This window comes from Amblyomma maculatum, chromosome 7, assembly GCF_055883805.1.
Source record: "Amblyomma maculatum isolate TAMU_Amacu chromosome 7, ASM5588380v1, whole genome shotgun sequence".
In the NCBI taxonomy this organism is placed as follows: domain Eukaryota; kingdom Metazoa; phylum Arthropoda; class Arachnida; order Ixodida; family Ixodidae; genus Amblyomma; species Amblyomma maculatum.
The window spans coordinates 8,809,329-8,953,507 of record NC_139350.1 but is presented as its reverse complement, the minus strand read 5'-3'; the positions used below and the strand labels follow the sequence as shown (position 1 = coordinate 8,953,507).

Here is a 144,179-nt window from a genome sequence, read left to right as displayed (position 1 = left end):
GCCTGGTGAGCTTGGGGTGCGGTGCTGGCAGTCTGCACCTTTCCTCTCGGTACATACTTGTAATTTCCCGAAAGCTGGTAACCGGATGCGGTAGCTCTTCCGGCTCGTTCTCGCCCCGGATTGACATTTCTCGGGCATGGTAGTCTGCGATGATGTTGCCTGCTACCTGCGAGTGAGCCGGGACCCACACGAGCTCTATAGCTCTTCCCGGAGGCTTGCACTTGGATAGAATGGCTCGGGCCGCGGAGGATATTACCCCTCTGCGGAAGCTTCTGTAGGCTGTCTTTGAGTCAGTGACCACGGTGTCCACGCTCGGCTGTGCGAGTGCGAGGGCCATGGCCGCTTCTTCTGCAACTGCGGCGTCTGTTGTCTTTATGGACGCGCTGACGATCAGCCTGTCTTTTGACGTAACCACCCCTGCTGCACGGTCACTGTGTTTTCGGAGCGAGGCGTCCGCGTAGAGGACCCTGGGGTTCTCTTCCAGCTTCCGGGCTATGGCTTTGGCCCGCGCGGTGCGCCTCTCGTCGTCCGTGCCCGGCGTCATGTTCCGGGGAAGGGGTTTGGTCTGAATGGCCGTCTTCCAGTCTTCCGGAAGGGCTTCCTTGAGGGGTACTGGCTCAATCTGCCATCCTATCTTGCCTAAGACGGCTCGTCCGTGTTTCGTATGACTGAGCCGGATTCTCTGATTAGAGAGGTGGGCTTCAATGAGCTCCTCCACCGTGTTGTGGGCGCCCATGTCCAGCAGTCTTTGTGTGGACGAGTATATGGGAATGCCCAGTGCTTGCTTCGTTGCCTTACGAAGCATCGTGTTTAGGGTGTCCCTATTCGCCTTCGTCAGCTGGAGATAGGGGGCGGAGTAGGTAACCCGTGACACGACGAATGCGCGTATCAGGCGCATGACATCGTCCTCTTTGAGGCCTCGGTTTCTATTAGATACCCTTCTGATCATACTGAGTATCTGGTCGGTTGTAGTTTTGATCTTTGTGACGGCGGCGTGTGCCTTCCCGTCGGCCTGAAGTAGTAGGCCGAGGATCCTAATCTGATGTGTTGGCTTGATAGCCGTTCCGTCGATGGTGACGATCACGTTCGGCGGCAGCTCTTTCTTGGATTTTCCCGGTTGGATAATAAGCAACTCTGATTTCTGGGGAGCGCAGCTCAGTCCGCATGACTTTGCGTACTCGTGCACGGTTGTTGCCGCCTTCTGCAAGGCTTCCTCCATCCAGGCATCAGAACCGGCTCGAGCTGTCCACACCGTAATATCGTCGGCGTAGAACGCATGTGGAGAGGAACATCACCTATAACAGAAACATACGTACATAACTAAATATATAGAAGTGACTCATTGCAAAATGGAAAGCTTAAACCATGGTCAGACTCATGATGTATCATAGCATCATACTACACATAAATATAATAACTGAAAGTATAAAAGTTGCTCGTTCAAAACTGGAAAGCCTGGAAGGCATATTTCAGAGCACTCGTCGCAGTTTCAAAAACTTCATTCGCTCCCGCGTTTCGTCCCGTTTTGCGTTCTGAGATTTCACGTAGATTTAAATGAAACCTTGTGAGCTTGCAGAACTTTATGATTCTGTTTTTGAGTGCTGTTGTGTGTTCTGGGCAGCCTACAAGTTTCAACTTTGGTATCTTTTCCCCAGCTTACAAATCCATATGGCTGTCGCTTCTTACTTCCTTCACACTGAAGCAGTGGGTGAATGTATTTTCTAGTGACATCACTAGAGCATTCAGCTGCTCAGATATATATAACAGTTCTGATCTGTAAACAGCTGCGGTCAGGGCTACCTCAGCTGGGGGACTACGATGCTTCTTTTCGAAGCTCCTGGCAGCACTGAGCTCACTTTGCGGTCGCAATGCTTTTCCGCGCGACATAACCGGCCACATAAAAATCAGCCTGGAATCACCTGCTTGAACACACATTTCAGGATGATCAAGGTCCCAAACACAGATGACTTTATATTCTTCTTTATTGTTGCCTATATCCAAAAACTCATCAATTCTCATCTGAGAACTCGTTTCGTTTACGCTAGAAGCATCAGGATGGCTCTTTCTAAGTCCCGAAGAGACATTGCATTTTGTTGATGATCTTGCCAAGTTTTGAAATCTTAGCATGCTCACTGATATCAACTATTGGCTGGCGGTGGGGTGATCGTTGCAACCAGACATTTTTTGAACGATGCCAAAATGTCTTTCGATGGGTCGTGGTAAGAATGTATATTCGTGAGAGAACGGAACCCCACCAGGGCTGCCAAGTACTTGAGAAGACGTAGTGTGCTTGTAAGAGTCTCGCGAAGACCTTCAGCTGTGCTATTGCTGAGGCAGCCTTTCGATCCTGCAGTATCTTCCCAGGAGTTCATATAGCACAAGAAACTTTGAATGACTTCTTCCTGGTGCCGTCAAGGTCTCAGGGCATCTGAGATGCACCACGATGCCATTGCTTTAATCAAACATCTCATCGTTTCTACAAACCTAACTGTCGCCGCGGCACACCCCAGCTGTGTCTCGATTTTACTTAATCGAGGAAAAGACCTCTGAACATCTCGTCACTAAGACGCCAAAATGCATAGTTCACTCTTCCTTTTCCAAAGCCAGAAGGACAAACAACTGACATGCTTATGTGGCGCGTTGCCTTTAGAGTGGCATCAGGCATTTCATCACACGTTCAAGCAATATTGATGTGATCGACAGTACCATGTCCTTTTGAGACTTTCATTCCTGTCTGAACAAACGTGTTCCTCACATATTTATCAAATGGGGAAAATCTGATATAAAGTAGAAGAAACGACCGGGTTCAGTAAGGACCTCTGTCCTGCAAGCAACCGTTTCTAACCTTCCATATATGCCAAATAAGCCCCACATCTTCCTATTCTATGTAGCTCCATCGCGCGTTAAGAAGTCAACATTCAGACCGGCATTTTCAAACATTATCATGGCTTCAGCGACTATTTTGGCTAGGATATCCACCTTTACATTGCTGTGGGAGGCAAATTAACCAATGATCTGCTGCCACTTCCTTTTGAATGATCGGAACAAGAGAACGAGGCCATGATCACCGCTTAGCGAGCGTTGGCCATTCTGGAGTGAATTTTCTCACATCAACAAACGCCTCAATTTTTCCGCTCGACGAAAACTGACGGTTCTCGGCAAGTTTCATCTCATCAATAAGGAGTCCTCCATGGCACTGGAAGTGATCCATGAATTTCGAATTCCAAGCCACAGCAGCAAAATCTTTTCACTCAGGCCGAACCCACTCTTTTAGTTCTGCACATATCGACGCAGTGAAGTACGTAATGGCAATATTATGATTTTCTTTTCTGACGTAGTGATAACGCTGAGGACTTTTCATGCACGTAATCAATCATTTCTGATTTCATTCGCATATGTACTTTATTTCATGTGTGCTCTTATGTGTTTAAGCAGCGAAATATACTCTCACTTGCTGTTGCTGATTCACCGGTAGGACCTTGATTACACTTTCATGCACTGACACTTTAATTTTAGAATTTTTTTTTCTCCAAACTTTAAAACAGACTTCGCCTGAAGCATGACCAGCCTGCTTCGCTTCAGTTGTTCTGTCCGGTGCTTGAGCTTGAATGAAAGTGACCAAGGCCGGGTGTTTGCTGCCCTTCTTTTGTATGATGCCTGATTGATTAGAAGTTTCCTTAGATACATACACTGATGGCACGCTGTTCCAGGCGCCTGAGCTCTTCAGGGACAGGACGCACTGAAACTTTTCATGCCCCAGGTCGTCTCTCAGCGTTTAAATTTGGCTGCGAACTTTCCCTTTTTATCAAAGCCTTTGCATCGAATAAGAGAGACTGCCTCTAGAAGAAGACCTTCAATCATTCTACCTTCGGTAACCTCGACGCTTCCAACTTGGATTGCTTGCACAAACCGCATCGCTAGAATTGCGCTGCTCCTCGACATCACGAGGACTACCTTTTTAGAGATTCTGGTCTTCTAACGCACAAACAGTGATAGCTGTGACAATTTGAGAGCTCTTTTCAATTGGCTGCGCACATGCATTGTGTTGTGAATTAGTACCACAGCTTTCCCCATTCAGTTAGGGCCATCTCCTGATTGCTGCAACAGTGAGCGTTGCTTGTGCAGCTGTGTACGCCATGCCTTCTATGTGACACTCGGCCCACCGCTTCTTCTCTGCAGTTCTTCGGGGTGCTTCAGACTCAGCTGGTTGACAATAAACTTCAATGCTTCATCACTGATAGAACCTGGCTGGTGCGTCAGGCAGGTGGTGTATATAAGCAACCGTCCAAAAGGCTCTTTTGAGTGCTCCTCCATGACATGCACATGAAAAGCCAGTAATCACAATTTCGAAAGTGGCAATGAAAACACTGTAAAGTGTGTATTCTGTGGCTTAATCGATAGTGGTGAAGCAGCAGAATAAAGAGCCTGTGGACGCAAAACAGACACCTATAGGCACTGCCATCCTAATGAATCAACAAGTGCCTACGAACAATGTCATGATCCAGACAGCTGTACTATGGTGGTTTGAGGAGGTTAGGTGACGCGACAGGGAGGCGAGAGCCACGCCTACATTTCGTGCCTTGCGTATGTGGCGCTGCGCTCCGTAGTGGGATGCGTCGAGCGCGCTGGGAAGGCTGGCTGCGCCGGCGCCGCCTATCTTGCATAAAGCTGGATTTTTGCATTCACGCTTGGTGCATCTCCACAGGTTAGTTTGAAACCGACGTGATGACATGTGTGCCTACATTGACTATCAGTCTGCGTGTGCTTTTAGCTCGCGAAAGCGCTCGCTAGAGGGTAATCTTACGAGTTTCACACAACTTCGCGACGCTCAACACAACAGAAGGAGCGCCACAGAAATAAGCAGTCATGAACCTCAGCAAGCAAACCAGCATGTGAATATGACCTTTATTGAACACTACGTTCAGGAACTGAATATGACCTTTACTGAACACTACGTTCAGGGACTTTATACTGCACATAAATGAATCTATAAAAATGACATTGAAAAATGGAAATCTTGGAGAATGGTCAAGAATATCATATATCACCGAGATATACTGCACATAACTAAACATATTACAGTGACTCATTGCAAAATGGAAAGCTTAGACCATGTTCAGGAACGTCATGTATCCCAGATACATACTGCTCATAAGTAGATATATAAAAGTGACTCTGGGAAAATGGAAAGCTCAGACTGTGGAGAGGAACATCACGTACAACAGAAACATACGTACATAAATAAATATATAGAAGTGACTCATTGAATAATGGAAAGCTTAAACCATGGTCAGACTCATGATGTATCATAGTATCATACTACACATAAATATAATAACTGAAAGTATAAAAGTTGCTCATTCAAAACTGGAAAGTCTGGAAGGCATATTTCAGAGCATCATTCGCTCCTACGTTTCGTCCCGTTTTGCGTTCTGAGATTTCACGTTGAAATGAAACTTTGTGAGCGCTCAAAAATTTATGATTCTGTTTTTGAGTGCTATTGTGTGTTCTGGGCAGCCTACAAATTTCAACTTTGGTATCGTTTCCCCAGCTTACAAATCCATAAGGCTGTCGCTTCTTACTTGCTTCACACTGAAGCAGTGGGTGAATGTATTTTCTAGTGACATCACTAGTGCATTCAGCTGCTCAGATGGATATAAAAGTTCTCATCTGTAAACAGCTGCGGTCAGGGGTGCCCCAGCTGGGGGACTACGATGCTTGTTTTCGACAAGCTCCTGGCAGCACTCAGCTCACTTTGCGGTCGCAATGCTTTTCCGCGCGACATAACCGGCCACGTAAAAAACAGCCTGCAATCACCTGCTTGAACACATATCGCAGGATGATCAAGGTCACAAACACAGAGGACTTCATATTCTTCTGTAAAGTTCCCAACATCCAAAAACTCATCAATTCTCATCTGAGAACTCGTTTCGTTCACACTAGAATCATCAGGATGGCTCCTTCTAAGTCCCGAAGAGACATTGAATTTTGTTGATGATCTTGCCATGTTTTGAAAGCTTAGCGTGCTCACAGATATCAAATATTGGCTGGCAGTGGGGTCATCGTTGCAACCAGACATTTTTTGAACGATGCCAAAATGTTTTTCGATGGGTCGTGGTAAGCCAAAATGTCTTTCGATGGGTCGTGGTAAGAATGTCTTGTCGTGAGAGAACGGAACCCCACCACGGCTGCCAAGTACTTGAGAAGACGTAGTGTGCTTGTAAGAGTCACGCGTCACGCGAAGAGCTTCAGCTGTGCCATTGCTGAGGAAGCCTTTCGATCCAGCAGTATCTTCCCAGGATTTCATATAGTACAAGAAACTTTGAATGACTTCTTCCTGGTGCCGTCAAGGTCTCAGGGCACCTGAGATGCACCACGGTGTCATTGCTTTAATCAAACATCTCATCGTTTCTACAAATCTAACTGTCGCCGCGGCACACCCCAGCTGTGTCTCGATTTGACTTGGTAGGGGAAAAGACCTCTAAACATCTCGTCACTAAGACGCCAAAATGCATAGTTCACTCTTCCTTTTCCAAAGCCAGATGGACAAACAACTGACATGCTTATGTGGCGCGTTGCCTTTAGAGTGGCATCAGGCATTTCATCACACGTTCAAGCAATATTGATGTGATCGACAGTACCATGTCCTTTTGAGACTTTCATTCCTGTCTGAACAAACGTGTTCCTCACATATTTATCAAATGGGGATAATCTGATATATAGTTTGCCATGAACACTCTCAGCAAGAATTCTGCGATAAGGACCTGGTGGATGAAGTCACCGTCGACTTTTTTCCGCCAACCAAACTCTTCCAGGAAAAGTTTCAGGATGAGGTCCACCTGGCTATCGGAAAACCGGTGTATGTGCACCTTGTGGGTCAACGCCCTTTTTGCTGGTCCGCCTCTGTAGAAATCTTCATACCTCTTGCAATCCACCTCATTTTTGGTGATCTTATCTAAGAGGGGCAAGTTCTTTTCAAACAAGTAACGGATGTGCTTTGCCTCCAGGTCTTTCACAGACCTGGCATTCCGAATCTCCTGCTCCATAGCGGCCGAAGTGGTGCCAGAAAAAGAGCCTTCAGCACTGCTATCGTCCGGCTGCTGTGTGGAGTATGTCGTCGTGGACACGTCCGCGTTAATTTCCTTCTTTGGCGTCGGGATGTACGTTGGGACGTAGTCCAGAGTTGACTGCTGATGCCGTGCCGTCCGGCTGACAGCCTCGGGGACGTACTCCTCGTAGCGACCGCGTGAAGGCCGCGCCGCACTTGATGGCCCGATGCTCGACGGAACGTAGATGTGGCCTCCGTCCCTTTTCTTGCGCTTGTCCTCCTGCCTCTTTGGAGATGCTGGGTTGTACGAGAACGCTTCGGGCCTCGTAGGCGTTTGCCGGCTGGAAGGAACATATGAATCTCTATGTGCTGGCATGCTCATGAACTTGGAAACTTCTTCGTCCAAACCAGCACTCAATGCTGCTGGCTTTGAAGACTAGTCTTCTTCAGCATCATCTTCCGAAACCAGTTTCGCCACTGGGGTCGGCTCGTACACGTCAGTGTCGGGTAACCTTGGAGGTGCTTTTTTCAACGCACTGGCAGCTGGCATGTCTTCTTCGGTTGTAGGCGACTTTGAGCCTTCTTTCCTGCCTCCGCCATCACCCCCATCACTCTCCTCGTCATCAAGAAACAAGCTCTTGCACAACACATTGTCAGTCTCTTTTTGGCGTTTTGGGGCCATCGATGAGGCTCTTGGCATCTCCTTCTTGCTCTGAAAATCATCCAAGCTTTCCCTCTTTGCAGCTCCATCACTCTTCGAAGTGTGCGGCATGGGCCTAACGTCTACCAACTGTGTGGAGTCTGGAGACCGCCGGGAAGTTTCGTCTCGCTGATTCTTTTCCAAAGTGCCGTTGTCAGAGTCGTCCGAGTCGCTGATTCCACAGTTTTTCAATAGCTTCTTTATATTTGCCGTTTTCGGCTTGCCAGCTTTTGGCTTCTCCTCTCTGTCCCTGCTGTCATGAGTCCTCTTCGACGAGGACGACTTTTCTTCCTTGTGCAACTTCTTAGGGGGAGAGTGCCGCTTGTCCCGGTGCCTGCTTTTCTCTTGTGTGGATTCCTTTTCCTTCCCACTGCTACGGCTGGACTTTGACGATGACTCCTTGTCCGTCTCCGCCTTGTGACTGTGAGATGTTGCGTCCCGCTCACGTGACTCTTTGTGCTCTGAGCGGTTTTTATGTTCTTTGTGACGGGATGAGCTGCTACTGCTACCGCGAGATGAAGACCCTACGTCATGGCTCTTTGCTTTCTCTTTGTCTCGATGTGACGACGTTTTGGACTTGCTGTTCTCCTTCAGCAGATCAGGCCTGTCTTGGCGACTCCAACCAGACTGAAGTGACGGACTGCTTCCCCGAGAAGACCCCGCAGCTTTGCAAGCCTGAGTGGCCGAGATTCTGGCTTCCTGGTGAGCTGCGGCTTGTGAACTGTGCTTCTCTAGTATGGGCTGAGAAAGCGAAGCAAATTTTTTCATGTTTTCTTCTGCTTTGGAGTCTTTCGCCTTCTCGCCGCCATGGGCAGCTGCCACAATTCTTCTGTCGTGCTTCGGAGGCTTGTAAGCTTCACTAAGATTTTCACTTGCACTGTTACTTTCCGAGTCAGAGCTGCTCAAATGTCGTTTTTTCGTCTCCCTGCGATCCAACAGTCGCTTCAGCGCAGCCTTTTCTTTGGGCGTCTTCGGCCTTGGCACAACTGGCCTGAAGTAACCGCTGATTCCTCGCTGGCTGTTGCTTTCAGATGTCTGGGTGTTCTGAACCTTTCTCTGCTGAGCCAGTTCGCTCGCTGTCAGACGCCGCATGCTTACAGTGAGCTCTGACTTAAGCACAGTTTTCCTCTGGAACATCCCACCGTAGTCCCTAAACTTGCTGGTTGACTCCTCATGTTTTGACCTCTTGGCATCCCACTTGTGGTTGTCTGCACGTGGCCGCAACACGAACGAGCAAATGTTGGGTCACACGAACGAGCAAATGTTGGGTCACTTCTTCATGTTGTACGTGACCTTGACGTCACCACATGTGAGGTCACCATTTACGCTTTCCAGACTTCCGGGCTTCAGTGACAGAATGTCCAGCAGCCGCTTTTCAATCACGCTCGACAACTCTGCTTCCACAGCCTTGAAGCGTTCTGCTGACATCCAATCTGCATTTGGCTGTATAAAACGAATCTGCGTGAACACGGCGTTTGATGGTCCCACCTGCATGAATTTTGATAAATGCTCCATGGTGGTGAGAACCACAACAGACGGTCGTAGGGCTCGTTACTTCGATCAAATTATCGCCAAGGGACACACCATACTGCCACAAGTTGCTACGGGCGCCGACCGGGTTCAGCAAGGAGCTGTGTCCTGCAAGCAACCGTTTCTAATCTTCCATTAATGCTAAATAAGCCCCACATGCTCCTATTCTATGTAGCTCCTTCGCGCGTTAAGAAGTCAGCATGCAGACCGGCATTCTCAAACATTATCATGGCTTGAGCGACTATTTTGGCTAGGATATTCAGCTTTACATTGCTGTGGGAGGCAAATAAACCAATGATCTGCTGCCACTTCCTTTTGAATGATCGGAACAAGAGAATGAGGCCATGATCACCGGTTAGGCGCTGACCATTCTGGAGTGAATTTTCTCACATCAACAAACGCTTCAATTTTTCCGCTCGACGAAAAGTGAAGGTTCTCGGCATGTTTCATCTCATCAATGAGGAGTCCTCCATGGCACTGGAAGTGATCCAAATACTTAGAATTCCGAGCCACAGCAGCAACACTTTTCACTCAGGCAGAACCCACTCTTTTAGTTCTGCTTGATTAGAAGTTTCCTTAGATACATACACTGATGGCACACTGTACCGGGTGCCTGAGCTCTTCAGGGACAGGACGCACTGAAACTTTTCATGCCCCAGGTCGTTTCTCGGCGTTTAAATTTGGCTGTGAACTTTCCCTATTTTTCAGAAGCCTTTGCATAGAATCAGAGAGACTACCTCTAGAAGAAGACCTTCAATCATTCTACCATCGGTAACCTCGACGCTTCCAACTTAGGTTGCTTGCACAAACAGCGTCGCTAGAATTGCGCTGCTCCTCGACATCACGAGGACTACCTTTTAAAGTAGAGATTCTAGTCTTCTAACGCCCAAACAGTGATAGCTGTCACAATTTGAGAGCTCTTTTCAATTGGTTGCGCACTTGCATTGTGTTGCGAATTAGTACCACAGCTTTCCCCATTAACTTAGGGCCATCTCCTGATGGCTGCAACAGTGAGCTTTGCTTGTGCAGCTGTGTACGCCATGCCTTGTATGTGACACTCAGCCTACCGCTTCTTTTCTGCAGTTCATCGGGGTGATTCAGACTCAGCTGGTTGACAATAAACTTCAATGCTTCATCACTGATAGAACCTGGCTGGTGCGTCAGGCAGGTGGTGTATATAAGCAACCGTCCAAAAGGCTCTTTTGAGTGCTCCTCCATGACATGCACATGAAAAGCCAGTAATCACAATTTCGAAAGTGGCAATGAAAACACTGTAAAGTGTGTATTCCATGGCTTAATCGATAGTGGTGAAGCAGCAGAATAAAGAGCCTGTGGACGCAAAACAGACACCTATAGGCACTGCCATCCTAATGAATCAACAAGTGCCTACGAACAATGTCATGATCCAAACAGCTGTACTATGGTGGTTTGAGGAGTTTAGGTGACGCGACAGGGAGGCGAGAGCCACGCCTACATTTCGTGCCTTGCGTATGTGGCGCTGCTCTCCGTAGTGGGATGCGTCGAGCGCGCTGGGAAGGCTGGCTGCGCCAGAGCCGCCTATCTTGCATAAAGCTGGATTTTTGAATTCACGCTTGGTGCATCTCCACAGGTTAGTTTGAAACCGACGTGATGACATGTGTGCCTACATTGACTATCAGTCTGCGTGCGCTTTTAGCTCGCGAAAGCGCTCGCTAGAGGGTAATCTTACGAGTTTCACACGACTTCGCGACGCTCAACGCAACGAAGGAGCGCCACAGAAATAAGCAGTCATGAACCTCAGCAAGCAAACCAGCATGTCAATATGACCTTTATTGAACACTAAGTTCAGGAACTGAATATGACCTTTACTGAACACTACGTTCAGGGACTTTATACTGCAGATAAATGAATCTATAAAAATGACATTGAAAAATGATAATCTCGGACAACGGTCAAGAATATCATATATCACCGAGACATACTGCACATAAATAAATATATTACAAGGACTCATTGCAAAATGGAAAGCTTAGATCATGTTCAGGAACATCATGTATTCCAGATACATAGTGCACATAAGTAGATATATAAAAGTGACTCTGGGAAAATGGAAAGCTTAGACTGTGGGGAGGAACATCATGTATAACAGAAACATACATACATAACCAAAAATATAAAAGTGACTAATTGAAAAATGGAACGCTTAAACCATGGTCAGACTCATGATGTATCATAGCATCATATATAATAACTGAAACTATAAACGTTGCTCATTCAAAACTGGAAAGCCTGGAAGGCATATTTCAGAGCACTCGTCGCAGTTTCAAAAACTTCATTCGCTCCCGCGTTTCGTCCCGTTCTGCGTTCTGAGATTTCACGTAGAAATGAAACCTTGTGAGCGCGCAGAACTTTATGATTCTGTTTTGAGTGCTGTTATGTGTTCTGGGCAGCCTACAAGTTTCAACTTTGGTATCTTTTCTCCAGCTTACAAATCCATATGGCTGTCGCTTCTTACTTGCTTCACACTGAAGCAGTGGGTGAATGTATTTTCTAGTGACATCACTAGTGCATTCAGCTGCTCAGATATATATAAAAGCTCTCCTCTGTAAACAGCTGCGGTCAGGGCTACCTCAGCTGGGGGACTACGATGCTTCTTTTCGAAGCTCCTGGCAGCACTCTGCTCACTTTGCGGTCGCAATGCTTTTGCGCGCAACATAACCGGCCACGTAAAAATCAGCCTGGAATCACCTGCTTGAACACACATCTCAGGATGATCAAGGTCCCAAACACAGAGGACTTCATATTCTTCTGTAAAGCTCCCAACATCCAAAAACTCATCAATTCCCATCTGAGAACTCGTTTCGTTTATGCTAGAAGCATCAGGATGGCTCTTTCGAAGTCCCGAAGAGACATTGCATTTTGTTGATGATCTTGCCAAGTTTTGAAATCTTAGCGTGCTCACTGATATCAAATATTGGCTGGCGGTGGGGTGATCGTTGCAACCAGACATTTTTTGAACGATGCCAAAATGTCTTTCGATGGGTCGTGGTAAGAATGTCTTGTCGTGAGAGAACGGAACCCCACCAGGGCTGCCAAGTACTTGAGAAGACGTAGTGTGCTTGTAACAGTCACGCGAAGATCTTCAGCTGTGCTATTGCTGAGGCAGCCTTTCGATCCAGCAGTATCTTCCCAGGAGTTCATATAGCACAAGAAACTTTGAATGACTTCTTCCTGGAGCCGTCAAGGACTCAGGGCATCTGAGATGCACCACGATGTCATTGCTTTAATCAAACATCTCATCGTTTCTACAAATCTAACTGTCGCTGCGGCACACCCCAGCTGTGTCTTGATTTTACTTAATAGAGGAAAAGACCTCTAAGCATCTCGTCATTAAGAAGCCAAAATGCATACTTCACTCTTTGTTTTGGAAAGCCAGAAGGACAAACAACTGAATTTTTTATGTGCGGCGTTGCCTTAGGAGTGGCATCATGCATTTCATCACACGTTCAAGCAATATTGATGTGATCGACAGTACCATGTCCTTTTGAGACTCATTCCTGTCTGAACAAACGTTTTCCTCACATATTTATCAAATGGGGAAAATCTGATATAAAGTAGAAGAAACGACTGGGTTGAGTAAGGACCTGTGTCCTGCAAGCAATCGTTTCTAACCTTCCATATATGCCAAATAAGCCCCACATGCTCCTATTCTATGTAGCTCCATCGCGCGTTAAGAAGTCAACATGCAGACCGGAATTTTCAAACATTATCATGGCTTCAGCGACTATTTTGGCTAGGATATCCTCCTTTACATTGCTGTGGGAGGCAAATAAACCAATGATCTGCTACCACTTCCTTTTGAATAATCGGAACAAGTGAACGAGGCCATGATCACCGCTAAGCGAGCGTTGGCCATTCTGGAGTGAATTTTCTCACATCAAGAAACGCTTCAATTTTTCCGCTCGACGAAAACTGACGGTTCTCGGCAAGTTTCATCTCACCATTAAGGAGTCCTCCATGGCACTGGAAGTGATCCATGAATTTAGAATTCCGAGCCACAGCAGCAAAACCTTTTCACTCAGGCCGAACCCACTCTTTTAGTTCTGCACATATCGACGCAGTGAAGTACGTAATGGCAATATTATGATTTTCTTTTCTGACGTAGTGATAACGCTGAAAACCTTTCATGCACGTAATCAATCATTTCTGAACTCATTCGCTTTTGCACTTTATTTCATGTGTGCTCTTATGTGTTTAAGCAGCGAAATATACTCTCACTTGCTGTTGCTGATTCACCGGTAGGACCTTGATTACAGTTTCATGCACTGACACTTTAATTTTAGAATTTTTTTTTCTCCAAACTTTAAAACAGACTTCGCCTCAAGCATGACCAGCCTGCTTCGCTTCAGTTGTTCTGTCCGGTCCTTGAGCTTGAATGAAAGTCATCAAGGCCGGGTGTTTGCTGCCCTTCTTTTGTATGATGCCTGATTGATTAGAAGTTTCCTTAGATACATACACTGATGGCACGCTGTTCCGGGCGCCTGAGCTCTTCAGAGACAGGACGCACTGAAACTTTTCATGCCCCAGGTCGTCTCTCGGCGTTTAAATTTGGCTGTGAACTTTCCCTTTTTATCAAAGCCTTTGCATCGAATAAGAGATGCTGCCTCTAGAAGACCTTCAATCATTCTACCATCGGTAACCTCGACGCTTCCAGCTTGGATTGCTTGCACAAACCGCGTCGCTAGAATTGCGCTGCTCCTCAACATAACGAGGACTACCTTTTTAGAGATTCTGGTCTTCTAACGCACAAACAGTGATAACTGTGACAATTTGAGAGCTCTTTTCAATTGGCTGCGCACTTGCATTGTGTTGCGAGTTAGTACCACAGCTTTCCCCCATTAACTTAGGGCCATCTCCTGATGGCTGCAACAGTGAGCATTGCTTGTGCAGCTGAGTACGCCATGCCTTCTATGTGACACTCGGCCCACCGCTTCTTCTCTGCAGTTCTTCGGGGTGCTTCAGACTCAGCTGGTTGACAATAAACGTCATTGCTTCATTACAGATAGAACCAGGTTGGTGCGTCAGGCAGGTGGTGTATATAAGCAACCATCCAAAAGGCTCTTTTGAGTGCTCCTCCATGACATGCACATGAAAAGCCAGTAATCACAATTTCGAAAGTGGCAATGAAAACACTGTAAAGTGTGTATTCCGTGGCTTATTCGATAGTGGTGAAGCAGCAGAATACACCAGCCTGTGGACTCAAAGCAGACACCTATAGCCACTGCCATCCTAATGAATCAACAAGTGTCTACGAACAATGCCATGATCCAAACAGCTGTACTATGGTGGTTTGAGGAGTTTAGGTGACGCGACCGGGAGGCGAGCGCCACGCCTACATTTCATGCCTTGCGTATGTGGCGCTGCTCTCCGTAGTGGGATGCGTCGAGCGCGCTGGGAAGGCTGGCTGCGCCGGCGCCGCCTATCTTGCAGAAAGCTGGATTTTTGCATTCACGCTTGGTGCATCTCCACAGGTTAGTTTGAAACCGACGTGATGACATGTGTGCCTACATTGACCATCAGTCTGCCTTCGCTTTTAGCTCGCGAAAGCGCTCGCTAGAGGGTAATCTTACGAGTTTCACACGACTTCGCGACGCTCAACACAACAGAAGGAGCGCCACAGAAATAAGCAGTCATGAACCTCAGCAAGCAAACCATTATGTGAATATGACCTTTATTGAACTCTACGTTCAGGAACTGAATATGACCTTTACTGAACACTACGTGCAGTGACTTTATACTGCACATAAATGAATCTATAAAAATGACATTGAAAAATGGAAATCTTGGAGACTGGTCAAGAATATCATATATCACCGAGACATACTGCACATAACTAAACATATTACAGTGACTCATTGCAAAATGGAAGGCTTAGACCATGTTCAGGAACATCATGTATCCCAGATACATACTGCACATAAGTAGATATATAAAAGTGACTCTGGGAAAATGGAAAGCTTAGACTGTAGAGAGGAACATCACGTATAACAGAAACATACGTACATAAATAAATATATAGAAGTGACTCATTGAAAAATGAAAAGCTTAAACCATGGTCAGACTCATGATGTATCATAGCATCATACTACACATAAATATAATAAGTGAAAGTATAAAAGTTGCTCATTCAAAACTGGAAAGCCTGGAAGGCATATTTCAGAGCATCATTCGCTCCTACGTTTCGTCCCGTTTTGCGTTCTGAGATTTCACGTTGAAATGAAACCTTGTGAGCGCGCAAAACTTTATGATTCTGTTTTTGAGTGCTATTGTGTGTTCTGGGCAGCCTACAAATTTCAACTTTGGTATCGTTTCCCCAGCTTACAAATCCATAAGGCTGTCGCTTCTTACTTGCTTCACACTGAAGCAGTGGGTGAATGTATTTTCTAGTGACATCACTAGTGCATTCAGCTGCTCAGATGGATATAAAAGTTCTCATCTGTAAACAGCTGCGGTCAGGGGTGCCTCAGCTGGGGGACTACGATGCTTGTTTTCGACAAGCTCCTGGCAGCACTCAGCTCACTTTGCTGTCGCATTGCTTTTCTGCGCGACATAACCGCCCACGTAAAAAACAGCCTGCAATCACCTGCTTGAACACACATTGCAGGATGATCATGGTCACAAACACAGAGGACTTCATATTCTTCTGTAAAGTTCCCAACATCCAAAAACTCATCAATTCTCATCTGAGAACTCGTTTCGTTCACACTAGAATCATCAGGATGGCTCCTTCTATGTCCCGAAGAGACATTGAATTTTGTTGATGATCTTGCCATGTTTTGAAAGCCTAGCGTGCTCACAGATATCAAATATTGGCTGGCAGTGGGGTCATCGTTGCAACCAGACTTTTTTTGAACGATGCCAAAATGTCTTTCGATGGGTCGTGGTAAGAATGTCTTGTCGTGAGAGAACGGAACCCCACCACGGCTGCCAAGTACTGGAGAAGACGTAGTGTGCTTGTAATAGTCACGCGTCACGCGAAGACCTTCAGCTGTGCTATAGCACAAGAAACTTTGAATGACTTCTTCCTGGTGCCGTCAAGGTCTCAGGGCATCTGAGATGCACCACGATGTCATTGCTTTAATCAAACATCTCATCGTTTCTACAAATCTAACTGTCGCCGCGGCACACCCCAGCTGTGTCTCGATTTGACTTGGTAGGGGAAAAGACCTCTAAACATCTCGTCACTAAGACGCCAAAATGCATAGTTCACTCTTCCTTTTCCAAAGCCAGAAGGACAAACAACTGACATGCTTATGTGGCGCGTTGCCTTTAGAGTGGCATCAGGCATTTCATCACACGTTCAAGCAATATTGATGTGATCGACAGTACCATGTCCTTTTGAGGCTTTCATTCCTGTCTGAACAAACGTGTTCCTCACGTATTTATCAAATGGGGAAAATCTGATATAAAGTAGAAGAAACGACCGGGTTCAGTAAGGACCTGTGTCCTGCAAGCAACCCTTTCTAACCTTCCATATATGCCAAATAAGCCCCACATGCTCCTATTCTATGTAGCTCCATCGCGCGTTAAGAAGTCAACATGCAGACCGGCATTTTCAAACATTATCATGGCTTCAGCGACTATTTTGGCTAGGTATCCACCTTTACATTGCTGTGGGAGGCAAATAAACCAATGATCTGCTGCCACTTCCTTTTGAATGATCGGAACAAGAGAACGAGGCCATGATCACCGCTTAGCGAGCGTTGACCATTCTGGAGTGAATTTTCTTACATCAACAAACGCTTCAATTTTTCCGCTCGACGAAAACTGACGGTTCTCGGCAAGTTTCATCTCACCAATAAGGAGTCCTCCATGGCACTGGAAGTGATCCATGAATTTAGAATTCCGAGCCACAGCAGCAAAACCTTTTCACTCAGGCCGTACCCACTGTTTTAGTTCTGCACATATCGACGCAGTGAAGTACGTAAGGCAATATTATAATTTTCTTTTCTGACGTACTGATAACGCTGAAAACCTTTCATGCACGTAATCAATCATTTCTGAACTCATTCGCTTTTGTACTTTATTTCATGTGTGCTCTTATGTGTTTAAGCAACGAAATATGCTCTCACTTGCTGTTGCTGATTCACCGGTAGGACCTTGATTACACATTCATGCACTCACACTTCTACCGGAAAGGCTGAATGACCTGAAGAAAGCAAAACTTTATGGCGGCTGATAGGCGCGGTGTACTGGTTCGTTGGATGTATGTACCTGGAAGTTCTGGCAGATGTATACTGATACTGGGAAACGGCACCGCCAAAAGTGCATCACATACCCAGGCAATCCGCAAGTGTAAAAGAGCATTATCGGTCTTCGTGCATCATAGATTGCTTTTTCCGTTAGCTGGGTAATGATTTACTATGGAGCTCACTAGCTCAGATTTCCGTTCTTCGGCCCATATCACACTCGGCTCCTACACCTCCCCAATCATCCATTTATTCAACCGAGGCACACTGCATGGTTCAGTCCTCTCATCCATCCTCTTAAACATTGCCCTAACTTCCTTAGCCCGGATACTCGAAACTATACCCGATCTTCAGCACGCAATATATCACACTATGGACTACTAAGGGTTGCCCTGGCCAAGTTGAACATACTTTACAACTCACTACGAATGCCATCCACACATATACACAGGGTCTTGCGTGTGCACCGCAGAAACATGAGCTTCTAGTCAAGCCTTCCCCACGTGCCCCAACCATCGCCATACTCTTGACAACGCTCTGATTCTCAAAGTACCACAACTCCGACTGCTGGGTCTCCACATTCAACAGGACACTAGAGCCACCCACACCATACACCTCCTGCAGCGCCAAATCAACCAGATCACTCATCTCATTCATCGCAAGGACACTTTAAGACTTGTAGACGCCCTCATCGTTGATCGTCTAGCCTACCAGCTCGACTAACAATAACGTTGAGCTATACTGTCTTTGCAACACCTATTTTTATTGCCATTAGGTTTCGTGCATCTGTGGTTTGTTTCTTTAGCCCGCCCTGTTTTTCAGTTTCTTAGGCATATGATCTCTTTTGTCAGTGTCCTTTTACTTGCCTTTTCGGTTTTGTCTGATAAGATTTCAGTGTTTTCATTCAGCGTCTTTTAATTGTTGTTCATGTTTTGCATACTTTGTCCTATTTTAGCACTTTTTCCTTCGCTGACTTTTACAGCCTTGCCTTTTAGACTTGAGCTTATGCCCGCACTAATTTGTTGTTTTTGTTATTGCTTTTGTGCATTCATTTTCACTTTTAGCCATGTTATTTGTTGGGGCTCTCCTCAATATTGTTTTATCTGGGCTTCATGTGTGCCCCAGTTCTGTTTCTTTGCATCTGCCCCGCCCCAAACATTCCGTGACACAGCGTTAATTGTGTCACATGCCATTCCTTGAATTCTTGCTGCGGTTCGAGCTCTGATAACCGGGGTCATGCGCACTTTTAGTCTTTGTATATAAGGCGCAGATCGGCTGTCTTCCAAAATAAAGTTGTTAGCAAGCGAATGTGTGTGTCTTCGTCTTTCTTGTCCGTCGTCTGCTAGCGTTCTTTCTCTGACAGTGAATAACCGACTCACCCAGCAACATACCTTGTTGAAAAGTGGAGGATAGTTTCATTATGCGATTGGGTTGATTACGCGACAAATATATGGTAGAATTTTTTATTATTGCAAAGTTTTTGTATATCGAATTATAGATATATTGAACTATTTCGTGATCTGCTTCGAGCTCAATATATCTGGGTTCGACTGTATGTGTGGCTCTGCAGCTTCAACTAGTTGTTTGCAATAAGTAATTCTTACAGAAATGATAGGTTTAAAAGGCCGCCCATCATTGTGACGTGCTTCAGGTGATACATACAGTGCTGTGTTTACAAGCTGCCATAGTAATTTGGATATTGTAAAACTCGGACATAGTAAAGTGAAACTCAAGTCCTAGTCCATCTTCCATAGACGACTCTACATTTTTCCCCCTGTATTATAAAAACATTTTTGGCAAAAAACGGTTATAGTAAAGTGCATCTGGCCGTGGCGACGATTTCCTGTGAAATGACATTGCCACACATGCGCTAAATAGGATCGCGAGAGAAATGTTTTTTTTTTTTTTTTTCCGGAAAAAAGAAGCGCCGAATGTTTTTGCAAATGGCTTTACCACTAGGCTTTGCAGAAAGAGAAGCCAACTTCGCGTAGTCCTTGGAGTTGCGAGAGAAAGCATGCAGTGCGTAGGGAAAAAAGTAAGCCATCTACAAACATGGAAAGAAGGCAGCGCGGACCATTCAGAAAGTAAAAATGAGTAAGGGTGCAGTGAAAAAGAGGGAAGGGAAGAAACGCCTAAACATTTGCAGTGCAGTACAGCACGAGACAATGGTGGCAAGAACTGGAGTTGCACCATATGCATCTTCAGTAGTGCAGCGCTTGACTGCCGTGTGCATTTCTCATCTACTGCCTTTTGAAAAAGCAGAAGATGATGCCGAATTCACGCAAGTCTTTATTTATCGCATGAAATCAAACTCTGTTGTATTCGTTGCCCTCATGCGTAAGAGGTACTTCCACGAGATGTAAACAAAATTATATAACTGAAAAAGTGTCACGAACAGACGATAAGAGATGGAAGGTATTTTAGAATGTTTTTTTTTCATAATGTGATAAGCTGTGCTCTGTAATTAAGCATTTAATTATGAGACAGCAACTTCGGGACCACGTCATCACCAACAACTGATATAGTAAAGACCCTGATATAGTAAAGCTTTTTTCTGGTCCCAGTGACTTTACTATAAAAGGGTTCTAATTTTGCCGAATGTTTATCTCATTCAAAAGCAGTGTAAACTGTTGGGGGGAGTGGAAAATTGGGAAAACAAAATATATGAAAATTTGTACAGATGCTGAAAAAATATCAATTTTTGTTTGTTACTCTTTTAATAGTGCATACTGAGCTTTTTCTTTAAAACACAAAGCAGTCGCTTCCTTCTCACTAGCAACATTTCTTGGGAGCTTGATTTCTATTTTTATCTTTGCATCCTGCTCTTGACTGTCTTGAATGTGTCTAGTAGGGCAGCCATCTGTCTCTTATCTTACTCCATCTGCAGCACAGCTGTATGACCCATTCTACAAACAGGCATTCCTTTGGATGTGGGCGGTGCATATTACACCAGTATGTGTCCATCTCTGTGCCGCAATAACGCATGGTGCAACACTGTTCCAGTGGAATTTAAAATGTTGAACTGGATTTTTGGGCCTCAAGCAAAGGAGTGGATGCTCTTTTTATTTACGTGTTCTGTAGCATGTGGAAGGCAGTGTGCTGCATGTGTTGCACAAGCAGTGCTGATGTCTGACCATGTCAGGCCTCCACCAGCAGAGGGGTGTGATGGAGCCCCGCAAGACTGCTTTCCCGCAGTGCTCTACAGCAGTGCATAACAGCCATTTTTCGAGGGTGCGCTTTCTCACGCATAAGCATGTTACATATTTTTCTTCTTTCCTCGATAGTGCTGTGTGTATGCCATTGTGAGTGCTGTTGTGTGGCGTAACTATGGCCGCTTCTCATAATTCTTCTACAGTGGCTTTGCTTGTGAGGCTACAGAAGTTATTTTAATTCAAAGACTTTAAGATCTACTGAGCTCCTTGAGCTGCAAGCATTTCCAGTGAACCTTGAAATTTTTTGCTCTGGTTAATGATGTTTACACAAGTCTGTTGATCCATCGAGGCGTTTGGATCAGGATGCAAATGAACATAAAAATTAATTTCGAACATTATTTTTATGCACAGGAGGTTCTCCATGTTTTAGTTTTTCAAACAGCAGGATTTAATGTCACCTGTTCACTGTGGTCACTAGCAGAAACCCTGGCAGTCCTGAAAGGCCACACCAGACTGGTTAAAGCCGTGTCCTGGGATCTGGTGGGGAAGTGCGTTGCATCCCAGGTGAGGCTGTGAATGGTATTTTGTCTCTTCTTTCCAGCTGCATGCACCTTGAAATGCTGAGTTTCACGTTCATGAGTTTTCCTGCAGTTACAGAGGGCATTGCGTTTGTGAAAATCTGAGATGAAGCTGCTTCGTGAGACTAAAGAGCATCGTGACATCAAAATTGGTGTTTGTCTTTTAAGCAAAATAGAATCTGATTGGTGGAAATGTTTGACACATAATGTTTATACTGGCTGCACGGTTTCTACTGCACACCTGAGTTTTATAGGCGCTCAGCAAAGTTAAGGATGAATGCTTTGCAAAATGTTTCATTGAACTTTCGAAGGGCCCTAAAAATATGTTTGTGGGCATAGTCTAAAGCAACATATATGCAAACATGGTTTTTATGAGTATTTGATTCAAGTTGGAAAGCTGTGCAGGCACGGTGAATTCAGAAATAGTTTTCAAAATTTGCTCCTTGCATTTGCTCTCAATAGACGAGGGTGGCACCTCACTGCACTTTCCAACCTGTCCCTGCCCACAGTAAAGCCTCTCAATAAACTAAATGTAGCGCCAACGTTTGAAGATTGCCACCCTCCTCTTCTCCTGCGCTTTCCTTCGGCGTTCGACCCTCCCATTGGTTGAGCGCTGTCACGCGTTTCCGCACGCTTCTTTTTTGCTTGTTGCGTTCGCTGCCTCCTTTCTCGCGGTGTAAAACAACGCGTGCGACGTATATCATGAAGTCTGGCTAGGGCTCACGCCTCTTTAGGTGTTTTTTTTTTTTAAGTTGCTTCGTTCGAAATGACTTATTGCAGTACTTTTGGGTGCAGGACACGTGGGCATGATGGCAAGCGGTTGTTGATAACACCGTCCACGAACCGAGATATGGCGCAGAGGAAGGTTTTGCGGCACCAAATCGTCTGGGCGGACTTGAACTCATCACCATGGTTCCGGCTCTGTTCTAACCTAGTATGCTGCCATACACTCTGTATGAATTCATTCATTTTTTTCGCTTTGCCACATCCCTGTGAGTCAAATGTTTTTACACTTTTTGCATTGGAGTTCGATTAAGTACTATGGAATAAAGTCCTTGGCATTTAGCTACTCAGCCATGCTTTCTGAGGCATTGTCTTCGTTCTGAATATAAGCTAACTGCATGTTTTGAGAGTGTCGCTGCATTTAACAAAACAATGATGGTTTTTAAGCAACCAGATAAAGCCACAAATTTCGTGCTTTGCTTTTGATTTGTCTCGATTTCGCACACCATGCATGCAAGCGCTGATAGATCTGCAGCTTAAGTTGAAAACACAATGAAGGCAACAGCTGCCATGCTTCTCAAGTTTATCGTCAGCTCGCAAGCTAGTGAAAGCTGCAAAGAAACCATAAGCAGACTTTTGCTAAATTGTTCTCTTCAGCCACCTAGTTGCAATTTTTTTTAAAGCATGCTGCTCAGTTTGGCCAGTGAATGATGGACGATGAATGCACAGAGGTGAAGGTGAGTTGCGCCGATGCCAAAATTGCGTATGTGTGGTGTAAGACACTGACAGCCGAAGTTATTTTAGTGGAAAGCCCCTGTGGACATTTTGTATTGATGTTTTAGCAGCGAGCAATATTTTAATGTGAGCACATTGTGACAAAATTCAAGCTGAAATGCTCTGGTGAGACCCGGCACCTGCTCCAGAGAGCATGCGCTAGCCGTGCACCGCTTAGGTGGAGCCGCGATCGAAACGCGAGAGGAGGAGCAACGGCGTAGGAGGAGGAGAGAGATGGCACTACATTTAGTTACTGACCTCAGCTTGGCTTCCTGCCTGCATCTCATAATTAGGTGCCCCCAAGTGACTCTTGCTGTTTGAGGGCGTCGTTTGTCACGACCTGCTTTCTCTGTTTTTCTTCTGCATCAACATGTGGGGAGTTGAGGTGGGAGTGGAGGAGCATTATTTTTTATGCGCGTTCCAAGTTATTTTCTCATTCTGATGACAACAGATGGGATGCCAGTTGTTTGAGCACATTTTCTAGTTTTAGTCATTGCCTTTTCATGGTCTCTTAGAGGAGGCCTGCATGTGAGCATGGAGGATTTGAAACATCATTTGTTTTTTAAAAAAAGTGGTTCAAATCCTGAGTGGATCACAATGCCCTTGTTTTAATGTCTTTTATAACTGTATGGAAATTGCTATGAATGAGATTTTTTTTTTGTTATATTTGTATCTTCCACATGTACAGTTTTTGCCATTTTCATTTGTGTGAAATTGGCATCTGTAGAGTTTGGTTGTTTTTGGTGACATCAACAGTGTATCGAATGGTTGCACTAATGAGTTGTGCTCTTCTTAACTGCATTCCTGAATCAGTGCCTCTTCTCTGCCGCAGTGTGGAGGCAGCACACACATTTTTCGACTCAGCTATTCTCCCGACACTCAGTATCTCGTCTGTGCACATTAGCAATCATGAACATCCTAGAACAGATCTTGAAAGTACGAAATCTTATTACCGAGGTGAGGTATCTTTAAAACACCGCGAAACGTATGAGTAAGCAAGTTGGGAGGGCGACACATGAAAACACACGTAAATACAACTTACCGCGACATTTTCCTCGGTTCAGCAACGTTGAGCCCTTCACATATTTTGTGGATGCCTGATACCGCGCCCCGACATCATGTTGTATGACACTAAATTCCCTTGCAATTACTGCAAGTCTGACGACTTAAGGGACCATTCACAGTATGATAAACTGACCGTGCACAGTTGCAGACGACTGTGCACCACCGGCGCTGTCGCTAGCAGACGCTCCGGAGCTGGAGGCGGCCGCGGTGGGTATCGCCAACTGCGCTGTCATATGCTGCAATGCGCGAATCTCGCTCGGTCCGTATTGTCATATGGCGTTTGACAACTGCTTTGTAAATGTTATTCTGTCAAGGATTTATCACTTCAGCGACAGTATTATCAAGCTTATTTACCCCATGCGGCAGCATATCAGACTGTAAACAAAACTAATGAGCATTTTGAGGGTGTCCGGATTCATAACATAGATTATTCCGGGAGTTTTAAAAGTAGACCGCCTCAGCAATGACGCAGCATACTTCTTCAAAGCACTGGCCAATGTTTAACGACTGGCCACCATAATTCTCGTGCCCTGCGAAACGAGAAAAATTATACGGTAAGTTGTGTTTACTTGTGTTTTTATGGGTCGCCCTCCCAACTCACATCCCCGTACATTTCGCGACATTTTAAAAATACTTCGCCTCCGTAATGAAATTTCAAACTTTCACAATCTGTGCTAGGATGTTCACGGTTACTCTGCACCGAATAAGGGCATCATAGGTTTTCCGTGAAATCGAAAAACTGCTTAGAAATCTTTCGGTTCCATGTATTCCTATGGGCGCTAATCCTATTTTTCACCCCAGTCTGCTGCGGCGCCGCGAGCGCCCCCTTTGTTTGTAAACACGTTTGTCTATAACGCGGCCCTGCATATAACCCGCACCCCTAACTTTGAATCCCCCCCCCCCCCAAAAAAAAAAAGTCGTCGCATGTAATCTGCACATTTATCTAAAAAAAGAACACTAGAAAGACACAACTGCATGCTCGGTGATCATTTCATTGTCAGAACATTTATTCAAACAACCGCCACGTCACTGGTTATCCGGTTCTCAATCTTTGCTGCTCTCACTGCTACCATTCGAGGCTTCATCGCCACTCTCAAAGATGTAGTCATCCTCGGAACGATCAAGCTTTTACTCATAGCACATTTTTTGAAGCTGTTACGCACTCGTACGCAAGTTGAAGGGAAAGCTTCAGGAACTTAATAACGAGTCCACTGTTCGAGAATGGGCCTTTTTGTGTGTGTGTGCAATATGTCTGAGAAAAGAAGCTAGTTAAATGTTGTTGTGCTATTGTGTTTCATTGCTGTAAAGCATGTTGTGGTCTTTTTTTATGATCTCAGAAAGTATTCATTCAAGTCCATGAAAATTTTTTGTTAGGGCCTTGAAAGTCCTTACAGAATTTAAATTTTTTCTTTCATGGTGGCTATGAACTCTACTTTGTACTTCGTGCGTTCTGTTTCCCTTTTGCCACTTTTGCAACCGTCATATTTACGATCTCTCGACGTGCCCTCTGGAAGGTTGCGTGCAACGTGGTAAATGTTGCATGGTCGCTCGCGATGCCTCGAGATGCGACACGCGTTCAGTGCACGGAAGCAAAGGTCGTCCTCGTGGTGAGACGCGCCGCTGCATCGACACCTGCAGTACCCATTCTAGCCACCGTACCTGCAGCGTCCTAGCATTTGTTACAGTGGAACTTAGAAAAAAAGGAAATTAAAAAAAGCCCCTTGTCTTGCCCCGCAATACCTATCCAAAAATTGCCACAGTGAATTTCACAATGCCAACATATTCCGCGAATTCTACGGACCTGGACCCATATGGTATACTCCTGTAACTTAAGAACCAGCGTGCACAGCTTTATGAAACTTGTTAGTTATTCAAATGTTAATGTTATGCGCCTGCCCTAAAACTTTCATTGCGATACTTGACAAACAAGAAAATTAGCCCTTTCTCAACCTTCTTGGGCCGTTTTCTCAGAATCACTTTTCTGCCTAGTGTGGCTGCATAGGACAGCCGTATCTTGGGAACCGCTCATCAGATTTTTATGAGGTTTATTTTATTCCATACCTCAATGAATTTCTGAGGGCAAGCAAATTTCATTTTTTCAAGACATTGTGCCTGGAATTAATGACAAGCAATTAAAATTTGGTAATGCAGGTTTGATTAATAACACTGATTTTGGGGCTGTGCTACAATTTTGCAGCACAGGAATTTGGAAAAAGAGAATTGTGTTACCCTGGGGTAACTATCCAGGAATGACCATAATGAATTACACAGTGCCAGCACGTTTTGCAAATTCTCCAGGCCTGCCCTAAGGGACCTATGCAAACTATCTTGATGTACTCCCCTAACTTGAAAACCAATGAGCCCAGCTCAGCTCCATGAAACTGGGTATTTCTTCAAATGTTTGTACTATGAGTCTACCCTGAAAATTTCATTCAAGTATTTTAAGAAATAAAAAAGTTGGTGTTCAAGGGTGTCAATCGCGGCAATCGACTGTAGTGCCACGAAACTTCAAAAAGCCCATTCCTAAAATGATGTCATGCGTAGAGTGGGGTAAGATGACGAATTTGGCGCTGAATAATTGCACCACCCACAGACACTTGCGCACTGCACACACCCACAGGCCGCAACGCCTCTCCAGTTCAGTCAGGCCGGTCGTGTCCAATTCTTCGTGATGCTATGGACCATATAACACCCCACTTTCCGGTCTCTATACCTTCCTAACATCACATAACTTCATCTGCAGCACCTCGAGGATGCCATCTAACCATCGCGTTCGCTGCCTACCCCTTCTCCGGTGACCCTCAACCTTTCCCAACATCAAATCTTTCTCCAGCGACTCCTCTCTTCTCATCAGATGACTGAAGTAGCTGAGCTTTAACTTTAGAATTTGACCTTCCAATGAGCAATCAGGGTTTATGGTCGACAATATTGACTGATTTGATCTTCTGGCAGTCCAAGGAACTCTCAAGAGTCTCCGCCAGCACCACAATTCAAACGCGTCAATTCTTTGGCGGTCAGCCTTCTTCACAGTCCAACTCTCGCATCCATACATCACAACTGGAAAGACCATAGCACGAGTTATACGGATTTTGGATGGCAGTGTAATGTCTCTGCTCTTTACTAAGCGGTCAAGGCTAACCATGGCTCTCTTTCCCAGAAGCAGGCGTCTCCTAATTTCATGGCTGCAGTCTCCCTCTGGGGTAACCTTGGAGCCCAAAATGAGAAAATCTGTCACAGCTTCCACTTCTTGTCCCTTGATGCTCCAGGACTTGATAGAGCAAGACGCCATGATCTTTGTCTTTTTAATGTTCAGTTTAAGCCCAAACTTCTCACTCTCTTCTTGTACGCGCATTAGAAGTCTCTTGAGTTCCACTTCACTTTCTGCCGTTAAAGTGGTATCATCCACATATCTAAGGTTGTTAATACGTTTTCCAGCAATCTTCACTTCAGATAGACTCGTCCAGACCGGCCTTCCTCATGATGCACTAAGCATCATGGATCACTGCCTTGTCGTGGCGGAGGGGCTTGCGAAACTCGATGAAGTCGTGAGCTCTGCTGTGTAGGGCCACCCAAGATAGACAGGTCACGGCAGAGAGTTCTGACAAAATGTGATTCACTGGAGAAGGTATTGGCAACCCACTCCAGTATTTCCTGCCAAGAAAACCCTATGGCCAGTAGATTTCAGTAAAAATGGGCGAAGGCTTTTAGATAGCCTGATGTTCAGATACAAAGTGAAGGATCAAGTATTCGATTTGCTGCTAGTCTGTTCCAAATTGTTGCTCAAGTTACCTGTGTTATTTTAAACATCTGTACATGTTTGGCTGTTTGTCTTTTCAGAGGTGCATGCTTAGTCAGCAGAGCATTACCGTATATGCTCGCATAATAGGCGCACTTTTTTTTTCAGAAAATTCGGCTTAAAGTTAGGGGTGCGCCTGTTACGCGGGGTAAAATTTCCGCACATTTTTCGACTCGCATTCTCGTGCTTTAAATTTAACATATATAAAGAACATGGCTACTCTCACATAAATGCCGATAAACCTGGCATAAAAATGAAAAAGAAAGCTACTTACATTTCAATGAATAGACGAGAGACGTCGAGTGCACACACACGAAAAATTTGTTTTCATACATGCACTGATGCTCTACTCATACAGATTCGGATTCCGATCCTTTGTCCGAGTTCCACAGCATCTCATCTTCGCTCGCATCTAGTGCGTTGGAGATCCCTGTCTTCTTAAAGCTTTTTCTGATGACATCATCAGAGATCTCTCTCCAGGCTTCCACTATCCAATCGCACAATATTTCCACAGGCGGCCTCTTAATTTTGCCACCTGGAGTTAGCTGACGCTGCCCTCCAGCCATCCAGTTAGTGTACAGCCTTCGAACATTGTCCTTAAAAGGCTTATTTAAGGACACGTTCAAAGGCTGCAGTACAGATGTGAGGCCTCCAGGAATCACGACAATATCCGTGCGCAGCTCTTTCAGCTTCGCTTTAACACTTTCCATGAGGTGTCCGCGAAAACTGTCCAGAACAAGCATGGCCGGATACAACAGGCCACCTGGCCGCCGGCCCCAGACTGTCTTTATCCAGTCCAGCATCAAATTTTCATTCATCCAGCCTTTCTCCTGGACCCTAATGTGTATATCTCGACGGAGAGTTCCCTTAGGAAGCGTCTTCCTTTTAAAAATGACGTATGGCGGTAGTTTGTGCCCATCTGCTGTCACCGCTAGCATAACAGTACATCTTTCCTTCTCCGCGCCAGATGTTCTAATGAGCACACTTCGTGCACCTTTGTCCTCCACTGTGGTGTTTCTTGGCATGTCAAAACAAAGGGGCGTCTGATCTGTATTCCCAATCTGCGACAAAATAAAGTTTTTTTGCTGTCGAAGCCGGATCACAAAACGGTGAAAATCCACCACCTTGTCCTCGTATGCCGAAGGCAAACGCTGGCACAACGTTGTCCGCCTCCTCAGGGTTAGCCCATGGCATCGCATGAAGCGCGTTGTCCACCCAGAACTTGCGTTAAAGTCTTTAGCTTCGATGCCCTGCACTCGGGCAATTCTACGTGCCTCCGTCTGCACTATTTCGAGGGACACTGCACAACAGTCTTGTCGGAGGCGTCGTATGTGCTGAACCAATTCCTCCTCCACTTGTGGATACTTTCCGGACTTCGCACCGCGGAAGGCCTGTTGTGACTTGGTGGCTTGAAGTTTTTCCTGCTGACTTCTCCAGTAGCGAACGCTGGTTTCTCCGACACTGAAATGTCTGCTTGCAGCACGGTTTCCGTGTTCCACTGCGTACTGCGCAGCTTTCAGTTTGAATCCAGCTGTGTAGCTCCCATACTTACCCATTGTAGCACACACGACAAACCTAACCGCACGCTGCTTGCAAAATGGCGAAACGAGGCCCCTTAGAAGAATGGATAGATGGTAATTGATCTACCCTTTGTGTCAGATGGCAGCTTGCGCCGCCTAGCACCTTGCCTAAAATGCGCATCGATGGCGATGACACTGCCGCTTGTGTCATGTCGCCCCTGACCAACGTCACTCGTAGCATTGCCATGGCATTGCGTCCGATTTTCCCAGAGAAAAACAAATGGACAAGACACTTCTCCTCCTCCTCCTCTCCTGGAATTCATTTCCCCGAGTCTCCCAGCTTTCAGAGCTCCCACAGAGAAGGTAGCGTAAAGCATACATTCTCCGTGCGGCAGTTAGGGGGGTATCGCTAGTTGACGGAATAACTCTTTTCAGCCGTTGATTTTTTTTTTTGACGGTCCGCGTGTTTTTGTACTTGGCCGTCACAACCGATACTGTCGTGCATGGAGCAAGCAAAAAACTTTGTTTCCTTCCTCCAAGCTGTCGTACTTTACCGTCATCGTCATGAGTGTTCCTTGCCTAAACTTCGGGCTCATTCACAGTAGGTTTCATATGCGGCATCGCGCGTTGTGGAATTTAAGTGCGTTTTTTTTTTGTTTTGTTTTTTTTTCACGTTAGTTTGAGGCAGGCGCGTCGGCTTTCAATTGTGTAAATACGGCATTGATCTCAGTGCCAAGTTCGAGGTGCACCTATTATGCACGGAAATAAAAAAAATTGATATTTCGCACCCAAACTGGGGTGTGTCTATTATGCGAGTGCGCCTATTATGCGAGTAAATACGGTAATTGTTGAATATGTAAAGATCCAAAAGTATGCTTTTTTGCATGTCCTAGTTTTAAAACTTACTGTATGGTTATTTGCATAACATCATTGTATACTGTTGCTTATTATATTTTTATATTGTTGTTTTTAACACCTATGCCGTTTTCCTAAATTTCCTAAATTGCACATGTACCTTGTTCTTTTTTATTTTGCTTTGTTTTTCAGATTTGTACGCTTTTGTTAACCTTCTGTTTTATATATATATCCTGTATGCGCCCCTCCCCTCTGTAACGTACAACTGTACCCTGAGGGTATTATAAATAAAAAAATAAAAAAGAAAAATGCAATTACTTCAGGTGTTTGAACTTATAAACATGCTTGAAAACTCATTTGATTTCTTCAAAGCTGCTCAAGCCTGCTTTCACCCCACGATTAGCGCACGTTAAAGAACAGGTGGTCAAAATTTCCGGGGTCTACCATGGTGGCATCCCTTATAGCTTGAGTCACTGGGACATTAAACCCTATAGAACCAAAAGTAGGGAGAGAGTAGGGAAAACTGGTTCCACATGGAGGTGAGTATATATATAGCGATGTTCAGACAAGAACCGAATCAAGGTTGCATGACAACCATCTTTTGTTTTCAACAAAATTTTTATGTTGCGGCAGATATGTCAGCTCAAAAGAAGGCACCTTAGATTTCTAAGATATGGCTTTCTTTTCTCAAAAAAAGAAGGGGGGGGTTTGTCACAAGAAGTTCAAAATGTTTTTGCCATTTCGGGAAGCACTAAAATTTTGTGCACATCAGTATTTACTCATTAATCTGTGCAAAGTGCATCGTGCCAGCTTGTAAGGCTGAAAACTGGTGTTTCTGCAGCTCGTAGCACCTAGAACAAAGTTCGCAATTCTTTCTTTAAAGATCAGGAACAAAAAAAAATTTCATAACATTTGTAAGAGTACAAGTTGTATAGAAAAATGTGCGGCAAAAATTTGGGTAGTAGGGCTTGACACCTGCATCTTTACAAAATGGTAAAAAGAAGCTTTCCACCTACATTGATGTGCAATTGTTTCTGCCTCATAAAAACTGATTGATTTCTTTGTTTAGACTCATTTGCCCATCACGTTTAAAAATTTCACTGAAAACAAAATATAGTCGATCACTGTTCTTATCTGAACTCACCCTAATGACATGCCGAAGTGGTGGTAGCCTTGGCTGTAAATTGGTGTGGATGCGTTGTGAATGACTGGCTTGCTTTGTGTGTCGTCATTTATTTTTTGTTGCTGTGCAGCTGCGGATTATGCATTTCTGGCTTTTGCATGATGGGAAATAAAGGCCTCAGATTAAACGGGGTTGAGCGCAAGATATTTGAATGCAATTTTCAGGGTAGGCTCATAGCACAAACATTTGAATAACTACCAAGTTTTTTGGAGCTGTGCTCACTGGTTCTCAGGTTTGAGGAGTATATCAATATGGCTTATGTAAGTGCTGTAGGACAGGCCTGAAGAATTTGCGAAATTTGCAAAATGTGCTGGCATTGTGGAATTCAATGTGTCCATTTCTGGATAATTAGTATTTATTTATTTATGGCGCTGGAGTTTGCCACACAGCATAAAAGGTGGTGGTAGAGTCACAGAAATGTGTGGATTGCAGCCATGTGCAAGAAGTCACATAAACTGCGTGCATAAATGTTGTTTGTTACCCATAAGTGGAAATGAGAGTCAGTCGGTGAAAGTCCAGCTTTTTGTAAAATGGTCTTGCGTATATGCGAAGTTCCTGGGCATGTCCATATTAGATGCCGCACAGTGGTGTCGCAAGCGGGTTCTTCGCAGTGTGGCCATTTGTCGGGAACTGGAATAGTAGGACTTTGCCACAGGTGTCAAACGGCGGGTGTAAGGGCCACTCCGACTCTCAGCCGTCTCAGAGATACCTCCTCCACCCTTGTTAGATTGGGGGAAAAGGGGTACGTACACGGGGGAATTAGAGCACGTGTACGCTGCCTGAGAGACGCTGATGCTGTCAAATGGGTCAGAAGTGGATCCGGTGGCAAGGAATCATGAGAAGGTTGTCACATCTGCTGCATGAGGAAGCACGTCTGCTGCTATGGTATTCAAATTTGTGTTGTCTTGAACCCAGTGAATGATTATAGTCACTGGGTAGTGGTGACAACCAGCATGTATAGTCTGTGCGACCCTATGGATAATTAGTACCTCAGGGCAAGACAAAGCCCATTTTTCTAATTTCCTTGCTTAAAAATTTTAGCACTGTCCCAAATTTTGTGTCATTGATTAGGTCTGCATGAACCAAATTTTAATTGTCTATTGTTGATTCCAGACACAGTTCCTGAGAAAATGGGATTGTAAATTTATTTAGGTATGGAATAGAAGAAACGTCATGAAAATCTGATAAGTGGCTCCTGAGATGCAGCTGGACTAAGCAGCTCACTAGGTGCAAAAATATAAATATAAGAACGGTTGCAATACTCTGTAATGCAAAATTTGAGCACAAGTTTTGCGATATACTGAGGCACAGTATTTGAGAGATGCTTGTGTGTATGTGCACTTACAAAGCACTCTGTTTTTCTTCTGAGCCTAAGAGAATTTCTCAGAAGAGAAAGAAAATGATAGCCACGATCTTCGGTCTTTCCTCTTCAGAGAAATTCTTTTTGGCTCATGACTGTTCGGTTCCACCGGGAATGGCACCAACGGCAACGCGCCTCGACAGCTGAATGGTGCATAAAAGCTGCACTATAGAACTGATTTTGAAAAAACAGCTCTAGAAGGTTGAGAGCTTTTTTTTGTTTTGTTTTGCCAGATATCTTTATGGTATTTTCAGTGTATAGCGCTGCCATTTCTTTAACTAGCAAGTTTTATAGAGCTGTGTAGAATGGGTCTCAATTTGCAGGAAGACATGTCAAAATGGGTCTCATGCAGATTTCTCCCCAGAAAAATTTTAAGAGGTTGACAATTGACGGAATGAGGAGGGTGGCAGTATGAACTGAATGGCAACACAGTGGGTGACTTGAGGAAAATAAAATGACGGCGCAGATGGCTGTGTAGCTCTTTTTTTTTAATACAGCGAAATCTTGGTAATTTGGCCCTCAAGAAAAATGTTTGAATTATCTGAAAGCCTGAATTATCGAATTAAAACTGTCAAAAATCATTTGTATCACAGTAATTTTACAATGAACACCTGCAATATGTCTGTGCATACATTTGAGATGAAAGTTATGCGACAACAATTGTCTGTGGATTTACTTTGTTTTGTGCACATTTTTAGGAATGTTGAAAAATTTCTTCATAATCGCAAGTACCACCGTGGCCCTTTTTGCAGTGCGATGCCATAGCAATGGTGCCTCGTTACAGATGCCCATTTGCGGTGTGGAGATGCTTCACTTCATAGACAGTGAGCGGTCAAACATCCTCAAACACAATGGTTAAGCATATTCGACGAGCGGTGGATGCATGTGGACGCAAAAGAGAAAATATGAATAGATGTTAGAACAGCGTGATGCCGTCCCGAGTGACGAGCACTGTAGCATCTGAAACATTACTGTTACAGAAAGTTGTCCCCAAGTAGCGCAAACTTGAGACCAGAGAGGTGGGTGATGGTGGGCGGGTAATTGAAAATGTGGGTGCCTGAGAGGTGGGCGGCAAAGCCAGTGCTGTCGACCATGGGAAGAACCCTGGTCACATGCGTCCTTTATCCCGGACCGGGAGAATTTGCAAAATGTTTCGGCGTTGTAAAACTCATTATGATAAATCATGGATAATTGCCACGGGGCAAGACAAGGCACTTTTTCTAAATTTCCTTTGCTTTCTAAGTGTCGGTGCAGTCATTGGTGGTGCGCTTGGTCATGCGGACGGCCTTCATAGAACACTTGCATGTACCAAACGTGTGTTGCACCTTGAGACATTATGACTGACCACGCACTGATAGACATATTTCATGAAACTAAACCGGGAATTTGGTGTGAGATCATAAAGATGGCAGATAGGATAGATATGAAAAACAGAGTAGGGTGCGGCGGGAGAAAGGGAAGTATGAAATGAGGCACAAATAAAAGAGCCAAAAAAGCAGATGATGGGGGCAGGTGGTACAGGCTACCACATTAGCGCGCGGAGCAGCCAATAGCACTCGCTCAATCCCCCGCATTCTCAAGAGCACATCCAATTGCGGCCTTGAATTTGAGAGCGGGAAATTTGAAAGCCACTGCCAGACTCCCACTTAGAAGCAAGCCTTACTTCGACTGCTCCGCCATTGCCGCCGTTGGTGGTGGCAGTGCTTGGTTGAGCGAGATAGGACTGGCAGGCACACCAAGTTAGGACATTTTCGGCTCTTGTTCATGTCTCTGAGGATGCCGTGGCTTATTAGTTTCCAGTATTTCTACAGCAAATTAGGCTTTCATAATAACAGAAAGGGTATTTATAATCCATACTACTTGCATATATACTTTTCCAGAAATAAGTTTTTTAGCGATTATTTTGTTCTCAAAGATTGTGTTCCCGCTTAAAGACCAGAAAAGATGAACTTGCCGATGTGTGGTTATAGTCTTCATTGAGAACCGAAAAACAAACCCCTCTTAAAGTAAGACAGTCTAATTTCTGCATTAACAATAAACTAATCTGAGTTAGCCTAGCTAACATATCAGCGGCTTGCAAGTAACCGAAATGGGTTATGCTCTCATCGATAGTATAGGTTTTTCCTCACAGAACTTTTGCCCATATGTAAGAAGGTAACTGGTACATCAAACTTCCTTCATGCCAGTTTCATGCCAGTCTGCAGTCGAAGCGCTGTTATTTGGTACTAAAGGAAGTCAATGATAAATGCACAAGACATATTCTACATTACCAGCCGGAAATGTCTGCTCCACAGTCACCCAATTTATTGCTTAACTTGGTCCTTCTACGAGTACTTAATTGGGAAGTAATTAGAGCAGGACCGGGATAACAAACTATTTTTGATTTCAGCAACCTATAAGAATGAAATTACAGGAAAAGTGTATGGCAAGTGGAGAGCACTGATGTTTTCAAGAAATTAAACCAGCAGAAAAAAAAATTGGAGTACATCTTATAAGAATGAAATTACAGGAAAAGTGTATGGCAAGTGGAGAGCACTGATGTTTTCAAGAAATTAAACCAGCAGAAAAAAAAATTGGAGTACATCTGATCTGCTTCAGAAACACATTTACCAATGCAACCTATACCGATAGTGACAGCGAACACTAAAGGAATACACCAAAGGAAATTAATCCGAACGATTTTGCTTTGCAGCCAGAAATTATTTATTCAAAACATTTTAGTCAGTCCAGTGCAGGAGTGGATTTATGGACACTCTGGGAGACTGTGCTTTGGCACAGGGGAGCAATATTTTGCTGCAACGTGGGGGATAGAGCGTTGCACGTATTTCTGCACTTTTCCTTATGACCTCACAAATTTCCATAGAAAGCTGTGCATGCTACAGCTGTCCTCCACTGTGCCCTGAAGGACAAAAAAAAGTGCTGGTGCAAAGAATCAAGATCTCCATGGGGAAATGTTTGTACCGTCGCCCACAGACTTGACACTAATGATGGAAAGCATGGCTTGGACTGCCACCAGCGCCACAAAGTGACTGTCATCGGGTGCAAGGTAATGCTCTCGGTACGTTTACGGTGGCTGACGATAGCTGATGTGCAGCTTGCTTTCACCACGTTTTTTACAGTGCACGATTGCTGCGTAGACAGCATGTTCGTTACATAGGCGTGTCTCCGCATTTTGCTCGTGGATGCGGCCTCACTCACCAGGGCAACACTTTGCAGCTTTCTTAGCGTGGCAACCTGAAATTGAGTGCTAAGCTTCCATAGCTTGTGAGTTCTGTCTGAAAGCTGTGGATCTAAAACAAGTAAATATTATAACCATTGTCATGCACTGACAAGTGTATTCCACAGAAAGTCACACATATTGAGTCATAATCAATGAAGGCAAGAAAACAAGCAGCTGGGCACAAGGGAGCTTGACCTACAAGTAAGGTTTGACAACAAACAATACAGTAGCATGAAATTATGTCCCAAACAGCAACACGTTGGTTGCCTGGGCCTGTAAGGCCACATATGCGAACAAAACACAGAGAAAAACCTACGTGATGGCAAGCGTGCACCGTTGAGAAACAAAGTGAGCTGCGCACCATCAGCCACGGTAAACATACCCAAAGCATTATCTCGCATCCGATGTCTATCACTTCGTGGGTGGCAGTCCAAGCCACGCTTTCTGTCATTCGTGCCTGTGGGCGGCTGAATAGCATGACAATTGTAGTTTCGGTTTCAGTGTTCATTTTTTTACAGCAGGCAGTGACATTGAAGAAATAATTATTTGTAGCAGAGTGGTTTGAAATGTCGACAAAAATGGTATTCAGCTGTCAGTAGGACACACTGCGAATTCAGAAACATTTGCGTGATTCTGCTGCTTTTACTACATATCCATGCCAACAACAGTCCTGGCTTTGCGAGCTCTGACTTCAGCTGAGATGAAGAATTAGTCTGATATTAACCTGTTTCAACTAGTGGTCCAAGGAAAGCATACTTTCTATTTCTGCTTGCGCTTGAGCCATGGTCACTCTGCATTCCCACTGCTTTATTTTCATTTACAAAGGCCTCAGCAGCCTGTGCTAGGGTTTCAGCAACAAGGAAATTTCCCGCACTCGATGTTCCTCCTCGAGAACATCACCAAGTGAAGCTCATTTAACGACATTGAGTGCCAACCCGGCGAAATAATAAATCGGAAGATTTTTTAAGGGCCCCGTGTGTGCAGAAAAGCTGGCATTGTTGTCAGTTGTAACGCAAAAGTCCACAATGAATGAAAGAAAAAGAGGTGAAAAACATCATCTGTGTGTGTGAAATGCTATTGCATAATTAACAGTGGTGTACCCTCGGCATTGCATCGAACAGAAAAGAAAGTCCATTATAAATTATTTAGCATTCATAGAAAAATAACATGCGGTGATAGTATTGTTTTATGCACCATTACAGAGAAAAAAAACACATACCGAAAAATTACTCAATTTTTTTATTTGTGCCTCGGGAACAAAGGTCAGTGCAGAAGTTGTAGATAGTCTTGAAAAAGAGGCTGACGTAATTATGTCAAAGTACTGTTTGCGTAAAGTGCTTTTTTTTAATGTCTACTCGTGATAAAAAAAAAGCTAGCTACCATGAGGATAGGAGGACCGTTCCGCTGTAACAGCAACCATCCAATTTGTCTACTGTGTATCAAAATGTCACCAAATAATGTTAATGCAAGCAAACCTGGTGGGTGGTGCTTTTAGAGGATGGCAGTGACTTCACTGATCAAGGCTTCACACAGACACAGCTGGCATTTTGGGCAAGTGGCACTATAACAGTATAATACTTGTGCGCATCCGTCGCTAGCCGGAGACAGAAGTGGTCGGTTCCGATCATGGTGCGGTAGGATCGAGAGGACAGAGATGCCAGGGGTGAAAGAGCTGCTGGGTGGCACAGTGTTCCGTTTGTGGCAGCGCATAGCAGGGAGCAAATTATTAGGATTCTGATCAACTTGATTACTTCCGCTGAGTAACTGCAGATGGTGAAATCACATCACCTAAAGGAGAAAGCAAAAAGTTGACATTTTCAGAAAGAACTTGGTGAATACTTTGTTCACTGCAGAGGATTAGTACTGTGAATAGTGTCGCCACTCATAGTTACGTTTTTCTGTCATGTATGCAATCTAATTTTAGTATTCTGTAATGGTAAAGGAGAAAGAATGCTGACGAAATATTTGGGTTCGGATTGTGTTTTATTACCTAAATATTCTGGTCTTTCATGCCTTATACTGTGGCGGATCCCGTTATTTTGGACACAAAGGGATTGAAAGTGTTGAAAAGATGAATTAACTCATGTTAACGTCCTCTCCCACTGATCTCTGATTAGCCCTGTCCTGCGACAGTTATGGCCACCACAGATTTTGTCATAGCTTTCTGCCACCCTTTTATCTCCATAGCTGACCTGATGAGGAGCAGTCACTGCTCTGTTCATTAAGTATTGAGCCAACCATCATTTTGTTTGAAAAGGCTGAGCCTTCATTTTATGGGTGGCAATTTTCAATGTCGGGTACAAAACTTCCAAGACTGAAGCTTTCTTCTCTAAATGTCTAGTTGCCAATTGGAGAGATGCATCATCCATCACTACATAGTGTGGCAGATGATCTCATCTGATTGAGTTGCGGCCTAGAGAGCTCTAGCTGAAGAAATCAAAAACTTTCAACCAAGTGTCCAATGATATGTAGATTCTGTTTCCATCATACTGAGCTGTCTTGTGAATCACCTCTGCTTTCTCTTTTGCAGCCAGGGGCATGCAGGGAAAGGAGGAAACACAGGAGAGTGCACCCAAACACAAGCGTGCTTCTTGTCTGGATACACCCAAGTCTAACAGTGCGCAGGTTGGCAAGCCAGGACGGAGGTGACTGCTTTCATGTCTATCACCAATCTGTGCAGCCAATTTGATGGTCACATAAAGTTTCTGGTCAAAGCTTGAGTTCCTATTCTCGCCCAGGTGTGTGAAAGGCCGATGTTTTACACTTTTGTTCTCACCCAGGTGTGTAAAGGACTGGGGTTTTACACTTGCTCTCACCCGGGTGTGTGAAGGGCTGATGTTCTGATGTTTTACATTGTTAAAGATGTTTCATCCAAGACTGTCGGTGATATTTAAAAATAAGATTTGTGAGTTTGGAAGACCGCATTGTCTGCCATAGCATTGTCAGCGGTCATGCGTGCATCCAAATACAGTCCGTAGGTGTTAACTAGCAGGGTGGTTAGCTAATATTGCATAGTTAACTGTTCAACTACGACTGTTATGTGCATTGTTTATGGACAGGTTTGTAGCCCATATCAGTTTTTAGGTTTTCAAATGCACCATTCTCGTCGCTGCTGCAACACTGGGAATTTTGAGACGACACTCGGGGGCAAGGGCCACCGAGCAGCCACAGACAGTGCTGGCCACGCCTATGAATGTGTGTCACACATTGACGCACCTGTAACATGCTACAACAGAACTCAGGATAGGCACACTGGAATAACAGCACTGAGGAAGAAGACAGGAACGGCGTACTGCTGTGTGAAGCGTGCTTGTAGACTTAGCTGCCGCTGTCTGCAGCTACTCGGTTTCGCTTTCACCCGAGTGCGGCCCCAGAATTCCTAGCCCTGCAGTGTGACAACAGGGGCATGGAAAATGATGTTGATATTGCAGCCTTCGAGCCTGTCATAAGTAAAGAAAGAGCCTAATAGTAATAGGTTAAAAGGTTAACTAAAACAAAAGTTAAGCAACATGTTAGTGAGCATGTCTTAGCTGTATTTAATGCACATGACTGCTGACAATGCTATGCTGAAAGTGGCACTCGTGTTGACTGCCCTGTTATCTTTGTGGCAGATGGCAACGAATTTATTTTTTAAACTCAAGCATTTAACATGAGCACAAGGGCCGCCGATGTCCAACGGAATCTTCTGGCAGCCCATACAAGGACACATTATCATCAGTCTTTGTAATAATCTTTGCAGCTAGAAAAACTTGGTAGCATTGTGAACGAGAGGAGCCTTTTGGAGACTCGTTTTGATTTCATAAGAGTTTCTCTTGAAGCTGATGGTAGCCTCTAAACCCGACAACCTATATGCAGACTTTACCAATGGTGACCGTGATGTGTGTAGTGGCAGCAGTCGCCTGACTTTTAAGCTAGTGCACAAAGACAGCCAGTTAGGGTACGCATGCAGTGAAAACTTTCATGGTTTCTGAGAGGAAACTGCCTCGTTAGCAAGGTACGGCCGCAAGGTTCTAAGCAAGTTCAATCCTGCCGTTACGTAACAGTGTTGTCAATGCTTGCATATGCCACGTGTGTAGCAAACAGCCTCTTGCAGTTCACCCCTATTTTCACGCCTGAGTGGTTTCATTCGGCGCAGCAACGTGTTTTTGTATGCTGAAAGACTGGCTCGTTTTCACAAATGTGTATGAATTATCGCTTAGGGCCTAAAAATACATCTGAGTATATGAATCAAACATGCTCTGCGTATGCATTTTCTACAAAACATCAAACAACCCTGAAGGTATCTCTCACCGAATTCGCACGTGGGTTTGCTGCATGTGAAAGCGTTGTGCGGAATCGCACTGCGGCGTCACCGACTGCAGCGAACATTTTCCGTGCAGTCGCAGCATGTGAAACAGGCCTAGGATATGACGGCTGCGGACGTTAAGAAGCAGCAGTTTTTGTTTTTGCAGGAGTCATTTATCCTTGCATGCATGAATCAACGAAAGCACGCAGTCAGCTGCAATCATGACATCGGCTTTTAGCATTTTTTGCTTTAGGCAGCATTTGCAGTATCACGCTTTCCGATGATTTTGTGACAGTGGACAACGCCCGCCCCAAGCGCGGCGAGATAAATCGAACCAGGCTTGTGCAATCAAGCCATCACGGGCACTCTGCCAAGTTTGCTCCCCGCCACCGCAAGAGCTATCAAAACATAAACACGCCATGACATCGCTGCGCAGCATCTTGGCATGCTGCCAAGAAATGAGCTGTGGATGAGACGACCTGGAATGGCGCGCGCCATCGACATGCAAGCGAAAACGCTCGTGATTTCTGCAGCAGCAACACACAAGCTTTGTTTTGAGCTGCCACAGTTCCTCGAGCGGCGAGAGGGACGCAGTTCCAACAAATTGGAAGATTTTCTCTCTGTCGCTGCCGCTCGTCACTGAGATCGCTCAATCTCTTGCATGTGAGTGAGCTGGCCTTAACGCTTTTTTTTTCTTCAAAATTCTCAGATGCAAAAGTGTAGGGTGGGTTCATTATGCGAGTGGGTTGATTACGCGACAAATACGGTATTTTTCGTTTCGTAAGTGCCGTCACAAGCCGATTTTTGTATATCGAATTATCAATATATCGAACTACTTCGCCCTTCGAGTTCGATATGTCCGGGTTCGACTGTACTTCGTTAAAGTATTTCTCGTCAGGTGTCCGACTGAAATATTGTCTAAATTTCAAAGTGCTTTGTTGTTGATTTGATCTGGTCCTGCCGCTGAGTGGGTTTTCAGGTTGCTTAGAACAGCCCTACCTCAGCTTCTGTGAAGGGCTCATCAAGCTCTGTTTTTGCTTCCGTAGTTTTCCTCTACTTCGTCTTTTGAGTGCTGACTGGTGTATATATGTCTCTGCCAGTTTATTGCACAGCTCTTTGTGCCTTTGAAAATATGCCTGGTTTTAGCGTGTGCTGCAGAATGTTCCATGTTTTTGCTACCGCCAAGCTGCCATTCAGTTTGTCGCATGCTGTTAACCAATTTTCTTCCTCTAAGTCTCCGGCGTATCTTTTGATCTCTATGCACAATTTCCTTATTCTGCCCGTTAGCTTACTGTTTCTCTGCCGTTTTTCTCATTTCCTCCAGTTTCTTTTTTCTGAGTAGCATGAGGAGGTAGGAGTCTACAATACGAGGTTCTTTTTTGTCTTGCACTTCCACTGTTGTGACTTCTATATACTTGCTTAACTTTTCCATCAAGGCCTCAATACAGCTGATGCTTTCTGTGCTTTCGTATTGCCTGAGTGTTCTGAACTGGTCCCATTCTGTTATTTCTGGGTTTTTTATCTTCCATAGCCTGCAATGTCTACCCAGCACTAAGCTGATTATGTAGTGGTCGCTTCCTAGGTTTTCCCAGTGTTAGTCAACCTGGTTCTGCCTGTGTTCTTAGCGACTGTCAGGTCCGGAGAGGTGTCTAAGCCCCCTGGATGTCCACCCTTGGTGAAAGAATCCAGGTCGTTATGAAGGGTAAATGCTTGGCTTTGAAGGGCGTTCTATAGTTTTTCCCTTCGGTTTTAGAATCTGGATAGCCCTATTCCTCATGTCTTGGCGTTCAAGTCTCCCACTATTACTAATGGGTCCTCATCTGCGATCTTGTTAGCTTATTGAAAAGGGGCCCAAAGTCTCCATTGTCCTGAGGCAGACTGTATATGTTGAGTACAAAGAGGCTTTTTATATCTCTTCTGCCTGTAACGACCTCCGTGAGTCCTTGTTATTCGATCCCCGTCTCCTGTATGATCGCAGCTAATGACAGTTACTGGTCTAGCTCCCTCCTTTCCGTTGTAATTTTTGTACCCCGTGAGTTTGGCCTTAGTAGTAGCCACTTCCTGCAGGGCTATTGCTATTGGTTCTTCATCCTGCAATTTTATTAAGTGTTGCAGTAGTGCTCTTTTCCTGTTCAGGCTTCTGCAGTTCCAGTGCCACAGCACGTTATCTGGCTTTTTTTCTGGATTTGATTGCTTTATCCCTGGCATGATTTTAACTCCTGTTTCCCTCTTGACCCGGGACCTTCCTGGTCACCAGGTTCTACAGTGTGTCCATTTCATTACTTAATGCCTCCAGCCTGGTGCAGACTGCATGCATTTGTTCTTATATTTTTGATCACATGTTTCGTCGCTGTTTCCATGCGCTGACATTTTCCTTCGAGAGTGTTCACCTTAGTCATTACTGGATTTGTGTCGCTGCCCTTTCTCTTTTGCAGGGGTGGTCTGGCTGGCATGGCTGCCGCCTCTGCCGCTGCACCCTCGGTGTCTTGTTTATTGGCAGCTGTGAGGTTTTTAGCTATTGCCTTACTTGCGGAAGCACTCCGAGAGGCCTGTAGGTTTGACACGCTTGTAGGTTCTCAACTTCTTTAGTGAGGGTTATGACTAGGTTTCTAAGTGATTCATAGTCTTTCTCTAGCTGTATGGCTCTGAATTTCAGGTGGGTTTAATTTGCCTTGAAGCTCACCCTTTTGGCTTCTCCCTGGCTCTGGTTCCCCCATGGGTTGCTGGGCTCCCTGGATCTGGTCCCCCTTCTTTGCACTACAGGCGGGACTCTGCGGCGAATTATTTCTGAATTATTTCTGAAAGAGTGCAGCATATACGGCAGGTGGTAGCTTGCCCATTGCTGCCAAGTGACAGACATTGATAAGATATGCTTAATGCTGCAATTTTAGCCAAAATAGCCGTTCAAGCTGTTAAGCTATTTGAAAAATAATCTTTGGAGCACAGAAGGAAGTGAACAGCTGGTGGCACTGCTTGAGCCTCTGAGTGAGGCCCAAAGCCTGACTGGGCCCTCGTTATATTACACTACTAATTAAGCCCAGCTCACAAAGCTCAGAGTGAAGCCCAGACAGGGCCTGTTCTTGCAGTACTGCATGTGGTAAATTGCTCACAGTAAGCAAATATACTCTTGCTAGAGAAATGAACTGGCCAAAAAAGCTCAAATCTGTCTAATATGTTCGCAATCTTTTTATTTTTATTTTTAAAGTTCAAAAAGTGATATTGAGGGGTTACTTCGGTTAACTTTTTGGAGTGACCTTGCAGAGGTAACAAAGGAACTTGGAAGTTCAGAGCTAACAGTTGAGAAGGTTGCATACACATGTAATAAACTACTTTGCATTTCCTCAAGATGTTTAATCAGTCATACTTTATTACGCACTATGCTTAAATATTAAAGCATCCTTGCAACCAGTGAATAACATTTTCAAATGAACACAATTGCATGGGTTGAATTCATGGTCGAACTTATTGCCTTTCATTAGAACGAAAAGCAAAACAGCTGCATACGTTCTGGAGCAACTTGGGCTGTGGGCGACGCCATAGTGAAGGGCTCCCAATCATTTTGACCACCTTTAACTTCATAATGTTGTGACACAGCATAGTACATGGGTGCCATGCTTTCTGCATCAAAATCCAAATGCGGCTACTGCGGCCATGATCAAATCATGGTACCCTGGCTCAGTAGTTGAGTGCCTTAACCACCGAGCCACTGTGGCAGGGTAAAAGTAAATATAGATCAGTAAACCTTTACTTTCTTTTCTGCGGTGCACACCATACCTATATTTCATCTGTGTCTCAGCTGTAACACCCTTAGTGTAATTCACATGGCAAACTGAGTCAAAAGCCGGGCACCAGAATTCTATGTATGGGCTCAAACCTGGACCAGGCTTTTGAGCATCCAGAGCCCATGCTATACTCTAAGCACTGCTGCCACCTGACCATGTGATCTTGCAGCTTTGGTGCAAAGCTTGAAATCTTGCTGTGCACACCTAACACATTTTCTATGATGACTGTGTCAAGGGAAAGAGGTGGTGCTTTCTGAGAGCCCCCTTCAGGCCCCGATAAAAAGAACATTTTCTTATAATGCTTCCCATGTTAAGCTGCTTTCCTGGTAAGCAAGTATGTGAAGCTCTCATTGTTACATTTATATATTTATGAGTAGCAGTACCCTGCCCTCCTCCATTTTTTATTTGTGCCACCCGGCTGAGGATATTCTTGAGGGGGAGAGAGTAGGTTTATCTGAATGGCACCTGATACAATTAGGATAGTTTTCAAAAATGCTTGGCTTTTTTTTTTGCTATTTTGCTATGCCCAGTCTATTCCGTTGCCCTTGGTATCTGTAACAGCACCTTTTGCATGGCACTGCAGGCCACAAAGCTTGACAGCAGTAGCCAATAAATCAAGCAGGTTTCTCTGGGACATTTGCTAGGCTCAGACTTTCGTATCATGCTTACTGCATGCAGGTTATGTGCATGCTTTGTTAGAAGGCCCTATGCCACAGGGTGTGCGGTTGAGCAGTACAGTTGCAAAAATGTTTAGTTGCCAAAGCTTCTCATGGGTGCAGGTCGAGACCCACACTTCATACATTTTGAACTTTGGGGTGTTTGTGCCCTACGAGAAAAAGTCGAAGGAGCGTGACTTCTAGGTGCTTTCAAAATGATTGTGTGAGCTTTGAAATTCCACTTTCTTTTCTTGGCAAAGGTGGGACGTTTTGGTAACCAAGAAAAAAGCAATAAAATATAAGGCAAATTCAAGTTAAGTGCAAAAGCAGTACGGGGTAAATTGAAAAGATGTGAGGTGTGCCTGAGGCCTTTGTCTTGAACCTCTGAGGATGCCTCTGAGAGGTGGTAGTTGGAAGGTGACATGAATGGGCTGTGACGCTGCGACCAGATGTCATGGTTGAATCGGCAGGTGCTGTCAACTTGAGCTTCACCACTGAGATGGAAGGGTGAGATGAGAATCCAGCCGTCCAGAGAGGTCAATTTACAGCACGCAGATCGGCAGCATGGCAAGCAATGAGAATCAGCTTAGAGAACCATGAAGAAGCGAGAAGCTACACTCCCATCCCTTCCAACTCCCTAATTATTCAAATAGGAGCCGAGAGCCATCCCTTCGATCAAATGAAGGCTTCGTTCATTGATTCAGTTTTCTTATTCTGTGGAAAAGCTCTCCAACTGCCTTGAAAGTGCATCCGGTAATGTGAAAGGCGTCCAAGTTAGCAATGATATATATGGCTTGAGATTCACAAGTAATTGAGAGCATTGGCTGCTATCTTGGCAAAAACACAATGTTCACTGATGTTCTTCCATTCACCAAGTAGTTTTGAAAATATATACTTTCCTGAGATTTGTTCGGCCTCAATTACCATTAACTAGCTTCCTCCATGCATACATATGACAAGCACACTACCTTTGTGTGATCACTGTGGTAACATAAATTTTAGAACAGAAGTGCCTCTAAGGTTATAAATTGCTTACGTGCTCACTAAACACATTTCTAGGTCCCAGTCAAACTTGTGGAACTAGTTGGCTTTCCTGCCTCTAAACAGACTAAAATGAAAAACATTTAATTCCACTTGCGGGAAAATTGTTCATTGGTTGTGGTGTTGCGAGGGGGTTGTCATTGGTTAAACAGTTAGTTTTGGTGGGAACTGCTTGAGATTAGGATGCGGGAATGAGAAAGCGGGGCTTTTGCTGGAAGGCAGCCGTGTGGGCCAGTCATGCGTGACTGGTGGTGGCCCGGGGCCGCAGGTAGGAGACAACGTGTATGAAGTAAAGAGGAGTTGTGGCGGTGGCCGGTATTAGGCTCGGCGTCGTGTAATCTGAACGTAATGAAAAGTGTGTTAGTTCTGCTTATTTTATTTTGAGGTAATAAATGTTTATTCAGCATTTGAAAAGTATCAGACGGTGGTCACTCATTTGATGGACGATGTGCGCTCAACTCTGCAGCCGTCAGTCACAAAATAAGTCCCCCAGGGTCCGGCACGAGGCCCTCCCCTCGCACCCATTACCATCAACCGAGAGGGAAGCCCTTCCGCAGACTTAACAACTGCCTAACTATAGAACAGTAATGGCTGCTTGGATAGAAACTGGCAACCAAGGCCTCAATATAACAGAGGGACTAATGAAGTTTCCCTGGACTGGCTAGTACTGTTCAATCACAAAGGAGATGCAGCTCAAATAAAACTGCACCAAACTTGTGAAGCCAAACTGCCAGATAACTGCCTATCATTTAAAAGATTATAACACCAAATCTGGACGCAAGATATCAACAGAAAATTCCTTCTATTACCTTTTTCTGCATGATGTTGCAACCTGAGCTTTTCAAGGGCTCCTAAAAAGATTTATGTCTGCCTACAGTTCAATATTTCTTTTACGCAGAAACCAACAATCACTATTTAAGAACTCGATCATAACCATAACTTTGCTAGTGGAGAGACATAAGAATATGAGAACTCATCATGAAGGACCAGTTCAAACACACCACACTATGTTAAAACTTCCCATCTCACAAGACACTATCCACACTGCACATTTCAACCAAGCTCAACTATCAATTACCTAATCACCACACATCAATTCACAGGAAGCAAATGACATCATGACAGCAAACCATGCATAGCATTGGCAGTGCAGGCCAAAACAGCGCTTGATAAACGAATAATAGTATCGTACACCTTCTTGCAGTGCTCCTGGTCTTCCAGCATGGCGATGTAGGTTCAAGCAAAATCGGCGATCAACTAGGCATTCATATTTTACGGGGCAGCAAGCCGATGAACACAAAGAACAGTGAGAGATGATATGCAATGACTGTGAGATGATTTTTAATGAATCGCGGCGGGCCTAGTGCGAGCACTCCTGCCTACGCTATTGCCCGCTTCTTCCTCGTCCGTAGCATTACCCTGGGCCACCGAGGCGATCGTCCCGATCGTGGACGATGAAGTTTGTTGATGAGATCTATGGCACGACGATAGGCATGACTACATGGTTGAAGATATAAAAGGAAAAAGACAATGGCTTGCCACCACGATGATTCTCGGATGAAGTCTGGCCTAGGATGCTTTCGGACGACAGGTCACCAAGATCCGATGACTGAGGCGCAGGTATGAACCGCATGGCATGGGCTGGGGGGATCTGTTCTTGTGTCGCGGTGTCTTGGGTCGGTGGGGCCTTTGGTTGGCACATCGGGTAAGTGAGGCCACATGGTTGTTCAGTTTTCTCGTGTATTGTGGTTGTGGGTGGCCTCCATCTCAGGTCAGTCTCTCCTTCGTCGTGTCTCGTGGTTGAGGTGGGGGACAGGAAGGTGGAATGGAGAGGTCGTGTCAGACCCGGCAGGCAGGGGACCAGTCATGCAGTACCTCCTAGACCTGCCGACAGCGCAAGACGCAGGGCGCCGAAGCTCCAGGCCAGGATGGGGAGTGATGATGTATCCCGCACCTTCCCCAAAGTGTTATGGGGCAGCAAGCCAATGAACACAAAAGACAGAGAACAGAAAGATGATGTCCGATGACAGTGAGATGATTTTTAATGAATCACGGCGGGCCTAGCGCGACCACTCCAGCCCACACTACTGCTCGCTTCTTCCTCGTCCATAACAACATATCTATCATTTAGTATGATCCAATTGCCAGTAAATGCACACTCACTAATTACAGGTGTGATGTAGTCAGTCAGTCACACTAGCTGTACGCTCTTTGCCGTATGTCACTGCATCATGGTGGCGTCAAGTTTAGCAATGAAGCTCTGGCAACAAATTAAGAAATAAAAGACAATCTACAACAGAAACAACTTAAAGACATTTCATTTTAGTTACAGCTCTGCTCCTAGCAAGACGATGCCATTCAAGACTGACACGTTTACCAGCATCTGTGCACTCGGAGCATCTTTTAACTGCGCGAAACGACTGTTCGCGTTCACAACACCACTTTGGGGCGAACTTCTGAACAAATCAGCTGATCGCTGCTAAGCACTTCGGGACAAGTCGAGCAATGGCTCTGTAAAGCGCGGAACCCCGTTTCCACTGCCGGTTCTTGAACGTGGTAAAGATCGATGTCAAGAGCAAAAAGGGCACTTACTGCGGCCTGTTGCACACACCGGGCGAAATAGATAGGTGCACATTTTTGAGAAGAAACAGCAGGCATTGAAGCTTGTAGTCCTCCCGAGGGGTGCCATCCTTTCCGAGCCTGGACGAGAAAATGGGACGCACATTTGACACTCAAACACCAGGACGACACTTAAGACGCGGTTAGTTATATAACGTAAATGCTTTTACCTTTTAGTCTCCAGCAAAAGAACACAACTTAAGCCAGGGGAAAAGAACTTACACGACTCGCGTCTATGGGCAGACTGAACTCGTGAAACGCGGTGCTCACCCCAACACCAGACAGTTTGTCTGCACAGTCTTTGGCCAGAAGTACTTATCGAAGAGTTGCGATATCCTTTCTGTTGACATCAAAGACCGCGCAGCAAGTGCTCGCGGGGAGCGGCTAAAGCTGTCAGATGAGATACTCGCACTTAGTGTCATTCGCGTCGTGTCACACGGTAAGCTTTTAATGACACTCGCTGCGATGGGCCTTGCTCGCTGCTGAACGCACTTGGCACGAAGTTTCGGGCTTTCGGCCCATATTTCAAGCTTTCAAGCATGTCAGCAGTTCATAATTGTTGTCTTCAAGTTGATAAGCTGTCGAACAACGAGCTATTCACTTGAAAATAAGTGACAGCAAGTCACTTTTTCAACTCTTGTAGAAGCAAAACAACATCAGTATGAGAGGAAAACTAATTTGCGTCAAAAACAAGAACATCATTGAATAATTTCGAATAGAGCCTAATCACCCGTTTCAGCAGGAAAGTGTGTAGTCTCCACAGCACGGCTCCACAGCAAGGCCAATCTCTTTCTCTATGGCAAGACATCAACATATTTTTTTATACATATTCTGAAAATTATAATGGTTTGAAATGTTTATCTTATTTTCCTACGAGTATTTTCAATAAGCACCCACCAGATTTAGGTTTTCTCCAACTAAAAACTATGCGCACACTTCAACACATACTCTTGCTCTCAATTTTTGTGATAGGGTTCTCCCGCAACGAGAGAATCACCATATCTGGTGCCTGCATGAACAACCGAATTATTTCGAGCCTAATAAATGTTTATTCCTCCTCCTCCCCAGGCAGCATCAATAAGTTGGAGTTATTCGTAACTCTGTGCCTAGAAACGCGGCATAACGCGGCAGACAACACGGCAACAGCTTGCTCAAGCGTCGAATGGAGGCACACGCCAAGTTACGGTTTGTCCCATGCTGTCACCGGCGTCAAAAAAAGAGTGCTAAAATTTGTTTTTCTCGTAAATAATAAGCAATAAGATCGTTGACCCATACGAAATCGATATAGTAGATATACCAGCAAATTTCTGCTTACAACTTGATAGCCGCGTTGCCGGTGCAACGCGGTTCAACCGTGGTCCCGCGCGGGCTCGCATGCAGACATAAGAAAAACAAACAAGTGTGGGGGTGTCGCAGTTATAAGCACGACCTCCGGCAAAGCTTTGCTGCGATGTTTCAGTTGACGTGTTAGCTTGTATGTTTGAATGGGAGGTGCCTACAAACAAACACATATCCAAACAGAGCCCTTACCACAAGATATGGCCAACACAATACAAAAAGCGAATGTGTCTGGTGCCGAGATACTACTACACTATACCACATAACATGGGGATGTAGGGCAAGCCCCAACCTTCTAGCCGACTCGAGCACACATCAGCAGCTCATGCTGGTGCAGCGGGTCAGAGCCGCTACAGAGGACAACGGACAGAGGACTGCCCGCTCTGCAAGTGCTCTGTACCACCGTTATGGTGGTTACGGTGGCTACCACCGTGGTACGAAGTGGTACTAAGACCGTAGCCGAGTGGCGTTTCACCTGTGTGAAATCTGCTCGTTGTCATAGCTTTTAAACCGTTAGTTTTGTTGCGGCGGTGTTAATTAATGCTATTAGTACGCATGAGTTATTTTGTGTTGTGAATTGTGCGGTAAAGACGAAATGTTGCACGCGCGCAGTGAGAAAAACAAGTCAATTGCTGCGTTCCTGTCATGCAAGATACTACATATTTTGGCGACGAAGATGTCAGCTTAAACCAGGACCTCAGCGTGGACTGCTGACCGTCCATCATGAGCTTTTCGGGTCTTCAATCGCCTCCGCCCTTTCGTGGTAGTAATGGGAGCTGGCGTTCCACAACTACATGCTGGCGTCTGGTGCCTCCACTAGATACCTCCTCGTTTCTGCTAACCGGAGAGGGCTATCCTGCCAGCGAATATTCTACACACTGTCGCCGTCGTCCCCTTCAGCGCCTACCGCTGCTGCCTCACAGTCCGGTGATGATGCTATCTTTATACTGCCGACGCACTAAAAATCTTCCGTAAATGTGATCGCCGCACGCCATCGTTTTCACCGCCGAGTACAAACTGCCAGAGAGATAGCATATGAGTACATCGCTGCCCTTCGCAGCCTTGTCGGTGACTGAGATTTTGGGAGCTTCGCGGACTACATCATCATTAGTCCCTATTTTAGTGAACACCATCTCCTTCTTGACTCCGTCGCGCGCCCTGGCCTTTGCTAGACAGTGCCAGCAAGCTTCCGGTGAAGCAAAGGAGCTGTCAGAAGAGGTCGCTCTAGTACAGCACGTGGGATGCGAGTGCACATCAGAACGGGTCCCTCAGGTCCCTTGCATCAAATGCAGTTGCCACGTATGTAAATCTTCATCTGCGCTTCCAGAGCGTTCGTGCTGTCGCTGCGGTTCTCCTGCCCACTTGGCGAACGACTCCACATGGCAAGCTCGTTAACGAAAGTGTCGTCGGTGCGGTAAAGTGGGCCATTTGGAATCTATCTGCAAGTCGTCTGATCGTTCCAGTGAAGTGCAGAAAGTCGAAAATGATTCCTCCAGCAGTGCTGCTATTGTACAGGTCTGCAGGTACTGTTCCTCTGCAACCTGTTGCTTTGCCAGACAAGCTTTGGGATAGGCCTGCTATTGACATCGTGGGGCGTGTCGACTAAGCTCCTAGTAACTGTCGCTTTGCAATAACACTCATTGACTATTACAGTAAATGGCCGGAGGCTTCTTTCACAACTGCCACAGTTCAAGAATTGCTTCTAGGTACATTTGTTCACAAGGGCTACCCTGAAGAGATAGTGTCGGATCACGAACCACAATTCTCATCCTCGGGGGTATACGTAACTGCTACACCTCAATTCATGACCCTTAAGCCAATGGACTTGTAGGACAGTTTAATAAGGTTTTCAGGGCATATGTTCAGATGGCTCTTTGCGAGTGACATGACCTACGTACAGCTATTATAACTCTGTGTCTACCACTGTGCGCCACATGCCATGACAAGAATTGCACCAGCCATCCTAGTTCATGGCCAGATGCCTCGTATAAGACTTAACATTGTCTGCCTGCCCGGATCAGTGCTTCTCGACTGATCGTACAAGAGCGCTGAAGCTCTAATGCCAGTGGCTAGAGCAGAAGCAAGCCAAATATAAGCTTTATGCAGACCAGTGGAGTGGAACCAAGCACTGTGACTTTCAGATTGGCGACTATGTGTGAGTTCGCAAGCCGATTGTGCGAGGCAAGCTGGCTGCTCTGTTTCAGAGCCTCGAAGAGTTGTTGAGCGAATTGGACCAGTCTCACACCTGCTGGATGACGGGCGAGTGTGGCACTCGTCCAAATTATGAGCTGTTAGAAAAGCAGTTGTTCAGCGCCAACCTCCACCCTCGGCTCCGATGGTTCTCCCCGCTAACATTTTGTTGCCCACTGACTGCACCAGAGTGTCGACTAGTCCATGTACCAGAAACGCAGACCAGAGTCCAACCTCGCATAACCCCAAGAACGCTGATGTTAGCCCAGGAACTTCCTCATTCCTGGCTTTGCCCGACACAGAACCGACAGACCCCCCCCCAACCCAAGTGTGCCTCAACAGCAGCAACTACTACTACTCTTCCTTCTCCTCGCAGAAGTAAATGTGAAAAGAAGCTTCCCGCAAGGTTTAAGAGACTGATGTATTAGAGGATATTTAACCATTTGCCAGCAAGCTTTTTTTTTTTTTTTTAAGTGCGGTGGAAATGTGATAAAGACGAAGTGTTGTTGCACATGTGCACGCATGAAAATGAGGAAGTGAAATACAGAACGGCTGGAGAGTAGTCAATTGCTGCGTTGCTGTCCTGTCTACGCTACAAGTTGCCTTATGTTTCTTTGGTTCGAACCCGGGTGCTCCAGAACAGTAGTTGGTTATGTAAAGTATTTCTCAATTCAGGTATAGGCATTTGGTAGGAATTAGCCAGTCTTTTGCATATATATTACATAGCCCTTCTGGCCTTTTCGTCGCGCGCAAGAGTCTGACTTTAGTGACGTGAACATTTCTGAGCGGTTCAGTTTAAAGGGATGTTCCTTACTTTTGCTCACCTTCAAATAGTGTGTTGTGTGGTGGCTGCATGGTGACTAGAACAGTGAATTACGTTGACCAATAATTTTCATCATGTCGCAGTCACGATTTTGTACGAGCAGACAGATATAGCTAAAGATGTTTGCACGGGGCAAATGACATCTATGTTCTCGTTTACCACTTACTTAACCGGTTAGCTTACGGCATTGTCGAGAGCAAGCCTTTGGCGTAGATCGCTTTCTTCGCCATTCTCCTGTCAGAACAAGTACACAGCTAATGTAAGCCAGACCACTCGGCTGCTACACACAAGCGACCCTTATAGGCAGGCACTGCATTGTGCATCCAAGGTGGTGAGGGAACCATATCTGGTAGACTCTACCAGTAGGCCTGTTCCTTGGCTGGAGTTGCAGAGGTGCTCCATTCAGCGCACCTACTGGAGGAATAGTAGAGTCTCCCCATTCTGGGCTGGAGCTGACCAGCGACGCCATTTATTAGGACGACTTTCCACCAACATGGTTATCTGCTTTTACTTAGGTTTCCATAAAACAAATAATTAAATAGTGCTCCTTTGTTAAGTCATGACACTGATCAGCTCCCTTTTTAACAGTGATCGGACGTTACAAGAGCCTAAATGGAGAATGTTGCATACACATGCAGTTAAATTACTTAGCATTTACTAAGCATGTTTATTCAGTCATATTTTTTGACCTACTATGTCTGAATATTAAAACATCCTCGCAGCCAGTGGAATTACATTTTTTAATCAATAGCTTCATGGGTTGAATTCATGATCGAACCGGACGAAAAGCACAACAGCTGTATACATTCCAGACCAACTTGGGCTATGAGCGACACTGGCGGGAGGGCTCTGGATCATTTCGATCCATTTAACAGGTACTGACTGTGCATAGTACACGGGTGCTATGCTTTCTGCATCAATCCAAACATGGCTGCTACGGCCATGATCAAACCGCGGTACCCTGGTTCAGTGGTTGAGCATCTTAACCACCGAGCCACTGTGGCGGGGTAAAAGTAAAAAAATAGGTATATAAACCTTGACTTTTTTTCTCGGCACACACCATAGTTTATTTCATCCATGTCTCTGCTGTAATACCCTAAGTGTACTTCACTTGACAATAATAGATCAAAAGCCAAAACATTGGTGTTTGGTGCATGATAGCCACAGTTGCTTATGCGCCATAAAACCCCATATAAATAGACACTGAAATTCTGCGTATGGAGCCGCAACTTTAAACCCAAGCTCTAAGGCCATCTTAGCCCATGCAGTGCTCAGGGCACTGCTGCCACCCAGTCAAGTGATCTTGCAACTTTGGTGACAGGTTGCAAAGATGCGCACTGCTAATGCACTGTATGCAATGACTATGGCAAAGGAAGGCGAGAGACGGTGGCAGGCGGCCACCATCTACAAAGCTATCCGATAGCCCCTTTCGGGCCCCGACAGAAAGAACACTTTCATATAATGCCTCCTTCCTGGTAAGCATGTGAAGCTCTCATTGTTACAATTGTTTTTTTTTTTTAATTATGTTTATGAAGAGCAGTACTCTCCCCCATTTTTTCTTTGTGCCACCCCACCAAGGAGTACCATAATAGCATCCCTGATTCTCTGCAAGAGCAGAGAGTAGAGTTGCCTGGCACTTCCTATGATTTTGTTACTCTTCAAAAATGCTTGCTTTTGTCGCAATGCCCAGTCTACTTACTCCCTTGGCTTTAGTATCTGTGACAGCACCTTTTGCATGACATTGTGGCCCATAAGGCTTGATAGCAGTGAGATTAGAATCGCCTTCTAGGACTCTTGGGTCACAGGCTAGACATGCTACCCTAGGTCACACAAGTACATTCATACGGCTTGGTTAAAGTTTGGCTTTATATCTATGTCACTCCAGGAAGCTTGAGCAGCACACATTACGGCCCACCTCACAGCATGCCTCTGGCAGGTGGCATGGCTGGCCACTTTTCGGCTGTTTCTGTGACATCATCTGTCTTAAAATTACCTGCCTTTGTGTTTGCTTGCATTAAATGTGTGTGTGCCGTTAGCAGTGACATATGTTCTCATGTGTCGTTTAACCATGTAAACTGTCCTGATCTTCCATCTGCCTCAAGATAGCAGGCCTGGTCCTTTGTGGCAGTTGTCAAATGCTGAGAAACTTGCGCTAAGCGATGCAAGGAACAGCAGGCAAGAAGATACAAAGCCATGTACATACACCATATATCACGTATATCAAAATAAACTACGCCAAACTAGTGTTCTTGCTTGATTTATTAAATTTGCCACATTAAGCCTTTTTTTTTCAGGTGTATATAACAGCAAAAGAGCGGCATCTCTTTGTTAAAGTACAGATCTAAGTATGACCATTTTTGCATTAATTATACTTACATTGAATACTTGGGCTCGCAAAAAGACTGAGGTAGACCCTAAGTTCCACGCTATGGCGACCCCTTTTGTGATGGGTAAACCAAGGCGCCCTTGGGTTGTGTTATGTCAGTGCACGTTATAAAACCCAGAAGGTTGAAATTTCTGGACCATTCTACTATGGCGTCTCTCATAGCCTGAATTGCTTTGAGATGCTAAACCCATTAACTAAAGAAGTAAACCCCAAGTGATCTTTCTTTACCCACACAGGAGTAGCACATTATACGGCTGAAAAGAAAGTTAACTGAATCACGGAAATGTGAGCGCATACAGCTGTAGGTATAATAATCTACTGGTAGTAAATTTACTGCCAGCTGGTTCTTAAAAGGACATGCATGTGTGCGCATACTGCTACGACAGGAAGCACACTTCTAAGCAGTAATAATTTTTTTTTTAGTGCCTAAAGGTTTGAATAAACATGTGGATGTCTTTTGAGTGTCCTGCGTAGGCTGACGAGCGTGCATACTACGAACATAGCATGGAAAAGTGCCCCAGTGTCTTTAACAATGGGCATTGTTTTAGGTCCCTTAGCCTGCACTAGGCAACAGAGACTCGCAACGACCTTTTTATTTACGCATTTTAAAAACATTGGACCTTTAGACAAACTTTAAGTTCACCTTGAATGTTACCCTTCAGCATTTTTCAGGCTGTGAACTCTATAAGCACATTTATCGGACTATGCATTTCATCATTTCATTTTATACCATTACTCCACAATGCACCTTAGAACACACTTAATGGCCGCATTTTATCTCCCCCTTCATTTCTTTTAATGTCCTCAGGATTCGTTTTCCATCTTTACCTCCCGAATTCCCCTTCCTACACAGAGTAGCATGTCAGCGAAATTTAAACGCCGGATAAAATCTCTGTTCTTCATTAAAGGGTCTCGCTCTCTCTGTGCATGTCTTTTGACCTTGTGGCCAACAGGCACCACCACAACACTTTGAACTTGTCAGCATGAAGGAATTTTTCAAGCTCACAAGACTTTTAGAATAAAAACAACCAAAGTAATATATATGTCTGTGTGCATTCTTGCGACAAGGTACCAGGCACATGGACTCTTGCGAAATTGCTGTACCTACTGTCCAGTAACCAAACATTTAAACACCCAGTACAGCAATCCTGTTTTAATCTGTATTTTTTCATTATTTCGAAATAGCACAAGTGCACTGGTCCACAGTTAGTGTAAGAATGCCCTTCCCGGTTGAATTGAGGCCTTTTGTAGTTACAGAGTCAGCACCTGCGACTCAAGTCCCAACATCAACTAGTTGATGCCATGACACCTAAGCCGAGGCGGGGCTCATTTCTAGAAGAGTCAGTATTTCGTCCACATGGGCATGCCTGCTACGAGCAGTGATGAATATGTTTTGAAAATGCCCAAATATTGCAGACAAGAAAAGGATACTCTGCAAAGTCTGCATTAACCGTGCCCATGACATGGACGAGCAGGGTCCGTGCTTCTAGTGAAAATAGCAAAGGACAATTAAGCTCTGCTCAGTGACTACTTTTATTTCTTGAAGTACTGGGGAAGGTGGAGAGGTTCTGGGTGAAAACAGAACATATATGAGGCAACACAAGCAGCTGCTTTTAAACTGATGAAGAAAGTATACTTAAGTTCTTTTGGACAGCAATAGAAAATGAACTGACCGTTTCTGTTCAGAATTTGTGGTAGTAGCACAGCACAAAAGGGTAAACAAGGGTCAATATATTTCTAGCGTCATCCTGACATTTCAACAACTCATTTGGCATCCTGGACAGTATGACGAAATATTTACAGCTATATGAGAAAAGTTAACCTTTGTTTATATTTTACGAATTAACAGTTAACTAAAATGTAAGCATGTACAACAAGGCAGAACATGAAGTCCCGGCGGCCCATGACATGAACTAAAATACAGTGATGGTCATCTGCCCTGGTGCTTCTCTGCAGTGCACAGGTACAGCCGCCCTGATTTTTAACAATATAGCGCGAGCGTCGACCAAACTGCTGTTTAGCGCCTTGTAACGGCGATAAGCGTGCAACACGGCGAGAGTTCGCGCACGCGCACGAAGAGAGAGCGTCTTCTGCTACGCTGTTCGGATCACAAAGACACACGCCCTGCCACAATATCTGTTTGCGACATTCCACATTTTTGCGCATGCACGAACTCTCGCCGTGTTGCACGCTTATCGCCGTTGTAAGGTGCTGACTAGCAGTTTGGTCGATGCTCGCGCTATATTGTTAAAAATCAGGGCGGCTGTACAGAGGGGCGAAGCATACACAACAAACGTGCTAGCATACAGACAGGCTGTGCCTAAGGGCAAAAGTGGAGGGGGGGGGGGGGGAGGGGGGGGGGGGGCAAAACAGCTGAAAGCAACAACGATGCACTTACATATGAGGGCCAGTTCTCGGGAAAGCAACAAAAAAAAAAAATACTGCAACAGCGAGTAGCTATACGGGTAGCTACCGCACCAAATTAACATGTACTACATACTACTGTAAGTACAGAACTGCACACTTGGAGAAGACTTAACCGAAGGGGCTGTAAGCAACTCGCACTGTACACAAACCTCAAGTACACACACTGTCCCGCTTGTATCCCAACGACGTGAAGAAACCGTACCTCTTAGTTTCCAGGAGCACAAATGATTGAAGTATCTATGCGCAAATTTTGCGATAAATGACAGATGCAATAAATCCACTGTGAATTCTTTTTATATAACCTTCAGTAATGCTAAGAGAGCCTTACCAAAACAGTCAATGCGGGAAGTGTTCTCAATGTAGTATTATGTTCCCTGGAAAGAGACACGACACATCTCTTCGCCGCCAATTGTAACACGTCCCGCAGTTAGCTTGCAGCAGTGCCGCACTGTACCATTTGTTGACGAAAAAAGAAAGCAACCGCAAATGAAAATATTGTACTTAAATTAATATTTTAAGCTCTATAAAGGTTCGCATAGATAGTGTGTTTTAGTTTTCGCCTGCCGATTCTGTTATACCATCCATGGCTGCAGCCAGCTGCAGCTGAGATGGCAGACGACGCGGTCTGGGAGACACAATGAGCACCGTGCAGGTATGGCACTGTAGTAATGTTCCCGTACATACACGTACCAACGTTTATAAACGTTGTACACGTACCACTATCGTCTTGTCTTGACTCTTAATTGACTTGACTAACATAAATTGTGAAACACGTTTTTTTTTTTTTTTATTGATAAAAGAGCTGTTACAATATTTAAAAACTACATTATTATAAAACTTTATTATTAAAATTTTATTTTTATACTGCTGTCTTGTTTTGTTTTCTTTTAAGTTCCATTCTGCTCGGTCCTTGCGGTGCTTGCGGTGCTCCCATGGTGCTCCTGCGCTCCAGTGGCTCCGCTCTGCGGCTTCCAGTGTTTGCTTGCCGTATGGTTCCTGTTGCTTGAGCGTCGTTTTCTTTTGGGCCTTGTTCTCGGGCTGTCAATCGGAAGCATCTTCAGCGGCGCAGTAAGTCTGAACAAAAATTTAATTTTTTTCTGGAGCCTAAAATAAGTATTTCGCAAAATAGGTGTATTTGAAAGACCTTGAGCTGATAATTACTGAAATGCCGAAATGCCGCTTTTGCAGATCGCGTGCGCTTTCCGAAACTAAGCATGGTGCGAAAAAGGAACAATATATGTATATATATATATATATATATCTGTAGTGGGTGCCAAGAATATGTGTCAAGAGCTGTAATGCTACCCGTTTAACCGCGGTATGTATTGAATGCCTCGGCGTGGTTACGGAAGCGAGTGAGAATATCAAATGTAGTGCTCACGGGCTTCCCACGTGCGCATATCGTACGCTGTTTTTGCGGGCACGCGTTGGTATGTACTACATACATTAGTTGGCTTTTCAAAGCATGCACTCAAACGCACCAGTTTTATCAATCGTTGTAGCAGAAAAGCACTAATTTCAATCAAAAGGCATAAGTGCACTCGCGTTTTTCCTTTTCGTCAAACAGATATGTCAGCCGCGGCCGCCTCGATCGAGCCAGGCGTGTACTGAGGTAAGTACTACATAGTGCGTGAAACATGTCTGTTGGGAAATTGTGGATTATTGATCGTGATCGTTCCGCTAAAATTGCGGAGCGCATGTGTTACTGGCGTGATCCGGAGCATGGGCGGTGAGGTAGGTGAGGTGCAAAAGGGGCACCCAGCCTACCCCCCCTTCCCCCTCCCCTCCGCCATACCCCCGTGCCATAGATTGTAACGGAGTGTTTCTCTGCTGTGATATGTATGAGCGTTAAATAAGCGTTGTGAAATCTGTAATCCTTAAGAACAGGAAATTGATTTTTTGATTTCTTCATTCTTTTACATGATGTCCCTTGGGTGGTGTGTAGTTTGTACTGAGGCTAAGATAAGAAGGCGTTCCAACTCCAAACTGCTGCGAGAGGTCGCGGCACTAAATGCGGAATATAATTAAGACGGGGATTTTTTTTCTGGGGTGGTGAAGTAACACCATTCTCAAGAAGTAGATTTGGAATTCCACTCCATTTCGTTTAGGAGCTACGCAAACGGTACCTCGTTGCAAATAGTTCAGCTGGCAGTTTTTCGCGCAAACATAGGCGCATACAAACGAAGAACAGTACCTTGGCTAATTGAAACCATGTAAAGCATGTGGCTCGCAAGTTAAGCTCTATAGTCTAAAACCAAAGGCAATGTACGGCGTGGCAAACAAGGCTCGGGACAGGATTTGGGCAGACGGTAAACCTGTTGGCTCGGCAGATGAAGTCAAAACGGCTGTCGCGCAGATGAAGAGAGGAAAGAAAAAGGTAATGCATGGGCAAGGTAAGGCAAGGAGCAGAAAAGGAAACTGAACAAAGAAAAAAAAAAAGCAAACAGTGGTTGAATGGCGCAGCAAGAAAACATCATCGAGGGGAGGAGGTTTAAGGAAGGAAATAAAGAAAAAGCATATCAATGCGCAAAAGAAATCAAATCCAAGAAAAGGCCGCAACCAACCTGGCAAACAGATAATTTAGCCCTTTTATGAAAGCTGTGACGACACTGCATTTCAAGAGGTAGCTATATAGCTTTTGATGCCGCATTATTTAAACTTGCTGGTGATAGTACATAATATCATGAATGGTGGTATCGGCAGCAGCCTTTCATTGCTGGTGAACAATCTTCTAGCTAGCAGTGTTATTTGACAATAGTCATTTTAGGTGCTTTGCAGTAAACCTTGGAGTTGATATATAGATAAGATATGGCAACAAGTTCTAGCCCCAAAGCACAGGAGACTGGCAACAAATGCCGATTTTATTTCATTTTGCAATATACAGGGCGTCGCATCTCACCGCCACTTCCGACACAGGTTTGCGTGAAATATTGCTTCAGTTTGCCTTGTTAGCTTGATTTTTTGATGCCTGTATCAAAAGCATTATGCCAAGTTGTTGCAAACCGTTTCTTTATTGATAACATAGTTCATTGTGTTTGTGGGCTTCAGTTTGGTTGAATGTGAAGAATAATGTTACTGGAGTGAGCATTATTTATGCTGCGGTTTAATCTTGGTATAATTACATCCATTTCGGTTGGCGTAGTACACTTGGTGTTTGTACCGTTACTGTAGCTGAGATGAAAACTCGTTCTAACTCCAAATTTGCTGCTAGAGCACTGTATCGTCTCTCGTTCTCCCCCTTTTTTTCATACAGACGTGGGCACACTACTTCCACCACTGCCGGGAAGGCAGCCTACCCTTTCGGTTTCTTTTTTCCTATCATGAAAAAAAAAAAAGGGCGCTGAAATAGTCACGTGGGAGCAGCGAGGCTATAGTGCCTAAAATATATATTCTAGGCACTATAGCGAGGCTTCGTCTTCGTCCGAACAGGTTTGCCGGCGTCCGGCTCCCCTTTAAATGTGAACATCGCACCGCTCCAACTGTCGTGCGGTTTCCTGCCTCCGCGACGGAGAGGGGCACAGGCTGTGAGAATGAAGCAGAAGCGCTGTCGGCCAGGCACTGAAACAGTGCCTATTATAATAATATGCGATGCTTTTAGAATAGTATTTTGTGTGAAAAATGCACACTGCTAGAATCAGACCAGCTCGTGCACATTTCGCACTTGCCACTCCGTACGTGGGCGCTGCCATTTTCTCGGTTAACGATGCAAACCAAAGTGGCAAAGTTAGTTTCGCGATAGCCGTGGTTAGAGCTGTAGTTAGCAACATAAATACAGTAGGTTTTGCATGTGAACAGCCAATGCCTCCTGAAGGAGGAGGAGGAGGAGGAAACCTTATTGAGTAGAAATTGGAGTATTGTTTCTTCATGAGAGGACGCTTTGGAACCTGTCCATAATTTTCAACAGCACAAGAGGCGCCTGTACACATGGACTTCACCGGACGGTCTGTACAGCAATCAGATCGATTATGCTCTTTGCTGGCAGAGATGGAGAAGCGCTATACAAGTAGTAAAAACAAGGCCTAGGGCCGATTGTGGCACCGATCATCAGCTTCTTGTTGCCAAATTTAAGCTTCGATTGAGGAAAATGCAGCAAACATGAAGGCCTTTCAGGTATGATCTGGATCAAATTCCATCAGAATATGCTGTGGAAGTGAGCAATCGATTTCAAGAATTAGATCTAGAAGACGGCCTGAAGAGATGTGGACTGATGTTCGTGATATAATACAAGAAGTTGCTGCTAAGGTAGTTCAAAGCAAGGTTAAAAATAACTCGCCAAGGTTAAAAATAACTCACCAAATGTGTTCACATCACAAGTGAAACTCAGCACAAGAAATTCTTCAAATTCATCAGCCAGAGTGTCTGTTATTGAAATGTCATCAGGGGAATCTAAATGAGAAAATTAAAAAAAAAATATATTCTGTTTAGTAACAGAGAACTTTAAGGAGACAAGAATGGCGCGATGGTCTGAGGTTTTCTCAGCATACCTGCCAACTCTTCCAAATTTTCCGTAAAATGTACGAATTTTGACCAGTCTTACGATTTTACGAATCTTGCAGAAAATGTTGCGGAAAATGTTTTATTTTCGGAAAAAAAAAAAAGTGCGGACATCTATTAACGTCATGGCCTCCGAGATAACATCACACGTGTGCGGTACAGTGGCTAGAATAAGGGAAGTGTGCAGACCGCGCTGCCGACTGAAGCCCTTCCGTGATGCTCCGGAGCGGGAGATCCAGGGGGCGTTGACAAACGCTTACACGTCCGCTCACTGCGTGTCGTCTGCTCACCGCCCGGTTAATCAGCCGCGTTTGAGACATCCCTTTAAGATCCGATGCATACTTTCTGCTCTTACTGCGACCTCCACTTTTACACGGCATCTTTATTTATTTGTCAACTATCTAAGTCATGCCGATGTAATTTTATTATTCTATGCAGCGGCTATTTTTATGCGGAAGAATTACAACCAGCATTCTAAGCGGGACTTCACCGGTGTGGCTTTAAAACCTCCTTTGAGCAATCACTCCAAGAAAAACTTGCCGTCAGTAACTGCCACCAGACTCTGGCCGAGGTAAAAAGATTAACTTTGCTGGCCACAGTGCTAGATAGACCACTCTGCAATTTCGGTACCCAGTTGTTTTTTTTTTTCACGTATTAGCTGCCAGTCATCCAAGCTGCGCTTTGATCGAAGGTCGTTGGCTTCATCCTATATGACACAGTGGCACTAAAGACGTTAAATAGTTCCTTGGGTTTTCATTAGGACTAAGGAGACCTAATTTTAATACTTAGCTAAACGTGGCGAGGCATGGCATAACAAAGCTACAGGAGGCAATACTTTTCTAAACATGAGCTGTAAACATTGCATGTATATCCATGCTAGTAAACCACCCCTGAATTTTTTTTTTTACCGTGAATTTTTTTGTTTTCCAAATAGATAGGTGAGCAGCTGAAGAATCACTTAGGGATAGTAATTTTGTTTTCGCAGTTACTGTCTTGCTTCGCTACTCATTTTGCCTGGGCTGCTTAATTTGGCTGTTTTTCTTCTGTGAGACAAGAAAAAACACCTCTGCTGCACAACGAAATTTCATTCTATAATTGATTAGCATGCGCTGAAGCATTGGGAAAATTTCTAAATTACCGCAATTTTTAATTTTTTTTTCAGTTCTTCAGTGGCGTTATTTAAATAACTGGCAGTTATCATTTTCGTATCAAGAGCTCTGAACTTCGCGACCATATTGGGTGGAAGACTTTAGCAACCCGAAGAAAAATCTGCTGACTGAAGTTCTTGTACAGCATTTACAATGATTGTACCGGTATTCGAGACAACAAAAAAAAGATTGAGTTATCAATGCCGCAATAATGTATTTAAGTGTTTGTTTTTCCCTAAAACAATTCTGGACTGGAATAAGCCTCCGAATGATGTAGTCTGTGCACCTGGCTTCCTAAGTGCTGTTGAAATTTTCCTTGAAACGGGTTTTGTCACATGCATATCAAGGCACAATCAGAAAAATGCTCCGGAATACGCCATACAAAGGGGCCACCCACGATCGTTCTATCAATTAACATAGCAGTTGTGCCATAATTAACATGCCAAAGCTGACGTAACTTATTTTCCAAAGCAGCTCGCAAACAGCAGCGTTGCACCTTTCAATAATTTCGCACACCGAACAACTATACCTAGTACGATTTGTACCCGCTTTTGTAACGAGGTACAAAACAATGACTTTGTCGCCTGCTCATCATACACCGTGAGGCAGAATTTTGCACCAAAAAACAACGCAAAGCGCCCACATCCCGTGCACACTCCAGGGTTCAAGCACGCGTTTCTTGCGCCGACCAGACGTGTAAGCGAGAAGGTGCGCCATCTAGCGGAAGCATCACCAGACGGCTTCAATGATGTTTCATAGGCGCCGCTTGGCGGTAATCGCACTTTATCATTCTAGCCACTGTACGCGCGGAAGGGTAATCCCGGAGGCCATGTTACACTATTATGGTACCATTGGCGGCCACGAGAGGGAAACATATTTGTGATATCATCATCAGCAGCTGCAAACGTTGTAGTGACTTCTATCGTCTACTCGGGGGAACACGAATCCATATCCAAAACTCGATACTGCCTCCGCCAGGCTAGTGGCTGTTCCTTTGTTCACGTTTGGACAACTTTGGTGTTGGCCTCTGTTTTTGCGTGATCTGCGGCCGCATCCGACTCAGTGTGACTGAAGTTTTAGTAGTAGCGGTTTCGCAGTGCAATGACGGGCTCAAAGCCACGACAGTACTTGCAAGTATTTTTGAAGTCGTACGCGGCAGAATTTCCCTGCTTCGTGGCGTCTAAGAAAGGAAAGAAGTTCGGATTTTGCGCTACGTGGTGCCTGTGATGTTAATATTTTACATGGTGGCAAGTCCGACATAAAGATCCACATCGCTTCGAAAAAGCATCAAGGATACGTGCGAGCCGCGGACAGCCAGCCGAGCCGCGTATCTCTGATCCCAACAAAGTGATGCGGCGCGAGGGGGAAAATGTAGATGGAGAAGGAGAAGAGGCCGTCGGCTGGCTGTTACGAGCTACGGCCAGCACCCCCATTCCACGCTAGCGACCCGTGGGCCTCGGCGCTCGTGTTGTTGTGGCAGCGTGCGATGCGCGTTGTTGCGTGGATGTGTGTGCGCGCTCTTGTGCTATACTTGTGCTTTGAGTCTTCTCCAAAGACCGCATGAGGCTAGTCATCTTGTCTTGCCCCGGATGAACTAAATGCGGTTTGTGCATTGATTCAATCGCTGGCGTACGGCCGCTCCACGAAGCCCTTCGTGGCTCAGACGCAGGTTTGTTACATACCGCTTACATGCAAATCGGCCCCGAAGTGCGATCTATTTTATGAGGTAACCGAAGCCTTGTATTTCGGCAAGATCCCCACTATGGTACGACTGTATTACTTACTCCGTCCGGTGAAGAAAAGTCTTGGACTTAATAACAAGCAAACCGTCCGCAGCTGTGCTTTCTGACCGCCTCTATTGCGTGCAGACACGTTCCGCCGGGCATGCAGTGAGAAGGATTTGTGCATTTCGCAAGGCGACAATGAAATGAAAATGCAGAGATTAAAAGCACTTGGCTGCTTTCGGGATGACTGGTTTTGTTCTACTGACAGTAATGTGCGGCTTCTGCAAGCTTTCAAGTGAGTTCTGTTGTTGGAACTCTATATGAAACAGCTGTGATTGACGTTTGGTTATGTGTAAAGCATGAAGTTCGTTACTCGTCCGCTTTCATGAATGACATGCACACCCTTTATTTGATCTTGGAAACCAATTCCAAAATTTGGAGATCGCCCGCACTACCATCAGACCTTTACAGTATGAAACATTGTTTTTGTATGCTACTTTTTCGATAAATGACATCTATGTGGCACTTTTCAGAACAATGTTGTTTGCGTTATGCCCCGTCACCATCTGCTGCCTCTGACTGCACTCGCGAGTTTTGTTTCGTTAGTTTGGTGACTAAACAGCGTTTTGTTGCTCTTTTGGTGTATCAGGGGTTCAACTTCTAAAGGTAAGTTTTTTTTTTTTGCAAACGAAGTAAGTGATAAAAGTTTAATGACAGTTTGTTGCTACAATATATTAATCCATTTCTCTCCGCCACTAGCCCAAAGTGCCATGTCTGGTGAAGGTATAGACCCTTTACAGCGTGAGCGCATGGGCGCTGCCATATTTGATCATGTGACCCTTCCGCCATCGCTGGCCTTCGGGCCTTCTGGTTTGACGGCTTTCGGCGCGCTGGTACTCGGCTGCATGGTGCGGCGTACCCGCTATCGCTGGGGGCAACGAGCTTGTAGACAGCCGAAAAACTTCCTGTGAATGCTCATAGTGTGTGTGTAGGTGCTAAAAAATGTTTAATTTAACAACGTAGTTCTTTTATTGCGTCCTCCTAAATGTCTGCATGGCTAGAACGTTTCGACAAACCCATCAGCCGTCGACTCGGTTTTTTGTTTTGCTTTTTTGATCAATTCCCTCTCTAGTGCTCTTTGTGGAAAACGTGACTTTCTGTAAAACTGAATAGATTACAAACTGATTATTTCCTCAAACTTATTTTTTTTTTAATTTTCTTGCGCAAAGGGCGAACGCGCATGTTCAGACTATGCTGGCTGAGACGCATTATGAATGTTCATTTAATATTCAGAAATGTGGCGCAACAAACACAAACACAGGAGAAGAAACGCAACACACGTGCACGCTACCAACTGTAATAAGAAACTGAAAAACAAACACAAACACAGGAGAAGAGACACAACACACGCGCACGCTACCAACTGTAATAAGAATCTGAAAAACAGCGTTTTTCAGTTTCTTATTACAGTTGGTAGCGTGCGCGTGTGTTGTGTTTCTTCTCCTGTGTTTGTGTTTATTGCGCCACATTTCTGAATACTATGCAGCACCAACTAGCCCCTCGAGCCGTTATTTTGAGATGTTCATTTAACATTGTGCACAATATTTACTGCTTAATATGGACGCGCGTGTAATCCCCGACAATTGATAAGATATAATTTTATCTCCTGTAAACGTCCTGACTTCAGAAGACTATTACGCTGCTTGAAGGCCGCATCAGGCGCTCAGCGGCGTTCACCTGCGCTCGGGCGAAGGTGACTGGAAACTGCACCGGAATTCAGAACGCACAGTACGCAGCCCAAGCAAGCGGGGATATAAAAAAGTCTTATGATAAATTTTATCATTGGCCTGTGCATTAGTTTCATAAAAGCAGTAGTTATTACATGTATTTCAGCAGTACTTGTCTAATTAAAGTTTGGTTTTGTTTGCGTGGTGTTACGTCCCTAAGCGACTCAGGCTATGAGTAGAGGACTGCGGAAATTCCCATCCCCTTGGAGTTCTTTAATGTGCACTGATATCGCACAAAATACGGGCGCCTGGGTTTTTGGCTCCAGCGAAAAGCAGCCGCCGAGGCCGAGATTCGATCCCGCATATCCTAGGGAATAGTAGCTAATTAAAGTAAACAGATTCACTTACTTGCCCACACTAACTTTCCTTCGCTGCGCAATCAATTCGTATAACTGCATAGACATTAATAGCAACGTCAAGGTACCTCTTAACGCCCTGCGAAAAAAACTCGGCAGCAGTGCAAAGACTCAATATTCAATTCCTGAGGAAACGTCAGGGTCGTTCTCGCATTGCCATGGCTACTGCCGGTGCTAAAACGAGCTGGGGCGTGAGGTATAGCCATTCTCTTCAATTCACAGGCGCTTTCTTGTCCCAGAAAGGAACATGAACTCGTGATACATCTCCCAGAAAAACGGTTGCCTAGGCCATGATGTGCACCTTATGTAGAAAGCATCGTCTGTTCTTCCGCCAGTAAACAACAGGGTCATTAGCTCTACTTCCTCGCAGAATACTTCGACTATACAGATGACACCTGCATCAAAGCAGCGCTGTTTAAAAGTCAGCTGGTATTCTTAAGATACGCAGCAGCAGTTAGCACTGCGCGCCGATGCGTTCCGAAGGCCAGCAATGACGGCCGTCCTAGTAGCGCCACCTGTTAGGGAAGAGTGGAACTACTCTCTGTAAACGGTCTATATGTCTAATACTGATCAGTTAAGCTAGACAGAATGCATGAAACAACTGTTGTCACATAGAGGAATAGAGAAGTAATTCATTTGTAGCCAACGTGTAGCCAGAGAGTAGAGTTGCCTGGCACTTCCTATGATTTTGTTACTCTTCAAAAATGCTTGCTTTTGTCGCAATGCCCAGTCTACTTACTCCCTTGGCTTTAGTATTTGTGACAGCACCTTTTGCATGACATTGTGGCCCATAAGGCTTGATAGCAGTGAGATTAGAATCGCCTTCTAGGACTCTTGGGTCACAGGCTAGACATGCTACCCTAGGTCACACAAGTACATTCATACGGCTTGGTTAAAGTTTGGCTTTATATCTATGTCACTCCAGGAAGCTTGAGCAGCACACATTACGGCCCACCTCACAGCATGCCTCTGGCAGGTGGCATGGCTGGCCACTTTTCGGCTGTTTCTGTGACATCATCTGTCTTAAAATTACCTGCCTTTGTGTTTGCTTGCATTAAAGGTGTGTGTGCCGTTAGCAGCGACATATGTTCTCATGTGTCGTTTAACCATGTAAACTGTCCTGATCTTCCATCTGCCTCAAGATAGCAGGCCTGGTCCTTTGTGGCAGTTGTCAAATGCTGAGAAACTTGCGCTAAGCGATGCAAGGAACAGCAGGCAAGAAGATACAAAGCCATGTACATACACCATATATCACGTATATCAAAATAAACTACGCCAAACTAGTGTTCTTGCTTGATTTATTAAATTTGCCACATTAAGCCTTTTTTTTTCAGGTGTATATAACAGCAAAAGAGCGGCATCTCTTTGTTAAAGTACAGATCTAAGTATGACCATTTTTGCATTAATTATACTTACATTGAATACTTACGCTCGCAAAAAGACTGAGGTAGACCCTAAGTTCCACGCTATGGCGACCCCTTTTGTGATGGGTAAACCAAGGCGCCCTTGGGTTGTGTTATGTCAGTGCACGTTATAAAACCCAGAAGGTTGAAATTTCTGGACCATTCTACTATGGCGTCTCTCATAGCCTGAATTGCTTTGAGATGCTAAACCCATTAACTAAAGAAGTAAACCCCAAGTGATCTTTCTTTACCCACACAGGAGTAGCACATTATACGGCTGAAAAGAAAGTTAACTGAATCACGGAAATGTGAGCGCATACAGCTGTAGGTATAATAATCTACTGGTAGTAAATTTACTGCCAGCTGGTTCTTAAAAGGACATGCATGTGTGCGCAAACTGCTACGACAGGAAGCACACTTCTAAGCAGTAATAATTTTTTTTTAGTGCCTAAAGGTTTGAATAAACATGTGGATGTCTTTTGAGTGTCCTGCGTAGGCTGACGAGCGTGCATACTACGAACATAGCATGGAAAAGTGCCCCAGTGTCTTTAACAATGGGCATTGTTTTAGGTCCCTTAGCCTGCACTAGGCAACAGAGACTCGCAACGACCTTTTTATTTACGCATTTTAAAAACATTGGACCTTTAGACAAACTTTAAGTTCACCTTGAATGTTACCCTTCAGCATTTTTCACGCTGTGAACTCTATAAGCACATTTATCGGACTATGCATTTCATCATTTCATTTTATACCATTACTCCACAATGCACCTTAGAACACACTTAATGGCCGCATTTTATCTCCCCCTTCATTTCTTTTAATGTCCTCAGGATTCGTTTTCCATCTTTACCTCCCGAATTCCCCTTCCTACACAGAGTAGCATGTCAGCGAAATTTAAACGCCGGATAAAATCTCTGTTCTTCATTAAAGGGTCTCGCTCTCTCTGTGCATGTCTTTTGACCTTGTGGCCAACAGGCACCACCACAACACTTTGAACTTGTCAGCATGAAGGAATTTTTCAAGCTCACAAGACTTTTAGAATAAAAACAACCAAAGTAATATATATGTCTGTGTGCATTCTTGCGACAAGGTACCAGGCACATGGACTCTTGCGAAATTGCTGTACCTACTGTCCAGTAACCAAACATTTAAACACCCAGTACAGCAATCCTGTTTTAATCTGTATTTTTTCATTATTTCGAAATAGCACAAGTGCACTGGTCCACAGTTAGTGTAAGAATGCCCTTCCCGGTTGAATTGAGGCCTTTTGTAGTTACAGAGTCAGCACCTGCGACTCAAGTCCCAACATCAACTAGTTGATGCCATGACACTTAAGCCGAGGCGGGGCTCATTTCTAGAAGAGTCAGTATTTCGTCCACATGGGCATGCCTGCTACGAGCAGTGATGAATATGTTTTGAAAATGCCCAAATATTGCAGACAAGAAAAGGATACTCTGCAAAGTCTGCATTAACCGTGCCCATGACATGGACGAGCAGGGTCACGTGTTTCTAGTGAAAATAGCAAAGGACAATTAAGCTCTGCTCAGTGACTACTTTTATTTCTTGAAGTACTGGGGAAGGTGGAGAGGTTCTGGGTGAAAACAGAACATATATGAGGCAACACAAGCAGCTGCTTTTAAACTGATGAAGAAAGTATACTTAAGTTCTTTTGGACAGCAATAGAAAATGAACTGACTGTTTCTGTTCAGAATTTGTGGTAGTAGCACAGCACAAAAGGGTAAACAAGGGTCAATATATTTCTAGCGTCATCCTGACATTTCAACAACTCATTTGGCATCCTGGACAGTATGACGAAATATTTACAGCTATATGAGAAAAGTTAACCTTTGTTTATATTTTACGAATTAACAGTTAACTAAAATGTAAGCATGTACAACAAGGCAGAACATGAAGTCCCGGCGGCCCATGACATGAACTAAAATACAGTGATGGTCATCTGCCCTGGTGCTTCTCTGCAGTGCACAGGTACAGCCGCCCTGATTTTTAACAATATAGCGCGAGCGTAGACCAAACTGCTGCTTAGCACCTTGTAACGGCGATAAGCGTGCAACACGGCGAGAGTTCGCGCACGCGCACGAAGAGAGAGCGTCTTCTGCTACGCTGTTCGGATCACAAAGACACACGCCCTGCCACAATATCTGTTTGCGACATTCCACATTTTTGCGCATGCACGAACTCTCGCCGTGTTGCACGCTTATCGCCGTTGTAAGGTGCTGACTAGCAGTTTGGTCGATGCTCGCGCTATATTGTTAAAAATCAGGGCGGCTGTACAGAGGGGCGAAGCATACACAACAAACGTGCTAGCATACAGACAGGCTGTGCCTAAGGGCAAAAGTGGAGGGGGGGAGGGGGGGGGGCGAAACAGCTGAAAGCAACAACGATGCACTTACATATGAGGGCCAGTTCTCGGGAAAGCAACATAAAAAAAAAAAAAAATACTGCAACAGCGAGTAGCTATACGGGTAGCTACCGCACCAAATTAACATGTACTACATACTACTGTAAGTACAGAACTGCACACTTGGAGAAGACGTAACCGAAGGGGCTGTAAGCAACTCGCACTGTACACAAACCTCAAGTACACACACTGTCCCGCTTGTATCCCAACGACGTGAAGAAACCGTGCCTCTTAGTTTCCAGGAGCACAAATGATTGAAGTATCTATGCGCAAATTTTGCGATAAATGACTGATGCAATAAATCCACTGTGAATTCTTTTTATATAACCTTCAGTAATGCTAAGAGAGCCTTACCAAAACAGTCAATGCGGGAAGTGTTCTCAATGTAGTATTATGTTCCCTGGAAAGAGACACGACACATCTCTTCGCCGCCATTTGTAACACGTCCCGCAGTTAGCTTGCAGCAGTGCCGCACTGTACCATTTGTTGACGAAAAAAGAAAGCAACCGCAAATGAAAATATTGTACTTAAATTAATATTTTAAGCTCTATAAAGGTTCGCATAGATAGTGTGTTTTAGTTTTCGCCTGCCGATTCTGTTATACCATCCATGGCTGCAGCCAGCTGCAGCTGAGATGGCAGACGACGCGGTCTGGGAGACACAATAAGCACCGTGCAGGTATGGCACTGTAGTAATGTTCCCGTACATACACGTACCAACGTTTATAAACGTTGTACACGTACCACTATCGTCTTGTCTTGACTCTTAATTGACTTGACTAACAAATTGTGAAACACGTTTTTTTTTTTTTATTGATAAAAGAGCTGTTACAATATTTAAAAACTACATTATTATAAAACCTTATTATTAAAATTTTATTTTTATACTGCTGTTTTGTTTTGTTTTCTTTTAAGTTCCATTCTGCTCGGTCCTTGCGGTGCTTGCGGTGCTCCCATGGTGCTCCTGCGCTCCAGTGGCTGCGCTCTGCGGCTTCCAGTGTTTGCTTGCCGTATGGTTCCTGTTGCTTGAGCGTCGTTTTCTTTTGGGCCTTGTTCTCGGGCTGCCAATCGGAAGCATCTTCAGCGGCGCAGTAAGTCTGAACAAAAATTTAATTTTTTTCTGGAGCCTAAAATAAGTATTTCGCAAAATAGGTGTATTTGAAAGACCTTGAGCTGATAATTACTGAAATGCCGAAATGCCGCTTTTGCAGATCGCCTGCGCTTTCCGAAACTAAGCATGGTGCGAAAAAGGAACAATATATGTATATATATATATATATATCTGTAGTGGGTGCCAAGAATATGTGTCAAGAGCTGTAATGCTACCCGTTTAACCGCGGTATGTATTGAATGCCTCGGCGTGGTTACGGAAGCGAGTGAGAATATCAAATGTAGTGCTCACGGGCTTCCCACGTGCGCATATCGTACGCTGTTTTTGCGGGCACGCGTTGGTATGTACTACATACATTAGTTGGCTTTTCAAAGCATGCACTCAAACGCACCAGTTTTATCAATCGTTGTAGCAGAAAATCACTAATTTCAATTAAAAGGCATAAGTGCACTCGCGTTTTTCCTTTTTGTCAAACAGATATGTCAGCCGCGGCCGCCTCGATCGAGCCAGGCGTGTACTGAGGTAAGTACTACATAGTGCGTGAAACATGTCTGTTGGGAAATTGTGGATTATTGATCGTGATCGTTTCGCTAAAATTGCGGAGCGCATGTGTTACTGGCGTGATCCGGAGCATGGGCGGTGAGGTAGGTGAGGTGCAAAAGGGGCACCCAGCCTACCCCCCCCCCCTCCCCTCCGCCATACCCCCGTGCCATAGATTGTAACGGAGTGTTTCTCTGCTGTGATATGTATGAGCGTTAAATAAGCGTTGTGAAATCTGTAATCCTTAAGAACAGGAAATTGATTTTTTGATTTCTTCATTCTTTTACATGATGTCCCTTGGGTGGTGTGTAGTTTGTACTGAGGCTAAGATAAGAAGGCGTTCCAACTCCAAACTGCTGCGAGAGGTCGCGGCACTAAATGCGGAATATAATTAAGATGGGGATTTTTTTTCTGGGGTGGTGAAGTAACACCATTCTCAAGAAGTAGATTTGGAATTCCACTCCATTTCGTTTAGGAGCTACGCAAACGGTACCTCGTTGCAAATAGTTCAGCTGGCAGTTTTTCGCGCAAACATAGGCGCATACAAACGAAGAACAGTACCTTGGCTAATTGAAACCATGTAAAGCATGTGGCTCGCAAGTTAAGCTCTATAGTCTAAAACCAAAGGCAATGTACGGCGTGGCAAACAAGGCTCGGGACAGGATTTGGGCAGACGGTAAACCTGTTGGCTCGGCAGATGAAGTCAAAACGGCTGTCGCGCAGATGAAGAGAGGAAAGAAAAAGGTAATGCATAGGCAAGGTAAGGCAAGGAGCAGAAAAGGAAACTGAACAAAGAAAAAAAGCAAACAGTGGTTGAATGGCGCAGCAAGAAAACATCATCGAGGGGAGGAGGTTTAAGGAAGGAAATAAAGAAAAAGCATATCAATGCGCAAAAGAAATCAAATCCAAGAAAAGGCCGCAACCAACCTGGCAAACAGATAATTTAGCCCTTTTATGAAAGCTGTGACGACACTGCATTTCAAGAGGTAGCTATATAGCTTTTGATGCCGCATTATTTAAACTTGCCGGTGATAGTACATAATATCATGAATGGTGGTATCGGCAGCAGCCTTTCATTGCTGGTGAACAATCTTCTAGCTAGCAGTGTTATTTGACAATAGTCATTTTAGGTGCTTTGCAGTAAACCTTGGAGTTGATATATAGATAAGATATGGCAACAAGTTCTAGCCCCAAAGCACAGGAGACTGGCAACAAATGCCGATTTTATTTCATTTTCAATATACAGGGCGTCGCATCTCACCGCCACTTCCGACACAGGTTTGCGTGAAATATTGCTTCAGTTTGCCTTGTTAGCTTGATTTTTTGATGCCTGTATCAAAAGCATTATGCCAAGTTGTTGCAAACCGTTTCTTTATTGATAACATAGTTCATTGTGTTTGTGGGCTTCAGTTTGGTTGAATGTGAAAAATAATGTTACTGGAGTGAGCATTATTTATGCTGCGGTTTAATCTTGGTATAATTACATCCATTTCGGTTGGCGTAGTACACATGGTGTTTGTACCGTTACTGTAGCTGAGATGAAAACTCGTTCTAACTCCAAATTTGCTGCTAGAGCACTGTATCGTCTCTCGTTCTCCCCCTTTTTTTCATACAGACGTGGGCACACTACTTCCACCACTGCCGGGAAGGCAGACTACCCTTTCGGTTTCTTTTTTCCTATCATGAAAAAAAAAAAAGGGCGCTGAAATAGTCACGTGGGAGCAGCGAGGCTATAGTGCCTAAAATATATATTCTAGGCACTATAGCGAGGCTTCGTCTTCGTCCGAACAGGTTTGCCGGCGTCCGGCTCCCCTTTAAATGTGAACATCGCACCGCTCCAACTGTCGTGCGGTTTCCTGCCTCCGCGACGGAGAGGGGCACAGGCTGTGAGAATGAAGCAGAAGCGCTGTCGGCCAGGCACTGAAACAGTGCCTATTATAATAATATGCGATGCTTTTAGAATAGTATTTTGTGTGAAAAATGCACACTGCTAGAATCAGACCAGCTCGTGCACATTTCGCACTTGCCACTCCGTACGTGGGCGCTGCCATTTTCTCGGTTAACGATGCAAACCAAAGTGGCAAAGTTAGTTTCGCGATAGCCGTGGTTAGAGTTGTAGTTAGCAACATAAATACAGTAGGTTTTGCATGTGAACAGCCAATGCCTCCTGAAGGAGGAGGAGGAGGAGGAAACCTTATTGAGTAGAAATTGGAGTATTGTTTCTTCATGAGAGGACGCTTTGGAACCTGTCCATAATTTTCAACAGCACAAGAGGCGCCTGTACACATGGACTTCACCGGACGGTCTGTACAGGAATCAGATCGATTATGCTCTTTGCTGGCAGAGATGGAGAAGCGCTATACAAGTAGTAAAAACAAGGCCTAGGGCCGATTGTGGCACCGATCATCAGCTTCTTGTTGCCAAATTTAAGCTTCGATTGAGGAAAACGCAGCAAACATGAAGGCCTTTCAGGTATGATCTGGATCAAATTCCATCAGAATATGCTGTGGAAGTGAGGAATCGATTTCAAGAATTAGATCTAGAAGACGGCCTGAAGAGATGTGGACTGATGTTCGTGATATAATACAAGAAGTTGCTGCTAAGGTAGTTCAAAGCAAGGTTAAAAATAACTCGCCAAGGTTAAAAATAACTCACCAAATGTGTTCACATCACAAGTGGAACTCAGCACAAGAAATTCTTCAAATTCATCAGCCAGAGTGTCTGTTATTGAAATGTCATCAGGGGAATCTAAATGAGAAAATTAAAAAAAAAATATATTCTGTTTAGTAACAGAGAACTTTAAGGAGACAAGAATGGCGCGATGGTCTGAGGTTTTCTCAGCATACCTGCCAACTCTTCCAAATTTTCCGTAAAATGTACGAATTTTGACCAGTCTTACGATTTTACGAATCTTGCAGAAAATGTTGCGGAAAATGTTTTATTTTCGGAAAAAAAAAAAAGTGCGGACATCTATTCATGGCCTCCGAGATAACATCACACGCGTGCGGTACAGTGGCTAGAATAAGGGAAGTGTGCAGACCGCGCTGCCGACTGAAGCCAGCGTTGCCATCTGGTGAAATTCGCCACCAGATTTCGGAAATCTGGTGAATTGTTGGAGGTCCTGGTGTCCAAGTCCACGAACTACTACACCAGACAAAATCTGGTGATATCTGGGGAAAACCACTCAGGGGCGCTGCTGATCCAAACGTTTAGCACTAGGATGCGCAAGCGGCCACTCAATCTCAAGAGAAGGAAACCTGGACGGAAGTGACTGAAGTGTAATACAGGGGAATTGTTATGCATCTTTGGAGTGAGGAGGCCGCGGCTTCGGCGGCAAACTTCCAGAGGACTCTGCAACATTATGGGTCAAAGTTTTCAAAGACGAAAACACCATGGGTGAAAAGCCCTACTAGGAACTGGCATTGTATGCACTGGCCTGTCTCTCATGCCCAGTGTCAAATGCAGCAGTGGAGCGGGTACTCGGTCAAGTCACATGTGTGAAGACCATGTTCTGAAGCAAGAGTCGCTGAAAACTCTGGATGCCATTGTACGGATTCGCTCAACATTGTCATTCAGGCAGATGTGCCAAGGTCATAATGTTCTGCGTGATCAAAATTCGTCATCACCGATGATATGATACGCGGGTTCCGCTCATACATATATGACGCCCAAAGTGATGATTTGGGGCTGCATGACATGCTTTTATTTTAATCAAATGAGTGATGACAGCTATTTCGTGGTCATTTGTAATTATTTTATAGCATTTTTTGGATTCTGGGGAAATCTTGGGAAATTTCGTCGAGGTTTTGGTGTCGCGGCCACTTTCCAATCTGGCAACGCTGACTGAAGCCCTTCCGTGATGCTCCGGAGCGGGAGATCCAGGGGGCGTTGACAAACGCTTACACGTCCGCTCACTGCGTGTCGTCTGCTCACCGCCCGGTTAATCAGCCGCGTTTGAGACATCCCTTTAAGATCCGATGCATACTTTTTGCTCTTACTGCGACCTCCACTTTTACACGGCATCTTTATTTATTTGTCAACTATCTAAGTCATGCCGATGTAATTTTATTATTCCATGCAGCGGCTATTTTTATGCGGAAGAATTACAACCAGCATTCTAAGCGGGACTTCGCCTGGGTGGCTTTAAAACCTCCTTTGAGCAATCACTCCAAGAAAAACTTGCCGTCAGTAACTGCCACCAGACTCTGGCCGAGGTAAAAAGATTAACTTTGCTGGCCACAGTGCTAGATAGACCACTCCGCAATTTCGGTACCCAGTTGTTTTTTTTTTTTCACGGATTAGCTGCCAGTCATCCAAGCTGCGCTTTGATCGAAGGTCGTTGGCTTCATCCTATATGACACAGTGGCACTAAAGACGTTAAATAGTTCCTTAGGTTTTCATTAGGACTAAGGAGACCTAATTTTAATACTTAGCTAAACGTGGCGAGGCATGGCATAACAAAGCTACAGGAGGCAATACTTTTCTAAACATGAGCTGTAAACATTGCATGTATATCCATGCTAGTAAACCACCCCTGAATTTTTTTTTTACCGTGAATTTTTTTGTTTTCCAAATAGATAGGTGAGCAGCTGAAGAATCACTTAGGGATAGTAATTTTGTTTTCGCAGTTACTGTCTTGCTTCGCTACTCATTTTGCCTGGGCTGCTTAATTTGGCTGTTTTTCTTCTGTGAGACAAGAAAAAACACCTCTGCTGCACAACGAAATTTCATTCTATAATTGATTAGCATGCGCTGAAGCATTGGGAAAATTTCTAAATTACTGCAATTTTTAATTTTTTTTTCAGTTCTTCAGTGGCGTTATTTAAATAACTGGCAGTTATCATTTTCGTATCAAGAGCTCTGAACTTCGCGACCATATTGGGTGGAAGACTTTAGCAACCCAAAGAAAAATCTGCTGACTGAAGTTCTTGTACAGCATTTACAATGATTGTACCGGTATTCGAGACAACACAAAAAAGATTGAGTTATCAATGCCGCATTAATGTATTTAAGTGTTTGTTTTTCCCTAAAACAATTCTGGACTGGAATAAGCCTCCGAATGATGTAGTCTGTGCACCTGGCTTCCTAAGTACTGTTGAAATTTTCCTTGAAACGGGTTTTGTCACATGCATATCAAGGCACAATCAGAAAAATGGTCCGGAATACGCCATACAAAGGGGCCACCCACGATCGTTCTATCAATTAACATAGCAGTTGTGCCATAATTAACATGCCAAAGCTGACGTAACTTATTTTCCAAAGCAGCTCGCAAACAGCAGCGTTGCACCTTTCAATAATTTCGCACACCGAACAACTATACCTAGTACGATTTGTACCCGCTTTTGTAACGAGGTACAAAACAATGACTTTGTCGCCTGCTCATCATACACCGTGAGGCAGAATTTTGCACCAAATAACAACGCAAAGCGCCCACATCCCGTGCACACTCCAGGGTTCAAGCACGCGTTTCATGCGCCGACCTGACGTGTAAGCGAGAAGGTGCGCCATCTAGCGGAAGCATCACCAGACGGCTTCAATGATGTTTCATAGGCGCCGCTTGGCGGTAATCGCACTTTATCATTCTAGCCACTGTACGCGCGGAAGGGTAATCCCGGAGGCCATGTTACACTATTATGGTACCATTGGCGGCCACGAGAGGGAAACATATTTGTGATATCATCATCAGCAGCTGCAAACGTTGTAGTGACTTCTATCGTCTACTCGGGGGAACACGAATCCATATCCAAAACTCGATACTGCCTCCGCCAGGCTAGTGGCTGTTCCTTTGTTCACGTTTGGACAACTTTGGTGTTGGCCTCTGTTTTTGCGTGATCTGCGGCCGCATCCGACTCAGTGTGACTGAAGTTTTAGTAGTAGCGGTTTCGCAGTGCAATGACGGGCTCAAAGCCACGACAGTACTTGCAAGTATTTTTGAAGTCGTACGCGGCAGAATTTCCCTGCTTCGTGGCGTCTAAGAAAGGAAAGAAGTTCGGATTTTGCGCTACGTGGTGCCTGTGATGTTAATATTTTACATGGTGGCAAGTCCGACATAAAGATCCACATCGCTTCGAAAAAGCATCAATAATACGTGCGAGCCGCGGACAGCCAGCCGAGCCGCGTATATCTGATCCCAACAAAGTGATGCGGCGCGAGGGGGAAAATGTAGATGGAGAGGGAGAAGAGGCCGTCGGCTGGCTGTTACGAGCTACGGCCAGCACCCCCATTCCACGCTAGCGACCCGTGGGCCTCGGCGCTCGTGTTGTTGTGGCAGCGTGCGATGCGCGTTGTTGCGTGGATGTGTGTGCGCGCTCTTGTGCTATACTTGTGCTTTGAGTCTTCTCCAAAGACCGCATGAGGCTAGTCATCTTGTCTTGCCCCGGATGAACTAAATGCGATTTGTGCATTGATTCAATCGCTGGCGTACGGCCGCTCCACGAAGCCCTTCGTGGCTCAGACGCAGGTTTGTTACATACCGCTTACATGCAAATCGGCCCCGAAGTGCGATCTATTTTATGAGGTAACCGAAGCCTTGTATTTCGGCAAGATCCCCACTATGGTACGACTGTATTACTTACGCCGTCCGGTGAAGAAAAGTCTTGGACTTAATAACAAGCAAACCGTCCGCAGCTGTGCTTTCTGACCGCCTCTATTGCGTGCAGACACGTTCCGCCGGGCATGCAGTGAGAAGGATTTGTGCATTTCGCAAGGCGACAATGAACGAAAATGCGGAGATTAAAAGCACTTGGCTGCTTTCGGGATGACTGGTTTTGTTCTACTGACAGTAATGTGCGGCTTCTGCAAGCTTTCAAGTGAGTTCTGTTGTTGGAACTCTATATGAAACAGCTGTGATTGACGTTTGGTTATGTGAAAGCGTGAAGTTCGTTACTCGTCCGCTTTCATGAATGACATGCACACCCTTTATTTGATCTTGGAAACCAATTCCAAAATTTGGAGATCGCCCGCACTACCATCAGACCTTTACAGTATGAAACATTGTTTTTGTATGCTACTTTTTCGATAAATGACATCTATGTGGCACTTTTCAGAACAATGTTGTTTGCGTTATGCCCCGTCACCATCTGCTGCCTCTGACTGCACTCGCGAGTTTTGTTTCGTTAGTTTGGTGACTAAACAGCGTTTTGTTGCTCTTTTGGTGTATCAGGGGTTCAACTTCTAAAGGTAAGTTTTTTTTTTTGCAAACGAAGTAAGTGATAAAAGTTTAATGACAGTTTGTTGCTACAATATATTAATCCATTTCTCTCCGCCACTAGCCCAAAGTGCCATGTCTGGTGAAGGTATATGTCTAATACTGATCAGTTAAGCTAGACAGAATGCATGAAACAACTGTTGTCACATAGAGGAATAGAGAAGTAATTCATTTGTAGCCAACGTGCATGAAGCAAAAAAAGGTACTATCATTGGCATGTTTTAACCTTTGCAGCATACTTGCGCTCTTGCTGCCCATGCAGCCACTAGTTGCTACTGTTACGATATGGACAAACTGTCCCGATGAACTAGAATTCTGGCAGGGATTGTCCACAATCACTATAATATTTGGCTTCTGCTGTGCCTTGGTTGTATAGTCCTTCCCCCTAGCAACAGCAACACACTTTCACCACTAGTACATCAAGTGAAAGTTGCTGGTTTGCATCATGCACCTTGCGGCAGCAACCTTGTGCCACTCTTAGGATCAATTAAATTTGAAGGGAATAAACATTGCATGTGATGAATAAGACACCAGTGGAGTGCACATCAATAGAGTGCCCAGATGTACAGGCGCCCAAATCTAACTGGTGTGCGCGAGCGGCGACTTTTCTGTGCGTCAGCGCCATATGACGGAGCGAAGTTGGAAAGAGGATGAGGCTAAGCGCATGCTCACAAAGCACGCTCAGCTGGACGCGTCGTCTGCCAGGCTGTTCCTTCTTAAGGACGTCGCTCCTCCTTATCGCGTTTCGACGAGCAGCCGTTTCGACGAGCAGGGCGCTGACGCACAGAAAAGTCGCCGCTCGCGCATGCCAGTTAAAGATTTGGGCGCCTGTACCGTTCACAGTAGCATACTGCACCAGTGAAAACTGTCAAAAAGTGTGAGAAGCTCATAGCCAACTTTATTATAAGCAGAACTTATTTCAGCTCCATCATGTAATGAGTTGCAAGACGAGAAGCGAAACTTTTCCATAGACGTATTATCAATAGCGGTCTTTAGTTAGAAATGTTGCAGTAAGGTGTTCACTTGGCACAAATTGTCTGAGGCTAAGGTTGATGGAAACTGCCTAGCCGGTGTCATCGTCCAGAAGAGCCAGACTTTTTCCATGGCCACAGTGAAAAATGTGATCTGCTTCCGAGCTTTTCCTTTCCTGCTTTTTTACCCTCCTTCTTTGTTTTACATAACTTATTTTTCATTTCCAACTCAGTTTCATTGCTTCATTAACATACACCTGTATTTTTCACATTGAGAAAAAGATCCATGAGCAATTTCATTGCTTTAAAATATGGACCTCTGTTAAGAACTTATTCCTGCTTCTTTTCTTCACATGCACCAAGCAAAAACCATTAAGCTCTGGTGTCATAATTTCTGGATGCATAAACAATACTGCCCTACACTGTCACTATCTGCAAAAAAATCTGTTATTGTGTCTTGTAAAGCTGGAAAAAAGGTACAAAATTCTTGTGATGCTCAAGTTGGCAGACAATCTCTGCATATTGTCGATTTCAGTCGTACTCCATGTCTGTCATCTTAAAGAGGGTATGAAAAGTGAACCAGATATGATTATCGCAGCCTTTCTGATATATTTTGTTCGCAGTGACTTATGAATACACAGCTTTCTAAATATATTTTCTATTACATATGGCCCCTATAGCCAACATGATTAAATGGTTTAGAAGAATGTTAATTTGGGCTAAATAGTGCATACTGTTCAAGACAAAATAATAGTGCTAAGAAGTGACACAAGAGAGAATGACGCAGGACGAGCGCTAAATTCATCTGACCTTTATTCACTGCCAAGGCAGCAAATATATAGAAATTTTAAGGCATGCACATGCGATATGTCATCTCGGTCTTGAAAAGGTGAACCGATGTACTACTCACACGCTTTCCCTCTCTTTTTTATGTGAAACGCCTCCAAGACCTCGTGTACCTTCAAATCTCTACTTCTGCCCAGAAAATTTATCTCATGAAGCCGTGGTTCACATATCTTTCAGTGCACGCATATTTTTTCAACCGGCGCATGTTTTGCCGCTCGGTTGCACACAAAGCAGTTGGCACAATGCTGTGAAAGATGTGCACCTCCTGGTTCTTTTTGTGATAGTGCATGTTCAGCTGCACGGTCATTCACGCAGCGCCTCGATTGGCCCACATAGGCTTTTCCGCAGGCCAGTGGTATCTCATATACTACTCCTATGCAGCACTTCACGTACTGCTTGCCATGTTTTTTGCTGCAAGTGCCCTCCTTTTCATTGCTTGCAATGCGCGCACATAATTGTGCAAGCTTTCGTGGAGCGGAAAATACAACAGGCACGCCATGTCGATTTGCAACCCTTTTCACATTGTGCGGAACCTTGTGAACATAGGGTGCCACTTCTGGTTTCACGCTTGGCTTTCTTGTCTCGCACGACTTTTTGAACATTACACGTTTGGTTTTCCTTAGGAAGGCTTCAGCATCACCAGTGATTACCGAGCTTGGGAACCCCGCCATAGCAAATCAATCCACTTGCTTTTCAAAGCTCGCCTGCATAGTATGTTCACATGACTTCACAAGAGCAGACCCAAGGCAGAGGTTAGCAATAGCACATTTCACAGTGTTTGAATGAGCTGAGGAATAAGGCAGCAGCTCCTTCCGTGCTCGAGGCGAGTATTGCCAACACACATGATGCTTAAATTCAAAAACTGAAAACATCCTCGCAATGGGAGTTCACGGGTAAAACACAATCCCTGCCCCTCTTCTTGAAAGTTGACTAAAACTGGACTTACAGCATCTGTGTAGGTCAAATCTTTGTTTCTTAACTATTAGAAAATCATCAACATACCTGAAAACGTTTAGTACTTCCTTCTCTGTCAAACTGAGTTCTAGGGCGCGGTCATTAAAGGCTGAAAAAATGTTAGCACAGGGGCTACGGAGGATCTGATGCAAATCCTTTGTCTTTGTCGGTAGAAGCTGTTATCAAAAGATACAAACGTCGCACTGAGATGAAATTATAGCAGCTTCATAAAATTACTAATTGACACACCTGAGGAGTTGTGAAATCAACTGTGCCGCTACTATATGGCATCCCTTACAGAAGTGAACAAGGCATCATGGGGCACAGAATAAAACAAGTTCTCGACATCGACTGAAAACACACATCCAATGGATGCATTTTCCTCGAGAAACTTAACATCTTTTGAACTTTTGGTATCAAATGGATAATGAACATTAAGAGAAGTGAGCTGCTTCTGCAGTATTTGCTGAGAACATGCTGCCAAGTACCATTCTCACCGACTACTGTTCTAAAGAGAACCGAAGGTGAGAATGGTACTTGGCATGTTGCTGGAGAGTCTGGGGCTTTTTGGCATGTTTCTGACGGGTTTAGTCATGGCTGCAATCATCCTTTCATGAACAGAACACCTGCCCTGTTGGCTAATAGACAGGGGCCTTATAATCTGTGGCATGCAAGTATCAGCGCAGTTGCTTCTATTCACAGTTCCATTAAGGAGGCTATGACAGCTCATGTGAGTTAGGTATTGACAAATGCACACTTGACATTTGATGCAGGATTCATCATGCACTGCAAAGTTATCCTGAGTATATATGATATTCTCAAAGATCCAAACTGCATGAGTCTTCACAGCATCACCTTTTATTTCAATCAGCCAGGGTGCCAACAACCGAGTTTTAACCTTTACTGATCTGGACTTGTACTCCCGTCTTGCAGACTTTAAGAGCGATGGTGAAGGTAAGGAAAGTCTTCGACTCCAAAGTAGTACACAAACCAAATTATCAAAGCAATCAAATTACATAATGGAAAAACCTCGCCACAAGACATGGTAAAAACAGAAGATCATGACTGCTGTTTCTTTTTGTTGACAATGCAAATTCGATTCTTATAAACTAAGAACCTAGTAGGGTGATAGAAATTTTTTACTTTATAAAAGCAGTACTCATAGTCATATCATAGGACATACCCTCTTCCACTTTGTGCTAACCACCTAACTTTTTAATACGATGCGTTATCCAATCAATTTATGTCCTATGAGACCTGTAGAAAGGGGAAATTTTTTTGTCTGCAATGCACATACAAAGCCAATGTGAAAGCAATACCTTTGCAGAATGTGCACATTTCTTGCAGCTTAAAAAGGTTAGACTTTTTTCAAACACAATGGAAAACATAGGTCTAAGTTATTCAGTTCCACTATAGTTTTATTATAAACACTAGAAAAATTTTGTCATAATTTTATTGTATGATGAAGGAACAGTGCAAGGGACGGGACAGTGACATGAGGAAGCGCAAACAGTCACATACGTCGTGTCACTGTGCCCCGTGCCTTGCGCTGTTCTTTCATCATGCAAAACCAACTAGCCCGCCAATTCGCTCTTATAGATTTTATTGTGTTGCTCACTGAAAATTTCGCAATGCAATTATTGTTAATCTGAGAAATGAAAGATTAAAATTAGAACAAAAGACAATCACATGCCTTTGAAGGGATCTGAACTAGGAATGCTAAATATCCAGAAATTTTGTATGGCTTAAAAAAAGTTTTTTTCCAAAAGTTCTTCTAACAAATTAAACATTTTGGAAAAAACATGACAAGAACAGCATGGAATTATTTGCTAAAAAGCAAGACTTAATAATGACAAGCTTTATCAGATCATTCATAAGCAAGTTTAAGCCATGAGCCACATATTCAAAACATGTGATATGCGCTTGCAACAATACCACAGGCTGCTTTTATGCTGCTGGCATTGCTGCGATTAATGCCACTACTATATTCTGAGCATTTCAGTCACTTAAAGCATCCCCCCAGCTACATAAACCACTACATTTCAGTGTGATGATTGCCTGTTTTGACTATCAGTTGATTAATGGTTTTGGTTTATGCATTCACACTCAAATTTATGAGTGCCTCACCGTGAATGTTAGTAAATCTGGCTTTCAAAACCATTTGAAATGAAGCATTTCATTCTGGGAGCTATTGTTTGCGTGATACGGAAATATGTTTCTGACATGTCCCAATTTTTCATTGTTTCGGAAAAAACAGGCAGCCGCAAGTTAACCCTAATACCTAGCCATTAATATACCCATAAGAAATCTGGATATAATAGGAAATGCCCCATTACCACACTTTCTACAACCACAACCTTAGCCTCACAATCTTTAACAGTTACAATTCCGTATACTAAGTTGGTTTGAATAAAAATCAGTGTAGGTTCTCATCTTTGCATTCATAATGGATTAGTCTCTTTTTTGTTGTTATTCCTCTTCAGGAAACCCATTAGCTTAGGTCGAGCTATTGTTAAACGTAATTGCATTTATATGCCTTGTGTTGGTTTCTTTCTTTTGAATCTTGCATAAACTTAATTGCTACTTCCAATTATTGGCGCCAATTTTATATGCATACCTCGTAAATGGTAGCTGTCTTGAAATGGTTTCCAGTACCTCAGCCTAACTCCTTGAGCAGCCCGTAGTCCATGAGACCAGTAGATTTTCCGCAAAAATAATTATTGAATTGAAGAGAATCTCTAGTTTATACAAAATTTTTAATGGTGATGGCCACGCACCGGAGCTATAATTCGTTCTAGGTGCAGTAATTTTCACACCTGCAATATGCAGTCGACATGCCAGCCAAGCTGCAATAAATAGGGGGATAATTTGAAACAATATTGTATTTCAATCACGAACAAAATTATTCAGCATTTTCATCGTGTAAGAAAAATAATGTTTATTGCATGAATTTTGTGTACATACGATTGTCAAGAGACCAATGCATTCATACGAATAAAGAGCCAGCTCGATTTAAGAAAGTTTGAGCTATTTCTGATCAATATATTTGTGATATGTGGCTCTATTTCAAAGCATATGAAGGTATACGCGCTAGCACTTCAGGAAGGCCTACTAATGACTCACACAGATGCCCGCCCCCTAACTGTTTCCGTGTTGACTGCCAGAGTCTACTTCATTTTTGTTAGACGAATGGTGACGCGTTATCCAGGCCCTACGCCAGCGCCAGCTTCTTTTCTATTGGCGGAACAGCCGCACGTCCTCCAGGCTCCGGGAATGCTTCACCGCGTGATCAAACGGAAGCACTAGTCCCTCTTCGAGTGCGATAGCACAGCTGCAAAGGGGGAACACATCGGATACGATACTGCAGTTTCACAAAACTGGATGTCCCCGCGCGAACTGCAACGAGCACTATATTGAGATGACACGATGGGTAAACCTACCAGAGCTTTCGCGTTAAGCTCAAGCGTAATCAGGAGTTCAACTTCCTTTCTACACTGTGGGCCTAGCTATAGAGTGATTCCACTCAAGTTTAGGTATATCGTTATCAAATACCCACCTTTAAGTAATCATAGTACAGAAGTGAAGAGAACACATACAATAACGACACTACCTTGATACTGCAGTGGATACCACCACTTCAACCCATTTTTTCAGGTACAAAGAACCAGTGCTGAAAAACGTTGCATGAGCAGGGTTCTGTGTTCACGTTCTTTTAATACACAATTAAAATACACAATTTTAAATACACAATTTTAAGCGCCCTTCAAGCGTTTTAGCTCAGGATGTCGAGCGGCCACAGATGCAACCAAGGAGAGAGCAGGGGCGTTTCACAGCTGCAGACGCTGTGGTCCAGATCAGAATAGTGTTGTCGTTAATATTTTGTTTCTTTCGTTAACCGTTTGTTTTGTTCACCTTTTGTTAATCATTTGTTTCTCCTTACCTTCAAGCCCCTGTAGAACATATTGACTTTATTTCACTTGTTTTTCACGGTTGCCGTAGTACTAGTGCGTAGCCGATACCTAAGCGATCAGAGGAAAGTAGAAAAAAAATCAGGTCAAGGGAACCTACCAAAGCTCCCAAGCTAGCAGGAGCATTGTTGGCAGTGCCAATGTCTTCCATCCTTATGGTTACTACCTCCTTCCTACATGCTCTGGCGCATTTCTCACGACACGTGGTGGAAACAAAAACTCTCTTTGAACGAAATGATTGGCTGCAATGGGAGGACTGCCTTATAGCATGACAAAAATGATGCCGTTGAAGCTCTGAGGAGGCACTAGCCAAGCCCTGACTGAAACACATGACCCGGCGCGCTCCGTTTCAAAATGTTGAAAGTGCTTCGGCTTTCTCAGCGACAAGCTCATTCAAGTTAAAAATGAGATTCAAATGACACCACTCTCACTTTTTTCGTTCATCTCTCTCCACAGCTGCAAACAAAGGAATACATCACAATATTTATATCTCGAAGTAATACACTCTGAAGGGCTAGTTGGTTCATAATAGAACGGGTAAAACTGCGCGAAAAAGACTGGATGAAAGAAACACACAGGCCTTGTGTACGCCTTGTGTGTGCCTGTGTGTTTCTTTCGTACCGCATTTGTTGTGCAGTTTCACCCGTTCAATTAGTATGAACCAACTAGCCCATCAGAGTGTATTACTTCAGTATATTTGTTCTTCCCTGGGCTCTTCTCTACTTAAAAAAAAAATCTGCGCCTTGTGTGTGCCTGTGTGTTTCTTTCGTACCGCATTTGTTGTGCAGTTTCACCCGTTCAATTAGTATGAACCAACTAGCCCATCAGAGTGTATTACTTCAGTATATTTGTTCTTCCCTGGGCTCTTCTCTACTTAAAAAAAAAAATCTGCGCCTTGTGTGTGCCTGTGCGTTTATTTCGTCCCGTCTTTTTCATGCAGTTTTACCCGTTCAATTTGCATCTCACCACCATGAATATGCAGTGGTTAGAGCGCTCGCCTGGTGTGCGGGATGCAGATGTAGTAATCCCGGCCGCTGTAGCCACAGGCGGAACATAGGGCGCCCGTGTGTGCTGCGATGTTAGCGCCCTCCACTACGGCTACTCGTAACAGCCAGGAATTGCTTTGGGAGGTTCGACCACATTATCCAACGCTTTCTCTCTAAGCCGACTGTAGATAGAGATGCTAGCATATAAAAAATGCCACAACCACTCGACGACATTTGCTAGGTCTACAATGATTCCTACGTACATCGAAGGATACGTGGCTATTTGAAATGGTTGCTTCTACTGCGGATATCATGAAAGGCTCGGTCCTTACAACTCTACAGAATTACTGAAGTGAATATAAAATGTGAGCTTAAAAACACACACGTGTACCGTGACTCCACGGTGCACTCAGTATTGCAGCAGACTTCAGCAAAAACACCTGCATCCAAGTTGAGGTCTCTGAATCATGGCGTAGAAGTCTGTAAGCTTTTAGAAGGTTAGCGGGGTTGACGTCACCTGCTTTCATGGTTTTCTGAATAAAGGGCCTGGTAATCACCATGCTTCATGCTCTAGCGGAAACGCAAGTTCCCGAGTCCACTTGCAATGAGAAGGCTGACACGACAACTTATTTTTAAAGGTACCTCTCTTATGAGCTTCGCCGTGTATGGAATTAAGCACTGTATTATTTACATCTTAAAATGCATACGCACATTCCAAAAATACCCTATTGATTATTTCATCTCATTTCATTTTATTACATTAAAGACCCAGTTGGGGGTATTACATAAGGGAGGGTACAAAAATAAAAAAAAAAGTTCTTTATACATGATGTGCGGCAACACTTTGTCGCAATATCAAGGGACACGTGATGCCAACCATGTGGTCATGACGAAACCAGTTCGAATGCAGGCAGTTCGCACCAGGAAGGATACACTGCATTAGAAGAAGCGGTGGTCGTTTCGTGGCTCAGCGGTAACTAACCTTATTCACCGATCAATGGCCGCAGCCTTCAGACACTTACCGGACCACCTGTCCGGTGCACGCATTGTCGTAACAGGCACACCATCTGCTTTCACGTTGCTGTCTCAAGAGGTGGGAGGCGGCCTAGTTTGCACCGATGCTGGCGGCTTGGCTTGCCTTCTCGCTTGGCTGGAATCACAGTTTAAGAAAATTAGCACGTCTAGAAGACACCGGGCTGAAAACTTGTCTCGGAACCAGTATGAAATTAGTAGGCACAGCTGCGTTCCACTCTTATATGTTAGAATGAATGCCTTACATGAGGTGAGCCTAATCTCTTATCCGCCACAACGACATACCGAAAAGCGAGCGGGAAACCTGCGTGGCCAATTCTAAAAAATTATGACTCCAGGCTGCACCAAATTGGTTCCTCTGAAACTGCTCAGGTTACTTTCGTGTAGGATTTTAAGTTTCCAGCGGAGGTTACTTCTCCAGTTTGCAAATGATTTCATTGTGGGGAAAAATATTGGTGACGGTCACACATTTGTTAGCGTCATTATGATCATCATAGAGGAGAAAGCTCAGCCCCGCTATCATTCCATTGGATTGCCGTGTATACCTTGCATCAAGATATTTAATCAGCTCTCGCAATGTTAAAATAAGGCCTGTTCCAGTTTTGGTCAGTTTTTAATCCAATGGACACCCTTATTATGGGAAAGTCAGCGTGTGGCAATATAGTTTTCAACAACATGCTCTGAGGACTTTGCAATTGCTTTTTTGTTGTCACTGCTCATTATATGAGCCAAATTGCTTAGTATTGTATTGTGTTGGGTTTTTTGGCGCATAAGCAACCCAGGCTATCGTGCACAGGAACAAGGTTTATGTTTATTTTGTAAATGAGGCTGGGATGGAGGGGGATCTGTTCTGTGTAAAAATGGGTAAAATATTTTTTCCTTAAGCACTCTAGTTTAGTACATGAAAGTTGGATGTGATTTATTGTTAGTTCACCTCTGCATCTTTGACATAGAGTTATGTCTTCTTTGTTTAGAATGAAGCTATTTGTCAGATGAGTGTGTCATAAACGACATAAAATGACTGATGAAACATTTTTGGTGACTGCACGATTTCCATTCTTCAATGATCGGTTCGACAAGGTGTAATTTGTTTATTTCGTTGATCCATGATGTCTGCCATTTTACTCTCAATTTTCTCTTTAGATAACATTAACCTCTTTTAGGAACAGCATAAAGCAGAGTCGAACTTAGCGCTTTGCAACGCATATACGCTGCACGCTCAAATTCACGTCCTAATTTTTGTCATCGCAGTAAAGCTTCACAGGCGGGACCTAACGCGCAGGCTGCACGCAAGCACTCCCGCACAGGCATTACAGTATAAGCCCAACCGGCAGTATAACATCGTCAACACCTTCAGGAAAATATTTTCCATGATATAAATGATGTATGAACAGCAGACAGAGCTTTGATGCAACTGCAGGGCAGCAAAAACACATATGTTGAAGGAATCAGCTATTTCTCGTTTGAAATTTGGTTTTCCTCAGTTGCCATTCAGCGCCCCAGATAACGGCTAGATGTATTACCAGCTGCACCTAAACCATTCCTGGTGTCTTATGCAAATAATACAGACTTACCGGGCAGTGGATGAAAGAGCAGCCGTGACCCCGGGGCATGCATCTGACCATAAGGTCACTGCCAGAGTCGCCTGCTTTCATGCTAGAGCTGTGGCTGGAATGCATACACTCCGATGGCTGTCTCTGATAACATGCAGGAGTAGGAAGTGCAAGTCGTTTTCTTGAAGCAAGAGGATCCCTACAAGAGACATCACAGTCAGTACCATTCGGGTGCTATTATTCTTCATGCAACAGTTTCAGGGAAGTCGTTCGACTAGACACCTTTAATGCGTGTGCTGAGAAAAGAGGAGACTGCACGTTATATACAACAGCAAAGAGCTATAGGAGACCTTCAAGCAGAATAAATTTTGCAGGGATTACACCAGGGTCTGCATGCCATAGCATGCCCAAATAATCAGCTGTCCCTATAGAATGGAGCGGATGTTCGCCTGCACACGCTTTTCGCAATGTGTCTGGCTCTCCGAAAAATCAAGGTCGCTTTCAGCTACTGGGTACCTTGATGGCTGTGTTAAAGGAAGTCTTGACTGTCGTAGTGCCTCATCATGTCTAAACAAAGCGTCCACTGATGTATCTGTGCATTGCAAATGATGTAGAGCGTGGCAAAATACAGGTTCTTTTCTCAAGTTGTACAGTCCAGGTATCTGCAATGCTTATAGTTCCACACTCTTACATTTTGACATTTCCTAAGTTGTAATCTCTTTCCTCCCCTGATACTGGCCCCGGCACAGTATTTACAAGGATTGTCTTTGACCATGCAGAGAACACATCCGCGATATTGAGAATGGTGTGTAGTGGCCAGAGAAAGAAAAACTACTGATCATACTATGGATAAGCGACCTAGACTCGAGAGTCACAAATCTTTCCATCTCATTTATTCTTTCAAACCACTCTTGCAGATTGTTTTTAAATCCCACAAGAAAACTAAACATATGTAATCGTTCTTCTCTACCTTAGTAGGTTTTTGTACCCGAATTTTACTAAGCCCTGCTCGAAAATATCAGACAGCAGAGCAACTGCTATGCGCTGGACAAGTTGCGAACGTCTGCCTTTAAATGCCGATAACGGTCTATAGGCTGCCCTGCAAACCACCAAGATGGATATTTTGTCTCATACAACGAGATGTTTTGTATCACCACATAAAGAATTAAAGCATTATTGTCGTGATTCGCACTCTAGAATCTCCAGGTTACCTCTGTTGCATATGCAGCCAGCGTGCCATTATTGAAACGTTCGCCTACATGTATGATGTTGAATAATTCGAAACCCACCGTTATAAAACACACAAGCGCACAGGAACTCGACGGGTCACTAGCTATCGAAGTAGGCAGAAAAGCTTCAGCGAATTTACCTGTTTCCAAATTGAGGCATCTGACTTGTGAGGTAGTGGTCCAATTTTCTGATAGGTAAGCCTGCTTTCCTGCTCGGGCTTCCATGAATTACAAACCTGTTGCACCATGCCTTCGGATCTCAAGAGGAAACGCATGTTTCTTTTCGAGGCCACCAGCAGTGAGAAGACTGATATGAGAGGTCGAATTGTTTTTTTTTTCCTTGGAGTACTTCATTGTTAAGCTTTTTCGTATAGATCTACCCATTCAATGGTTCACATTCTTAAGTCCCACAGAAACGGTAGGTCATGCTATTTAAGTTAATCCAGAAATGTTTGTAGAATCGCTGGCACCCCGATTCCCAATTATGTTAAAGCGCTGATATTTTGCTGTCCCGGATCAAGCCCGCCGCGCTCGATCCGAAGGGTAATGAATGCGAGCGTACGCACTAGTGGGATGTTATCAAAAACGCAATTCAAATGACACAAGATCACTGAGGAGATGACTGTGATCATCGACAGAGGAACGAACAATATGTGGATTTCAAAGGCAGTCGCTCCATTGCAGTGACGAGCACTGCCACATTCGCACCTGCCGGCGGCAGAAACAGATGCGAGGGGAGGTCAATATCGCTTTTCCAATTGAACGACGCAACCTCATGTTTCAGATTCTTGAAATAATTGCTGTTTCGCATATTTACGCAAATTCTGTTTTCCAAAAGCTTCTATTTCTGCATAGCTGCCGTTTATAATGAAATAGCCGTATTATCATGTCTGGAACGCCAAATCATTGTTATAAGAACAAGATGAATGGCTATAGCGGAAATGCTCCCTCTCTCCTTTGTATGTTTCCCCTTGCCGGATGCATTCTACAAACAAGCCTTGCCTCACAATCTTCCATAAACAACAAATCAATACACACTTGGTTTGAATAGAAAGCAGATCAGATGCACATTTGTGCGTTTATAGTAAGAATTCGTTTTCATATGGATTTTTTGTGGTTACTGCTCTAGTTGGCTAATATTCGGTTTTTCCTAATAGTTGTTTTAAAATGTCATTTCATTTAAATTCCGCGCTGGTTTCAAGGTTTTAAAGCTACCGTGAGCTTGCTATTTCTGATTATTTTGTCAATTATATATTGTGAAAGAAGGCCAAGTCCAGACGGCAAGGTCGTGAAGGCAAGGCAAGGTATGCCGTGTCAGCGTTTAATCTGATGGAGAAAACCCAAGCGCGCGCCGGAGCCGGCGCCGCGGGACGATGATGGTATGTACAAGAGGAAGAAGGTCATGGTATGTACAAATGAAAGAAGATCCGTGGAGGGTTCACACAATCTGCCCGGGGGGTCGGAAGCGGCCAGCCTGGCCGCTCCTAACCAACCGATGTACCGCGGCGCACAAACTGCTTCAAGCGAGATACATGAACAATTTCAGTTCCACGGTGGCGTCGGTCAGCTGGGGGATCAACAGGTGTGACTTGGTAGTTTACTGGGGAAGTTTGGATGATTACCTTGTAGGGACCAAGATAGCGGTGCTGAAATTTATCAGTAAGGCCAGGGGTGCGCAGTGGTGTATAGAGCAGTACTTCGTCACCAGGACGAAAAGAGACCACGCGATGCTTTGAATCATAGCGACTCTTGCGGTCTTGCTGGCACGCTTCTGTGTTGAGGCGGGCAAGATGACGGCATCTGGCCACACGGGATAAGAACTGGGCTGGTAATGATGAGGAGTAGTCGGGTGTAGAGAAGAAGGAAGTGTCGAGGATTGTAGTGGGAGGACGGCCGAAAACGAGGAAAAATGGGGAGTAACCGGTAGTCCGCTGTACTGCAGTATTATAGGCGAATGTGACGAATGGTAGAACAATATCCCAATTTCGATGATCCGGTGTGATGTACATGGATAGCATATCCGATAGGGTGCGGTGAAATCGCTCAGTCAGACCGTTAGTCTGGGGATGGTAGCTTGAGGTTGTCTTATGGAGGGTGGATGACACACGAAGAACTTCGGATACGACTGTCGATAAGAAGGCCGTCACTTAGAAGCACCCGAGGAGCGCCATGACGCAATACTGTCACGTACACGGTGACTAAGGATACCAGTGATAGCAGGGGGTAGCCCAGACACAACACAGCAGCACAGACGCAAACGTGCAAGCGACACTTTGTCGTCCTTTTCAACTTCGTCCTCCTTTCACACCTCATTCATGCGCCACCTGGCAATGCTAGGTGGCATTACCCCTCTTTCCGAAAAAAAAAAAATGAGAAAGGCCGGTAAAAACGGTGTGAAAAGCAAGAGAGTGGTCATAGCGGGTGGCCATACGCTATCGGTGGTAGTACGGCTTCAGTCGCACGATGTGCACAATGTCCGAGCTGTGCTTTCGACGTTTTGGTTGTGTGGCACCGTCTGGGATAACTTCATAACTGAGGTCACTCACACGGCGCAACACTTTGTACGGCCCGAAGTAGCGGGAAAGGAGTTTCTCTGACAAGCCTGGACGGCGAACTGGTGTCCATACCCAGACTTGGTCTCCAGGCTTGTAGTCAACCTGGTGGTGCCGGAGGTTGTAACGGTGCGCGTCAGTGGTCTGCTGCTGCCCAATGTGCACATGGGCGAGCTGGCGGGCTTCCTCTGCGCAGATGGCATATTGCTGGGCATCTGAGGATAGCTGGTCATCATCTGGGCACGGGAGCATGGAATTGAGCATGCTCTGAACTTCGCGTCCGTAAACAAGTCGAAATGGTGTTAAGCGCGTTGTCTCTTGTAAGGCTGTATTATACGCAAATGTGACGTACGGCAGCACCTAGTCCCAGGTCTTGTGCTGCACATCGACATACATTGCCAACATATCCGCAATCGTCTTATTCAATCTTTCTGTAAGCCCATTGCTTTGTGGATGGTACGCTGTGGTCTTGCGATAGGTCGTGCAACTCGGCTCAAATATGCGGTCGATCAGCTGTGAAGTGAAAGCTGTCCCTCTGTCGGTAATGACGTAGGAAGGGGCGCCATGCCGCAAGACTATGTTGTGCATGAAAAACTCTGCTACTTCGGAAGCTGTGGCATGAGGGATTGCCTTTGTCTCAGCGTATCGAGTCAGGTAGTCAGTAGCGACTACTATCCATTCGTTTCCCGCCTGCGACAAAGGGAAAGGGCCAAGGAGATCCATTCCAATTTGGTCGAACGGAATGCGGGGTGCTTTAACGGGCTTGAGAAATCCGGCAGGCTTCAGGGGCGGTGTTTTACGGCGCTGGCATTCGCTGGACTTTAAATGGCCGGCCGTAAAGATAGGGGCGAAACTTCATAGTAGCCCATACGACCGCCAGGCATTCCTTTTCTGAGGTGGAGTAGTTCATTTCGGCACGAGAGAGAGTGCGGCTAGCATAGGCTATTACTCGCTCAAACCCGTCTTGATGCTGAACAAGGACCGCGCCAAGACCGATACTACTGGCGTCAGTGTGCACCTCAGTGTCAGCCGCTTCATCGAAGTGCGCCAGAACAGGGGATGTTTGAAGGCGCTCACGAAACAGAGAAGGCCACCTGCTACTCAGCGTTCCACACAAAGGAGGTGTCCTTCCTTGTAAGGCGCGTCAGAGGTTCTGCGATCAGAAAAGTCCGCAATGAAACGCCGATAATATGCGCACAGGCTGAGGAAGTGCTGAACAGCCCTCTTTTTAGCTGGAACGGGAAATCGTGCGACGGCAGCAGTCTTGTCGGGATCCGGGCGCACCCCATCAGCGCTTACAACATGTCCGAGGAACTTGAGTTCTGTATACCCGAAGTGGCATTTCTCGGGCTTCAGCGTGAGATCAGCAGAACGGAGGGCTTCCAGGACAGCTCGAAGGCGTTCGAGGTGTTAATCAAATGTTTCGGAAAAAACTACGTCGTCCAAGTACACAAGACAGATCTGCCACTTAAGGCCAGCGAGGACAGTGTCCATCATCCTTTGGAATGTAGCTGGGGCAGAGCACAATCCAAATAGGAGTACTTTGAATTCCTATAGGCCATCTGGAGTGACAAATGCGGTTTTTTTTTGGTCTCTTTCGTCTACTTCGATTTGCCAATAGCCGCTTTTTAAATCAATAGATGAAAAATACTTCGCACGTCGCAATCTGTCCAGTGAGTCATCGATGCGCGGCAATGGGTATACATCTTTCTTTGTCACATTATTCAATTTCCGATAGTCGACGCAAAATCGAAGAGTGCCATCTTTCTTTTTGACCAGGACTACTGGTGAAGACCACGGACTTTGTGAAGGCTGCACAACACCATCATCCAGCTTCTCCTGAACCTGCGTCTGGATCACTTCTCGTTCTTTGGCAGACACACGATAAGGCTGCTGTCGTATTGGGCGAGCGTCGTCATAAGTAATGATGCAATGTTGTGTGATGGGCGTTTGACGAACCTTCGAGGAAGAAGAAAAGCAGTGCTTGAAGTCCAGCAGCAGTTGCTCTAAGGCCCGCTGTTTCTCCTTTGACAAGTGACAGTTAATGTCGATGTTGTCAAGAGATGGCTCGTTAGTTTCTACTGCCGTGGATGCAAAACAGACCGGATCGTGCGCAACATGGTCAGCAAAAGCGATAGCAGTCCCCGGGAACAAGTGCCGGTGCTCATTAGAAAAATTTGTGACGAGTGCAGCCCGGCCATTGTGAAACGACAATTAACTTCGGGGAGCGCAAATGCCTTGAGCAAGCAGGAGTGAATGGTTCACCTCCGCTACAGCATCACCGGTACGGAAATCGTCACAGGTAACTTCCACAAGAGCACTGCTTCGCGGCGGCAGCGAGATGCTCTCGGCGGAAACACGAAGTGCGGCATTGCAAGGACTGCTACTATCTTGTTCGGTAGACTGTCCCATCGAAAACGTGACGAGTCTATTTCGCAGGTCGATAACTGCTCCGTACTCCCGCAGAAAGTTAATGCCGAGGATAAGGTCACGGGAGCAGTCACTTAAAACAACGCAACTAACGACGAACGTACGTCCGTTAATCTGAATGCGAGCCGTGCACATCCCCTTTGGAGTAACTATGACCGCCGGCGGTTCGAAGGTACACACCTGGCCAAGCAGTGAGCACTTTCCTCAAAACAGTTGCCATGCGACCACACAAAATTGAATAATCGGCACCGGTGTCCACTAATGCATTGACCGTAGTTCGACCGTCTAAAATAACCGGAATGTCCAGAGAAACGCTTTTTGCTTCCCTAGGTGACGGTACCAGCAGCTCGCAGTCGGATCGAAGCGGCGACGACGGGAGGTCTTCAACGCAGCGACTACCAGCGGCCTCGCCCCCGAAGGTCGCTTTTTCAGTTTTCCCGATGAGGGCTAGACGAGCGGCCTTAATCCTCTCGCGAGAGGAACCGTGGGTGAACGAGGAGGAGCGCTTTGGTGAAGGGGAGCGGGGCTGATGCTGCGAACGAGATGTGAACGCTGTTCCGCCAGGTACTCCTGAATAACTCGGGGTCGTTGACCAAACCGGGGAGGAGGCAAGAATGCGGAAGCTGTGAAGACCGAGGCGTCGATACGGACGGTCCCGGTAGAGATGTCCTGGTTCACCACAGTGGAAGCAAAGCGGACGACGGTCAGGCGTGCGCCAAATGTCGGCTTTGCGTCGGGGCAGCGGACGATGGTCGAAGTTCTGCACTGGCTGCACCGAGGGCAGCGGAACTGTAGGTGACGCGAGAATGGGCGGTGGTGAAGGGGGAGCCCGACTCTGCAGAACTTCCGCATGTGTGGGACGATTGTCGGTCCCCGACAGCAATGGCGGGCTCGGAACTACAGGCGAAAGAGGGCTCTTGAGTGCCTGCCGCACCTCCTCCCGCACTATAGCAGAAACGGAAGTTGGCGATTGCTGCAGAGGGCTCCAGAACTTGCTTAGTTCTTCGCGCACGATACTGCGAATCAGTTCGCGCAATGCATCGGGATGCCGCTCGGAAGATGCAAATGATTCCGCGATTGTGCTTGTATGAAAAGGTCGGTCATAAGCCACGGCACGTTGTTGTAGCAATTTTTCCATTGTGGTGGCCTCTGCAAGGAATCCGTTTACAGTCGACGGTGGGTTTCGCACAAGGCCTGCGAACAGCTGCTCTTTCAAACCCCGCATCAAGTGCCTGACCTTTTTGTCCTCGGACATGGCGGGATCGGCTCGCCTGAAGAGGCGCGTCATGTCCTCGACGTACGCTTGGACGCTCTCATTCGGCCTTTGGATGTGACAGTGAATGACACGTTCCGCATGCTCGCGACGATCCGCGCTAGTGTAAGCCTCGAGCAGTTGACGACGGAATTCCCGCCACGAAGTTAATACTTGCTCTCGGTTCTCGAACCAGATACGGGCGCTGTCCTCAAGGCTGAAGTAGCCGTTCCTTAGTTTGGCAGCATCGTCTCACTGGTTGAAAGCAGCGACACGTTCAAACTGAAGGAACCAGTCCTCCACATCCTCAAAGATGTCCCCATGAAGAGACTTTGGTACCCGAGGGGCCTGCAAGGTGTAGTTACAGGCCGGTGCGACGCCCGTCACGTGCTGAGCAGAACCACTGGATGTCATGGCGGCTGCTAATGGCTGAAGCTCCGGAGACAGTCCCCGGAGCCGTCGACTGGCGCGATGCACTGGGGTGTCCAATGGCATAGGGCTTGCGCGACGTCTTATAGATGGAGACTTGCATAGGCGATCGTTTTACCCAGCAGCTCCACCAGAATGTCACATACACGGTGACTAAGGATACCAATGATAGCAGGGGGTAGCCCAGACACAACACAGCAGCACAGACGCAAACGTGCAAGCGACACTTTGTCGTCCTTTTCAACTTCATCCTCCTTTCACACCTCAGACATGCGCCACCTGGCAACGCTAGGTGGCAATACAATTGACCGCAAAAAGAAATTAGCTACCTCTTCAGCGGAACCAGTCGGTACAGGGGCCGTCTCAGCATAGCGTGCAAGGTGGTCGACAGCTGTTATAATCCAACGGTTACCCCCATTGGAGAGAGGTAGGGGACCATATAAGTCGATGCCGACTACGTCGAATGGTGTGGCGAGACAGGGAAGGGGCTGTAGGAGACCAGCGGGGGAAGAAGTCGGCCGCTTGCGACGTTGGCACAGGTGGCAGGAAGCAACGTATTTAGCTACGGTGGTAGACAGGCCAGGCCAAAAGAATCGTCTTTTCACGCGGTCGTATGTTTTGTTAAAACCAAGGTGACCTGCAGTAGCGTCATCGTGGAAAGCCGCTAGTATACGTGGGCGAAGCACACGCGGTACGACTGGGAGCCAGCGAGTTCCATCAGGATAATACACGTAGCGGCGTAGTATGCCATCTTCAAGCTTGAAATTGCGAAGCTGTCGGCGAAGCCTAGCGTTGGGTGGGCTCGAAGCGCCGATAAGGCGGTCGATGATGGGCCGACAGTAGGCATCGGCTAATTACTGTGAGCGGAGAGCGTGCTTGTTCTCAGAGTCGTCAAAAGAAACTGCAGTGATATGCGTCGGTGGAAGCGATGATTGGCTGTGGTCAGAGGTGGAAATGCATTGTGAAGAAAAACAGCAGGCTGATTCCGAAACCGGACAGCGAGAAAGACCGTCGGCGTCTTGGTGTTGGCGGCCTGATTTATAAACGACGTCGAAATGGTATTCTTGCAGGCGTAGAATCCAACGGCCAAGTCTGTCTCAAATTTTTCAGTGAAGATAACCAGCAAAGAGCATGGTGATCGGTCACAACTGTGAAATGCCGACCATATAGGTAAGGGCGAAACTTTTGAACAGTCCAGACGACGGCGAGACATTCCTGCTCGGTAATGGTGTAGTTTTTCTCAGCTGGAGTCATGGTCTGACTGGTGAAGGCAATCACTTTCTCACGTGAAGTTGCATTGCGCTGCAGAAGTACAGCGCCAAGACCGTGACCACTGGCATCAGCGTGCAGGATGGTAGGAGCGCTGTCGCTGAAGTGGCCAAGAACTGGATCTGATGTGAGGGCATGCTTTAGATCGTTAAAAGCAGTGTTGCACTGTTCAGTCCACACGAAAGGGCTAAGTAGTTCATGAAGTGGCGCAGCAATAGTTGCAAAATGTCTTATAAATCACCGGAAATCGGACGCCAGGCCGAAAAAACTGCGCAAATCTGTAGTCCGTTGCGGACAAGGAAAGCTCAAGACCGCGGTTATTTTTTCAGTGTCTAGGCGAATGCCGTCATGGCTAACCAGATGTCCTAATCAACACAAAATCGTACTGATCCGTCCTTTTCTTAACTAATACTACAGGGGAGGACCATGGGCTTGTTGATGGACGAATAATATCGCGACGGAGCATGTCATTGACATTTTCTTCAATTACTTTTCGTTCCGAGAGAGAAACCCGATAAGGTCGTCGGCGTACAATTGAGTTACCTTCGGTAAGGATGCGGTGATGTGCAACACTAGTCCGTTCCAGTGGTGGGGAAGTGGCATCAAAAATGGCTTGGTGGGCTTGAAGTAATTGCAGCAATTCTTGACGTTGGTGTGGCATGAGGTTCGGATTGATTGTCTTCGACAGCATGGAAAGAGAGACTTGCGATGAATCACGTTGCGGAGGTAGAGGGGCAGTGAGCACCATCATGGATATAGGGTGAGCATCCGCTATGCATGGCAGGGAAGTTTCTTTAGTCAGCACGAGGTATTCACGGGAAGTGTTCGTGGCAGCTACTATTGCTGAGTTGCTGCGGAATCGCACAAGACTTGATGGGAAGGCGATTCCACGTGCAAGATGACGATGAGATGGTGCGATGAGTACATCCCCGTCACTGATGTGTTCGGAAACAATGGTAATAAGTGTTTCGCACTGTGGAGGCAATACAGTATCAGCTGCGGCAATGAGGAAATGATGCCGTGCAGAAATGTTAGATGAAAAATCACTCTCTGTCATGGCGACCGTGTCATATGACACGGTCGCCACAAGAAATTAACGCTGAAGTGGTTGACAAAAAATCCCATCCAAAAATCATCAAATGTGCACACGGTGAAAGCACAGCAAACTGCACATGGTGGCGGACGCCGTCTATAACAACTCGAACTGTACACTTTGCTGAAGGGTGCAGAGGGACGCCATTTGCTCCACGAAGTTCAGGTCCATCATACGGTGTCGCTACTTTCCGCAAACGGCACAAATCAGCATGAATAACAAAGTGCAGCTCCTGTGTCAAAGCTTCGACCGGTAATCCTTCAGCTAAAACGGAAATCATATTATACGGGCGATGAGGAGGACTTTTTGTAAGTTCGCAAAGTGCAGTTTCTCCTCCGGAAACTGCATCGCTTAGTTTTCCGAATTACGGACAGGAACAGTTGTTGCTGGTCGAAGTGGCGAAATAGAGCGGCGGTATGGGGAAGGGGACCGGCGTCGGGATGAGCCCCACTTGGTTCAGACGAGGATACCGGCGGTGGAGAGAATCGACGAGGTTGGCTGGGAATTGGTCATCGCTGATAATAGGCAGGTATGTCACTTTCGAAGGCGTCATAACCACGTCGCTCGTTCTGAATGCGTCGGCGACAAAAGCGAGATATATGTCCTCGAATTCCACAATAATAGCACACTGGGCGAGAGCGGCACCAAGGTGTGTAATAGGGTGGCGTCGGTTGAGCCGTCATGGCGTTGATGTGGTTGTAGGGTGGTGCTTGGGGTGGGGGAACAAAAGGAGGAGGGGATGCAGCGACGTGAGCGTAAGTCTGTGCTGGGCGAGGTTCAGGAGGATCAGGTGTGACAGGGTGGTTGATAGTGGCCAACTCTTCTTTAATGATGTGGCGGAGGCCGGCGTCGTTAGGAGGAGACGAATGATCGCACCCGTGCCGGCAGAAAGGGCTGAGGGCTTGGAGCTCCTCGCGGATTATCGCTCGAATCATGGCTGGTAGATCGAGGTCAGTAGAGGTCGGGGCAGTAGTGAAGCCGGGCTGCAATCGGGAGGACTGTAGCTGGTCGAGGCGTTGGCAGGTCGTTATAATGGAATCAACACTTGATGGATTTTGGGCAACTAGGGTGTTATACGCCATTGAATTGATTCCCTTCAAGACATGGTGTACACGTTCAGATTCCGGCATGGTGGGACTGATACGCCGACAAGAGTGCCAGCACGGCCTCTATGTATGACGCATAGGACTCATCGGGACTTTGACGGCGGGTAGCGAGCTTGTTCCTTGCGATCTCCGTCCGAACAGCTGGGTCGGCGAAGTACTATCGGAACTGCTGCTTGAAGGTGGGCCAGTTTGTGGTGTGGGGCTCGCGGTTAATAAACCAATTTCTGGCGACCTCAATAAGGTAGAAAGATACGTTCAGAAATTTCAAAGCATCATCCCTCCGGTTGTAGGCACTGCAGCATTCATAAGTGTCAAGCCAGTCATCGACGTCTTCGTCGCGACGACCAGCGAACAGCGGCGGGTCGCGTTGTCGTGTGGGCACCATCGGAGGTGGCGATGTAGCCGAGGTAGAGGGTCCGGCCGGGTCGGGACTGCTCTAGGTTGACATGACGATGTTAGTTGTTAAACGGCGACTGGAACGTAGTTCCAGCGAGAGGCAGGGCACAAGGCAGCAAGGGGATCGAATTTCACCTCCACCACTTGTGAAAGAAGGCCAAGTCCAGACGGCAAGGTCGTGAAGGCAAGGCAAGGTATGCCGTGTCAGCGTTTAATTTGATGGAGAAAACCCAAGCGCGCGCCGGAGCCGGCGCCGCGGGACGATGATGATGGTATGTACAAGAGGAAGAAGATCATGGTATGTACAAATGAAAGGAGATCCATGGAGGGCTCACGATATACAAGTCTTCTAAACTACAGCTGTCACGAAATCTTCTCCAGGGCCACATTCAAGCTCATTGAGAAGGTCTTAGCCTTGGAGACCGTGCAGTTTTCTTTAAAAAAATACCGTTGAATTGAGCACCTTTTGCGAATACCACACTCTTAAAATGCCGACCTGGCCGCGCACCGTCCTTCTATTTTATCGGGGGTGATTGATTTTCACGCCTGGGGCATCCAGGTCAAATCTCAGCCAAGGTCTAATGAAGGGGGCATCCAGGTCAAATCTCAGCCAAGGTCTAATGAAGGGGGGGGGGGATTTAAAACCGTGACTTTATTTGATGTCCGGCAGGGTTTAACGCAACTGGTCCTAGGTCTCCCACGTGGAAACGTCGAGATCTTCTCTCTTCGCCGCCATGAGGGCCTGCTGGACAGCACGAAAATAAATTGCCCTCAGCTTTTTACTGCTGCCCATGGTAGATAACTGAATTAGAAGATCAAAAATTTGAAGTATGTGCCAATTAGGTGGATTTTGAATACGGGCGATTGTCACGACACCAATGGATCGGTTCGAATAAAGAGGTGATTGATAAAAGTGAATTTTAACTCTTTTGCTATAGGTTATTGGTACATGACTAGTTCAACGCAACTGGCGCTATGCGCCCAACACCGAATGCAGGCCTACCAACAATTTACACTGATGCCTGCCCAATCCAGTCATCTTTGTTCCTATTTGAGGAACAGCCTCTCGTCCTCCAGGCCCTGGGACTACTTCACCACGTGGCCATATGAAAACGCCAGTCCCTTCTTGAGTGAGGTAGCTCCACTGGAAAGAGCCTAGACATCGGCTATTGCAGTCGCACAAATCCGAATGTTCCCTCCCGAATCGCAACGTGTACTCTTTCGCATTGAACCGATGGGTGAAACATAAAACCAGAGCTTTCGTGTTAAGCTCGAGCGTCAAGGCAAGGTCATCCTACCTTTCTACACTTTGGGCCAAGCTAATAGAACAATTCCACTCAAATTTTGACTTAGGTGCAGGTGTTATGAGAACGTGTACACTAGGACGACAGTGTCCTGATATTGCAGTGGACACCAGCACTTGAACGCAGGCCTTTTAGATCCAAAGAACCAGGGCAGTTCCTTTAGCAGCATTTTACGTTTTTTTATTTCATTTTAACCACTTTCTGAAGCTATCTCTATACATGCTTAAAACATAGAGAATTATATTACCATAGGTGCCTGTGTTACTAAACTATTCAGAGTCGAAGATGTTACGCGTCCTGCTAGTGATGCCTAACTACCACTTTTGAAAGATCGCAAATCCTAAATAACGCGATGAATGTTCACGCTGGTACAGCCAAGTGCTTAAAACTCTTTTACAGCTTCGCACGCTGTACGTTTTATTCCGAAAGCAATACTGTAGAGTCCATTCATGAATAAAGCAAAGGGAAGCACCAATATGGGGCTATAGAAGTTGGCTTTAAAAATATAAAACTGAAAGGAGAAAACATTTTTAAGTGTGCACAAATGGAAATAGTCGCCTTTGTCAGTATTATCAAGCTGATGGTTTTTACGTGCAAGATCATGTATTGAAACCTGCTTACCCTGCTACATAAAAAGCAGATCAGAATATATGAGAGCATCGAGCGGACACAAGTAACATGTAAAAGAGAGAAGATTAAAGTTGAATTTTTTGTTTCAGGCTCCATCTTGAACAAGAACTGCTGATACAGTGTCATCATGCTAGACTGATGCTTTTTCCTTTGTGCAATATATGATAATACCTTTGTCGACCTAACTGGCATTTCTCATGGATCCATACCATCTGGAGTTTTTATAGGGGGCTGCAACCAACTGTTCTGCACATTCCTCAACAAATGGGGGAAATCAGAGACAAAGTGCAAGGAGCGATTTTTGTCCGCAGGGTAGGCTAGGAAAATTGGGCATACACTAACCGCGGGGGGGGGGGTGTCATTGACGCATGCTGCCTGAGGAATATAGTTTATATTGCACTTTTGCATGAAATTTTTTTGCACTAAATTGCCATCTATGAAGTGGAAACTGCTGTTCATGACACAAGTTGAAGTTCAGATCCATATCTATCTTTTTGAAATAAATCACATTAAAATGCTCGAACATGAACAAATTTCTTCCAGAAACCCATCTACTTCTGCTTTATTGATTATGAGAAAGCGTTTTGACTGCGTAGATCATAGCAGACTGTGGCAAGCTCTCCAAAAGATGAGAGTTCCAATTCACCTCATCCATCTCCTCAGGAACTTGTATGAATGGCCTCTCGCCCAGCAAGAGATACTGTTGTCCAATACTACCTTATGTGGAAATGAGCAGCATATGCATTTCACGCTCAGTGAGACTAGACATTTCGATGGGTCTTATCCGCTGGCCTCCCTGAGGGACGGTCTATTTCCATCATCTAGTTTATTCAATTTTCCGCTCTTGTATTTTATTCTATAGTCTTCCCCGTCAACTGAAATCGCTGAAATTTCAAGCCCCCAATTCCTAACTCCTTTTGTAAGGTCACTGGGAAGCGTCCAGATTTTCTTTCCATTGTAAGAAGAGTTCTTACTTGATTTCTCAATACCTACGTAAAAATTGGGCACCTGACCGAACAACTTTCAAATAGCTCGGTCTGATCGCACAAACTGGTAGAAATGCTGGCAGGTTTATTTATAGCTTGCCTTTATCTTGCTCCTGGCTGCTGTCGTCCCAGGCGGCCATGATCCAGACATAGTCTGCTTTCCATTTCTCCTTGTATGTGCAGTCGTTTCTTGGGTTTCGGATCCATCTGTGGGTCGTAGCAGGCAGCGACGTCTTGCCTCTCTTGATGCAGTGCGTTTCATGGATCGATGACTCACTGGCTTCCTGTATGACGGGGCTGCTCGCTTCAGCGGTGACGCGTACTACGTGCATCTCCGGCTCACACTTGTTCGTTGCACTGCACGAACACATAGTACAAGTTTTCGGCACTAAAGGAAAAATACAAAGGTTATAAAGAATTCTATACAGATGGTTATAAGGCGGCATTGCACTGGAAGCGCTGCAATACAGGGTAAATGGTAGAAATTAGTACGGTTGCCTGAGTGTTCATCGGTTTTCACGGCTGAGTGTCATGCCATTTCTGTGGCTATAGAAGAAATATTGCAGAAAGATATAGTGAACGTCATCATTTATACAGATTCTCTGAGTGATCACATCACTGCATCACAGAAATGCTACGGAACCTTTAATTGGAGACATAATACACAATATAGTAAATGCAGAAACACAGGGGCAGTCAATTAAGTTTTGCTGGTTACCAAGCCATGTTGAAATCCGTGGCAGAGAGAGCTGACACATGTGCCGCAGCAGCCTTTAATGATGGACTACAACTGGTCAGCATGCCACATAGAGATGTTATCGTGCTGCAATGGGTGCACTGGATCAGGCTGTTCACCGATGTTTCTCCTGGTGGTGTCTAAGGTTGCTGCGTAAGTTCTGGTGCAGTCTCCTTCACTGCCGTGAAACCACCATCTTCATCAACTTTAATGACTTGAGGCACATCCTGCATGTGCCACAAGTGGTGGCTACACTATACACCACCCATCAACACACCAGAGCACAATACAGGTATTGCACAATTGTCACATTAGCGCTTACTTATGCATTATGTTATTAGGGTGATATCACTCAATATTTCACACATAGCTGCCAAATTCGTGATTATACGAGACGACTTTCGTAGTGCGACATTTGCTCCTTGGTCGACGGCGGGTAGCACGCTTAAGCACCCCACTCACCTCTGATAATAGATGGGTCACTGTTCACCTGTGCACCATATTATATATACCTCATTAAAAATAAAGGTTCCAAGAAAATACAACCAGAGTCCCCGAAGTTAAACTAGTTTTTAAGCAGTAACGAAATGTAGACAAGAAAATTAATAATATGAAATGATAAATGAGTTCATAGTTTTGTTAATATGGAGCACAGTCAGGTCTCTATTATGGCATTCTGAAGACCAGCGTCTGCAAAATTGTAATGCGTATTATAGCATGGCAGATTAGACTGTAGCACCCAACAGTCTTAAAGCACATATCAGTGTACGTTCATTGCACAAGGTGATCGCTTTGCTGGTACCAGGTACCAGGTCACTGGCACGTAGACTCAAAGGCTCATCAATGTCTCGTCTCCATATGCTCCAAGGGAGGTCTAAGGACAAAGATTTGATGGACAAATAGCAATCCTGCGCTGCAGCACCCTTCTCCTCCAGTTGCATTTTGGTCTATACCGTATTCGTCTTCTAGGCGGCAATTTTAAAAATACCATATTTTAAAGAGCAAGACTGCCCCTAATCAGCGGAAGTTATTCCCGCGAACAAAAAACATCGAAGAATGAGATGTATCCGGCATCCCTTTAAACACGATTGTGTTAAAGACCTCATTCACCGAAAATCCGGACCTGGCTTAGGCGCTGTGAGCAAGAAATCACCAGCATTGTGCTGACGCGGCACCTGACAGATGGCATGGCCGCGCACTAACTAGATGTAAGGTTGCCTGAAATTACGCTTTGCAGGAGCTACGAAATGATTCTCCCCTTTCACATGCGAAAGTGATATCAGAATCAGCCTGCCAGGACACTTTTATTCACGTTACCTCTATATACACCACTGGCGAGTTCATATGCCTTGCTTAAAGCAGGGCTTTATAAGTGGGCATGTAGCCTGCAATACAGCATCATATTTATAAAGGTGGAGCTTAAGCGTCTCACATATTGTTTCTGCTTGTTGATCTTGCCGTCTTGAGGGGAGTGAAATGTATTAGCAAGTGCATTGACAATTCGTCCATAGACTTACCAGACCAAGGGAAAACAGTGACCTTGGAAGCACACCACTTGAGGTAAGGCAGTCACCTGCTTATATCCACTGGCCTTTCTTCCTGTAAAGGAAAAGCTAATGATGGCTACCCGTTTACGCTGCTCTGACTTGATGCAGGATCACATATTACTTCACAAACACTCAAGTAAACCGATGCTCTCAAGGGCTCATAATGCTATGACTATTTGGTTTACAGGGGTAAATAACGAAGCAAGGAAAAAGGAGAGGGGGCATGAGGGCCGAGCCCAGCTAGCAACGAATCACTTCTGTAGTGGCAGAATTGCTTGAATATTGTCACGTGGCCAAGTCATGCAACCTACCGAAATGCGTATGTGAACTTTTCAACAATGACCAAGTATTTTAATCCCAAGTAATAACGCGAGGCACTTAATCTATTCACGTCAGCTTGACCCACTGCTACAACAAAAAGTGTTCAAAATTTCAAATTCAAACTTCTAGCTTCGCGCTAAGAGCGCTCTGCTCGCTCAAGTACAATAAACTTTGAAAGGTTCACCACTGCACTTCCCTAAATCCCCCTTACTCAGGGGTCCAATAACCGTGAATTTCAAATCATGGCGTCTATCACAGCCTGAGTCGTCTTTGGACGCTAAGCGAGATCAAACCTCGCCGAATAGAGATTCGAACATCATGGCTGGATTTCAATGCAGTTATGTGCCCTTATGCACCAACAGCTGCGCTCACTGTCCTCTGGGATCTCAGGCATGCTTTAATGCGCTGAACACATGTCCTTGGATTTTACGCTTAAGCTACTGTCTGAATACTCTCGCTTCAGGAGTAAAATACGCATATATATTAAATATGTATGTGGTTGCCCAAAAGGGTGTGGCCGGTATAAAAACGAAAATTGCATTCTAAAGCGTGATATCAGGTAGTAACATATCCCCTGCCCTGATCAACACTTCTGCACATGTTAGCCGCCAATAAGGGACGAAAACCGATTCATCTTCCGTACTATAAGCTCGTACTGAGTGCGCGTGCGTACGAGTGTACGCATGTGCACGTGTTACTTTGGCCGTGCAGAGGATGTGATCGTGTTGACCAGTTGATGAATGCATACCTGACGTTGACAAGCCATTGTAACAAAACTCATTACGCTGTCTACCGTTACCGATATTTCATCTAGCTCCATCGGCTAACGCCATCCGAATTTACTGGCATCGTTAAAATCAGAAAGAGATCAGATATCCTTCATATTTTTAAAAAACGAAATGGTCAATATTTTAGAGCGTCGAATATAACGAGGCAGTGTGAGTGGCGTTGTAGGTAAGCACGTCGAAAACTAGTCAGTTGTGAAATAATCAAGATCAGTGATCAATTCTTCATAGAAGAGTATAATCAATGCCGATAATGAATTGGTAGCGGTGGGGAGTGCGAGTTTCTGCCAACTCACATTATTGGTGGGCTCGGAGGTTTCGCGGCCTGAATAGATGCCACTATTACGCCACCTACGTTCTCGTCGCTACGGCTGGAGTTGCAAAGCCTTTGTTGCCGCTGAGGGTGGTTCTCCTTGAGGGGATGGTGGAAGCACAGATCTCTTCTCCAAACGGCTGTAATAACGCGATGTAAAATGCAGTTGGTGAAAAATAATGAACTAAACTAAATAGACCTGCCAAACGGCTGAAAGATTTCATGTGTGAGTTTGCGTGGCGAAGACTGGTCAGCTAAAAGGTCTGGCTAAACTAACGGGGGCTGTCTCACTATCGGAAAGTTCCCCTTAGTTTCGAAATGGAAACTCCTACAATTAGCATAAATTTGAAAAGCATAAGCAGCCGATATCGGACAGCTCATAACAGGTTCATTGCAAATGTAAATGACAAGAGCCCAGGTTAGTCCGCAGTTTTCACTCATTATGCAACGCTATTCTGAACACTAAAGTTGGCACGGTGATCAACTCAGCTGGTGATACAATGGCTGCTCCATGGCGACGTTGGCTTTACATGACGTAGTAAAGCTATCGATGTGTTTGAAGTGCCTCGCATGGTTGCAACTATTTGTTTCTGCAAACTTGGAGACCCAGTTGGCATGCATGGCATGTCCTGGCTGGACATCACATGCAAATGACTAATTAGAATGTATCAGCTGCGAACGTCCTGTCGTCGCTGACACCTGCTTCCCAGTTGCGGCCGTTGCTCACTCCTGGCAGCAAAGCATGCACCCGTATATTTATTTCGCGAGCAGAGAAGTGCATCACAAGCCAAACAATTGTGCTGACTATTGTGGTGACGAATTTCGTTCAGAATGCAGCGATTCTGTTCTCATTCTAGGTTTGCGTGTCCTCGGTGGCATATTAGGTGGCGTAACCAGCCACCTATTATTTTTAAGCAATAGCTGAGAGGGGACTACTCTTAAAGCAAATTATGAGAGGCGAATTATTACCAAGCTTGTTCCTAAAAGTTCCATTAGGTAGTGACCCCAGTTACTGCAGCATTTGTTCTCAGGGTAGCGCAGGTGCATTATACTTCTTGGGTCCGAATTCTCATTAATAACTACTGGCTGCAGCTACAACAGGGGCGCGAAAGGAGGACTAGGTAGAGGGAGCCAACTGGTCAAGCAACCCAATCTTTTTGGGCAAGCAAGTTTCGCCATTTGGAGCCCAGGCTTTTTGCGTTATGTAAACGCTAGTGCAGTACTACAGGTTTCCACGCTTCGGTAATGAAAATAAAATGGCAGCGCCACCATCTTCTTCAGTTACGCAGCACACCTGGAAAGGGAATAACCGTCTTGTACCATATGCAAAGAAAGTTAATGTGCAATATTCGCTTATTATAATTAGAGGGCGGCGAAAACCTGAACTTTGCTAGTGACAAAACTGCTCATTAATATTTGGCATACGGCAAAGCATCCACTAGGCACACCTTTAGTCAAATGCAGCAATTATTTTGTGGTGTATCAGTTGTGTGCTCGTCTTGGAACCTTAAGAGCCGGGATTCAGTTTCTCGTTCGTTTGGAACAATTTTTACTTCTTTGCTTCCTTGGTGATTTCCGCTCAAAAAGGAGAACAACGGTGACACCGGAGTATCTGCTTCACGGAGCGCTTAACGCTCTCGTGTTAAATCCACTTCTCGCTGATGTTAACTAAACTATTTGGATCTTGTAATTGATCAGTGAAGTAATTGGAATAACTGAAAACAGCGGAACATTCGCTGCGTAAACCAATCTGAAGGGAAAGCTAATGTTAGGAGCTAAAAATCGGTGTTTAATAATACATAAAAATAAATAACCAAACATCGCCTGGTTGTGTGAAAGGCTTTGGCTACGTCCTAGCCCTAACGATGGAGCTTGTGTTGCCGTAATTTTGTTCTCTTGTTTTGCACCTCAATTGCAAAGTACAGAAGGTGCGCTCCTGAGGGGAAGTGTTATCAGAGCACTTCGCAAAATGAGCAAATTGCGTAACTAAACAATACCTGAGCATATTTTCAGCATTAGGGGTTCATTATCAATCACTGACATTGCAGAGCCCATAACATTGCTGTACCCTAACCAAGGCGTATGTGATCGGTAGGACGCTGTGCACGATAGAGAACCCGGGATGGTCGGAATTTCGACAACCCTCCAATGCTGCGTCACGCACAATGCGGATCTCTACAGGACGCTAGGTTCTAAAAACCAACCTAACAGTTTTGCCAACCAGTGTGTGTGAAATCTGCTAAAACATTTTAAGAATGAAGGAAGAGAATCTGTGATAAGGCTTAATAATGCTTGCTGCTAAAAGCATTTGATGATTTGCTCTTATGAAAAATATCGTAGTTCTAAATCCATCACAGTCGATTTTATCAGAACATGCAAAGGACAAATTGTCAAGTAAATTAAACAAACAGGAAGGCAATCTAGACATGTAAAACAGAAGGTAAAGATCTACAAAGAAAATGCAAACAAATTTTATCGCTGTCTTCAAACACCTTCATGGCTTATGTACGCTATCCCTGCCCTCTTTTTGTTTTTCAGGTGTTTTCCTTTTCGGCAATGCAATATATTCTTTTTCGCCCGTCTTTTATTTTATAGTGGTTTAATCTTGTGCTTTTGGCGGTGCGGTCTGAACAACGCTGTTTTTATTTGTTTTAAATTGCTGTGCTGCTACAATGTAGAGTCGTCCGAGACTGAGTGGCCTTCACAAAAGCCTGTTCCCAGCTCATCGGAATAGCAGACTATCCGATGTGTGAGCAGTTCGGGTGGATGAAACAATTGCCCACATTCTTTGTGACCTGCTGGCTGATACACGCCGCCGCTTCGACTCTGAAAAAAGCATTGTCTGCCCTAGGAGGACACCTTGGTCAGAAAGGAAAGCGATCTCTGGACATGTGACAGACTCCTATCTCTGGCACTCTTTGCAGTTTCTCCCTTTGTACCTCTCCCCATGTGCAAGGTAGCATATTAGGCACTGCTTAGTTAACCTCCCCACCTTTCCACTCTACTATTTCTCTCAATTGCCCACGCATACTTCAGTTAATTCGTTTGCACCGAATGCCCATGAATGGCTCACCCACCCCTGAACTGTCACGGTTAGTTCACAGTTGACCATTTGGCGGCGAGCACGAACGAAATCTGCCATCATAGTAGAGACTCCAACTACAATCTTACGAGCATATCCGCCGGAAATCTTGCCAGTTCTGCCCAGGTCCGATTCTTGCAGTCGCAAAAATTCCACTGATCTCCATCACACAATAGGACGAGGAAGATATGCCGCAGCTTCGTCCCCTAGCATCCCTCATGGAGCGACAGGGCACGATGTGCTCGCAAGTGGCGATCGGTTAAAAGAAAATGATCGAGCTCTGAAGCTATATGGTGTGCTGTATGACTAGCGTCGCTCCGAATACCAAATATGGTGTTGTATGATGACGTTTCGGAAAAAATCGACGCTGCCCGTGCCCCTTCCGTTTACTATGTCTGCAAGTGGCATTCGTTGGCATCCCCGGGGCGGTTAGAAGGGGAATAGTGAGAGGAGAAAATGTGCCATTTATTTTGTGGACCTGCTCCCATACCTTTTCCGACGTGATAGAGTTCGTTATCGATGAAACATAATTTTTCCATGAGTTTTTTTTTGCGTGTCTGCCGACATTTGATAATGTTTAATGAAGTCGGCTACACTGTATTTGGGAAGCAACTGGTTTGAAATTAAAATTGCTGTTGGATGACCTTAGCCTTTTTGTCACCATGACTGGCTGATCAGAATATAAGTTTTAGATTTAGCGAATGACCATGCGTGATATTTGAGACGTCACGCTTCTTTCTAGATCGCAGGTAGAAATATCTGATGTTTATTTCTTTTTATTATTTATTCCTTTATTCTTTTATATGATTATTTTGATTATTTCTAGTATTATGTCTGGCCAGACATAAGTGCAACCGGAAAAAAGCGAAGCAGAAAACAACCTCCGCCAGTTTGTTATAGTTTTGCAGTACGCCGTGGGAGACCGTAGAGGGGACTACTAGTTGCGCTAACCACTGTATTTGAGCGAACCTTTTTCATGCTTACCAGACCAGGGGGAGGCAATGGCTGCGAAATCTCGTAGCGATGTCCGAGCCATCTGCTTCCGTGCTGCGCCTCCCACAGTCGTCGTTGGGGCTGGAGAACAAATATCAGTGATTAAAAAAATCTCAAACTTGCAGAGCAAGGCTATTTTCTACTCAGTAATAGAGCTTGAGTGTGAACGTGAGGTGAATGTTTCAGCGGCATCGCTCGGTGAAAATATATTTACACATTCTGCGGCCATTGCCACAAAAGAAAGGAGGGAGTATATTGTACTCTGTTAGCAAACAACCATGTTTTCGGTCTGTACTGCGACAGGTAGCGCTCGTACAAACTAATTTATTGAGCGAGTACAGCTCACATGATTGACTGATGATGCAATAAGATATTTTCTTCGTATGATTTAACATTTAGGATGTAATACTTTGCGCAGCGTATTGAACCTGACTCCTGGACACGTACCAAGAGTTCCCTAAATGGCCGCGCAAAACAATGATTTAAATTTTTTAACAAGTCTGAATAATCTTTCCCTACATAGGAGTTAAAGCTAACTTGCAGTCGTACGCTACAAACTTGCATTTTAGGTTGAACTGCAGCTGTACCAGACTTTTAAACAGCACTCGAAAAGCATGTGTTTATTTATAGGATATGATAGAAAGAGGAAATATAGGTACATAGCGTGCTGCATTGAAATCAAGACAGTCACTCTCGGCATCTTTCTCTTGGATCTTGACTAGCTCTGCACAACTACAACAGAGTTGTTTTCTTCATACTACATTGCACATATGATACTGCACATATTTGTACCTGCTACAGCGAGGCATACGAATCCCTACTGATGGTACGCGCCTAGGGATGATAGACAAAAGAAGCCTACAGCATTCAGACGCGACCACTTTGCTGCCGAAAAAAGCAGTGATGTCAAAGGGAAGACGTGCATGGTAAGATGATATGTGCTGCTGTCTGCGCGAGCCAGTTATTTTATTATATGCAAGCATTGTCCTGCTAGCAAAAATATCACACCAGTCCTCAAAGCCCATGCACAAGAGAAATATAAAATGGAAGTTTAGCAATATGGAAACAGGATTTATGGGGAAAATGTGTTGGAAAACGTCGTGGCAAAAGGAAGAGCAGGGAACAATGGAAACACCTATGCGGTAATCTGGTTTTCAACGTGACACAAAGCATGAATTTGACGTTAGTTGAAACCCCGCGTGCCTCGTCGCAGCGATGCTTATTTAGGAACATAGAGAAAGGCGGAAATAAGCCAACGACCGATATGGAAATGGAAATCGAGTATTGTGTACACAAAATGTTCCTACGTATTAAATGTAATGGCTTTTAGGCACGTTCTAGAAATCATGCTTTTAATGTATCGCCTAAAGCGAAAGCTATGAAACATTTCCTCTAGTAGAATGTCGTTGCAGCTGGTTGTAGTAGTAGTCGGCGTTGACGGTGGTTGCCAACTACAGAGGAGAAGGGGTAAGACTATCACAGAAAGAGAAATGTTGAGACCACAAGAATATGTAACCTTAGGGTCAGTGTCAAAGCAAAAACACTTGAAAAGTGGTTAGCATCTACGGTAGACTGCAAAAAGAGTGGAGACGACAGAGAATTTCAAGTGATTTGATGGATTGGCGAGAGTAGCAAGATTCACAGGAGCGTAGGAAACTACATCTGTGGCGACTGAGGCGGGGAAAAACGCTGGATCCGTACTGCCTGTTTGAGGGGTAAGCACACAGACCTGCGTGTTATTCAGAATCCTTAGATGTATATCAGTTTATCCAGAGTGAACTGCTATGAGTGTTTTTAAACACGCTGAACCCGTTCATGTCATCCATGGTTGGCACATGGAAAAGAGCTGCGACCTCTAACCTTGCATTGTAGAGAGGCAGAAACGTGGGGAGGTCAGTCCCCCTTTTTCATAAAAGAGAAAAAGAGAGAGCAACGCCAAATAAAGACTTGTTTCGCCCTATAAGATTCAAGTTCCCACAGTTACAAGGCCACGAGGGACGTAGCATGTTCGGCCTCAGATATATCGACCAACTGGGTTTTCAACGGGCCTTAATATCGCACCGTACATGTCCGCACCGCATCGCACCGTGTCCATCGCAAAGCGGTACGCGCCACCTGTACAGACCCTGCGTCCCTAAGGTCAAGAGTCGAGCCTAGTCATGCACAGAATGGATAGTATTTGTATTGTACTGGGTTTAGTGGCGCATAAGCGGCTCAAGCTATCCTGCGCCAGGCACAAAGTTGTATTTTGAGTATGACAGATCAACAAGACCATTTTCACCTCAAATCAATGCTGGATGGAACCGAATGTGCTCATTGTAAAATACGGTTTATGGTGAGCTCCTCTCCGCATTCTTGACACAATGGTTTTTTTTTTCTCAACAAAAATTATGCTTCAAGTGTGTATTGCCAATGCAGAGTCGGCATAAAATCACTTCGATGAACCATTCTTCATGACATGATTTACATTCCCCCAAAATCGGCTTCACCAACTGCAGTTTGTTATTTACCTCTCTACACCATGACGACTGCCATTTCTCCTTTAGTTTACAGCGCACTAGCGCCATGCAGTCATGCAGTCTCTGTATGGAATATTAATGTGCTTGATCTGTTTGTCATGGGCTTGAGCAGTGCAAACGTCTGATCTCTCATTGCCTCCAATGCCGACATGACTCGGAACCCAACTAAATATCATGTTAAGTCCTTGAGCAGAGGCTGCTGATATATTATGTATGATGTCTCCAAGTAGAGGAGCAACTGCGTTTTTGTGGTGAAGAGCTGTTAAGACACTTTTAGAGTCTGTGTAAATAATACTGTTTGTGATGATTTTTTTGGCTACTTTTCTTACTGCCATACCAAGTGCATAACACTCAGCGGTAATGATGTGTATGTTCTTGTACAGAATTTAACGAGAATCTCATGTACTGACGTCCATCTCGAATTATGCTAGCTCAAATTCACTAGTCTGCGTTATCTACAGCCAGCAGATGTGGCTTAGTGGATTAGAGGCAGAGCGGGAACACGTCGAATGATTATCCCAAGCCTACCCAGAGTTTTCATAATGGCAATTCATAACGGGCCTCGACCGCAGCGCTACATACTTTTCCGCTGCAGGCCACGAAGGCAGGCCATCATGTCATCCTCGTTGCAGCAAAGTTTTCTGCAGCATGCAGTAGAAACGCACGTCTCTTACCCAGGAAGGTGGCTAGCCTGGAATGAAAGGACTTTGCATGTACCCGAAGAGCAAAATGTTGCGAAAGGCAATGTACGCTCGGTTGGAGCCACGTCATCATAGATTTCCGAAATCGCATACAACGATAAGCTTGTAGGGCGCTTTCAAACCAGCTTAAGTAGCAGAAGGTAGTGATTTAAGGACCATAAGATATTGAACAGTACTAATTTCAAAATAAGCCATCTATACAGAAACTCAGAAAAACATGAAATTATTGTCTGCAGAAACGTTTCTCCTATCCCAACAGCCCTAAGGATGACAGGCCTAGAGGTGCTTCACCCCACGCTGCTCTTTGTTCTCCTTAGAAAGCTAAAGCCCTTCCGAACCAGGAATGCACGCTTTGCATAACAAGAGGCAGACAAGGGAGTAAAATGTAATCATAATTAGCCAAATTCGTAGGGAGATTAGCAATGTTTAGCGACATATTCGATAATTACAGCTCGGTTTGCGCATTTCTGTAGCATTTTAATATTTTTTTCAGCTCGTCCGGACCGCGTGTCCCGTAGCTACGCTCTCGACTGAAGAATACTTATTGTTCCTTTCCAACATCTACAATTGAACAATATGGCTCTTTTAGAAACCTGTTCAGGTGTTGGTTAGCGTTATACCGTCGAGGTGAATTTGTACTGGTCGGAAGTTAGGTTTGGTCTGGTTTGTAGTGTTTAACGTCCAGAAGCGACTGGGGCTATGAGGCGCCGCAGTGGAGACCACCGTAAATGTCGACCATCTGTGCTTTTAAACATGCAAAGACATACCACCGAATACAGACGCCACTCCGTTTAGCCTTCAGGAGAAACGCAGTCGCCGGCAGTCGAGCTCGAACCCTGGTTCTCCGGAAGTTATAGATCAAAGTATTCAAAATGCTTTTTAGCCTATGTTGCTTTGGGACGTTAAACCCCTTAAACCAACCAAACCTATCTGATCACAATGGCAAGCCTCAGCCTGTTACAGGACATGAACGAGAGTGGTAATATCTCAAAGCAGGAAGTGCTCATTCTATGCTAGGTACTTCGCCCCGATGCAGTTAAACAGAGCTTGCGATATTTTAGAGGTTCAACTATACCTGCCAGATTATGCTGTTCCGAAATAGCAGAGGCTCGGCGACGTCTGCGAGGCCCACAACCTGCAGTCGCTGGCGGAGCGCTGGAGGTAGTGGCTACGAGCTGGCGTGACCAGGAAAATTTCCTTCCGTGTCCGGCGTTCAGGCTAAGCTTCAGCTGCTGGCTGCTCGTCCACGTTTGTTCGTTTCTATCGGAGAAATGCGGGTCTTTTTTCGAGGCCAGCTGTAAAGGAAAAATCACTGTGAGGTATGAAATCCTACCGCATTTCCTGCAATGTGTGCATGTTCAGTGGCGCATTTATGTCAGTGATAACTATATGCTACGCTGAATGCGAAGCGCTTAGGTAATAAAGCATGTAACGATGGACATATCTGAGCACCAGTGTGTTGCGCAGTCATATACACAAAGCCGATTTAGCAATCAGAAGCCAGCCCGCGTCCCTCGTAGGGTCTATACCTATTTATGAACATGGCAATGCCCTAAAGTCCTCTGAAGATAAAAAAATTATTCCTTATGCATATTTTTTATGTACCCTATCGACTTCTGAATTATCAGACATGCTACACTCTAAGAGGTTGTTAAGGGCAGCTGCATCACTTTTAACAAAAAAAGAGTTCGGAATACAGATATACAGTTTACGACCCCCTGAACACGAATACAACGTTAAATTCAGTCATAAGTGACCGCGAACTACTTTTTAATCAGAAAAACGTGCACCAACGCCGTGGAGCGTTTTGAAAGTGGCGCTCTTGCCTCTGATTGGTCAAGCGCGCCGTGACGACAATGACGGCGTGCCATTGAGTGGTAGCGGCGGTCCAAGCGATTGTAAATGCACACACGTGCTTTTCTGTGGATGTATGCCGCTGAACATGCAACGATCACGCTGCTCAGGGGAATATGATATTGAGCCGTACTTGTTCGAACCAGCGGCGGCTTCAGAACAAAGTGACACTGGCGGCAGTGGCGACAGGACGAGCGAGGAGACAGCGCTAACCTTTTCCCGCATGGGAAATTCACACTGGTACGTACCGCTGCGCTGCACTGCTATATGAGCCTGTGATCCGCTCTCAATTGACCATATCTGCGTTACTCGTGCCCTAAATCTCCTGCCTGACTCGAACGAAGCAGTGTCACATCAATGCGCTTGATGTGCCGATTGTAAACAAATGAACTCATCCAGACGAGCCGTCGCCCCAGTTTTGTTGCATGAATTTAGTCATTTATATGTCAGCAAGAGCAGCAAAAGTCATGCTCTCAGCTCCCGAAACCTCGAGTACGCATACATTTTATTCTGGCGGGATTTAGCAAATTAACGCGGGAGCGCGGTATCGACGAGAAGCCAGGCCGCTGCCTTGCTGCACGCGCGTAATCCCATTTAGAACACCGGTAAAAATACCGAAACGCTAGGACAGCTATCGGCAGTCACGCGCTGCCATGTTGCGAATTTAGCGCACTTCATTTAGCTGCGCTTAACATCGCGACTTCGACCACAGACATCAAGCTGCCCCGATTTCTTTTCTTAATTGGGATAGTTGTTGCAATGAGTTTGACAGTGGGTAGCTCAAAAGAAAGGTGAACACAGAAGGCAGGGGGACAAGACACACTAGACTTGCGACTGAATTTTACTCCGGAAAGAACGAGTTTATACGCATTTTTTTTATCTTTATCCAGGTGCAACCAAGGAAGATAAAAAAAATGCATAAACGCATCCTCTTCAGAGTAAAATTCAGTTGCAAGTCTAGCGTGTGTCCTTGTTCCACTGACAGATATACATAACGCGCCCCAGTCCGACGCGCGCGGCTAGCGCGGTCGTTCGCGTCCTCCCAGTTCAAGTTACGAAGCACGGCGCGCACTTCGTGCACTGGGTGCGGCGTTGGGGTTCCTGGCTATGCATGAGCGCGTGGAGAAGGTATGGCACTCCTCACATTCCACCAATTACCCACTCCCTCCTCTTTTAAAAAAAAAGTCCTACTCTCTGACATTACTTCTCACAGTTTTCCAGCCGCGTCAGCGGGTGCCAATACTGAATAGATTTACTTTCACCTGTGCCTTCATCTGCCCGGCCACTCATCTGCTCCACAGAACAAAAACGTAAACAGAACAGAAGAGCAATAAGGATGTATTGGGCCTCTTACCTCGAGTTTTCTTCTTTTTGCGAAAGCAGCTCTTGGAGGCGGAGAGGTGCTCTTGTGTGCAAAGACAGAAGGCACAACACCGGTTTTCAATCGCGCAGATTTGATCGGTATCCCAAAAGATCGCATCAACGACAAGCTTTGGTGATAGTCATTGTCGCGAAAATGATCTGAGCAGATCACCGACGATTTTGTAGGCTTGAAAGCCTTCCTCTTGACCGCGGCAACCCACTGCGCTGATAGCTTGCGCTTCTTTGGGAATTTATGAAACGCGACATCCTCTCGGCCACCAGTGTTCGTGCAGCCATAGGCTGCGCAGAACCACGGCATGGTCGTTCTTTTCGTGAAGAACGGTGCAAGACGCACTGAAAAAGCTTGCGGTAACGTTCGCAAGAAGAAAACAAGCGCGACAAAAGAAAAAGGTTGCACTGCGTAGCCTGCAAGCGACAGGTGATGCACGGCCTGCTCGGGCAATAGAAGCGGAAGGGAGGTAGACGCCGTCCTTGACGTCACTACCGCCTGTCGTACTCCTGTCGTCTGCTACTGACATCCCCCCTCCAGCGCCGTGCACTGCGGAGAAGCCTGAACGCGGTAGCAACTTTAATCGATGATTGCGTCGCTATTTCAAAAGCTAAAGCCAAAATATTTCGTATACTTAGCATACAAACCCTGCAGATTCGACCCTCTGAAGCGCATCAAATTCTAAAACCAGTGCAGCTTCCCTTTAAGGGGGGACACTGGTCTTAAAGCCATTTTCTTTAATTTTTGAACTAAAGTGATGAAACTTGGCACACGTGTGCAGTTCCTGGTGCTGATTCCAAAAATATAATTAGTTTTTCTCTGAACCAATTAGGCGTTGAGATAATTAAGAACAATGGCGCACTTGCTGTGAAAACAATAGGAAAAAAACCACTTCACAAAAACTTCTTATTAGCATATAGCTATATACTAGAAAGAATAAGGAACACAATGTTGCAAGCAGATTTTTGATTTAATGATTATTTTTCATTTTATTGCACATTGAAGTTTAGTAGTCGTAACATGGAAACACAGTGGTCACAAAAAGTGCCATTTAAAAAAATTTTAAAGCAATAATTAAGAAATCTGCTTGCAACATTGTGTGCTCCACATATTTGGCTTAATGCTGAAACAAAAATCATTGCTGTATCTGCAATGGGTGTTGAGATATCGCATTCACCAACTTGACAGGAGACCAAAATTCACATCTTGAGAAAACGAGAAAAACAAACGGAAGTCATTTTTATTCACTAAAAGTAAAAAATATGTACATGTCAACTACCAGACATTGTTAATATGCCCCAGGGGCATAGTCATTTTGAGCACTACCACCTTTGTGGCGCTTTTTCAGAGCACGCTGCAAATTTTCTGCCGATGCACGCTTGCTTTAGATGCAACGGACCGAAGCTTGTCCTTTTCTACCATACGCCGCACACTTCTCTGGCCAGGATTCAAACACAGCTCGTTCAAAATTCCTACCGAAGTCCTTTGGTACCCTATATTAAACTTCAAGACTGCTTCTGCAACTGCGGCCTCAACACTGAAGAGGGATGCGTGCCTTTCTTTTGGTGCCAGTGCCCATATGAGAGAGTGCAGGCTCTCATTATTATTTTGGGTTTTTCCCCTTGCACATCGCTCAAGGAGCTTCTTGTCAGAGAGGCGCTCATAAATTGGTCGCAATGCCTTGCATACATGACTAGGAAGGCTGTAGCGGTGCCTTGGGGCTGGCTCTCCTTTGGCACTGGCAGCATTTTGCCGGCACCAGGAACTTGAACCTGTTGGGCAAAGGCTGTGATCCGACTCCTGATCATTTGATGTCACATGATAATAGGTAGCCATCACCGCTTTTGCCATTTCTTCTATGTTGCCACTGTGGGACTTGAGTGCCCAGCCATAGTAAGAACTTAGCTTGTTGACTAGATCACCAGTTAGTCTGCCTTTACCACCAAGTGGTTCCGAGCCTGACCCTTTTTGTTTTGACAGCAGATTGCGGAGAGCTGTCCCCATCCGCTTTTGAACATGGTTAATGCAATCTTCTTTGGTGACCTGAACGTAGCCATACACTTGGTCATCTTTCAGGGCGAGGAAGGACCGGCTGTCGCTGTCTGACAGCACCGTTGTATATCTGAGGTTGTGCTTCTAGAGCGATCTTCTAAATAGGAAGGGCTGCTTCTACTTCCATCTCACCAGCCTTTTTATCAGTATTTTTCTGGCAGACGTGGCTTGCTCTCCATTCTTGGTACGTGGGGTCGTCCACTTTCGGTCCCCGCTCACAACCTGCGCAAAAACTGCTCAGGACAACGTAGTCTAGGACAAGCCCCGTAAAAAGCTCGATGACAGTGCCGACTCCGATGTGGGAAGAATGCCCACGAGTCATCCAAGTCCCATCGTAGGACACGGCTACGTTGCCAGGATTGTCAACGTTCAGTTCATCGTACAGCTTCCGGACTGACTCCGCGCATTCAACGGTCACTTTCTCGGCTGCACGCGTCGCGGCAGGCGTCAGCTTTTCTTTTACGTAGCTCTGCCACGTTTTCGTGTGCAGTCCACGATGGGAAATATTCATCGCGGCAAAGATGTCGTTGAATGCAGTCCGCCGGTTGCCGGTACTTTGCATCGCGCGCGCAGCCAGAATGTTCACAGCGAAAGGATTTACACTTTGCTTTCCGTCCACACGCGGCGAACTCCACGCCGATGCCTTGTCGCCGCAGTTGACACATGTCAAGAAAAGCTTGACAGCGAGGCCGTATTCGCGATCACCTCGGCCGATTTTAACACTCCCTCCACACGTTTTACACTTTGCACCGTCAAGAAGGCTGTTGATCGACTCGATGCAAATCATGGTGAAGCTCGTCTCATCAAGCGGGCAGATCGCGGCATCGCTGGCGGCAAAGTCTGTCTTACGTTTCGTTGCTGGCGTTGAATCCAACTCCCGCAGTTTGGCGTCGGCTTTTCTCTTTTCACTTGCCAGATCGGAAGGCGTCAGAAGCGTTGTATCGTGACGAACGCGGCTGACGACGTCTGAAGTGTGCTCGCTTGACGGGCCCGCTAGGACTAGCTGATCCGTAGGTTCGTCGACACGGTCACTGGACGCAGGAATCTGCTCGTTTTCGGCGTCTCGCAACACCAAAGCACCTTTCTTAGCATTGCCGATCGACGACTTTTTCCTTTTTTTGCCGTATTTAAGACGCATCGCAAACTTTCTCGTTGGCGTAGACATCGCTGCGAGATCTCCGAGGCGTTCGAGGCTGACAGCACTAGGCAAGATGGCGTCTAAGGGCACGGCTCCGACTGCCCTGACGCGCGCAGCAGACGACGCGAGACGCGAACGGCCAATCACAGGGTCCCTTTTTGTCACGTGCACCGAAGCAACGAATAGGAACGTGTGCTGTGGCTTTTTTTCTTTTCTTTGTATCGAACCAATGAGCGAAACGACGCGCAGGAGCGCGACATTTGAAGGCGAAAGGCCACTCTTTCGAAAGAGACCAAGATCGCCGTGAGCGCAGCCGTGGAACGGAAGCTATACTTTTTTGAAAATGCGCTATTTTAGTGAAAACATCAGCTTGAAATGAGCCAGCCGACTTGTTATAAACTGATATTACGCCTCAAATATTGACACAAGAGGTGAGAAACTTGGTGGAATCAGAGAATAATAGTTGTAGATTCTAATACTTCAGTTTTCTAAAAATTGATTTTTGGGCGATTTTTCCGCCTTCAAGACCCGTGTCCCCCCTTAATGAAGCACGTGTACTTAATTCTCAATGCTATCACAACGTTTCTCATGTTATAATATTGTTGCAGTAAATTGAACGGGCAGTCAGCGTGGCTGGTGTTTGGTGACAGCATTGCATGTCAAGTGAGGTTACCATGTGAGGATTAGGGCACAAGCACAATGTGGCTAGCACATATGGTAGAAGAGGACTAGTAGATAGCAAAGGTATTGTTGACAATGGACAATGCAGAACTTCACGGTCAATGACACTACAGAGAGAGGACGCATAATTAGGCAAAATGTGCCAAGGTTTAACGGCGGCGGCCGTTACGTGCGAAGCCCAGTAATCGCATTTAATTTCTGTGTAGCACCCACACAAAACTTACATAGCTGATCCTCAGCTTATCAAGAGGCAGCAACAAGGGAGTCTTTATTTACACATGCCGCCCGTCACCTGCCATGGTCGACAAACAAAGCAGCCAGTAGCGACCTTTCATATGGCGCAGTTGAAGATCAAGGAGAAGAAAGGTCGGTCACAAATCATTACTATATTGTCTCCTGCTCTGTCCAAGACTTCCCTTACCGCAAACTTTACCGTGTGCAGTACAGCTTAGTAAGATATGGTAGAGGAGCAGGACTATTGTATATGGCGAAGGAAATGGCGACAGAAAGGAATGCTGGACTATACGGCCGATAAAGTCGATGGGGCATAGTAGAGAGAATGGTGAAATGCACCAACGTCAGGAGTTCACAATATCCTGCCACTAGTTCATTATATGGCGGCATTTGCTGAAACAGTTAATGGCTGTACTTGGTATTCGTGCACGGTGCAATATAGGAGTGAGGTACCAAGACCCAAGTTGAAACCACAATGGCTGTTTTGTTTATGAGGCTAAAAATTTTGGCGATGAAATTTCTTGGGCTGCCGAGCTTTCAGCTGCTACTAACGTGAACTCTGGATTCTTTTGAAGACTGTCCAACGGCAACTGTGTTGAGCAACCATAAAAGAACCTAAACCATAGGGTATGGACTTGCAAGCTTGAGCCAAGGTTTTGGCTCAACAATGTATTTCATCCTGGAGAATAAATGTTGGACACCTGCAATTTGACAAGGTTCCTTTTATGGTGGTGAATTAAGTCATCCCTTTTTGGTATTAGCGTGCGTTAACTGATCATGAGCATTGTAAATGTAGTTTGGAGGCTGGATTCGGCTGAAATAGATTTGATACACATCAACTGTCCATTACATACAGGCGTAGCGGCAGGTACACGGAAACAGTTGGCGAAGGCCATTAACTAAGTTTTGTAAATATTTAGTGGCATTAACCAGTTAGATATGGTCATCGCATTACGACTATAGTGTAGTAAACCGTTATCTGTGGATAGGATGCATGTCAAGATAAAATACACAGTCACCAGAGAAGATATATATTTCAGATGTTAAAGAGAAAGGTGAGTCGATATATTGCGACGTCGCTTCTTACCTCTTGGGCGTGGTCAGTTGGTCTTTGACCGACGGTAGATCCCACGTAGCCAGAGTGCTGTTTAGAAACTCTGAAGAGGAGATTGGAGAACGCTCCTTCCGACGCAGTATCTTCCTCTTGAGGCGTAACGGTGGAAAGGTCATGGGGCTGGAAGAAGACAAAACACTTCACTTATTATTCCCCGTTCTCTGTACTACCCAGATAAAATAAAACAAACAAACGAGAATAAAGACCTGAGGACGCGAAATCGACCTGAAAACGTCCCAAAGCGACTAAGGCTATTTAGTGGAGGACTCCTAAATTTCGACCAACTGGCCTTTTTTAACGTGCACTGTGTAGAGTATTATGTCCACCATTGCATTTCGCCTTCATCGAAACGCGACCGCGGTGATCAGGATCCCCCGCTTCAAGCCACAAAAAACCATAACGGTGGGACATGTATTTCAGGAAAAATATTTTTAAATTACTGAAATATACTGCAGTGAATAATTCGATCCTGGACTAAGAAAACAGTAAAACGGATAAAAAAGAAAACCAACATTGATTGTACCAGCTTGTTCCGTGCAACTGTGGTATACTTTGTGGGCAAATCCTCGGTCAGAGGGATACGCAAGGCAAACACAGCGGGCCGTGTAAGAAAATCTTTATCTCACTCCAGGAAGTCCATGGCGGTGCAGGTGATCAGCGGGGTCGGGATCTGGGAGGGCAGGCAGCGAGCAGCCAGCGTCCAGGAGCGAAGAGAGAGCAAGGCGACGGCGTGCGCCTCTCTTTATAGCCCCCGCGCGGGACCGGTTATCCCGGGAGCGCGTGGGGAGAGGGAAGGGTTAAAGCTGCGGCGCATTGGTAGCCGCGGGAAAAGGGCTCCCTTTAAAGGTGGCTGTTCCTGTCCCCACAACAAACACTCCTGTCATCATCATCATCAGCCTGATTATACCCACTGCAGGGCGAAGGCCTCTCCCATATTTCTCCACTTAACCCGGTTCGGTGCTAGCTGCATCCACTTGACCCCTGCGAACTTCTTAATCTCATCCGCCCTCCTAACTTTCTGCCGCCCCCTGCTACGCTTTCCTTCCCTTGGAATCCAGTTTGTTACCCTCAGCGACCATCGGTTATCCTCTCTTCGCACTACATGTCCTGCCCATGTCCATTTCTTCTTCTTAATTTCCATTAGAATGTCGGTAACTTGAGTTATTTCTCTGACCCAATCTGCACGCTTCCTATCTCTTAATGTTACCCCTACCATTTTTCGTTCCATAGCCCTCTGGGTTGTCCTCAACTTAAGTAGAACTCTCTTGGTTAGCCTCCACGTTTCAGCCCCATAGGTGAGTACAGGCAAGACGCAACTGTTGTATACTTTCCTCTTGAGCGATACCGGTAAGCTGCTAGTCATAATCTGCGAGTGCTTGCCAAATGCGCTCCATCCCAATCTTATTCTTCTTGTTATTTAATTTTCATGGTCTGGATCTGTGGTTACTACCTGTCCTAAGTAGACATATTCGCCTACTACTTCCAGTATTTCGCTACCTAATGTAAACTGCTGTTCCTTCCCGAGGCTGTTGAACATTACCTTAGTCTTCTGCATATTGATTTTCAAGCCTACCTTTCTACTTTTTCTGTCTAGGTCATCAATCATTATTTGCAGTTCATCCCCCGAGTTGCTTATCAAAGCAATGTCATCAGCAAATCGCAGATTACTGAGATATTCTCCATCTACCCTTATCCCTAACTGCTTCCATTCCAAGTCTCTGAATACTTCCTCTAAACAAGCTGTGAATAGTACTGGGGAGATTGTGTCTCCTTGCCTAACACCTTTCTTTATGGGAATTTTGTTACTTTCTTTATGCAGAACTATGGTTGCTGTGCAGCCACTATATATATCTTCCAGTACTTTCACGTACGGCTCGTCTACCCCCTGATTTCGCAATGCCTGCATCACCGCCGAGGTTTCAACTGAGTCAAATGCTTTTTCGTAATCAATGAATGCAATGTATAAGGGCTGGTTATATTCCGAGCATTTTTCTATCACCTGATTGATGGTATGGATATGATCGATAGTAGAGTACCGTTTCCGAAACTCTGCTTGATCCTTTGCTTGATTGCAGTCTAAGGTTGTACTGATTCTATTAGCGATTACCTTAGTAAATACCTTATACGTAACAGACAGTAAGCTGATTGGTCTGTAATTTTTAAGGTCCTTAGAGTCCCCTTTCTTGTGAATGAGGATAATGTTTGCATTCTTCCATGGTTCCGGTACCGTCGATGACACCAGGCACTGCGTATACAGGTTGGCCAGTTTTTCTAGCACGATATCCCCCCCGTCCTTCAGCAAATCTGTAGTTATCTGATCCTCTCCAGCTGATTTCCCCTTTTTCATAGTTTCTAGTGCTTTCTTGACCTCGTCCTTCGTCACTGGTGGAACGTCTGACTGTTTTTCCCTACCGCCAATCTCATTACGGTCCTGACTACTTTGGCTACTGTAGAGATCTGTATAGAACTCCTCGGCTACTTTGACTATCTTGTCCATATTAGTGATGACGTTGCCCGCCTTGTCCCTTATCGCATGCATCTGGTTTTTACCTATGCCCAATTTCTTCTTTACCGCTTTAAGGCTTCCCCCGTTCTTTACAGCATGCTCAATTTTCTCCATGTTATACTTTCTTATATCGGCCACCTTGCGCTTATTGATTAGCTTTGATATCTCGGCCAATTCGATCTGGTCTGTTGGATTGGAAGCTTTCATACTCTGGCGTTTCTTAATCAAATCTTTCGTCTCCTTAGACAGCTTACCGGTATCCTCTCTAACTATTCTACAGCGCACTCAGTAATGATATCTCTGAAATTATTGTTCCTTGCCTCTAGGGTAATATCGCTATCCTCAGTTAGAGCTGAATACCTATTCTGTAGCGAGATCCTGAGCTCTTCTGCCCTCCCCCTCACCGCTAATTCGTTGATGGGTTTCTTTCTTACTAATCTGTTGCGTTCCTTCTTCAGATTTAGGCTAATTCGGGACCTCACCATCCTGTGGTCACTGCATCGCACTTTCCCGATTACCTCTACATCCTGCACAATGGCGGGGGTTGAACACATTATGAAGTCGATTTCATTTTTAGTCTCTCCGTTAGGACTTTTCCATGTCCATTTCTGGTTCTTCCGTTTGCTGAAGAAGGTATTCATGATTCGTATTCGTAAGTTATTGTGCTCTGCAAACTCAACTAGTAACTCCCCCCTGCTATTCCTAGAACCAATGCCATAGTCACCTACTGCCTTGTCTCCTGCCTGTTTTTTCCCTACCTTGGCATTGAAATCGCCCATTAGTACAGTATACTGCGTCTTTACTTTTCGCATTGCCGATTCTACATCTTCATAGAAGCTTTCAACTGCCTGGTCATCATAACTACATGTAGGTGCATAGGCCTGTACAACCTTCAGTTTATACCGCTTATTAAGCCTAATTACGATGCCAGCAACCCTCTCATTAATACTATAGAATTCATCTATATTACCCGCTATATACTTATTGACAAGGAAACCTACTCCTAGTTGTCGCCTCTCTGGTAAACCTCGATAACACAGTACATGCCCATCCTTCAGTACAGTGTATGCCTCATTCGGCCTCCTAACCTCACTAAGCCCTATGACATCCCATTTCATGCCCTGTAGTTCCTCTAACAGCACTGCTAAACTAGCTTCACTAGCTAGGGTTCTAGCATTAAACGTTGCCAGGGTCAATTTCCAATGGCGGCCTGTCCAGCGGAGCCAGGCTTTCTTAGCACCCCCTGCTGCGTCACAGGTCTGACCGCCGCCGTGGTCAGTTGTTCCGCAGCCACTGGTGACTGAGGGCCGGGGTTTTATGGAGCTTATCATAGGAGGTTGTGGCCAATTACTGCACCAGGGTGGCCAACTCCTGTTCTGATGAGGGAGTGCGTTGCCGGAGGTGTTCATCGGCATCAGGTCGCACCCCAAACCTGTTTATGCAATTCCATCGACACGCGGATTTTTTTTTTGCTCCGGTGGAGAATTGCGCGGCACCGGGATTTGAACCCCGGTCCTCTTGCATGCGAGGCGGATGTTCTACCGCTACGCCACCGCTGCACTCCTGTACCGAAGCGCATATATGAGGCATGCTCATTGTTTCCTAAACCAGAGTTCCTGAGCCCGAGTGTATGATGCGTTTCATTCTGCACGGATTAGCACCGCTTCCGAAAGGACTAAGACAGTGCCTCCAAGCATGCAGCCATATGAGGGCGAAGAAATGCATCTCTACCAATGTTCCTTAAGCAGACACTGTTTGGACCGATAGCTATAAAAGCTAGTGGCAAGTCCAATACAAAAATAACTTGTAGTTCAGCCTTGGAGCGTGATAGGCTGAAAAGGTAATCTTCATATACGCAGTAGGACACGTTTGCAAGATACACACCACAGAACACAAGAAAACAAACACACTAAAAACCAAGCACGCTTGGAGCAGACCAGGAGCTAGATATTGAGTGGTTAAAATACAAACATAGCTGCACAGATGGTAAACAGAAGGTAAATTGCTGCGCAACCTTACGGCTGACTGGTCTGCTCCAGAGTGATGGTCCCCCAAGGCTTGTTCGACGTTATATAGGAGCCATGCCGTCTAACGTCAGTGTCCCTTCAGGAAAAGCGTAGGCGTTTTTAGTGGAAAATCTGCGGTGCTCGTTGCATTTGTGTAACACAGGATGACCATGCAGGCTAGGCAATACGTCCTGGTCGTCAGCGCAGATGATCGATCTTCAAAGTTCGGCAAGCAGGAACTCTTTTACTGTGGCTGAAAAGGTTATCCTCGACACTGAAATCACGTTGGATAGTCTGTCGTCAGCATCATCAGTCCGTTTCTAGATCCGCCACTAACAAAAATGGTGTTACAGGAGGAATAGAGTCCATTCATGAATAAGCCAAGGGAAGCACCAATATGGGGTTATAGAAGTTGGCTTTAAAAATATAAAACTGAAATGAGAAAACATTTTTCGGAGTGCACAAATGGAAATAGTTGCTTTTGTCAGTATTGTCAAACTGATGGTTTTTACGTGCAAGATCATGTATTGAAACCTGCTTACCCTGCTACATAAAAAGCAGATCAGAATATATGTGAGCATTGAGTGGACACTAGGAAGATGTAAAAGAGAGAAGAATGTAGTTGAATTTTTTATTGTTCCAGGCTCCATCTTGAACAAGAACTGCTCATACAGTCTCATCATGCTAGACATGCTTTTTCCTTTGTGCAGTATATGATAATACCTCTGTTCATCTAACTGGCATTTGTCGTGGATCCATACCATGCAGTTTTTATAGGGGGCTGCAACAAACTCTGCACATTCCTCAACAAATGGAGGAAATCGGAGACAAAGTGCAAGGAGCGATTTTTGTCCGCAGGGTAGGCTGACCACAACTTCCTGCTAGGGAAATTGGGCATACGCGTACTGCGGGGGGGGGGGTCATTGATGCATGCCGCCTGAGAAATACAGTTTATATTTCACTTGCGTGAAATCTTTTTGCACTATATTGCCATCTATGAAGTGGAAACTGCTGTTCATGATACAATTTGAAGTTCAGATGCATATCTATCTTTTGGAATAAATCACTGTAAAATGCTTCAACATAAACAAATTTCTCAATACCTACGTAAAAATTGGGCACCTGACCGAACCACCTTCAAATAGCTCGGTCTGATCGCACAAACTGGTAGAACTGCTGGCAGGTTTATTCATTGTTTGCCTTTATCTTGCTCCTGGCAGCTGTCGTCCGAGGCGGCCATGATCCAGGCATAGTCTCCTTTCCATTTCTCCTTGTATGTGCAGTCGTTTCTTGGGTCTCGGATCCATCTGTGGGTCGTAGCAGGCAGCGATGTCTTGCCTCTCTTGATGCAGTGCGTTTCATGGATCTATAACTCACTGGCTTCCTGTACGACGGCGCTGCTCGCTTCAGCTTTGACGCATGCTACATGCATCTCCGGCTCACACTTGTTCGTTGCACTGCACGAACACATAGTACAAGTTTTCGGCAGTAAATGAAAAATACAAAGATTATGCAGAATTCTATACAGATGGTTCTAAGACAGCGCATGCCACTGGAAGCGCTTGTAATACAAGGGAAGTGGGAGAAATTAGTACGGTTGCCTGAGTGTTCATCGGTTTTCACAGCTGAGTGTCATGCCATTTTTGTGGCTAAGAATAAATATTACAGAATAGTATTGGAAACAGCATCATTTATACAGATTCTCTGAGTGGGATCACATCACTGCATCACAGAAATGCTACGGAACCTTTAATTGGAGACATAATACACAACATAGTTAATGCAGAAACACAGGGGCAGTCAATTAAGTTTTGCTGGTTGCCAAGCCATGTTGGAATCCGTGGCAACGAGAGATGACACATGTGTCGAAGCAGCTTGTAATGATTAAGTACAACTGGTCAGCATGCCACATAGAGATGTTATGAAGCTGATAAAGGGAAAACTGAAATCAAAATTGCAGTTTTCATAGAACAATGAAATTACACTTTGTTAAACCAGTCATTGAAAAATGGGCATTGTGCAGTCACCAAAAAAGTTTGGTTGAAGTCATTTTATGTCAGCTTCCAATTGGGCACACGCACCTAACACATGGCTTCATTCCTAAAAAGAAGACAAACCTTTATGTGAAGGGTGTGGAGGTGAACTGACAACAAATCATTCTACGCTCATGCACCAAACTAGAGAAATTAAGACAGAAATATTTTGCCCCGTTTTTCACTGGACAGATCCTTTTTCATCTGAGACTGCTTTTGGGAGAAGATTGAATTGTTTAAATTTCTCTCATTTTCGGGTTCCTAAAAAGAAGCAATGATCCTTAACAAGCTATAACAATTTAAAAATGGATTTTTATTTTATTTATTTATACTGTAAGCCTTTTGACAGGCTCATACAGAAGTGGGTAAAAAAAAACAACAACAAAGGAATAACATGGAACATTGGACAACAAGGAACATTTTCGTACCGACAATGTATGCACATGAAATACACTCAAAGCACTCCATGATTTGCTAAGGCAATCCGCATAGATGCCTCTGCTCACATTGTTGCAGTTTGCTGGGCAAAAAATATTTCCACCTTGGTGATGAATTCATCTGCAGATGTGGAGGAGACAATGTCGAGTGGCAGATTATTCCAGACTTCTATGATGGACGGAAAGAAGGAATGTTTAAACGTGTTACAGCGGGTGATGAATGGCCTCATCGTCCTGTCATGGTTTGTTCGGGCTGAATGTTTGTATGGCGGTTTTAAGTATTCTTGTTTGTTGATATTACTACAGTCATGATAGAGACGGTAAAAAAATTTTAAAGAAGCAATGCGTCGCTGGCTGTTCAAAGTTTGGACATCTCTTCTCTTGCGCAGCGCGGTTGCCGAAACATGCCACGAGTACTGCGAAAAAATAAACCGAAGGGCTTTGTTTTGCATCGCTTCTAACTGATTGTCAAGGTATACTTGATGCGCATTCCAAATTATGCTGCCGTACTCAAGGATTGGTCGTATGAGGGACTTATAACTTGTTAGCTTTACTTTAGCTGGCGCTCGTGCAAGTTTCCTTCGAAGGAATGCAAGCTGTCTGTATGCCTTATTGCACGTTTCGTTGATGTGTGCATCCCATTTCATTGTGTTAGTGATGGTAATCCCTAAATATTTAACTCTGTCAACTTCTGCTACTTGAACTCCCATTAGATCATAAGTGAACTTTAAGGACACCCGTTTTCGGGTTATACTCATGGAAGCGGATTTTTTCATGTTTATTTCCATTCCCCATTCTTTGCACCACCTGGAAATGTTAGTTAAGGAAGAATTGAGGCGTATCTGGTCGTTAATAGTGCGCACTGTAGTGAAGATGACTCAGTCATCTGCAAACATCCTTACCATTATATTAGGTTCGACATGAGAATGAATTTCATTAACAAATATTAAGAGAATGGGACCCAGCACTGACCCCTGTCTAACCCCGGAGTCCAAAACATCCAAAAAGAAGACAAACAACCTTGTTCTTGGGGCACAACACACCAACTTGTTCGTTGTCTCAACTGCATGCATAGAAAATCAGAAGTGTCCTAACATGTCATACATATCATTAAAATTACAAAAAATAAACAAATATAGGCGCAAAATCAAGTACAACCAGTCTCTGATTAGAGACGCTGTTTTTACTTTATTTTGCAATAGACCAGGGGTCCCAACAAAACATGTTCTCCAAGAGAGCATTCATTGTGTTTCAACTGTAGGTGGTTAATCATTACATAACGCAATAGCAAAAGCTATTGTGAAGCACGACGACTCCACTGCGCGAAGGCAGGGCTAGGAAAGAACGAACTTCTAGCTGACCTCTCTCCCCTCGCATCATTCTGCTGATGGCAATGACAGTGCGGATGGCGTACGCTGCCTTTTTTTCAGCTTCACACTAGCGCTGCTCTTGGCAGTGCTTTTTTTTTTTTGTTTTACCCTTTCCGCAGTGAAATGCGAAATCGCGAGCTACGGGGCTATGGAGCTACGTTGAATTAATTGACGCACGGCAAAATTTGGTCGAATTAACAAGTTTTGCCCCATAGACTCCTATGTATAATTGGAGGGACTTCGTGTGCACGTCGAATTAACCGATTTGCCGAATTAATGGGGGTTGAATTAATGAGCTTTCACTCTATAGAGCGCAAAAAATTCAAAATCACAAACACAAATGAAACCAAAATGTGCATCATAGAAACAAATTATGGGAACAGTTTTAATGATTCACTGAAATTGTTGAGCACATACCTGTGTGGTTTTTATGCAGTTTAAGATGTTACAAAAACAAATATGTGCAAGGATGTGGGACAAAATGCACAAGAAATAAATGATGACTCGTCAGTCATGTCCCATGCCTATTGTACTCTTGCTCAACTCAAGGTTTGAGCACTGGCTCATTGCCTTTGTACTATCTTTTGCTGGTGTCAGTAATTTCTACTACATAGTGGCAAGGCAAAGTCACAGTTGAAGATTTTCAGTTCTGCCATTGAACTGCCATGGTTCCATGTGAAATGTTTATCACTCTGAATTGCAGGCCTTTCAATACTTTTTGCCTGTTTTTTCTTGTTTTCAACTTTCCTTGCTGTATTAGAGCCATCGACACTTGATCACTAAAAACAGTTGACCAAGTAAATGGTGGGTCCATCACTAAGTTTGTTGCCAATGAGGTCATTGACGATGACTTACGTGCGTGACATTGAAGTAGTCGCAGCTCACTTTGTGTTCTGGCCTGTGTATATTTTGAATTTTGGGAGTAGCTACTGGATAATTAAGTTTTAAAATTTGATTCCTAAGCACAAATGCTTGGGTGGACTTAAGTGCACGTAAGGCAGACAACCGCGGTACTGCATCTTGTTCCCATCTGGAGTGAGGGGTCATCAGGAGAATAGGCCGTTTCAAATGCTTTCAGCATATAATCAGTCAGGATGGAGCTTTTGAGGCCTGTCATCAGAGCTTGTGGTTTTATCAAGAATAGAGGAAATTTGACAATTCGAAAATGCTTTCTTTCCATTATTTCGACGTAGGTAAGAGTTCTAACTCTTCATTCGAGATACACAATACCCTAAACTTTCATCTCGGCGGGTGTGTAGAAAACAACCAATGTCTTCCGCATGACGCTACTTCCATTGTGCGAGTGTTTGTTTACATGGGAACAGATTTGTAAATTTCATTATTTATGAGGGGATAGGGCCTCGTAATGGAGAGCTTTGCTTTGCTACCAAGTACAACATTTATATGAAGTTTGAATTCTGGCGATCCCACAAATCTTCAGTACGTCCATCCTTTCCCAAGTCCATTCATTCATCTTTAGCCGCTTAGGCATCGAGGGACCTGTCCTTTATTTGTCCGCTTCAGACTCGACCAGCTAATACAGTTGCTGTCCTTTTCGGATCACGGCTCTGGAATATTTTCATTCCTTCCATGAGATCATTATCACTGTGGAAGTGTCCAGTATTGCTGCATTAGTAAGATTCTGCCAACCTTTTCAAGCTGTCATTTTTAAACGTGCAGGAGGAATGAATAACAACAATAGTAATATGAATCCCCTCGGAAACATTGTAAGGTACTGCTGCCAATGCACCTGTTGCCAACGTATGCAAGGTTTAATAAATATTTCTCTGCATTGCCATGTAATGACCACTTTACAATTTGTGGCTAAGAGATGCCCTGCATTGTTATGACGTTCCATCGGCAGAGAGAGCAGAAGCCTGTACCTGTCACACCTGATGGCCGATGACCCTTCTGACAGCCCTCATACCACACCCCAGAAGGTCTATGGGATGATGCAGCAGGTGAGACTTGTTCCCACTCGTATATTTGAAGGGCTGCATCTCCTATCTATGCCAAGCAACATGGATCCTTAACTCTGGGCAAAGAGCTAGCTCAGCTCCCAATGCCTCATTCTCCAGTTTGGATGCTGTAGGATGTTTTGCACACTGGCATCACCCTCTACTGCAATAGAGGGATTGTCACCGCTGCAGCATGTTCAGGGCTCAGGGGAAGCACAGTGTGTTGTCCCAGCCATATCTATCAACCATGCACCCAAGGACTGATTCACAAACCTCATATGGACTCATTGGCATCATTCTATGCTAGCTGCATGTGTACTATAGACGCCGGCTATGCCACATGGGAACCTAGGCACGGGGGTGTCCACAGTAATCTGCGCGTTCATGCGACCGCTCGAGAAATGTCTTTCCGAGTGCTGTTGGAACCCTCTGCCTATTCTCATGGCACTGGTGACGACAGCAAACTCAATTACCATGCGCTCATACTACCATGAGAGGACTACGATTGAAGCAGCAGAATCAATGCGGTTACCATCAGGAACGAGATGAAATGGCATAAGGGCAACTACAATAATGAATTAATGTAAAACTCGATGGGAACCATTCTCCTATCAGGTATTAAGCAAGTTGTTAGCAAAACAGACAGAAGCAAACATAGCCACAAGGCGTGATTTCAACACACTTTTTGCAATGCCTAAAGCAAATAAAGAAAATACACCAGCCTAATACAGAAATTACCTTTTCAATTCTCCCTTATTTTTGCCTTGTGCAAGCTTTCTAATGTATGCGAAGAAAAATACAAAAATCTTTTTATCACACTGAAAAATGTTACACCGAGAAAAGAATCATTCAAGATTGTAGACTGTGTGGTGCCTATTTAGCATTGTAAAGCTGTCTTCATGAAGATATTTGACTTCAGACATGGACAAGCTGGTAGAAATGTGGGTAAAAAGTATCCAAAAGTTAAAGCTCACAGCACAGCAAGAGAACTTTCTTGGCCACTGGACTTGCCTCATTGGGAAAACTGCTCATGGTTGTGCAGTAAAACAGTTCATATTTTCATGACTAGACAACATCTAGCAAGTGTAGCAACCAACATATCAGTGGGAAATACAACCTTTCTTTTGGGTATGAAACAAGAAGCTGGCAAAACATTTACTCGAAACATCTTAAACAGCAATTACCATGCTAATTCCTAATTTGCCTTGTGTAACCTTTCTAGACTAGCTTAATATATGCCAAGAAAATGAAAAATTGCTGTCATTATACTAAAAACTACGAAGAAAACATTCAAGATCGTTCACTGCATTGCACATGGCCAGCTCTCTAAAGCAGGCTGCATAAACCCATTTGTCTTTGCAAGCACACAAGCTATTATAACTAGCTAAATATCCTAAAATGATAAAGCTTTCAACACAGCAAGAAAACTTCACTGGGATGACTGCTCATTGTTGTGCATGACATGAGAGTGTAGCACAAAAAAAGACAGACAGAAAGGGTACACAACACAGGCACTAGCTTCCAACTGAAAGAATCTAAGGCAACCAAGGCGAAACATATCGCGTGATTACTACCAGGCGAATACGAAAAAACGCTCATTGACTAACGTTCCTTAAGAATGCCAGTTCACATCTGCCTACTGTAACATCCTCGAAGCCAACTATTATGATAAACTGTGGGGGAAATAGGAACCGCAACACAAACGACGAAGACGAGAAGTGGACAGGACGTGCGGTCCTGTCCACTTCTCGTCTTCATCTTGTTTGTGTCGCGGTTCCTATTTCCCCCACAACTATGTTGAACCAACGGCTGAAAACTTCCCCCTGTTGAATATTGACACGTGCATTAGAGCTAGAAGAAGGAGCGAAATCGGACGAAGTAGAAGACGAAGTGCCCGCCCTTTCCTGTTGCCCGCGTTCCTGACTCGGCTCTCCCAGTGCCCTCGTTCAGCGGTTACAGCAATTCTTTAGTGTAACAACCGTTACACATCTGGTGGAGTCGTGCTGGGCATACGTTTCCCGACCTGCGTACGCCTACGAGATAAGAACACGGAGCTCACACCGGTTCATCAGCGCCCTAGCCGCCGTTTCCGCGGCCAGTCACCTGAATTCGGACATCTCACCACCCCGACGAGGACGACGCAGCCTCGACCGACAGTCCCACCGGAAATGGCCACAGATAGTGCGTCCCCGGCGCCCATCCTCTACCACACGCCGCGAACACCGCCATCTTTTCACGGCAATGTATACGAAGATGCGGAGGACTGGCTGAACACCTTTGAGCGGCTTGCCCGCTACAACGGCTGGACCGACGACCGTAAGCTCCATAACATGTTTTTTGCGCTTGAAGACTCCTCGTGGTTCTCAAACCATGAGAACAACCTGTTCACCTGGGAGACATTTCACACATAAATCTCCTAGCTACTTTCCCCAACGCAGACCGCCAGGAGAAAGCGGAAGCTGCGCTTCTCGCAACCAGTGTACTAACGAAAGTGTCCGCATGTATGTGGAGGACATGACGTGCCTCTTTAAGCGTGGAGACAAAGCTTCGCCACCTCATGCACGGGGACAAGCAGGAGCTTTTCGCCCGTCTGGTGCGCAGTCCACCGCGTACTGTTGCCGAATTCCTCACTGAAGCGACCACCATGGAGGCGACGCTCCTGCAACGAGCCCGGCAATACAATCGAGATGCAAGCAGCCTTGGGCCCGCGATTTCTTCGATGCCGCTAGGGACTGACATAGCCGCTTAAAGTGACCTAATCAGGTCGATCATCAGGGAGGAATAAAAACCCTCCAGCTGTCTCCCAGCGTGCCATCTGTTACATCGCTATCTCAAGTCGTCCGGGACGAGGTGCGCCTGGCATCGCAGCAGCAACAAGTCTGAGATTCCTAGACAGACTGAGGTCAAACCTACATATGCAGCTGTCCTCTGTCAGGCGCCAGCACCAGTCTATGACGTGAATGCCACCACTCAAGCAGTGTAGCAGCCTGGTCTTTCCCGTGTGCCTGCTCGACCAGTCTATCAGCGGCCACGGAAATGTGATGTGTGGCGTACACCGGACCGGTGGCCCCTCTGCTACCACTGTGGTGAGGCGGGTCTTCTTTACAGGGCCTGCCCATATCGCTGAGTGGGCCTGCGTGGTTTCGCACCTGACGATCCTTGCCCACGGAACGGCGAACGACCATTCGAAATCGAAGCTCAGCTTTCTTCTCGTCAGAGGCCTGGAACATACGGCCGTTATGACTCTAGATCATAGTCTCCTCGGCGTTACCGTTCCCCAAGTCCTCGCCGAGACGCCGGCCAGCCTAACGGCGTTCTCCCAGTCCACGTCGGGAAAACTAATTCCAGCGGTCTCCGGAGGCAAGGCCGCTGCTGTTGGGAAAACCGAAGATCCTCCGCTGCCGATACGCCGAAACGCTTATTTCTTACAGGGGCAGGGTAGCGACAGTATCCGACGTGCTACCTCTGATCTGTGTGTTACAATTGATGGTACTGAAGCTGTCGCTTTACTTGATACTGGGACAGATTATTCAGTGATGAGCCATGCCCTCGCCCAGGACTTGAGCAAAGTTTTGACGCTGTGGTTGGGCCCTAGCATTCACGTGGCTGGAGGTCACCTCATTAGCCTGGCCGGAAGGTGCACAGCCCGAATCAGTATCCGCAGTTTCGTCTATGTTGGTGAATTCGTCGTCTTGCACGAGTGTTCGAGGGATTTGATCCTGGGCCTTGACTTTCTACAGGCAAGTGGTGCTGTGATCGACTTACACGAGGCGCGAGTCACATTTTCGAGAAAGCAAGCCTTGGCGCACAGTGACACAGAAGACCCAGGAGTCAACGCTCTGCGTTTTGTCGAAGACGACGTAATGCTGCCACCACGGTCCAGTGTGCTGGTGTTAGTCGGGAACGTGGGCAACAGGAACGAGCGGGCACTTCGTCCCATTTCGCTCCTTCTTCTTCTAGCTCTAATGCACATGTCAATGTTATGATAAGGTCTCGACAGACTGCTTAAAGATGGGTGCTTTTTATTCGAGCGCGACCATTGCACTGTGCCCACCGCGAGGGCTGTGCATTATCTCTGGCTGGAACATGCTGTCCATCTTCCTATTCAGCCTCCGAATGGTGCGAATCTACTACAGTTGAAAATGAATGGTATGAACATCCGCCTCGCATGCAGAAGCTCTACTCAGTGCTTCCTAGAACCCACTGGTGATAAAATAGATAAAGCTTCCCCCTTGTCTGGTACTCAACTTTAGTTCGATGCAGTGCAAGGTAAATGGGTGTTTGGCCCACTTCGAGTGAAAGAAATACATGGTGCTATAAAGCTCCTTGACCGCATGTGCCCTTGGACCATAAAAATGATTCACTATTGGTATAAGTGAAAATGGTTGGTGTCCAATGAAGAATTCATCCGCTTACGTCTGGAAAACGACAGTCTGGAGAAACTGCAGTGGGCAGTTGCCGGGGGGGGTGGAAGCGCCTTGATTACTTCGAGAACATCATAAAAGCTCTCAACGAATTCCTCGCGCCATGGCTAGAAGCTGCGATTCGACTGGGAAATAAGCGTGCATATTTGTCATTTATGGTTGTTGCAGATACCAAACGCATATTAGGGAGCACGAAGTTGAGTTCCTGCTAGTTTATTCATTCTCTGAAATGCAAACGTAGACTGCTTCCTGATATACAGTCAAATGCATTTTATTCTTGCTCGTTAACCCGAACCAACGAACCCTTGATATTTTGTGCAAAATGGTGACTTATTCACGATAGAAAATGAAAAGCACAGAATTGCGCAAGAAGTGAAATGCTTCTTATGCCCGGCTAACGAGTTCAAAAAGTGATTACTTATACTGCCACTTTTGCCTATGCCAGCCATTGAAAAAAAAAGAGCAAATGTCTCGCAAAACGATTGCAGATAAAGACGTTAACACACCTCAAGCAAGCTGCACTGACATAGATTAAGGTGGACAGCACATAAACACGCGTCAACATGCCACTTTTGCCTATGCCAGCCATTGAAAAAAAGAGCAAATGTCTCGCAAAACGATTGCAGATAAAGACGTTAACACACCTCAAGCAAGCTGCACTGACATAGATTAAGGTGGACAGCACATAAACACGCGTCAACATGCCACTTTTGCCTATGCCAGCCATTGAAAAAAAGAGCAAATGTCTCGCAAAACGATTGCAGATAAAGACGTTAACACACCTCAAGCAAGCTGCACTGACATAGATTAAGGTGGACAGCACATAAACACGCGTCAACATGCCACTTTTGCCTATGCCAGCCATTGAAAAAAAGAGCAAATGTCTCGCAAAACGATTGCAGATACAGACGTTAACACACCTCAAGCAAGCTGCACTGACATAGATTAAGGTGGACAGCACATAAACACGCGTCAACATGCCACTTTTGCCTATGCCAGCCATTGAAAAAAAGAGCAAATGTCTCGCAAAACGATTGCAGATACAGACGTTAACACACCTCAAGCAAGCTGCACTGACATAGATTAAGGTGGACAGCACATAAACACGCGTCAACATGCCACTTTTGCCTATGCCAGCCATTGAAAAAAAGAGCAAATGTCTCGCAAAACGATTGCAGATACAGACGTTAACACACCTCAAGCAAGCTGCACTGACATAGATTAAGGTGGACAGCACATAAACACGCGTCAACATGCCACTTTTGCCTATGCCAGCCATTGAAAAAAAGAGCAAATGTCTCGCAAAACGATTGCAGATACAGACGTTAACACACCTCAAGCAAGCTGCACTGACATAGATTAAGGTGGACAGCACATAAACACGCGTCAACATGCCACTTTTGCCTATGCCAGCCATTGAAAAAAAGAGCAAATGTCTCGCAAAACGATTGCAGATACAGACGTTAACACACCTCAAGCAAGCTGCACTGACATAGATTAAGGTGGACAGCACATAAACACGCGTCAACATGCCACTTTTGCCTATGCCAGCCATTGAAAAAAAGAGCAAATGTCTCGCAAAACGATTGCAGATACAGACGTTAACACACCTCAAGCAAGCTGCACTGACATAGATTAAGGTGGACAGCACATAAACACGCGTCAGACACTGCACCGCCCACCTTTTGTCAATACTATCAGGCCTCTAGCACTAGCCTTCTGCAGCAAGGCAGCGCTAATCCAGGTTTACCAGGGAATGAGGGTCGCTGGCTGGGGATGCCGCACACACGCAGTCAGTCTGTGTATTATTCCGCCGGCACGCTCCTTCCATGAATGGCAGCCTGTCCAGCATTCTGAATTATTTTGTGAGCACCTGTACTTTTGCACACCTCAAGGATTGAGCACTGCCTCACTGGCTTTGTTCCGTCCTTTGCAGGTGTCAGTAAGTTCCGCTACACTGTGGCAATGTAAAGCCACAGATGTAGGCTTTCAAGTCATCCACTGAATTGCCATGATTCCATGAGAAAATAGTCTGTCATACACTTTTTCACAGTTCTTCCAATTCTTTTCGCATAAGTGACCTCAGTGTGACTGCAATGGGTGACCTGACATTACCCACTTTCGAAATCCCGTGCACCACAAGGGCATATAGCATAAGGTTATCTCACACTACAGGAAAAACACAAATTATGATGTACATTATACTGACGAGTCAAAAATTTATATTCATGAAGGAAGTACTGCGACACAAATGCAAATGCATTACTTCGTGTGTTTGCACGATTTTGCTGCCGAGCCTTATCCATTTGTGTTGTCACACAAGAATATTAATGAGAACATCAAAAACAGCATCATGTATACATATTCACTGAGCATCATTACTGCATTAACTTTAAAGTAAAGAACATGTATCTGGGCTAGATGGTTCATAGCTTTACAATCCCACCTCGTGCGGCAGAAGCCCATATGCTGCCCTTTTTGTTGTTTCAGCTAGGCAGTACTGCAATATTACCACCAAGCCAGAGGTTGCAAAGCCCTGTATATCTTTAGTTTTTACTGAGGGTGAAAATGGGGGATTATGTGTCTAGAGTCCTTCGACTCAGAACTGTCTTTACACATTGAACAAAAAATAATAAGATCTGCAGTAAATCTCTGCAAGTGCAAAGCTGAAGCAAAAATAAGCAGGACAATGTATGCAACAAAGCATATGCAAGCAGTGAAGGGTTCATTGAACCTGTAGAAGTGCTCTATTTCGTTTGCAATGACACCAGTTTTTTGGAACAAGTGGCTGCTTTCTTGCGTGGGTGTGCTGAACACAGTTATTTGTGCATCATCACTATATCCTGTCATCTAGACCTAAAATATAGCCTAGCGACTTAATCCTTCATAAGCCACTCAAGTGTCTCGGATGCAAGATGTATTGCGCCAACATGCTGGTTGCTTCAGGTGATGCCTGAGAGATGAAGAAATTAGAGGCTCTTGTGCATTTCTAGCTGCGGACTTACAGTAGATTAGCTCTTCACTCTGAGTGTCTGATTCTTTTCTACATAATCTGTCTTTGTGACAGTATGAAAATCCACGTCGTGTCCAGATATTACGCAGTGCTTGGTGCGCTTGACTACTGATGCCTCTTCCTCTGTAGGTTTCACACTTGCAATCAAATAGGTGTCACACATATTAGCTGGAGCAGCCAGAAAAAAGGAGACAGCTACTTTAGCCCAAAATACAATGAGATCACGAATATGAAATTCACTGTAGATTCTGCAATTTCACAGTAGGATCACTTGAGGTAATGTAAAGGAACAAATACCTGCAGCAGGATTTAGTGAAAGCAATGGGAAGACTCATGCATAGACAGTAAAAGCTTGAAAGACATAAGATTTCTGCATTTGGTATCACTGTGCTGACCGCAAATTGTAGAAAGAAAACTAATATTGTCATCTTTTCATGTGGAATAGAATTTTAAAGTGGCCGCCCTTGCAGACGGCAGCGCTACATTTCCCTTTGGAAAAACAAGCACACCATAAACATGGAACGAGCAAAGCGACATTACGAGTGCTATTTTCTTCACATTCTTTGCAAAAGCACACTTTCTGAGATTTTCCATCCACACTCCTGTTTTTTTCACATGCTTAAGTAGGACACTGGTCTTAAAACAATTTCCTCTATTTTCAGATCGTGAGATAAACCTTTGCATACTTATGCAGTTCCTTGTGCTGATTCCAAAAAATTTATTTTTTTCTGTGAACCAGTTAGGCGTAAAGATAAGAATGCTGCATGGCCTTGAGAGCAGTAGGAAAATAACCGCCCTACAAAAACTTCTTATTGGCAATTCCTGTATACTAGAATGAATAGGAACAAAATGTTACAAGCAATTTTTTGATTGAATTATTCTTTTTCATATTATTGCATATTGAATTTCTGTGCACATAACATAATAGAGGGGTCACAAAAAGTGCCATTTTATGAAATTTCAAAGCAGTAATTAAGAGATCTGCTTGCAACGCTGTGCACTCCAGGTATTTGGCTTCATGCTGAAAAATTATTCTTTTGTTGAGTGTTGGGATATCGTTTTCACATCTCGACAGGAGGCCAAAATTAACATTTTGATAAAATGAAAAAAAAAACAATTCATTCTTAATCAAAAAAGTGAAATGAATGTAATGTCCACTACCAGAAATTGTTAATATGCCCAGGGGCATAGTATTTTTATAACTACCATCTTTGTGGTGCTTTTCCACAGCACGAAACACATTTTCTGCATAGACGCTTGCTGCAGTGGCAGCAGACCGATGCTTGCCATTTTCTGAAATATGCTGCATGTTTTCTGGCCAGGATTCTAATTCAGCTGAGTTTGAAATCCTGACGAGGTCCTTTGGTAGCCTCAGAACCGCTTCCGCGAATCTGGCCTCAACACTCAAGAGGGCCGCGTGCCTTTCGTTTGGTGTCAGTGCCCATATGAGATAGTGTACCCTTTCATTTTCCTTTTGAGTTTCCCTCTAGCACATTGCCGGAGGACCTTCTTGTGAGGGGGCGTGCATAAATTGGTAGCAATGACATGCATATATGAACAGGAAGGTTGCAGTGGTGCCTTGGGGCTAGCTCTCGATCATTTGATGCCCCTAGCTTTTCCTGCGCAAGGAACTGGGACCTGTTGAGCAGTCTGTGATTTGACTCCTGATCTTTTGATGGCTGATCATAATAGGTACCCATACTGCTGTGGCACTTCCTCTATGTTGCCAATGTGAGACGAGTGCCCAGCCGTGGTACGAACTCTGCTTGTTAACTAGATCACTAGTTAGTCTTACTTTACCACCAAGTGGTTGTAAGCCGGTCCGGACCTTTTATTTTGATAGATTGTAGAGAGCTGTTCACATTTGCTTTTGCACGTGTTTGGTACAATCTTTTTTGTATCCTCAATGTAGGCATATGCTAGGCCCTCTTTCATGGCAAGAAGGACCGGCAGTTGCCATCTCACACCACACTTGTGTATCTGAGGTTGTGTTTCTATAGAGACCTTATCAATAGGACTAGGGTTGCCTCTACTTCCATACACCCACCTAATCAACATTTTCCTGGCAGATGTGAGCCATTTCTTGTACGTGGGGTCGTCGATTCGTGGTCCCTGCTCACAATTTGCACCAACATTCCTAAGGACGACGTAATCTAGGAGACGCACCAAAAAACCTCAGTGACGAGGCGGCTCTGATGTGCAAATAAATCCACGAGTCATCCAATACCCATCATACGACAAGGCTACATAGATAGGATTGTCTAGCTTTATTTCGTCGTCCAACTGGCAAACTCTCACGCATTGCACTACAGTCAAACCCGGTTATAACGAACTGCGTAATTCAATGCGACTTGTTCGCTATATAAAGTATTTCGCTATAACCGAACCCGTTTATAATGAACTTCAGTACCAAATTCGTTATACATGATGTCCAGAACAGCGCAGCGAAAACGCACTAAAGAAAAATCGTGCCGCTCATCATGAATCTACAAAAGAAATTTATTGCAGATAAAGGCTCACTTATTTGCAGTAGGCAG

At 45.1% G+C, this 144,179-nt stretch overlaps 2 protein-coding genes and 1 long non-coding RNA gene across 3 annotated transcripts; 1 reads left to right on the top strand and 2 right to left on the bottom strand.

Moving 5' to 3' along the window:
- Positions 1 to 6,728: 6,728 nt before the first annotated feature.
- Positions 6,729 to 9,356, bottom strand: LOC146182686 (uncharacterized). Its single transcript, XM_084608899.1, has one exon. It carries the CDS (start codon positions 8,883 to 8,885, stop codon positions 7,485 to 7,487), a length of 1,401 nt encoding a protein of 466 aa, XP_084465025.1. The 5' UTR covers positions 8,886 to 9,356; the 3' UTR covers positions 6,729 to 7,484.
- A 27,626-nt stretch (positions 9,357 to 36,982) lies between these two features.
- On the bottom strand, positions 36,983 to 57,698 carry LOC146182685 (uncharacterized). Its single transcript, XR_014708374.1, has 4 exons — positions 57,608 to 57,698; positions 48,089 to 48,196; positions 42,701 to 42,788; positions 36,983 to 37,520 (listed from the first exon to the last, which is right to left on the bottom strand). It is a non-coding gene; the product is annotated as an uncharacterized LOC146182685 (long non-coding RNA).
- A 218-nt stretch (positions 57,699 to 57,916) lies between these two features.
- Positions 57,917 to 135,853, top strand: LOC146182684 (uncharacterized). Its single transcript, XM_084609580.1, has 6 exons — positions 57,917 to 57,941; positions 58,172 to 58,347; positions 58,847 to 58,891; positions 71,525 to 71,700; positions 72,198 to 72,242; positions 134,112 to 135,853. The coding sequence occupies exons 1-6, from the start codon at positions 57,917 to 57,919 to the stop codon at positions 134,278 to 134,280; spliced, it is 636 nt and encodes a 211-aa protein (XP_084465706.1). The 3' UTR covers positions 134,281 to 135,853.
- Positions 135,854 to 144,179: the final 8,326 nt, after the last annotated feature.

Bases quoted from the DNA above. Each gene is read 5' to 3' on its own strand.
- LOC146182686 (XM_084608899.1), bottom strand. From the start codon at position 8,885: ATGTTCCAGAGGAAAACTGTGCTTAAGTCAGAGCTCACTGTAAGCATG.
- LOC146182684 (XM_084609580.1), top strand. From the start codon at position 57,917: ATGAGCACCGTGCAGGTATGGCACT. The intron at 57,942-58,171 runs GTAGTAATGTTC...TTTTCTTTTAAG, and splicing joins CACCGTGCAGGTATGGCACT to TTCCATTCTGCTCGGTCCTT. The intron at 72,243-134,111 runs GTAAGTACTACA...TTCCATCGGCAG, and splicing joins CGAGCCAGGCGTGTACTGAG to AGAGAGCAGAAGCCTGTACC.